The 139557-nt window shown below is 52.3% G+C and overlaps 5 protein-coding genes and 1 non-coding gene across 13 annotated transcripts in view; 2 read left to right on the forward strand and 4 right to left on the reverse strand.

Annotated features, from left to right (window-relative positions):
• Window positions 1-4938, reverse strand: part of OTUB1 (OTU deubiquitinase, ubiquitin aldehyde binding 1) — a 7623-nt gene extending 2685 nt beyond the window's left edge. The window contains exons 1-3 of the mRNA XM_069470281.1: window positions 4856-4938; window positions 3188-3249; window positions 2848-2946 (exon numbers count right to left, since the gene is read on the reverse strand). Of these exons, the coding sequence (XP_069326382.1) occupies window positions 2848-2946; window positions 3188-3249; window positions 4856-4913 (219 nt within the window). The 5' untranslated portion in view covers window positions 4914-4938. The remainder of the gene's footprint in view (window positions 1-2847; window positions 2947-3187; window positions 3250-4855) is intronic.
• A 15457-nt stretch (window positions 4939-20395) lies between these two features.
• NAA40 (N-alpha-acetyltransferase 40, NatD catalytic subunit) lies at window positions 20396-34644 on the reverse strand. Its single transcript, XM_069470282.1, has 8 exons — window positions 34585-34644; window positions 28753-28848; window positions 27679-27731; window positions 24421-24516; window positions 24186-24344; window positions 23910-23993; window positions 23086-23163; window positions 20396-22792 (listed from the first exon to the last, which is right to left on the reverse strand). The coding sequence occupies exons 1-8, from the start codon at window positions 34588-34590 to the stop codon at window positions 22651-22653; spliced, it is 714 nt and encodes a 237-aa protein (XP_069326383.1). The 5' UTR covers window positions 34591-34644; the 3' UTR covers window positions 20396-22650.
• Window positions 34645-51650: 17006 nt separating this feature from the next.
• RCOR2 (REST corepressor 2) lies at window positions 51651-57347 on the forward strand. The gene is made up of 12 exons (XM_069470283.1): window positions 51651-52491; window positions 53204-53260; window positions 53536-53616; window positions 53848-53900; window positions 53989-54150; window positions 54259-54383; window positions 54467-54536; window positions 54624-54839; window positions 55674-55751; window positions 55881-55938; window positions 56079-56308; window positions 56402-57347. The coding sequence occupies exons 1-12, from the start codon at window positions 52365-52367 to the stop codon at window positions 56714-56716; spliced, it is 1572 nt and encodes a 523-aa protein (XP_069326384.1). The 5' UTR covers window positions 51651-52364; the 3' UTR covers window positions 56717-57347.
• A 224-nt stretch (window positions 57348-57571) lies between these two features.
• On the reverse strand, window positions 57572-114097 carry MARK2 (microtubule affinity regulating kinase 2). 8 transcript variants are annotated; one of them, XM_069471682.1, is made up of 19 exons: window positions 113647-114097; window positions 73474-73653; window positions 73179-73232; window positions 70387-70435; window positions 69987-70052; window positions 69833-69903; window positions 69559-69615; window positions 68616-68852; window positions 68043-68162; window positions 67837-67936; window positions 67648-67760; window positions 66537-66669; window positions 66083-66264; window positions 65255-65352; window positions 64287-64448; window positions 63394-63651; window positions 62345-62371; window positions 60290-60334; window positions 57572-59720 (listed from the first exon to the last, which is right to left on the reverse strand). In XM_069471682.1, exons 1-19 carry the CDS (start codon window positions 113698-113700, stop codon window positions 59360-59362), a joined length of 2367 nt encoding a protein of 788 aa, XP_069327783.1. In that variant the 5' UTR covers window positions 113701-114097; the 3' UTR covers window positions 57572-59359. The 8 variants fall into 8 exon arrangements, with proteins under 8 accessions (XP_069327783.1, XP_069327787.1, XP_069327789.1 ...); XM_069471684.1 differs by having other exon boundaries at window positions 58745-59720; window positions 66083-66261; window positions 113647-114080; XM_069471686.1 differs by lacking the exons at window positions 62345-62371; window positions 113647-114097 and adding an exon at window positions 78915-79343 and having other exon boundaries at window positions 66083-66261.
• Window positions 75673-75778, forward strand: LOC138385540 (U6 spliceosomal RNA). The gene has a single exon (XR_011233772.1). It is a non-coding gene; the product is annotated as a U6 spliceosomal RNA (small nuclear RNA).
• Window positions 114098-126984: 12887 nt separating the features above from the next.
• Window positions 126985-138787, reverse strand: SPINDOC (spindlin interactor and repressor of chromatin binding). Its single transcript, XM_069470285.1, has 6 exons — window positions 138564-138787; window positions 134444-134773; window positions 134204-134353; window positions 133918-134043; window positions 133588-133788; window positions 126985-127699 (listed from the first exon to the last, which is right to left on the reverse strand). The coding sequence occupies exons 1-6, from the start codon at window positions 138688-138690 to the stop codon at window positions 127488-127490; spliced, it is 1146 nt and encodes a 381-aa protein (XP_069326386.1). The 5' UTR covers window positions 138691-138787; the 3' UTR covers window positions 126985-127487.
• Window positions 138788-139557: the final 770 nt, after the last annotated feature.

Raw genomic sequence — 139557 nt, forward strand, 5'->3', positions numbered from 1 at the left:
GAGGATCTGTCCCAGCTGCCACCCAAGCTGCCCCTCCACTCTGCACTGGTCCAGCCTGTCCCTTCCCTCAGGCTCAAGGACACGGGTCCAGTAAACACCCCCTCTTCCCGCATCATCCATTCTCTCCCTCCTGCTTTGGACCCACTGCCACACACACGCACAGCGGGTTCTCGCTCTAAAACTAACAAGTCACTGACCCCACACTGCTTTCCAGCTACACCTCCCCCCGTTTCTTTGCTCTCCTTTACAGCAAAACTCCTCAGAGTTGTCTGCCCTCGCTGTCTCTACTTCTCCTCTCCCACGGGAGGCCTGTGCTCTGGCCAAGGTCACCAATGCCCTTCTCACTCGCAGGGGCAAAGCCCTCAGCAGCACGTTCACCACTGGCCACGCCCCCACCTGGGTACCTCCTCCTGGGCTGGCACCCCCACCTCTTGTCTTCACCCTACCTCCGAGGCTGCCCCCAAACCATACAGTCCCCTTTCTCACGATCCTGTGTGTCACCTGCCAGAGGACAGTCATGGCCCACAACCATGCACAGTGCCTGCCATGTGCCGTGCTCAGGCCCGCGACAGCCTCCACTTTTAAACTGCACTTGCTCTCTCGCCAACACCAGTCTTGAGGATTTAAACAGCCCCAGATGGAAATGCCAGCCCACAACTGATTTCATCCCTCACGTCCCACCTGCCCCACACCTCTGAGCGGTCCCATGGGCACCTCGGCCCGGCACTGCTGACCTGCCAGCCCTGCTCCTCGCCCAGGCTCCCTTTCCACCTCAGTCACCCACAGCACCGGCCCTTCTGCCCTTCACGCCCAGGGCCTTCCGGCCGCTGCCGACTTCTGGCCCTCACCACGTCCCGGCCAACTGCAGGTCCTTTCAGCTCTACCTGCCACACACCCAGTATGGACGCTTCCCGCCCCACCCCTCCACCACCAGCTCCCAGTCACTCCGGCCCTCGCAGGTTTTACTACAAACACCTCCTGGCACGTCTCCCTACTCCCTTGCCTCTTCCAGTCCATGAGACTCAGGTGCCACCTTCTCAGTCGGCTCTGCCAACCACCCAGTTTACAATGGCAAGCCCGCCTGCTCCCGATCTCCTTTTCCTTATTTTTCTCCACAGCACCTACCGCCTCTGACACACCACACATCCTGGCGCCCCCTGTGTCTGTCTATGTACCCTGACCTGACAGCTTCACGGGGGCTGGAGGTTAGTGGTTTTAGCCATCACTCCATCTCCAGTACCGAAAACAACACCTAGACCACAGTACGTGCTCAATACACGTTAAGCCAATAGCACACCACGACTACGAGGAGCCCGAACCTTGCTGCTACTAGAACAGCCGCTCCGAGCACCACTCGGTGCCAGGCACTATGCTAAGGAGCCCAGCTGACAGAAGAGCAAAGTCTGCACCCAGGTCTGCCTGGGCTCTGCTGTCACAGCCCTGTCCCTGCCCAGGGAGAAAAGGTGGGCTTGGACACAGCACACGGAATGGGGGTGCGGGGCACAAGGGCAGATCCCTGCAGACACATGCTCTAGACCTTCGCACATCCACTGGCTGAATGATTCAAGAAGAACCTGAGGCCCCACTCTTTCAGTTTTCCCCGGGTGGTCTAACATGACAGGTAGGCCTTGAAATGAGGGCCCCACTCCACCAACCCACCACATGGGGAGAGCAGAACCTACTGCTTACTAGGCCCAGCACCTGCCCTGTGAGGTGAAAGACATCTCTACCCAGAGATGAGAAAACAAAGGTGGCTCCAAGAAGTTCAGGGCATTGCCGAAGATCACACAGCTGGAAGTGAAGCCGGAACTTGAACCCAGGTCTGTCAGACTGCAAAGCCAGTGCCTTCATCTCTCCACAGGCCTCTTGAGATCACAAACATCCGGGCAAGGGGTTTGAGTGGATCACAGATCACACACAGCTGGATCTGGCCTGCAGGTGTGTTGTTTGGCCGACACATCTTAAATTTGCATTAGCTGCCAACTGTTATAGGTCAGGAGATCTGGTTACTTCTGGCTTCTCTTGGAAAAACAGATCTGGCAACAATGGAGTGACAGGTATGGACGCTCCCGTTTGCCCCAGGGGCCTTCACTCCCTACCACTGTCTGGCTGGCCCTGAGCTGTGCTGTCCGCCTCATTCACCACCTGGCCCCCTTCAATCGCCTGGGTTACCTGCCTGGCTACTCAGAGGCCCCTCCTCCAGGTGTAAGGTTCTAAGCATCTCTGTACTTTGGAGAGAAGGGTGGGAAAAGTAACATTTACTAAACCCCCACACTGTGCACCGGATAATGTTTATCTGCACCTATTGTCATGTTTCAAAGTCCCTAGCTCATAGTCTTAGAAAGCGAGTGGTGAAGCAGGGCCCTGCACAGAGGTCAGGGCCCTTATCCCACGCTGCCTGCCTCTCCACAGAGATGCAGGAGGCAGGCTGTGGGACACGCCCTTGCAGCAACCCTCCGGCCCCGCCCAGCACCAGCCTGGTCAGCCCACGTGAGCACTGAAGTCATCAGCTCCTGCCCAGCCTACACCTGGCCTCGCACAAGTATCACCTCCCTCAGTCCCGCAACTGCCCCATGGGCAGATGCTTTCATTATCCCTGTTTCACAGATAAAGACACTCATGGCTCAGAGACACTGAGGGACCTTCCAAGGATACGGCTACTCAGTGGCAGAGTCTACATCTGAACTGAGGTCCGAGTCCAGAGCCTCCACACTTCAACCAGCAACAAGGTGTCCCCCAACACCCTATCCTCTCAGAGGACAGGCCCAGCAAGAAGCAGGTCTGAAGCAGGCACCCTCCTGCCCCTATCCCCTAGATTCTTTCTGGCCCCTCAGGCCAGGCTCCCACCTTGATCTTCTGTTGGTAGATGTTATCATCCTCAGCATACTCCTTGTACAGGACAGAGAGCTCCAGCCGCTCCGACACCAGTGGGTTTTGCACAGCAATCTGCAGGAGGCAGGAACCCATCATGCTCTGGCAGGGAGATGGAGCAACCCACACCTAACGCCAGAACACCTACAAAATGGGTGCTGGCCTGATCACTCAGTGGCACAGTGACCTCCATAAAGGCATCCAATACCTAGGACAGCCTGGGGAGAAGTGGCCTTCCAAAGTAGAGATAGAGTATAGGCCTCAGGCCCAGCCTGGGAATCTCCAACTGCCTCCCCTACCCTCTCCAGCCTCTCACCTCTTGCTGAATTCGGTCCTGCTGAGCCATGATAGCTTCATCGTAAGCCAGACAGTTGACACCTGAGAAAAGGAAAAAAAGCCAAGCATTACAGTGCATCTCGGCCATCTCCACTGCAGGCAGCTGGACCAGGACAAGAGCAGCCCAGGAGCAGGAGGGCAGGCTTGAAATCTGGAAGCACTTTTCTTACATCCTGCTCCCTTCCAACTGTGTAATTGTAGCGAAGTTCCTTCCCCTTCTTAGCTTTTATTTCCCCATCCTTAAAATGAGGGGTACAGGCAATCACCCCCAAATGCACTCACTCTTCCAGCTCTGACACTCCCTTCCTTTCTGCTTTCCAACCTCACTTCCCAGCAGCCTGGGAATGCTCTAGGGCCAGGCAGGTCTCCTGGGGAAAGTAAGATGAGGCAGCAGAATTCTGGGCTTGAGGGGAGCTTCCTGGGAGCCTGCACTTTACTTGATCACCCCCTTCATCCTCCTGCTGTCCTAGGTATTGTTAGGGGTGCCCATTTTACAAATAACAAAACAAGTGCAGAGGTGAAGTCATCTGCCCAAGGTCACAACTAGAAAGACCTGTGGCCAGATCCAGGTTTGTCTAATTCCACTCTGAACTCTTCACCACAATACCTATCTCTACCTCACTGAGGAGACCTTTTCTCAACTGTGAAATGGCGTTAATACCACCACTTTCCTTAGAGGTATACCATTAAATGCTCTAGAATCATCAGTGAGCCTGGCAGGTCCATTCTGTGGACCCCACTAAGAGCGGCCATTGGTGAGGAGCCAGGAGACCTGAATTCTAGTCCTGTTCTTTCTTACATGATCCTGAACAAGTCCCTTCTTGGGACCTGGGTTTCCCAGTTCTCATTCCTTCAAGTGTGCAGTGAGAATGGGGTCTGTGTGTGGAATGACTTTTAAGGTCAACCCTTTTGGGCTTGGCCATCCTGGAATCTCAGCTGGGTGTTGAGCCATCCCCTACACTGCTCTGAACAGGGCTGTCCCTCCCACTCAGGTGACCTACTCTGTCCCCAGGGCCCAACTCAGAGATGGGAAAGGAGAGGGTGGGACCATTTTTGAAAGACCCGTCTCAGAGGACTAAGAAAACAATGCCCAGGCGGGCGGAAAGGGGCTGCAAAGCCAGAAGAGGGGGCTCTATCAGAAAAGAAGGCCGCAGCCGTCAGGGGCAGACACCGGCAGCCCCTTACAACCCAGGGCTGCCGGGACATCCCGAACAGCCTGTGCTGTCCTTTGTGCTATGCAACCTGGTGTAACTCGACGCGGTCCGGGTACGGGATGCTCTGGACAAGGCAGACGGTTCGGCCCCGGTTTAGGCCTCCGCCTGACTGCAAAGACCCGGCCGGGAGGGCTCGGGTCCCCGGCAGCCGGGTGCTGACGGGCTGGGCGGAGGGCGGGGCGGCCCAGGCCCCGCCCCAGGCGCGCGCGAGGGAGAAGGGCCGTAGGCCAAGGTGGACCTCCGCCCTCCCGCCGGGCCGGGGGTCGAGGCGGCGGCAGCTCCTTCCATTGTGAGGGGGAGGGGAGGCACCGGAGGTGGGGGAAGGGGCCGTCCACGCGTTTCGCCCCGGCCACCCTGCCTCCCCGACCTCCTTGGGAACAGCTGGCCCAGCATCGCCCGCTAGCCAGGCCGGGCGCAATTCCCTCCGTCTGTACCTTCGGAGTCGCTGCCTAGCGGCTCCTGCTTCTGCTGCTGGGGTTCCTCCGCCGCCATCTTTAAACAGCGCCGCACTGCCAACCGCTTCCGGGTTACCAGTTGCCCTCCTCCCGGAAGTGAGCCACTCCTCGTGGCCCCTCCTCGGCAACACCCCGGCAACGGGATCCCCTCGGGCGTTGTCAACTAGTGGGCTTGTAGGCCTACGGCGGCCGCAGGCCTCTCCCCGCACCTCTGCCCCGCACTCTGGCTTGGCTCCGTCTTCCCAGCCTCCCAGAGTTCCCGGTGGTGATTGAAAAGCCTCGTGGAGCCCATTCCGTTTTCTCGTCACTGGAGTTTGAAACGCGGATTGCGTTATTGAAATAAGCAGGAAGACGAAATTAAAATGACCTAAGGCAACATTCCTGCTGCGGGCTCCAGCACGTAGCGCAGGCGACTGTAGCTGCAGTGCTGAACAGCTTCTCGTGGAGGAGACGGGACGTCATGCCAACGTGGCAATGCCCCCGCAGACCCCGACAGCACCGCCCCTCCCCACTGAGCCTGGCTTTCCAGCTCTGGTGACCTGCTTCCAGCAGAGAACACGGCCTTCAGTGTCAAGGCCAAAGCCTTGGAACCTAACTTTGGGCTCCGTGTCCTTCTGGCTGTGACAAAGCAGAGTCTTTATAAAAGCTAGGTCTTAATAGAAAAGGAAAACATCAGTGGTTGCCAGGGGTTGAGGGGGGCTGGAGGGAAGTGGGTGTGGCCGTAAAAAGGAAAGGGAAGGATCTTTGTGGAAATGGAAATGTTCCACATCTTGACTGTGTCGGTATCAGTATCCTGGTGTGTGCTTTGCTATAGGTTTGCAAGATATTACCAGTGGGGGAAACTGAGTAAAGGAGACACGGAGGCCGTCCGTGGTGGCTGACACCTGTAATCCCAGCACTTTGGGAGGCCAAGGCGGGAGGATCACTTGAGGCCAGGAGCATGAGGTTGCAGTGAGCTATGATGATGCCACTGCACTCTATCCCCAAAGACAGAGCAAGACCCTGTCTCAAAAAAAAGGAAAAAAAAAAATACGCAAGCTCTTTCTTTTCTTTAAATTGTCAGTGAATTACCTAAAAGTAAAAAGTTTTAAAAAAAATGGCAAGTTTCTTTATAAGATGGGGAAAAATAAAAATAAATATAATAAAAAATGGCAAGGCTATATGCTGAAGATGCTGCCATTTAAGAGAAGTTATAGTCTGGAGCCCTGGTTCCCAACTTCTCACTATCAAGGGCCCTTTTTATGACAGTAGTTCTTTTGCACTCAAGGAGGCTATGCCTCAGTCCCAATCAGATTCCTTGGTTCGTGAAAGAACAGCAGTGGAATATGACTGAATGTCTTCATTAGTTAGCACCAGTCCTAGAGCAGGTGTCACTGGTGCCTGGGCTCCCCACACACAGCCCACCTTGGCCTTCTCATAGCAAGCCTACGAATGCCACATCTGTGTCCCAGCAACATTACAAACTACTATTTATTGAGTCATTGGACCTTTGGGGTGACTTCCAAACTCAAGAAAACAAAAGGCCCACCCTATGTGGACCCTATGCCTATCAAACTGTTCATTCCTTTTCCCAGTTTTAACCATGAAAGCCCTAACTGCCAATCAGGTCTGCAATCAACAGAAGAGAACTGGCCTTAGCAAACAAAGAGCAAAGATGGTTGATGACAAAAAGTTGCTCTGGAGAGTGAAAAAGGAATCCCGATTGTGGTTCATTGCTGGATTGCACCAGACTGCCAACACCAAGTTGTCTGGGGCTTGAAGAACAGACCTGCACCCTCAATGTACAAGGGGCTCTCTCCTACCTACTGCCCAGCTTTGTCACAACCAGAAGGACATGGAGCTTCTTGTCAGACGGAATGGGAATGGCCAGAAGGAAGCTTTGCTCTTAGTTTAGCCCCAGGATGGCCAACTTTTGCCCAGTTCTTTTCAGTGACAATTTGGTTGTTAATAACTGTTCTCTTATCCCCATTCCATCTGTCCTGTTACTTTTATTGTTTTAGGATTTTGATTCTCTAGCCTGAAGCATCTAAAACCTGCAGCTTGCCAGGAGTCCCTGGCTGCTGAGGGCCTGTAATGAAAGAGGCAGCACAGGTGCTTGGGTTCAGGCTGCTGCATGTTGGGACAGTCACATAGGTGACAGGCAGCAGCCATACTACCAACATGGCATAGATGCCTCCTCACACGCTGCCCTGCCGGACTGGAGCATGTCCATGGATTCTGGCAGGTGGAGGAAGAGGAGGAGACCCCACACTGGGACCCAGGGACTATGAAACCTCAGCCACAGAGGAAGAATTTACATAACAGCCCAGAGACCCTAAGGGACCAGGTGGCTTCCAGGCCCACCCAACCTCTTCTGCCTCTCAGGGAAGGGGGCCAGGCTGGGTGGACCAAGGCAACAGGGACATGGCATAGGCCCTGGGACAGCCAAAATCCTCACAGGAAGGCATGGGCAGCTGAAAGCCTCAAATGGTGGGCCAAAGATGGGAACTAGGTGACCATTCCTGGGGCAGGCTTGGGAGTCAGCTGCCCAGATGGCAGTGGGGGCATCCCCGGCCACAGAATGAACCTCCGGCGCTGCCACTGCACTGCACCCATGATGGTCCACAGGCAGCAGCCCTGAAATCATGGTCTGGGGAGGCTTTGACAGCTGCAGAGGCTGGTCTCATGACGCTGAGCAAGATCCGGACTTCAGGGCTGTCAGCTGGGTTGAATCACCTACGGGGTCAGGCCACCTAAGGCAGAAAGCAAGCAGAGGAGGAGGAAAGGCAGAGGCAAAAAAGGGAGAGTTCTCCGCCTCCCCGCAACAAAGTCACACCACCTACACTCCTGGCTAGGGTACTCACCGTCCTGTAAATGCCTTATTTTCGGTCCACTTTGTGTCTGCGGAGGGTCCGACCAGCTGGTGCCAGCCCCTCCCAGGAGAGCCTCTCAGCACCAGGAAGAAGCATTGCTTCCCTTACCACTGCCGTGACAAATCACAAACCCAGTGGCTTAAAACAACACAAATTTATTATCTTACAGTTCAGGAGGTCAGAAGTCTGGGTGTCACCAGACTAAAATCAAGGCTTCAGCAGGCTGCATTCCTTTCCGAAGGGTCTGAGGGAGAATCTGCTTCCTCCTCAGCTAGGTTGACAGGATTCAGTTCCTTGCAGCTGCAGGATTGCAGTTCCTTCTTGCTGGCTGTTAACTGAGCGCTGTCCCCAGTTCCTAGATGCCACTGCATTCCTTGGCTCATGGCCCACGTCCTACATCCTCAAAGCCCGCAGCGGCAAGCCAAGTGTTTCTCAGGTTGGGACGGGTGATTACACTGGGCCCACTCAGATAATCCAGGATGATTTCCCATTTCAAAGTCCTTAACCTTAATTGTATCTGCAAAGTCCGCTTTACCATGTAAGATATCATACACATTCCAGGGAGTAGGGCACAGACATCTTTGGGGGGCCATTATTCTGCCTGCCACATCATCTTCATTTCACACCCTGAAAACTGAGGCTCAGCGAGACTAGATGACTTGCCCAAGGTCATACAGTAAATGGCTGAGCCAGGCCTCAAGCCCAAGTGTCCCAACCCCCAGTCCACTGTTCCTGACATAGCATCTGCCGTGAGTGCAGCCTTCCCCTCCTGGCATGCCTGCCAGGCACAGACCCCATAGACATGGGCACAGGAAATGCATTCAGAGTCCAAAGAGCCTTGTTTTCTCCATGGGGAATTGCTCCAGTGCCCCTGACTTTGTTGGGGTGAGGGAAGGCCAGTGAAAGGTGATCAGATTTCAGGCCTAGTGGCCATACTGAGGACCAAGGAATTTGGGGTTCAAACACATGTCACTCAAACTCTAAACTCTCCTGCCCACCCCCAAGTACATCTACCCCCTACGACCCCCACATATGCTGCAGGACCTGGCAGGCTGTGGGAGAAAAGGGGCTGGAGGAGCTGTTGGGCTTGCTAAGGGCTTTCTCAGACCAGGGCCCTAAAGGACTTGACTGTAGCCACTGGCTTCCCACTGGGGGGAGCAGTGGCCCAAGACACAGAACTCTGGGCTGGAGCAGACTCTCTGGGGCGGGAGACCATTACCCACCCCTTTGAGCTCCAGGGGCTCAAAAATGGGAGGTGCCCAATCAAATGCTTGGCAAGGCAGTGGGGTTGCCATAGAAACTTAAGACAACTTTCCTTGTCTGATGACTTGTCCTCGCTATGTGGCAACCCCATGGCTATGAGGCCAATGCCTCATCTGTGCCCTCAGCCCAAGGAAAGCAGACCATAGCCAACCAAAGGCCAAGCAGCTCGGGGCCTTCTGATCAGGAAGTGGCAGCTTGGTCCGAGTGGCCCAGGTACCCACTCCACTCTGCCCAGGCTGTGCACCCTCCGCCAGGGAAGGCCAGGACACAGGCCTGGGAGGAAGGGCAGTAGGCAGTCAGCCACCACTACCCCCAGGGCCAATGTGAACAGGAAAGTGTCCCAGAGTGAGGCATGGAACAAGGGGTGACCCTGTTGTGTGGGAGGAGATGGCCAGGAGGCCCCTCCACCCAGACAAAGAGTTTCTTAGGTACCTGTAGGTGGCAGGTGGATTCCCCTAGCTCAGCAACCTAGCTTGGCTCAGGCCAGCCCTTCACATCCAACATGGGCTCTCCCCTTCCCCAGCTGATATTCCAACCTGTGCTCACCTCACAGCATCCTAGACCCCACTCTGGGCAACAGGCTAAGGCAGCTTCTCCCCAGCCCTCCAAAAAGGCTCCGTCCTTTTAGCCTCAGACACAACGGCCAGTTTGTGTGGAAGGAAATGAGCCATCTAGGAGACAGAAAACCACTTCCTACTTGCTCCTCAGGGAAGCAGCCATGGCGGGAGCTGAACTTGCTAGGGTGTCCAGGCGCTGGGTGCCTGGGCATCACTGGACACCACACTAAAGGGCCAGGAAAGACTAGACGAAGGCAGGAGAGCAGGATCTACAGTCAGCTCTGTCAACAGAAACCAGAAAAAAAGAGCCAGCAGAAAAGGATCTGAGAAGACATGGGTTCCGACACCCAGGGCCTAAGGCCAACCACCCCCGGCAGCTCTCACCTCACACCTTGGCCCACCGCTCTGGCCCCAGGCATCCTGGCAGTCTCACGCCACAGGGGACACTGAACCTGCATCTATTCAGAAACCAACCAAGTCACCCCAGCAAAGAAGATGCAGAGGAGAGGCAAAGCCATGTCTTCCTCCAGGGATGGGGCCCTGCAGAGCTGAGTGTTCCTTCCGGACATCGGCAGTCAGGATTCCAGCTTGGCATGCAGTGCTTCACAAGCACCATCCCTGCAGAGACACCACCGGAATCGCCGAGGAAGGGCCCGTGCAGGGAGAGTAGTGGCAGATTCCCCATGTCAAGAGGAGGGAAAAGGGAAGCAGAGAGAATAAGGAGGACCTGTCAGTCTGCAAGCACGTATAGAGAGAGCATAGCAAGGAAAGGGACCCTGGAGTTGACATTAAAAAAAGCAAGAAAGGTCAGGTGTGGTGGCTCACACCTGTAATCCCAGCACTTTGGGAGGCCCGAGGTGGGAGGATGTTTTAAGGCCAGGAGAGGCGCAGGCCTGTAGTCTCAGCTATGCAGGAGGATCACTTGAGCTCAGGAGTTTGAGGCTGCAACAAGCTATGATCACAATAGCCAGGGTGACAGAGACCCTGTCTCTCAAAAAAAAAAAAAAAAAAAAAAAAAGCAAGATACTACAAAGTGTCCCACCCTCAACTAGGAAGGGTACCTGCAGCTAAGAAATGGCTGGAGCCCATGGAGGAGGAGGAGGAGGAACAGGGAAGGCTGGCCCCAACAGGACAAACACACCAGACACACAGCCATTGAACTTGGCCCAAACAAGGGAGCTGGGGTGGGGGATGAGCAAGAAAGCCTACTCGGTGACAACAGGATTTGTTTTCCCAAGAAGCCAGCCACCATTTAAATGCAGAAAAGCACACACAACCCACCACAGGGCGGCCAGCCAGGCACTCCTCTCCACACCCCGCCCAGCACCAGCTCAGCTCAAGTGTGGAGGCCGGAGCCAGGCAAGAGTGAAGGCACCACTTCTGAAGTAAGGTTTAAATAGACTTTATTGTTACAAGGGGACCCCACTGAGCAGGGCCAATATCTGTGGTCCCAGGACGTCACACGGAGATATCAAGAGGTCATTATTGCAGAAGAGGTAAGTGGAATTGAACAACATGATCCAGGGGAAGCCGGCCAGGAATGCAGGAGACATGATCAGGATGGGCCGGTGGGGTTGGTCAGTCACAGTGAGGGAGAGGACAGCCCCCTTCACTCCCGCTTCTTGTAGGTCTCCAAGTGTGACAGGACCCAGCCCGACGGCAGGAGGAAACACACGAAGCAGGAGGTGAGCCCAATGGCGACATCCTACACAGAGCACAAGAAAGAAGGAACTCCCGGAGTAAGGATTCCCCTAGGCTCTCCAATGTCCTAGCAGTTCCCGGGCAGCTGAAAGCCCCCCTCAGGGAGCCAAGACTCAGAGGCAGGTGGGAGGTGCAACATCTCCACGTTTAAGGAAACCAAGCCACGGGGAGGGGAAGTAGCAGAGCCAAGGCCCTTTACCCTTAAGGCAGAGTCAGTTATGAGGAGGGGGCTCTGTGAGGGGAAGGAGGCACAGCCTGGGTTAGGACCCAGGGAGAAGTCCACCAGGTGATTAAGTCAAGGGACAGGAACGAGTATTTTTTTTTTTTTTTTTTTTTTGAGACAGAGTCTCACTTTGTTGCCCAGGCTAGAGTGAGTGCCGTGGCGTCAGCCTAGCTCACAGCAACCTCAAACTCCTGGGCTCAAGCGATCCTCCTGCCTCAGCCTCCCGAGTAGCTGGGACTACAGGCATGCACCACTATGCCCGGCTAATTTTTCTATACATATATTTTTAGTTGTCCATATAATTTTTTTCTATTTTTAGTAGAGACGGGGTCTCGCTCTTGCTCAGGCTGGTCTCGAACTCCTGGCCTTGAGCGATCCACCCGCCTCGGCCTCCCAGAGTGCTAGGATTACAGGCGTGAGCCACCGCGCCCGGCCAGGAACGAGTATTTAAACCTGTTTTAAAGCTGGTCTGTTGAGACCCAGGAAATCTGCATAGGCCAATAACTCTAAAACTATACTTTTCCTTCCTTGCCTTAAAACTCTCTCCCTTCCCACCTCCTCTCCAGGACTGTTATTCAACCTTTGAGGGATATAGACTCTTACAGCCACTACCACCTTCCTGATAGCAGTTAAGATCATAGAACAGCTTGGAGTCTGTATTGAGTTCAAATTCCTTTATCACTTAAGGTGAGACTTTGACAAGTCAACACGTTGCTCCTAAGTTTCAGTACCCTCAACCTCGAAATGGAGATAATTGTCCTTTCTTCTTAGGGACACTGGGAGGCCTGCATGTGCGGCACAACAGTCTTAGCTCAGTGCCTGGCACACAGAAGGCACTCGGCGAACGCCCTAGAGTCACAATTGTCACTACTATTTCCTCAGTTTCAGGCTCTCCTGGCTTTGCTCCTAACTCAAGGCCCACCAACCTGGATTCCGAAGACTTGCATTCACGGCCGACTGCCGCTACAGAGGCAGATGTATAAAAGCTGGTGAAGGCTGTCTTAAATAGCTAAACGTCCCCACACTGCCGAGAAATCCAGGGACCTGCTAAGGTCCTCTTGCCCCCCTTCCTAATAGTAATTAATAAAAAATAGCGGTGACAACCATTATCGTTGCTGATAGTCGTCAAGCACCCCCCCCCCCCAACGAACCGATGAATAACCGGGCTTAGAGAGAGCTAAGGAAGGCTGCACAGCGAGTAAGCGACAGGACTGGGACTGACAGGGTCTACCCGAGATTCTGGGGCTCTGCGGAAAGACCTAACGCTGACTCAGCACCGACTGTTGCCCGGGCACTGTGCCCTCCAGACACGCCCAAACCAGCACTGCTGCTCCCCACTGCGCCGCGGGCCGCCAGGGTCCGGCCTCCGGCACCGCCTGTGCTCTTCCCGGCCCGCTCCTCACCATGGTCCCAAGCTTCTCCCGCGGTGGCTTCGAGTGGACCTGGGCGCGCAGCACCGGGAGCCGCCGGGCCGAGCCTGTCAGGCCCCGCAGCAGCAGCGGCGTCAGGACGGACATAACTGCGCCAAGCAGACCACAGACAGCGTCCAGCAGGAGCGCAAGGTCAGGAAGCCAAAATGGCTGCGCCGGCGGGAAGTTCCGGAGCCGGGGAAGCCGGGAAACGACGCCCCGGAAGCCCCCCGGAAATGATGCAAGGATCCGCCTCCCGCCCGCCCTGCGCAGCTTTCGGCGCGTTCCTCGAAGCAGCCAATCGACGCCGTCCTTCCGCGATGGGCGGAGCACGAGGGGGCGTTCCTGCCGGCTGTGTCCCGCTTCCAGGGCGGCCTTAGTGAGTGACATCTACGGGCACCCAGTCACGTAAAAGAGACGCCTAAACTGCGTTCTTGACTCCTCCCTCCATTCATACTCTAAAATCTCTCTCTATTCAGTTAGTTCCCTGCTCTCCGCCAGGCGTCCATTCTTTCTGCCCCCAGACTCCTCTCGCTTACTATTTACCCTTTTCAATTTCAGTCTCCTTGCCGTCGTAGCCAACTTCCCTCTCTCCCTCCCTCATTCCTTCATCTCCGTCTCTACCTCCCTCCCTTCTTTTGTTAAACGTAAATCTGATGACTAAGTCATACACTATCAGTGGCTCCCCATTGCTTTCTTTCTTTCTTTTTTGAAACCCCTGCACGATTAGCCCCATTGCTTTCTAGACGAAATCCCTGTTCCTGGATGTCACTCACTTCTCCATATTCCACACCCTGGTCCTTGTGTCTGGTCCCTACCCCCAAGCCTATTGCCTCTTTGCATTTTAGGTTCTAAGTAGAACACTTTTTCAACTCCTCCATAGCCTTCCTTTTTCACCATGCCAACTCCTGCTTCCTGGCCTCCACTTAATGATACATCCTACTTTATTCAACAAATATTTATTAGTCCCCACTGTGTGTCAGGAACTGTTCTAGACACCAGTACAAACAAGGCAGACAAAGTCTCTCTTGTCACAGAACTGACATTCCTGAGGGAAGAGACAGACTATAAACAGGCACTTAATGAGAAACTATCGTAAGTGCCATGGTGACAATAAAACCTTGATGTGCTAGGAAGTGACGTGGGGTGGCACTACCTCAGAAGCCTTCACTGTCTACCCCTGCCTGGGCCTCCTCTGTGCCCGCAACACCTGTGATCCTGAGGCTGGGGGCCACCTGAGGGCACAACCGGTGTTGGTTTACCACTGTCTTACATCAGTAAACTCAGAATGTTTATGAACTGCAAGAGGATGAACAGTATTCAAGAGGTAGAAGGTAAACCAGGAAAGGCGGTGCAGGGCCAGCCACTGAGCCAGGCCTTAATTGTACAATCTCATTCCATCTTCATAACGTCATGAAGGAGGTGCTATTATTATTTCAGATTTTTTACAAATGAGGAAATAGGCCTGGAGAGCTAGGTGACCTGCTCAAGATCACCAGCTACAAGCCTGCCTAGCCGGGATTCCAGGGCAGGTCCGTCTGCTCCAAAACCCATGCTTTTAACTGCCATACAAGCTGCTGCAGAGAGGGAGAGTTTCTAGAAGTTCCTGTTTTGACACTGAGGTCAATAGCATCAAAGCCTGTGGCAGAGGGTAAGGAGTCCCACAAAAGATGAGATTCAAAGAAGGGTCATATAGCATCCTGAGCTACAGAAAGGAATAGGGGCTTAGGGATTCTGGGGGGTTATGGCAGGGTGAAGGGAGGAAATGCATGATGAATAAAGGTTGTCTTGTTACACAGATAAAAAGTCTCGGGTAATAAAAGTGGTCTGGAGCAGCCCTCTTCCTGATACAGATACTTTTACTAATGTAGATTTCCTTTATAAATGTAAATTACAAAAGGAAAGCTTTTCAGAGCTACCCATGTCTGCAGTTTCTCAGAATAACCAGCTCAAAATATGCCAGAGAAATATATTTTGAGGTGGTAGATTCTGGTCTCCTACTGTCACATTTTGGGGTGGTGTTTCCTGAGCCCCAATACAGGCAAGAGGCCTGGAAATATTTTAGGAAGGGACAGGCTTTTCTGGCATTACCCAGCTTACTTGGGGAACCAAACTTTCAGAAAAGGAGCAGAAGTGTGTGCTCTGTTCCAGGGCTTTCTTCAGGCCCCTGTGACGTGGTTTCTCTCAGAACTCCCAGCAGAGAGGAAAGAGAGGCTGGCAGGCAGGTTCAGTGACACAGCTGAGTCTGCTAAGTGCCAGAGAGGGCTTACACCTAGGTCTGTCTGTTGGATCAATACCAATGTCTCTGCTCTTTCCCCTTCCCCCTAGCTGCTCACCCCTCCCCAAAAACCTGGGTCAGCCCTTCAATAAGAAAGCTGTGAAACCATGTGGTGCATTTATACAATGGAGCAATGAAAATGAACAAACTACAGCTACAGCAATGGATGGATTCTACAAACACAATGTTGAGAGGAAGAGGCCAGACATAAAAGAGCACAGGCTGTGAGGTCTTAGTATATGAAGAACAGCAGCAAGCAGGTCTAAGCCATGGGGTGGGAGTCAGGTGGGGGAAGAAGGGAGAGGCGTGATGGGCATCTGGATGCTGGTCACCCAGCATTCACTGTGTAATGAGTCCATTGACAGTAGTTATTTGTGTACTATTCTGTATGTCTGTTACACTCCAATTAAAAAACCGTTTTTAAAGTAGACAAGAGCCAGGCATGGTAGTGTGAGACTGTAGTCCCAATTACCAGGGAAGCTGAGGCAGAAGGAGGATCACTTGAGCCCAGAAGCTCCAGGCTGCAGTGAGCTATAATGGTGCCACTGCACTGCAGCCTGGCAGAGTAAGAACCTGTCTCTGAAAAAAAAAAAAAAAAGACAAGCAGCAGTAGGGAAAACATAATGTGCAATATGATCTTGTTTTACTAAAACAAAGAAAAAATGGAGACATAGATATGCATATAAAAGTCTGGAAGGACACACACAAATTGTGAAAAATGCTCCTATTTTTTTTTTTTTAACCCTCTAAATGTTCTCCAGGATGGTGTTGTCTAGACAGTGGTGGGAAAACGTGATTTTTGGTGTTTTACTGCTGCATTTGTCCACATTGGACACTTTTTATGGCATTAAAATAAGCAAGAAGGGAGGCTCATTGGTCCAATGAGGGAGGTTTGCCCATGTGGTGACAGACTTTCTGTGAGACAGAGGCCTTGGACTGGGGTCCCCTCTAAGTCCCTGGGCAATTGCTGTGCTGCCTGCAAGGATGGTGAGCTCAGTCCCTCACCCTGGCACTGCCCACCATGCTCAGATTGCCGAGTCTCTCCCTGCCAAGGGGTGAGGCTTAAAGGTTCCAGCCTGAGTCCTCTTTCTGATCCAAGGGCCTGCACTGTTCCCTCCAGAATGGGGCACTAAGAATAGATCCCAAGACTTAGGGATCCCTTCCTCTGATACTAGCTTCACAATCCAGGTCCCCAGTCCTTGAAGGCCACATTAGGTGCCCCATCCCAGAGCTGGTCTCCAGACTCTACTGGCTATACATGGGCTGGACAAACACTGAGTGTCTCCAGCCTGGCCAGGCCTGGCACCTCTCTGGGAAAGGCTCTGGCCCAACAGCTACTCTGGCCCATGTCCCAGTATGGAGCTTGTGAGGGCTAGGGAGGGAGCTGCATCCTGGTCCTTGCTGGGGGGCCACCAGATATAAATCCTTCAGCTGTCCTCCACTGCCCACTTTCTGGAGTTTGCCACCTCCCAAAGCACCTGACCCGGCGCTAGTAAGAACCTGAGCTTCAGGTCCTCAATTTCCCACTTGGCCTGATCTCTCCTCCTGGCCTGTTGAATGAGTGTTGGGCAAGTAAGGAGCTGGGCTGGTCTCCACGGCTCTCCCTGAGGGCGGCTGGGGCCTCTCCATATGCCTGTGGGAGAACGACTCCCTGGGCTGGGGGTAGCAGCAGGAGACCTTGGCAGAGTCTCAGGAAGTGCCCAGTGCCAAGAGGGGGAGGTGCAGGTCTAACACTGATTTGCTGGTAACCTCGAGAATGTCCCTTTCCCTACCAGAGCTTTAGCTTCCCCATGTGCAAAATGGGGGCATTAATGAAAAGTCCACCAGAAGAAAAAGGGAGGGCCAGCCTCACAGGAAGAAAAGGGCTGGTTTGGGAAACCTAAGCAGGCCATGGTCAGGGCAGAAAGGGGGCGGGGACAGAGATGCAGGGTCCTGGAGGGGTGTTTCCTCCTCCTGGGGCACAGCTGTCCACGGGCAGGCTCAGTCACAGCTGTCGGGGGTGGAGCGACATGAGGGGGGCTGTTGGTGCAGGGGGCGGGGCAGGTACAGCTGTCCTGGCCCAGGCGTCCCTGAGGACTGGCAGCTGGCAGTTGCGGGAAGGAATGGTGGGGGCTGAGGCTGGGGACACCCACCGGGAGCCAGGTGGTAGTTAACCCCTTCCGGAATGCAGCCCACAGCCAGTGGCCACGTGTGATGAGGACATAACCACACTTCTGTGGGACAGGGGCTCCAGCTTGGTGAAGGTTGGCTTTGCCAGCAATCGCACACCAAGGCCGTCTTTCCCTCCGTCGTGGGCCAGCCCCTAGCCTCACCTGCCAGCCTGTGACCTCACATCCACATTCCTCTGCCTTCTGAGCCTCCAGCTTGGACGCACAGCTGTAATCCCTGGGGACCTCTCTCCACCTCTGGACTACTGACCAGCCTAGGATGGGTCCCTCCTCCTTTTCATTGTTTCCTGACACCCCTTCTACTGCCAGGACCCTCAGAGGGCCCTAACACCCTACAACCAAGCACCCTATCCCTGGGCCCCTATGCCCTTCCAGCCTCATACCCCACCTTTCCCGACTCCTTGTATCCAACACTCAGGACATAAGGCAACCACAGGAGCACTCCCCCACAACTCCCAAGTCCAAAGCCCCTGTGTAGCCCATCTGCCAGGCATCATGCTAGTCACGAGGGACAGCAACACTCACAACATGCCCAAGTACAAGGGCTATGTGCTGCCCCATGCCATCCAGGCCTGGACCAGGCAGGTTGAGACCTCGGCCCCAGCAGGGGCAGCCCTTCCCCTGCCATTCTGCAGCAAATGCTCATCTTTATGTAATTAAGGCCCCACTGCAGATAGTCCTAAAGCACCAATACAGCTTTACAGTTCACCTCGTTCACTTCAGCATGGGCAGAATTCAGAAATGTAGCTGGATTTCACAGAAACCAATATCCTGTCCAGGCACCATCTCGCACCCTGGCATTGCAGACTGGATGTCATTGCCCTGGCCCCGGCCCCGGCCCCGTGAAAAGCAAGGGGGCAGCGGGGTGGGGCCCCTGGGGCAGATGGCTCCTCCTCAGGAAGGAGAAATCAGGCTTCACAGCCTCTGTGGAGGAGGGCAGCCTGGGAGGGCAGGGACTTTGGAGTTTTTTCACTCTGGGACTCTCAATTTCTTTTTTTTTAAGAGATGGGGTTTTGCTCTCTTGCCCAGGCGGGAGCACAGTGGCATGATCACTGCTCACTGCAGCCTCAAACTCCTGGGCTCAAGCAATCCTCCCGCCTCAGCCTCCCAAAAATTCATAGATGGGACTACAGGTGTGTGCGCAACCACATCTGGCTCAATTTCAGCTGAGAGTAATGCCACTGCCCATGGAACAGAGTTGTTGTAATGATTAAATGAGAGAATATGAGTAAAACGCTCCACAGTGCACTAAGTATGAGGTCACCAAATGTGTCCTTCCCCCTCGGAGCCGAGCAACACTGCGACTGCAGCAGCTGTAGTCTACCAGGCTCCTCAGCTCCACCTTCCCCTCTGCCCCAGCCTGCACTCAGGGGCACAGGACAGCCTCTGTTGCACTTGAGTGTTCTAGCAAAAACCAAGAAAACCTGCCCCCTAATTTGAACTACCTTCAAAGCCTGGCAACAGAAATCGCCTGGTGACCAGTGTCCCTCCCACTAGGGAAATCCAGTCTTTCTCAAACCAGCTCCGGCCCTAAAAGACCACTCACCCTGTGGCTGCACCTCTGGCTCCGTCTGCTCGACAAAGGTGTGCCGGGTCAGCAAGTACAACCTGAGCAAGGTAGCTTGCATGCAGCTGGAGGCAGGGGTAGAGGCAGCCCCCTGGAGTCACCGCAGACAGCCACTGCAGGGGACCCCGAGGGGCCCTGGCCACTCAGGAAGGTGGCAGAGGTGGGTGCAGACCTCAGCCCTCCTGGCACTCAGCCAGCAGTGATGAAGGCAGGGCCCCACACCCTGCCACTGTGGCCATTTACCCTTCAGCAAGGGGGTGGCCATTCCAAGAAATTTCTGCCTAGGGTAAAACACAGCCTTCAAGGAACAAAGAACTTGAGGGGCAAATTTTTGTCACATGAGAAATTTGTGGTGTGATCATCCCAGCAAATTGCTCTCTTCCTTCCCAAGGGTTGTGATACCTTTCTTTGGGCCTCAAAGGTAACACCTGCCCACCGGGCACAGGCCACAACCTGCTATAGCTGGGACCCACCCCTCCTTCCCCAGGTCATTGCTCTGCCTGAACACAAACACTGTGTATGGACCAGGGGCTCCCTCTCCACCTTCTAGTGGATGTGGATCACCAAGCAGAAGTGCGGCAAGGGTGGCCCCTCCACCATCCACAGGAAGTGCGTCTGAGCTCCAGCCCCCTGGCCCACTTCCTGTCTTTCCTCCCAGCCCCCTGTGGGCTGGGGACTGGCAGGAGCCCTGCCTGGGGAACAGGCCGCATAGCTCCATCTGTCACACTACGGAGCCTCCCCCAGCTCTTAACTTTCCTGCCCTGTCAGGCCTGATGTGAGTTACCCTTCCTTGGAGCCTTTGTCTTCTCTTTTGTGAGTGGAGGGAAGAGGAAGGGAGTCTTTTTAAGAAACAAAAGAATATTCCAAGTAACTCAACAAAATGAAAGAGAGGAAAGAAACTCTCATCTATTCAACTCCCACACACAAGCACTGGAATTTGTTTGGCCACAGATGTCAAATGTCACAATGCCCAGCTTGGGACTCTCTCCAGGATGTGAAGCAGGCACCCCTCAGAACACCTCTGACCTCCACCCAGAACTTCTGCGAAATGGCACAAACACATACATTTGGTCACTGTTCCCACCTCTGGCTGCTTGCCCTGGACACACTGAGGTTTTCTCAGGCCCGAGGCTTCTTCCCTGGACAAGCCATGGGGCCATCACAGCTATGTGGCTCCCAGGGTTTACGCCCAACACTGGCACCGTCTCAGGGTCTGGGGATTCCTGAGCCCACACTGCCCATGGCACCCCAGCGTTAGGAAGCCAACCCAGGCTGAACAAAGTGTCTTTTATTTGTGACATACAAGTACAACCAATGCAAAAAGAGATCACTTTTTCCCTTTGATTCCAGTGATAACAAATTGCTAACGAAAAAAATACATACATCAAGAAGGACTTTATATTTGAAGTTCCCTCTAAAAAGACCAGAAAAGGTTAAAAAGAACCATACACATGTCCTATACACATTTGATGCCAACAGAAATAACCTGAAATAGGATGAATACAACTAAAACTTTTAAAATCTTACAAAATATCTTAACATGTCCCAAACAAAAAACAACAAACAAAAAGGCCTGCTATGTTTCTCAAAACCAAGACCTAGGACAAGTGGAGAAAGACTGATGTTTTAGAGATTAACGGGCTCGACACCAACAACAGAGTGATCTGCTGGTCTCAGACACCTCTCCTGCCCCAGCCCAGACCTCCTGAGCAGCTCTTGGGGTGTGGCCTGCGGAGGCTGGGGTGAGCAGGGCATGCACCGAGCACCTGTCTACCAATAGACTTGGTGCCAGGTGTCCAATCACCGGAAAGAGAAAACACACACTGAACTCACCTTATGTGGGATTTACACTGGGGCTTCCTCTTGGTCCCCTTAAGTGGGAGGTATCAGAAATCCATGATCTAAGACAATAAATATTTATCATTCTGCATCCTTTGAGAGACAGGAATCAGAGGAAAACCTCTTTCTAAACATGCTTCTGTCATTTCATGATTTTTAGGAGAGTCTACTAATCCTCTCCCAGCAAGTTCAACTCCTCTCACCTGGGGTGAAACCCCCTGGGAGCCAGCAGGGTAGGGAAAGGTAGACATTCCAGTGTAAAGCTGCAAGGCCCTATCCAAGGAGCACCCAGCCCCACTGCTGGTGAGGTCAAGAGCAGGGCAGAGTGCTCAGCAGAGGGCCAGGCTGGGCAAGGGAGGCCCAGCACGCACAGGCCCCTGCACAAGCAGGAATCCAGGTGAGAAGCAAGGACCACTCTGGGGAGATCTGCCAGGACAGACTGTATGAGCTGGGCAGAGGGCAGGATGTGAGCAGACACTGAGGTCAGAGGGACTGACAGACTTCCATGAGAGCAACTTCACAAAGGCTAGAACCTTCATGACACTCCCTAAAGCAGAGCTCAGGGATGCCCAAGGGGAGGTGTTAGGTGCTTTTTCCTTGATAAGGATTTGGTTTGTCTTCCCTGGATCAGGAACAGGGCCTAGAGATGAGGATGACTATAGGTTCTGAGCCTGCATCCTATCCCTTAAGAGAGGAGGAAGGCCTTCTCCTCCCCCTTCTGCCACAGGGTGACACCAGAGACAGAAAAGCAGCTGTTTTGGCCACTGAGAGGCATTCCTGTTGTAGCCTGAGCTATGGCTCACCTGGGCCAGGCAGTGGCACTAGTGCCTCACTGAGGCAGCGAGGGGCGAGGCTGGGGAGTGCAGGCAGAGAGGCCTGCTGCTGGCTGGGGGCTCTCTGAAGAGGGAGGGCGGCAGTGGGGAGGGATGCCCCACCTTCAGAGAACTATCAGCACCAAGAGATGACAGGAAACGGCATTAACTACATCAGGAACGAGGGGTCCTTCTGGGGGAAGGTGAGGGGCTCCCTGATGTTACTCCCCCCTTGAGACTAAGAACAGAGGTATCTAGGGTAGAGGCGAGAGACGGGGGAAAAAGAGCAGTGAGGGGCAAGAGAGAGGAACAAGCAAAACCCCTGGCTTTCTTCTATGGATGAAAAGCTCAAGTCACTGCCGTGAGATTAAGAGGTTAAGCTTAGAAGGCAGCAAAATCCAGGAGCCCAGAGAAGCCATCATGCCCACAGCAGGCCCAACACAGCACCTTGTTCCTGGTCCTCTCAGCCTCTCTCTCACTGACACGATAGAGAGAGAGGCTGCCTTCCTCCCAGCGTCGGCTGGTCCCAAGACAACTCCACTCCGTGGATCCATAAAAACAGCCAGGAAGAGCTTTCCCTGCTTCCTTGTATCTTGGCACAAAAGATCTTCCCACAGTCTCCATCAGACCATTCCGTCCACGAAAGCGTGAGTCTCTCTGAAGCCTCTCTCTACGTCCAGATCTTACACTGGGTCCATTCCTCTTTGCGGACAAGCAGACCCAGGACTCCAGGACTTTCATAAAGGTGGGCATGAGCATTCCATTTGTCCAGGTGTATTGTAGGGGGCGGGGGCTGTCGAGAATCCAGCTGCAGAGAAGTGGGGGAACCAAACAAAGAGGAAGCCACTGTGTGCGGATGAGTGTTATGGCTGGGCCTCCTCCAGCTCTTCCCTCTCCACTCCCTCCTGGCACTCTGGTCTTCTAGGAGGGAGGAGGAGGGGTAGTTTGGACCTCCACCCCAGGGTTCTGTGCTCTCAGGGTACAGCCTGGCATGTGCCGGGCTGAGGAGGCACCAGCTCTGAGGGCACCTGGCAAGAGGCATGAGACCAGGGAAGAGGATAGGCCTTAGGAGACATCAATGTGACTTGCAAGTGGCTCTGGAAGTTCAGTGGCAGCAGCCACCACAGTGTCCGCCTGCATGGGAGTGCTGGCTGTCCCCAAACTTGGTCCTCCGGCTCAGGATCTCATAGGAGCAATCCTCTCCACAGCAACCAGACATGCTAGGGGAAGAGTCGTCAATTTCAAATCTGCAAGGCAAGCAGGAGAAAAGGGTTGGTTGCAGACAGCTGAATGCCTTCCTCCCTGACCTGAGAACTTTTCCACCAGCCACACTAATGTGGCCCCTCGGATGAGGGCACAAGAGAGGGGCAGGGGACCAAGTCAGACGGCAATGCCACACCATCTCACCAATCTTGAGCCCCCACAGACCACTGGGCTGGGAGCTCAGCATCAGGATGAGTGGGGGCCAGGACCTGGACAATGGCACTGGGCAGGCATCTCCTACCACCCAGAAGGACCAAACCAGGGCTGAGCTCCTTACTGCAGCGCTTCTCTGAAGAACTGGTAGGCGCCATGATTGTGTTTAAATACCGTTAACATAACCTTCTTCATCTGTGTGCTAGAAGAAAGTAGAGCAAGCACCTTTTAGAAAGAGAAACAGAGACTAAAGCCACGCTTCCTCTCTCTCCTGTCTCTGCCTGCTATCTCCTTATAACCCTAAGAAGTGATCCTAGATGGGCGTGGTGGCTCACACCTGTAATCCCAGCACTTCGGGAGGCCAAGACAAGAGGATCGCTTGAGGCTAGGAGTTCAAGACCAGCCTGGGCAAGAGCAAGACCCCATCTCTACTAAAAATCAAAAAAAGAAAAAAAAAAAAGAAATTAGCCAGGTGTGGTGACATGCACCTGTAGTCCCAGCTACTCATGAGGCCGAGGGAGGAGGATCACTTGAGCCCAGAAGTTCAAGGTTGCAGTGAGCTATGATCACACCACTGCCCTCCAGCCTGATGACAGAGCAAGACCCTGTCTCTAAAAAAAAGAAAGAGAAGTCTTCCTGAGTCCCACCTCTAGCCTCCAGAGGTCTGGGGCCCCCACCTGACTGGCTTCTTCCAGAGTGGGGATCTTTCTCACTTCCTCTCTGTAGTCCCATTCCTTAGGTACAGAACTTGGCACACAATCAGGCACTCAAAAGATGCCTGCTGCGCTGAGCTGACTGTATAAACACAGTCACAGCAAGGCAGGGAGCATCTCCTGACAGCATCTTACTCCCAAAACATTCCTGAGCCTTGTCCTCCAAGGAGGCTTGAAGAATAGTGGATGCCTCCGTGGCAGCTCCTTCCAAATGAAGGACTCACAAGGCCTTTACCTATTGGCCATGAGCTGCAGGATCTGTATGAGGAACTTCCCCAGGCCTTTCCGCCGCACCTTGCTTTCCAGCTGCACTTCGTAGCTGGGTGAGAAAAGCAGAGAGGTGAGCGTGCAGGATGGGACATGAAGAGGCTACAAGGTCTGTTGGAGGAGCTTGCAGCCCCTGGCAGCTCACAGACCGACAGGCCCAGTGGGCTTTGCCACCTGGATGGAGTGCCCAGAGCAACACCAGGGTCTCCCCTCCACACCACCCCACCCAAGCCGTGGCTCCTACCAGTACAGGACTTCATCCCCGCACTCCACATCAAACCGGAAGTGAGAAAAGGCAACGGGGACAGAACTATTTTCCCAAGCAATGAGGTACCAGGCTCGGTCATCTGTCATTTCCTCTCGTTTCTCTCGGTCCTTCCAGCCCCACTCGCTCTGCTCATACCTGGGGAATTTGGGGGCAATCAGGACAGGGAAGTGTGGAAGAGAAAAGCTAACTGGGGAATGTCGGCCATGCTTACATAGTTTGCATATTTGTTTTGGTCAGGTCGAAGGCCCAATCCACAGTGGCTGGCTCTAGTCCAGACACTCGCTTACATTCAATGGAGACATTCAACCTGAGAAGAGGACAAAGGAGCTGTTAGGAGCTGGTTGTAGGTTCAGAGCTCCCACCAGGGCATTGCTGTTCCTCCCTGAAAGTGTAGCAGGGAGACACGCCTAGTCTCAGTCACTTTCTGGCAAAAAGCCAACCCTGCCCCTTCCCCAGCATGACTGGGAAAGGTGGCTATGCAGGAACCGAGCCTTTCAGGCTGAGATTAACCCCTGTCACCACCCAGCCCACCACCCTAACCACAAGACCCGTTTCCTGCCTCCCTGCACCATCCTTACCAGCCAAAGCACTTCGTAAACTTCTTGTCCCTCTCTGCTACCTCTTTGCTCTTTTCCTAACCTCTTGGTCTCTTCTGTACTTTGTTATAAACACTGTTTTTCTGCTTAGTTCCTGCTCTTAGGTATTTTTCCTGTTGCTTTAATTTGTGAACTGACATCTCACTGGGCTTCCACATGACCTCTTCCTTCTGCCTTCAGAACTGCTGGGTGACCTCAGGCCCTTCAAGAAGACTATGGCTCAGCCGGGCAGGTGGCTCACGCTGTAATCCTAGCACTCTGGGAGGCTGAGGAGGGAGGATTGCTTGAGGTCAGGAGTGAACTGGTCTTGAAAGACCAGCCTGAGCAAGAGTGATACCCTGTCTCTACTAAAAATAGGAAAAATTAGCCGGTCAACTAAAAATAGAAACAAAAAATTAGCTAGGCATGGTGGCAAGCGCCTGTAGTCCCAGCTACTTGGGAGGCTGAGGCAGGAGGATTGCTTGAGCCCAGGAATTTGAGGTTGCTGTGAGCTAGGCTGATGCTGCGGCACTCTAGCCCAGGGTGACTGAGGGAGACTCTGTCTCAAAAAAAAAAAAAAAAAAAAAAAAAACTGTGGCTCTACACACTGACACTGATAATCAGTGTAAAAAGAAAAAAAGGAAGACGACTATGGCTCAGCAACCCCCTGCCAGGAGTCCCGCCTGCCTCTGCCTCTGCCTCTGCCTCTGCCTCTGCCTCTGTAGCAGGTATTCTTGGCTGATCAGACAGGGTAGAGCAAGAGCCAACCCAGTGCTGTTTTCCTAGACTAACAAATGCTGTAGGCATGAAGGTATCCATTTCTAAATGAAATTTAAGTAAAATATAGTCAAACTCCTTGGCCAGTGAAATAACATTCTCTAAGCAGTACTACATTCTGAAAGGACAGAAGCAAGCAAACTCTAAGCCTTTAAAGAGCTCCCACATCAGTAACTTTCAGTGGCTTTTGACACAATCCTTAGAGGGTGTTCCCACTGGAATCCACCATCACCTCTGCTGACTGGCACATCACATGAGCTGCATACATGCTCAGTCTCGTAAATTCACAACTTCCTGCCCTTAACCCCAAAAGTCTTCCTTTCTTCTCAAGTATCAACAAGGTAGCAGACAGAATTGCCCAAACACAGCACTGCATCTGTCTTAACTACAAAATGTCCAAAGTCTGTCTGCAGGTATAAATTCTACATTCACCTTTAATTTAAGTATGTGAAAGTAGGATCGTAGCCACAGGATCACACAAAATTCAAGGCACAAAAGGAGCCCAGAGTCAGCTGGCAATGCCTGCTTCAGAGCTATTCCTTATTTCTGGAAGTCAGCAGGAATGTGGACTGTGGAAACACTAAGAGATATCATGGTTTGGGTCACAGATATTAAAGGATCTGTAAACTACCTCGAAGGACTTCCCAGAAGTTGAATGACAAAGCTGCCAGAGGAACTGTAATGCATCTGATCAAACAGGAAGACTCAATAAGTGTGATGCTACAAAATTCAGATGCATCTATGAAAGGCAAATGGAGAGTTACCTGCTTCATAATTCAAGTATCTGTATTTGTTTATTTTGTTCATTAAAATACTCATACCAGCTACTACTTACTGAGCTAGATATATTCTCTTTCCTCCTTAAAAAAAACCTTGCAAGTTTGGCAGCATCATCCTCTTTGACAGGTAAGAAAAGGAGGCTTGAGGAGTATGAGTGACTTGTCCAGCTAAAGTTAACAAGAGGCCCAGCTACAATTCAACCCACACCTCTCAGACACCATAGCCCCTGTTTTTCCGAAAGCCAAGGTGTTACATTATAGAAGCATGATTCATGAACAGCATCTCAGGTAAGACAGATTATGCTTATTTTATAAACCAAAAGGACAAAAAACGGGGAGGCGGCCTATAATCCTGATCCTACAGTAAACTGGATCAGTGTAATAACAGCTAACACCTAGCTTTTAGTACACTCCAGGAACTAACACTCTATATCTAATCCTTCTGAAAACTCCATGAGGAAAGTACTATTAGACTCATTTCTTTTTTCTAATTTTTTTTTTTTTTTTGAGACAGAGTCTCACTCTGTTGCCCAGGCTAGAGTGCCGTGGCATCAGCCTAGCTCACAGCAACCTCAAACTCCTGGGCTCAAGCAATCCTCCTGCCTCAGCCTCCTGAGTAGCTGGGACTATAGGCATGTGCCACCATGCCCAGCTAATTTTTTCTACATATATATTTTTAGTTGTCCATATAATTTCTTTCTATTTTTAGTAGAAATGGGGTCTCACTCTTGCTCAGGCTGGTCTCGAACTCCTGAGCTCAAACAATCCATCCACCTTGGCCTCCCAGAGTGCTAGGATTACAGGCATGAGCCACTACACCTGGCCTATTAGACCCACTTCTGATTAGAAAATTGAGGAACAGAGAGGTTAAATAATTTGTCCAGGGTCAAACAGCCAATAAGTGACTTTTAGCAATTATACTATATACTCAGGGCAAGAGCACTGGATTGGAATTAAAAGTACCCTCCGCTGTCAGGGGTAAACTCTATAAACACAGAAACCTTCTTTCACTTCTCTGAGCCTCAGTTTCCCATGTATAAAATGAAGGTGTTAGCCTAGACAATTTTCCAAATTTATTTCAGCTCAATGATTCTTTGCACAGAGAGAACAAGTCCTAAAGAGACATGTGAGATTCAGTGAAATCTTTGCTCATTTACAGATTCCTTTGTCATCCTAACAGTGGGATTTTACATCAATAGAGGACACTAGCCAGTTTCTGCTTTTTCATAATAATGAAGAAGAATGAGAAAGTTTGGGTCTGAGGAAGCCTTCTCTGGAGAGGTGACGTCCTGAAGACATTCAAGAAGACAACAGCTAGCAACACTAAACACAACTCACCCATTTCGATCATATTTCTTGAACACTGGGAAAGCCTCTAGAGGGTCTCCAAGCTGTGGAGGGAAAGAAAAGAGAATAGCACAGACAGGTGTGGTGGAGGTGCAGGCCCTGCCCCGAGCCCTGTGTTCTGGGAGTGTGACACTGTGAGGACCCACATCAGGAGGTTAGCTCTGGCCCCAGGAGCAGCCTCACAGAGCCCAGCATCTGCCTCAGCTCTGAAGTCACTATGTAGGAGGATGGCTTTGGTAAGAAAGTCAAGAGATTTAAATTCAGTGTCATTTGACAGGGAAAGAGGACACTTTACTGGCCTACGGGCATAATACCTGCTCGCAGCACAGCCAACACAAAGGAGAGGCCACGTGATCTGCTCTCCCACTTCTGAGAAGCAGGCCCCAACTGACCTCACCTGGCCAAAACCCCAAATGGAAAATCATATCCCCGAGTCACATCCTCATAAATGTGGAGTGTTGACTATGAGTGGGCTAAAAGAATGACCAAAAAACGGGATATGAACTGGGGGCAGGAAGGATGATCCGAATTCCCACTTCCGTTGGAAAGCCACACACTACCAGGCTGTTCCCAGCCTGGTCCATCTGGTGCTCAGATCCACAGCTACTCCTGCCCTGACTGCGGCCCCTGGAAGACCAGGCCGCTGGATCCCCTCAGCCCCCCACAGCCTTCAGTGCCTCACGTTCAGTTAAGAAATGTTTGAAGAAAGCAATGAGAAAAGAGTATACTACATTTCATCAAGAAGTTTCTTCCCGAGAATGCAAACTCCTAACAAAAATTTCTCCAGACCCTCTTCTACCCATAAGAAAGGAGACCCACAGAGAAGCAGCCACTTTCACTGGGATCCACATTTCCCTGAACACCTGGGCCAGGTGCTGACACCTCCTCCCAACTCTCACAGCCCAGTCAGAGGTGCCGGGGCTCATTCCCAGGCCCTGCAAGGAGGCAGAGGCTGCGTGCGCAGGTATATCACAATGACACCACAGGGTGGCGCCAAGAGAAGCCAATCTAAAAACCAAGCTGCAATCCCAAGATTTCAGGGACTGGGAAGGAGGGGAGAGTCACCCTGTTGGCGGCATCCACTTTGGCACAAACGGCATCCATGGCTGCTCGCTCCTCCAACCGCTTCTGCTTCTTCTCCTTGGCTTTGCTCGACTTTCTCTGCAACAGGGAAAAGCAACGTAGGCTGAAGGGCTGTAGCCAACCAAAGACTTCACTTTCCCTTTCAGGAACAAAAAGGTCCCTGCATCCACAGGCCACACACTTGTAGGTAACGTCGCTTCATAGTGGTGAGTCCCTAGGAACGTCACTAGACTTCTCAGCTTCCTTTCAGGAAGAGTACTGACCCTCCTGAGCACGGGTCACCATGGGGACCCGGTGAGAAAGCTGGTAACACCTGCAGCAGAGCTGGCCCTCAGCAGGCACCCAGTAAATATTCACTCATCTCTTCCCTCCTAAGGAGGGAACACCCAATTTTAGGCACATTTAGGACAGCTTTCAGAGAGGAGACAGCATATGAGGTTGCTGCTGATGGCTGATCCTAAGTTTATTTAATAAGTTTTTTTCAGGGTCTTCCAGCTTCGGGAAATAAAAATCTGGTCAGAGGCAGTTCCTATGTGAGTTGGGTCCCATTTCAGGCTGGGGCCATGGTGCTCTGGCTTAAGGATACAGAGCCATTCACCAGAAGCTCGGCTCAGTCAAGGCCAATGAGTGGCAGGCACACCATGAACCTGGTGACAAGGGCAGAGTGCGGAGCCCCAAGGGGTTCACCTCGGGACAGAGTTGTTGCAGACACATGGCCAGCAAAACCAAGTTGCAGGCACACAGGCAAGGGGAGGAGCAAAGGGAGGCTTCTTGCACAGAGGGGCAAACGGCACATCGCCCACGGCTGCACCTAGATAAGATCCTGTTTTGAGGCAGACGTGGGGTTCTCTCAGGCCTAATGGGACCTCTCTCTCTCCCTCTGACACAGGGAAAGAGCCAGGCTCTAGAGTCTGACCGACCTCGTCCAAAGCCTCTCCTGTTCTCCACTCCCTGCAGTCCCAGGACAGGATACAGCCTTCTCTGAGCCTCCTCCCCTGGTCTGCTGAGTGAGGCTCTTAAAACCTCCTTGAAGGTATCAGACCCGTGACGGTTAATCTGGCATGTGCTCTATAAATGACAGCTCTCATTCTTACTCCCAAGGAGGACCAGAGAGCACAGGCATGTAGAGGTGCACCCACACACCCGGAGTTCCTGGAAGGCACCCCAAAGGCCCTGGTTAGCTGGCTCTGCTTCTTACCAACAGCACAGCTTCTTCTGACCCCCACCCTCCCTTTCCCTGAGCTCTCTGGAGAGAGGTTTGACAACCCCTAATTACATCCTGGCCCTGACACTGGCTGGCTCCAGGAAAGGGCACTCAGAGAGATTAACATTCTATGTGAGTTGAAAAACCAGCTACTGGGAAAGTTTCTCTGGATAAATTCTGCCCTTGATTCTCCAAGGAATACCACTGCTCACCTACTTCAAGCAACCAGGAGGCATAAGAGTTCAGATACCAGGAACTCACAGGGATTGCTTATAGGTACAAATCCTACCAACACCAGCTATTGATTATCTTCTGACTGAGCACTGTGCAGGGAGCCAGGCTAGATCCCATTTCTTACCTCCTAGAGGAAGAAACAGAAAGAGAATAGGCAGTCCGTATAAGGCTGGAATCCCGGGACAGAACTACCCGCTCTCTACCATGGAGAAGTTTCAGCGTCTCTGTCTTTGTCTCCAGGAATTTGGGTTTCAAGACAACACTGAGATACTCCAAGCTCGCAAAGTACTTTCACAAACATTATGCATTTCAATTCCCAGGACAGAAACCATCACCTCCTTTTATATCTGAGGAAACTGAGGCTTGAAGGGATGATGTGACTCGCTCAGAGTTCCCCAGAGAGTAAGCGACAGAGGGAAGACTCAATCCCGGGGGTTAGGCCGCACAGATCCAGTGTTTGTTCCACCAGCCCTGCTGTCTCCCACTGGGAGAGCTACTTCCAGCGTAGTGGACTTCCACTCAGTCAGCAACAAAGACCTTCTCATGCCTGCCAACATAAGGCCTAAGACCTCAGAAACCCTCAGGCAGTCACTTAGCAACTCATTTCTCATTGTCCATCTTTCTTGGTAACGGTTTGCCAACTGTGCCACCCCAGGCCCTACCTATCCCTGCCCCAAGGCAGAGGTGAGGAAAAGGGAAACCTCACATGGAAGGTCTCCAGGACTGCACAGTGGGGCAGAAAGATCATGAGCTTTGGCATTAACTGGACTGGGCCAATGCTCCTCCTGCCAGCATGACTTGCAAAAGCAGCTCCATCTCCAGGACTGTAGGGACACAAACACTGGCCTCACGGAAGAGCTATAAGGACAGTCAGAAGCTAGCACACCTTCACAGCAGATGTACAGCCCCTTCCTCCATCCTGCATGCACGCTCTCTTACCACAACACAGAGCTGAAGGATCAGAGGCTCTGGAAGGCAAGTGTAATGCCTAGGACCCAGAAAGCAATGAAACCTGGATTCCCTCCATAGAATCTCATTTCGAAGCAAGAGAAGTAATTCCGAAGCACAAGCAGCAGGAAGGCCGGCCCGGGGCCTCCAGGAGATCTATGGGCTCATTCATGCAGAACTGGCAAACCAGGCAATCCTCTGAGTGGGGCCTGGAGCTGCCATGGCCTGAGACTGAGATAAGGAAAGAGCCCCTTTAAGCGCTTCCCTGCCTACCCGCAAGGCATGAGGGAGGCTGCTGCAGCAGACTGGGCCAAACAGGCAGGGGCTCACTCCGAACTAGGAAAAGTGGAAAAGTGGTCTCCCCCTGTTCAATTAGCTTTGCTCCTGCCCTGTCGGGGTAAGGCTGTCCTACAGGGACATAAGAAAATGCTCCTAATGAAAATGGGAAATATGCACAGTGAATGGTAAGCTCATTGTTGTTAAGTGTCTTTCCTTAGATAGATAAATAGATAGATAGAAGCATGCATGGGATTTCAAGTCAAGAGACCTAGATTTGATATTTGATTCTTGGCTTTTCCTTTTAATAGCTGTGTGACTTTAGGCAAGTTACTTAATCTCTTTTCAGCAAATTGCTCAATTTCTCTGAACCTGTTTCCTTATCCATAAAATGGGGCTAACAATGCCCACATCAACATCATAGTATTATGAGAACAAAATGACAGTGTCCTAGATATAAAAATTCTTTACGGTAACAACTTCTGTTTACAAAGATTCTGTTTGTGCTTTAGCAAAGATGATCTGTTTTAATCTTTACAACTCAGCAAGGTGCTTGTGCCTACTTCTTTGATGAGAAACCTGAGGCACAGGGAGTTTCACTTTTAGAGTCACAGAGCCAGTGAGTAGGGTTCACACTCTCTCTCCATTCCTACCAGACCATGAGGCACAGTTTATATTTGCTTTATTTGCCAATGTATATCCAGTACTCAAACAGCAGGTACTCAGTTCATATTTGTTAAATGAATCATCCAAGATTCAAATCCAGGTTTGAACCCTAAAGTCCATGCTCCTACTACATCGCAATTACATTTATAATGGCACTTTTTGTTATAAAGTGCTATACAGATGTTTTCATATGCAGCTGTGAAAATCCTCCCCTTATTATTCCTATCAAAGTAGTAACTCCACATGCAGTTCCATGACTGCTAGGGGTCCCAAAGAAAAGTGAAAAAAACATGTGGGGTGGGGTGGGGAGGAGACACCTTCTAGGAAAGGAATTTGGTATCTCTTAGATTTTCAGTGTCAGTACCTCCAACCCACATGGTAGCCAGGATTTGAAAAGAACTTCTGTTTTTGGTGAAGAGAACAAGAGATCTAAACTCTAATTCCTAAAAGACTACACATGTGTGGCAGCTAGGGTGAAAGAACTTTGAAGATAAGGTGCTCCATCTGAGGCCATGCTGTCAAATGGAGCATGGAGACAGAGGGGGACCACTAGGAATGATGACTTCCTGACACCAAGGGGGGGCATCCCCAGCTCCCACTGATGAGCAATGAGGGTGATGAGAGGGTTCCAGCTGTTTCAGGGAGGAGAATTTAAGTCTCTCTGTTGCTATTTTATGCCAGAATAGACTTAGTAGGGACTGTTCTTGAGAAGCACATCTGTGAAGTATGAGGAATAAGATTGGGGCCTTAAAGGAAGCAAGGATCATAGCATCTCTGGGGCCTGCTACTTTAACTCACTCGATGAGGAAGTGCGGAACCAGAATGGCACGTTATGCTTCTTGTTTTCTGTTCAGTCTGTACTGGCTGATTCTGGTAGATAGTTACTAAGCCATTCAGGTTCCATTTAGTTTCAGCCACAGCAAGGGTCTGGGACCGTTTCACCAAAATCTGGGTTAAATATGCCTAAGGTCTCTATACTTCATTTTCTATATATGAAGTACACAGTACCCAGAATTCCTTATTAAAATAATGGCTATTCAACCCCCCACTGCTAAATTTGACTGGCTAAAAAATAAATAAATAAATGAAAATAAAATGATGACTGTTTGTTTTGACACGGATTAGACAGCTATTTTTGTCTTCTAAGTTGATTTGTTCAGTCAATAAACATTTGAGTGAGAGAAAAAAATCTAGGTTAATAACAGTAGGGACAAATCCAATGGGTTAAAAATAGCACAGATCTATTTTAGATCACTAAAGTGAAGGCTGAGAATACAGGCAAAAATAACAGCCACTACTTCTGAGGCACCTCCTTGGCTATTTACATCCATTATCTCATTTAATCTTCACTGCTACCCTAAGGGGTAGGTATTAGCATCCGCACGGTGAGGAAATTCAAAGACAGAAAGGCCAAGTCACGGGAACAATGTTATGCTGTTAGCCAACAAAGATGGGGCCGGCACCGAGGTATCTCTGGCTCCAAAGTCAGGGTTCCCTAAAGGTGGTGGAAATTCCATGTAAATACTAATATAGCCAGTAAACGGAGGGCCAGTTACCTTTTTAGGAGGATAACTGACACTGTTCCAATTGGGACTTAGCAAGGTGAACTCACAGAAACACGCAAATAACTTCTGCCCAAGCCGGTATGCCAGGAAAGGGCACTAAAACGCGCCTCCAGGCTGCCGGCAAAGAACAGGTGGTCAATATCCATCCGCAGCTGCGGCCATCACCAGTGGTCCCCCCACCTGCCCTGCTCACCTGCACCGCTCTGCGCTTGCAAGGCCACCTGCACTACTAAGACTACTGACCACCCACGTAGTATAACCACTTCCTCGCAACCGGGAGGCCGTGAAGGCAGGCCTCTGTGGGAAGGGAGGAGTGTTTCATCAGGAGCAGGAGGAGCCCGGGGAAGAGGTTTCCAAAGAGCGTAAGGGGAACCCGCTCTGCTGCAACTCGAGTAGCGGGAAGCGCAGCGGACTGGCATGCGGGAGACCCGGGATCCGGGAGACCGGAGTGGGGTCCGGAGCCCCAGTCAGGCCAGTGTGACCTTGGCTGGGCGCCTTCTTTCCTCTGGCCCTCAGTTCCCTCCAAGCCAGGGTGGGCCTCGGTTGTGGAAAGCCGCGGAGCTGGTGACAGCCGGGTGATGGGTGGCGCAGGGGGCGGGGGACTAACCTCAGGGGCCGCGCGGGGGGTGGCTGGGGAGGCCAGTAACCGGTCAGCGAGGCAGGAAGAGGCGGGCGCGACGCGAGCGGCGGGGGGCACCGAGAGGATGCAGCCCCAGAGAAGGGTGCTCCCCATTCCCTGGCTAGGCCGAGCATGGGGACCCCTAGATGGGGGAGTCAGGTCATGTGGGGGCTGGGGGTCACGTGAGGCCGGAGGGGGTCGGGGTCACGTGAAAAGCGGTTTAAGGAACAATGGGGGAGAAGGGGGCGACGGTAGCGAGGAGCACCCCTGGACCTCCCGTCTCCTCTCCCTGCCTCACTCACCCCCATGGCGGCAGCGGCGGCGGCGACTCGCAGCTCCTCCTTCACACACTTGCCGGCAGGGAGGCGGCAACAGCAGCCGCTGCAGCGACGGCAGAGGCAGAGCGGCGGGCCCAGCACCGCGCATGCGCCTCGCGGGCACCGCGCCGGCGCAGAACGGGGGGGTGGCGAGCGGCAGAAGGCGCGCAGGTGGAGCGCGGCGAGGCGGGCCGAGGGTCTCGCACCAGAAAGAGGCGGGAGGCGCGGAGGAGCGTCGCGCTGGGAGTGACGTCTCCGCGCCGGGCCCGCCCCCTCGCCGGGCTGTGTCTGTAGCTATGGCAACAGCCGCGCGGGACCTGGCTGCGCGCCCCACCGAGCCCCGCGCGCCGCTGGGCACCCGGGTGGGTGGCAGGGCGGTCCCCGCGCTCCGCGTCTACCCCGCCGGCAGAGACAGCCACCTGCACAGAGGACCGATTGCGTCATGACCTCTGGAACACCAGCCTCTCCCGAGCCTGCGGGCACAGCGGAAGTCTTTGGAAACGTTCCCACCCTGTAGATCCTGACTCTTGAAATTCCTTTTCAACTAGAGTCCTGTTATTCATTCATCCATCTTCTAACCATTCATTCACCCTCCATTCATTCGCTCTCTCAGTAAACATTTACTAGCACCTACGCCGTGCTGAGCCCAGGGTTGGGGAGGGCATGGGGCGGAGCAAAATGCCAGTTCACGGTTTAGAGGGTGGGCAGGCATGTAACCACTGCTGAAGAGTGAATGGTGCTGTTAAGATGAGACATCGGGCACCCAGACAGTATTAATTTCAGTCTGTCCCAACAGGCCAGAGTGTAACCCCACATGACCCACACCGCAATCTTCTGGGGAGTTTGTGCGCTGTGCAGACCCCTGGACCTCCCCCAGAATCTCCAGGGGTGGAGCCAGAGTCTTCACTCCGAAATGCTCCCCACGAAAATTAGAGAACTGATGCCCCAGACGTAAGCTTCGTAGACTTATTCGGGTTTTGCTCATTATTCCATCTTTAGTGCTCAGTACAGTGGTGGCCCCAGCAACATTTCTTGAGTGCCGTATGCTAGGCACTGCTCCAAGCAGCAAAGAAAACAATAACAAACAGAAAAGGCACTGTTCTTGTATCCTAGAAGGAGGAGGCAGAAAATAAACTAAGTGAATAGGTAGTATACATAGTATGTTAGTGATATATGTTCTGTGAAGGAAAACAAAGTGGGGAAAGATATTAGGAGAGGTCAGGATTTGTAGTTTTAACTAGGATGCTCAGGGCAGGCAAACATGGAGTGATACTTGAGTCAAGATCTGAAGGAGGCTGGGCGCTGTGGCTCACGCCTGTAATCCTAGCACTCAGGGAGGCCAAGGAGGGTGGATTGTTTGAGCTCAGGGTTTGAGACCAGCCTGAGCAAGAGTGAGACCCGGTCTCTACTGAAAAAATAGAAAGCAATTAGCGGGACAACTAAAAATATATAGAAAAAATTAGCTGGGCATGGTGGCACATGCCTGTAGTCCCAGCTACTCAGGAGGCTGAGGCAGAAGGATTGCTTGAGCCCAGGAGTTTGAGGTTGTTGTGAGCTAGGGTGACGCCACGGCACTCTAGCCTGGGCAACAGAGTGAGACTCTGTCTCAAAAAACAAACAAACAAACAAAAAGATCTGAAGAAGCAAGTCATGAGGATGTCAGTGAAGGGCATTCTGGGCAGGTGCAAGCAAGGTACAGCAAGTGCAAAACCCCCACGCAGGAGCGTGACTGGACTGTTTGAGGAATTGCAAGAAGTGCAGTGTGGCTGGAGTAGAGTGGACCAGGAGGAGAATAGTAGGAAGTGAAATCAGACAGGTAAGAGGAGGATCATTTAGGGCTTGTGGGTTTTGAAAGACTTTGGGACTGAGAGCAAGTTGGACACCACTGCAGAGTTTGAGTGGAGGAACAGTAGGGCTGGCTTGTGTGTTCATAGGACCAGCCTGGCTTCTAGGTTGAGATGACTGTAGGGGCAAGGTCAAAGGAAGGGCCATACAGAGGCCACTGCTATAGGCGAAGCAAGGGATGAATCCCCCACCACTGGATAGCAGTGGAGGTGGGAGCAGGTGCCAGGATCCAATGCATATAGAAGGTAGAGCCAACGGCACTTGCTGGTGGATCGGTTGCAGAGTGTGAGGGAAAGAGGACAAGAGTCAAGATACCGTCAAGGTTTTTAGCTTGAGCTACTGAAAAAATGGAATGACTTCAATTGAGATGTGGATTGTGACTCTGGAAGGAGCAGGTTGGGAGGTGGGGGTGGGGAAGATTGGGAATTCTGTCTTGGCCATGTCAAGTTCTTGTGGAAAAGTGGAGTAGTCGAAGTCTGGAGCTTAGGAAAGAGGTCCAGGCTGGAGATACAAACTTCAGCAGTCAGCATGGGGATGGTATTACATTTAAAGCTGTGAGACTAGATGAGACCATGGAGGGAATGTAGGTAGATGAGAATCAATGAATCCCCAGCCTGCACGTCCTATTCTGCAGTCAGAAAATCTGTTTTGGTTGCTGGCACTCTGGGGACCAGGAGGTAAGGGCAAGAGGTGGGTATCCAAGGTAAGAGGAGGGAACTTCTGAGCTTGCTTTTGAAGGAGGAGAAAGAGGCAAGATTTCAACAGGCAGAACAGTATTTGCAGAGCCAGAGAAGTGTGACGGAGTGGGGTTAGGGGGGGAATGAGACTCAACCCCCTACCCCAGCGCAGTCCCCTCGCTGTTCTGGCTTTTCTTGTCTCCTTACCCACATTGAACTTCATGGTCAGCTGTTTCAGTGCACAGATGACTGCCACCATAATCCCCTGGTGCCCTGCCCTTTCTGCCACTCCCCACTCTTGGGTTCACCCTCCCCCAGGCTGCTGGAATGTGCTGGACACCAGACAAGGCCTGGGAGGTGAGCCCAGTAGTCCCTTGGAAAGGTGACATCATCCATGCCTCCCAAGAGGCCTTTGAAGGCCAATGCCCTTATTCCTGCCCCGAAGCAGCATTCGACTCCCTGGGGGCTGCCCCAGTTATGGGCTTCCTTGGTCTTGTGGGGTGGTGGGCAGAGCCTGCTTTGGAGTCAGACCAGTCTGGGCTTCAGCCTCCTCTCTGCTACTTACTGACTTTGTGGCTTTAGGCAAAGTGCCTAACATCTCTAAGAGTCAGTTTCCTTATTTATAAAGGGAGACCACCAATAGCAATCATCAGAAGCATCTTCTTCCAAGGGTAGCTGTTAGGATTAAATGAGATGGGATCTGAGACACCTGGCAAGGCCTGAGGTAGGAAAGAAACCCCCTCCCCCGGTACAAAAATATATCTCCCCTCCCTTCCACCCCTCCCTCCCTTCCTGCCAAACGTCTGCCCACACTGAGCAGGCTTTCTGCACTGCCTCGTGTCTACTCCCTTCAGCCCCAACACAGGGGGCTGAGATCCCCTTCTCCATCCTCCTCTCTGACCTCTCTGGACAGTCTCCCCTGTCCCCCAAGCCTTTGAGTTCCCGGGGCTCCTCCTCCCTCCTCCTTCCTGGCCTCCTCTTCCTCCCCTGTCCTCTGACACAGCCACTCCCCCAACCACTGTGCTTTGCACTCTTCTCACTCTACATCCCTCAAGTGCTCCCAAATGTTCATTGCTTCCCTCACTTGGCCAAGGCATGGGTGGCTGCCATGTGCCATGTGCTCCGTGTTGTCTTCTGTGCGGAGGAACAGGCTGGGGAGACAACTCCTGCCTGGGAGGAAGCGCACAGTTGGGGAGGCAGCCAGCACACAGTGATCAGTGGGCAGATGAGAGCCCCTGGCTTCCCCCAAAGAATCTGAATTTACCAGACCCTCCTCCCTGGCCATCCAGGGCCAGGCTCACCCCTTGGGGTTCCTCCCAGTCATGATCTCCCCTCCCCTAGCCTTGCCTCAACTCTGCTCCTCACCAGCTCCTGCCCGCCCTCAGACCACCCTTCCAAACTCAAAAGCTTTTGGAAAAGCCACCCACCCTGTCTCTAGTTCCTGGCTTCCGTTCCTGCCCCACCTACACCTCCCTCCCTGAGCTTCCAGCAGTTTTGATAACTCTGACTATGCTTCTCTGTGTCAATCCTCATCTTTCTGGAACTCCCAGCAATATCTGGCCCTCTATTCACTCCTTCCTTGAAACGCTGTTCTTTCCTTGGCTCCTGTGACACCACACACCTGTTTTTCTAAAATGCACATCTGCTTGGTCTGTGGTTCGAAACTCCCTAAGAGGCAGCATGTTCGGCCCCTGTCGGCCTGGCCAGGGCGCCTGGTTCCACATGCCACCTTCTGCTCCTGAACCCTTGCCCTTCTCTTCCGAGGCCAGGCTCTCTCTGGACTCTGGTCCACGCTGCCCCGCTGCCTGCAGCCCTGTTTCTGCTCCGTGGCCTCCTCACCCTTCAGGTCCCAACTTAGATTGTGGGAGGCTTCTCCCTCTGCATGGCTGGCTCCAGGCACACTTTCTGGGGTCTCCCAATGCCCTTGCCATCACCCCCATGAGACTGTAGGCTCCCTGCAGTTGGAGACTGTGTCTCTCTCTTCCGCTATGTTAGGGTTGCCAGATTCAATACATGGGACAAACTTAAATTCACTGTGGATCTGAAGTTCAGATTTAACTGGGCAATTTTATATGCTAAATTTGGCAGCCCTAACTGCTGTACCCCTGGGACTCAGCTGTCAGTGCCTGGCATAGAGCGGGTGCTCAGTGTTACTTGAAGGAATAATGCACAGTGATGGTGGCAGGCACAGGTGCTGTGGGGCACAAAGGAGAGGTAGCAGGCTCCCTAGGGGAGGTGACACCTGAGGCAAAGCAGATGGAGATATTAGGTGATGCATCAACCAGCTGTTCCGTGGAGGTGCCTCCCGTAGTGGGTTGAATTGAGTTGCCTCAAAAGTTATGTCCAATTCCTAACCCTCCTGTCCTCCTTCTCAGGCAGTTGTCTCCCCAGCCTGTTCCTCCGCACAGAAGACGGCGCGCAGCACATGGCATGTGGCAGCCACCCATGCCTTGGCCAAGTGAAGGAAGGAATGAATATTTGGTAGCAGTTGAGGGCTGTAGAGTGAAGTACCTGTGAATGTGACCTTAATTGGCAATATGGTCTTTGCAGGTGTAATTAAATTAAGGCTTTCAGGATGAGATTATCATGGGTTTAGGGTGGGCCCTAAATCCAGTGACCTTATGAGAGGACAGAAAGGGAGATTTGAGACACACACGGGGGAAAGACAGCCATGTGAAGACAGAGTCGGAAATTGGAATGGTGCAGCTACAAGCCAAGGCGAGAAGCATGGATTGGATCCTCCCTCGGAGCCTCCCAAGGGAACCAACCCTGCCAACACCTTGATTTTAAACTTCCAGCATCACAGAACTGGGAGGAAATACATTGCTGTTGGTTTAAGCCATCTGGTTTGTGGCACTTCATTGTGGTAGCCCTAGGAAACTAGTATACTCCTAAGGCTCCAGTTTCCCAAATTCAATCTACAAGATTCTTCCTTCATGACCCCTGACCCCCAGAACCCCCTGTGGCACCAGACCTCTTATCCATCCTGTGGTAACCGGCCACCAGAGTGGCCCCTGTGGTCCTTGCCTCCTGATATTCATATCCTTATGTAGTCAGTCCCTCCACACTAAACAGGGCTGACCTTGAGTCCACAAAATACTGCAGAAGTGATGGTTTGTGATTTCCAAGAGAGGTTATAAGAGGCCTACGACTTCTACGCCAGTCTCGTGGCCAGCTCCCCCAGGAGGAAGGCAGCCACCATGCTGTCAAGACACACAAGCAGCACTGTGGAGACGTCCCCGTGGGAGGAACTGAGGCTCCCCACCCACAGCCAACCCCATCCTGCCAACCACGTGAGTGACGCCTTGGAGGAGGACAGTCTAGCACTGGTCAAGCTTTGACACCACTGAAGCTCCAGCCAACATCTTGACCACAGCTTCATGGGAAACCCTGAATCAGGACTACTCAGTTAAAATTGTTCGAGGTTCTAACTTGCAAAAGATTCGGGCTCATTAGCTATACAGCGATAGATAGATCACTAACACGAGGCCCCAATTAAATCTTGTGCTTTCTCAACTGTGAGTTCTTCAGGCGCTGCCCTGGCATTAGAATCCAACAGGAGGCAACAGTTGGTGGCTGGATTTAATGGTGACAGCTGGCCTTGCTTGAAGGTGAGAGGCTGCTAGACTGTTGGGTCTGGGAGGGGGCTAGGTGGTCATCTGGTCTATCTGCCCTGGCAGCCAGGGAAGCCAAGGCCCAGAGAAGGGCAGTCACTTCCCAACAGCAGGGTAGGAGTGAGATGTCCTGACTCACTGAGGACCACAACCTCTTCAGGTCTTTGTGCAGGTAACTCACGCCCAAATCTGAACAGAACCCCTGTGCACAGAGACCATTGCTCTGGGTATTAAATATTAGTTTGCTAGGATTGCTTTGACAACATACTATATAGATCGGGTGCCTTAAACAACAGAAATTTATTGTCTCACAGTCCTAGAGGTTAGAAGTCCGAAATCAAGATATTGGCAGGACTGGCTCCTTTTTTTTGTTGTTGAGACAGAGTCTCACTCTGTTGCCCGGGCTAGAGTGCCATGGCATCAGCCTGGCTCACAGCAACCTCAAACTCCTGGGCTCAAGCGATCCTCCTGCCTCAGCCTCCCAAGTAGCTGGTACTACAGGCATGCGCCACCATGCCCGGCTAATTTTTTCTACATATTTAGTTGTCCAGATAATTTCTTTCTATTTTTAGTAGAGACAGGGTCTCGTTCTTGCTCAGGCTGGTCTCGAACTCCTGACCTTGAGCGATCCTCCCGCCTCAGCCTCCCAGAGCGCTAAGGTCACAGGTGTGAGCCACTGTGCCCGGCCCTTTATTTATTTATTTTTTTAAAGACAGGGTCTCACTCACTCATTAGCACAGTCTCTAGGCAATCTGCCAACCCATATCTGCTGGTTAAGATTCTGTGGTGGAGAGGAGGAGACCCTGGACCGTGAACACCTGCTGAGTGGATGATGAATACATCTAACCTATAAATGATTTGAAACCCCTCCGCTTGCCTTCTGTTCCAGGTTACCTGTCCCTGCAGACTTGCCACTGAGCCCAGTGTGCTGCTTTCATCAGGGGCTGATGCCTTCACTATGGTTCTCGTCTTAGGCTAGGTGGGCACCCAGAGGCCATGACCTCAGGTTCCGAGCCCAGGTCTGCCAGCGAAGAAACTCCGCACACCCTTCTGTTGTTGTTCAGCCAACAGGTATTTCTGAATGCCCTGCTGCAAGAAGGGTGCAGTGTCAGGGAAATGGTGTGGGCAGTGAGGGGCAGGGTTGCCTGTCTACCCAACGGCCATGCTTCCCACTTCCGTGCTGACATCTATGGTTTGAATGTGTCCCCTCCAAAATTCAGGTGTTGCCAATGTGATAGTATGAAGAGGTGGGGCCTTTAAGAGGTGCTTAGGCCATGAGGGCTCCTCCCTTGTGAGTGGGACTCGGTGTCCTAATAAAGGGGCTTGACGGAGGGAGTCGACCCTCTCTTGCTTTTCTGCCTGCTGCCATGGTATGACACAGCAAGGAGGCCCGCACCACATGCCAGTGCCTTGACCTTGGACTTCCCACCTTCCAGAACTGTGATACAGTAAATTTCTATTCTTTGTAAATTACGTAGTCTCGGGTGTTCTGTTTTGGCAGCACAGATACCCTAAGACACTGGCAGAACCCCACCCACGCTCAGGTGATAGGTGGGAGTCACAGCAGGTGTGCTGGAGCACAAACTTTGTCAGTCCAATCCAAGCAGGGAAGTCCTATTGCCCTTGGCCAGAGATTGGTTCAACGGGCATGGGCCTGCTCAGGGATTCCTGGGAAAGGTTGTTCTCCCTGATAAAAAGAGAGATGCCAAGGAGAAAGCCTCTGCCCCTTGCCTCTCCCCTCCCACTCTGGATATTGTCCTCTGAGGATGAGATGCTCGGACCAGCTGCAGCCATCTAGTGACCATGAAGGCAAATCCTCTATGTGGAAGGGGCAATGCTGAGAGAGAGGAAGCGCCTAAGACCTCGACAGCCACTGAGCCTCTGTCAGTGGTGACACTGACCTCCACATTTCTTAGGCAAGTTCGTTAAATTCCTGCTTTGCACAAACCATCATGGAGTGGCTGTTCCTCTACTTGTGGCCACATACATCTTACATGAAAAAGAGTGAACACAAGGATACGAAAAATAGGGCTTTGGCATCAGCCAGCTTGGGATTGGTTTCCAGCTCTACTACCTTCGGAGCCATGGGATCTTAGGCAGGTACCTTCTGAAGCCTCAGCTTCTCACCTGTAAAATGGGGCTACTGTGGGGGGAAAATGAGATAGCTCAGGGAAGACATTTTTCATACCGTGGTTGGTATTTATAAGCATTCAGTTCATTTGTTTTATTCATCCACTAATTTATTCAACAATAGTAATTGAGCACCTACTATATAGTCATACTAATCAGGGTCTGGGAATGTAGCTGTGAACAACGAATAGGCACTCAAAGTTGGCTCTTTTTTCTATTATTATCGTAAGTCTTTGTCTTCGAGAAGCTCCTGATATGTTGGTAAAATTAAGGATAGGTTTGGCAGAAGTGATCTCGGACCTAGCAGTGTAGGTATCTGGAGTGAGAGGGGCTGGGGACAGTTAAGGAGCGGAGGGGCAGTTAGGAAGGGCTTCCCTGGGGAGGTGGTGCTTGGGAGATCTGAGACTCATCCTCTCAGCAGGCATTTGGTGACACCTATGTGCCAGCTGCTGTGGAACTGTGAAGGGAGCTGGGGTAAGACATGTCCCACCCTCCCTGAGCGGACAGCCTCCCCGAGAGGACAGCCAGGTAAAGATGTAGGTGGTTCCACTAGTTTGTGCTCAGTGTTGAGATAGGGAAGGGGCAGATGTCCTGGACAAGGTGATATCTGAGCTTCATTGTGAAAGGTAAATAAGAATTAGCCTGCACGGAAGGGAGCTGCGTTCCGGGGACTGCATGTGTAGAGACTTGGAGACGAGAGAGGACTCAGAGTCCTGGGCACTGCGGGTTGCTGAGTGTGGCTAAAGCATGCCTTCAACTGGGTGGTGTTGAGAGAAGTACTGTTTCTGAGGCTGTAGTTGCAAGTGACAGAAAATGGAAACCAGCCAGGCTCAAACAATAAGGAAATGTATTGATTTATGTGACTAAAAAGTTCCAGGTGTCAGTGGCTTAAGGTGAGGTTGGTCCAGTGGCTCGGTGGTGTCACTGAGAAACCAGGTTTCCACCATCTTCTGGTGGTGCCCTCCAGGGTGCTGGCTTTTCCCGAAGAACAAAGATGACAGCCAGCTCTCCTGGGCTCGGCTTCCTGGAATTTGTCCCATATTTGTCACAGGCTGATTGGACCAGCTTAGGTCTCAAGTCCACTTCTGAACAGTCATGGTATCCTGGGCCTTGGGAAAGGCTGGCATCGGGGTGGGATCAACCCCACAGCACCACATGGATCCCCAAACAAAAAAGGGGAAAGGGATGTCAGGGGACCAGAGTTTGAAGGAGATAAGTCATGCTAAGGAGTTTGAACTTAATCCAAAGATAATGAGAAGCAGAGGATTGACTTGATCAGATTGGGTTTTAGAAAGATCACCCTGGCTGTTGAGGAAAGATCAGATTAGGGACTGGGCAAGGGGGCGCACACCTGTGGTCCCAGCTACTCGGGAGGCTGAGGTGGGAGAATGGCTTGAGCCCAGAAGTGTGAGGTTGCAGCGAGCTGTGATGACACCACTGCACTCTCCCTGGGCAACAGAGCAAGACTCAGTCTCAAAAAAAAAAAAAAAAAGAGAGAGAGAGAAAAATAAAAGAACAGATGAGAAGAGGGCAAGAGAGGAGTTGGGAGACTCTTTCAGTAATGGGATGAGGCCCAGGGAGGGATAGTCACAGAAATTGGATACTGGCCGGGCGCGGTGGCTCACGCCGGTAATCCTAGCACTCTGGGAGGCCGAGGCAGGCGGAGTGTTTGAGCTCAGGAGTTCGAGACCAGCCTGAGCAAGAGTGAGACCCGGTCTCTACTAAAAATAGAAAGAAATGATCTGGACAGCTAAAAATATATATAGAAAAAATTAGCTGGGCATGGTGGCACATGCCTGTAGTCCCAGCTACTTGGGAGGCTGAGGCAGGAGGATTGCTTGAGCCCAGGAGTTTGAGGTTGCTGTGAGCTAGGCTGACGCCATGGCATTCTAGCCTGAGCCAGCGAGTGAAGCTGAGACCAGAAGGCAGTTGGTTGGATATGGGGGTCCGGAGCCAGGGGCCAGGGTCTGGGCCGGGGGTGGAGGTGGAGTGTCCGCAGCCCAGGCTTTGATATCAGAGCTCGGGGAGCTGAGGGGCTGATCAGAGCCGGAAGGACCAATATGAAGGGCTTGAAGGCCAGCCAGGAGGGGCACCGGGAGCAGCTACCTCCAGGGCAGGAGGTGGCCCTCTCTGTCTAGCCCTGCCCACAGGTGGAGTGAGACCATACCTGCCAGAGGCCCTTGTCTTCAGAGATGACAAAGTCACTGGTGTCCTTGGAGGAACAGTTTCTGTGGCGTGACGGAGGCAGGGGGTTGGGAGGGAGTGGGAGGTGAGGACGAGCCTAGAGGGGTGTGAACAACTCCTTTAAGAAACACAGTTAAAATAAAAGGCGGAAGGAGCTTTAGCTGAAAGGGGTAACTAAGGTGAACACGGGGCAGAGGGAGGAGGGGGGTGTATTTGGGGTGGGATGCGGGCACCTGTTTTGGGATACATGGACTTAGCAGGTTTGTGTGATGAGGGAAAGACACAACCATGAGGAAGGAGAGGACGATGAAAACCAAGGCGCTGGGGGGGGATGTGGAGCCTGGGAGTGAGCTTGGCCTCGAAGGGGGAAGGGACAGCTACACTAGAGGGACAGAGAAGGAGGAGGGGCCAGCCACGGAGGGTGTTCCTCCCAGATGGCCTTGATTCTCTCTGCAGGTGGGAGGCAAGGTCATGTGCTGAGAGGCATGTGTGGGAGGGGTGTGGAGGAAGACTATGGAGGTGGCAGGTGGGGAGAGCAGTGAGCGGAGGGAGCCCTGGATGTGCCCTGGCAGAGCAGAGCTCACCTGCAGAGCCCAGCAGCCCTGAGGGAGGGCTGGGTGTGGAACATGCATATCGGTAGGCCAGGCCAGGGTTTGTAGGGTGGGTGGGGCACTCTGGGGCACCAGGTGGGGCCCAGCAGAAGGGTGAGCAGACCTGTTTGGCTGGATCAGACACAGGCCAGAAGGCCCTTGAGTACTTAGCAATAGGGAACCATGGAAGGTTATTGAGCAGGAAGGGGACATGATCAAAGCAATATTTAAGAATTTGTATCCAGGCTGGGTGTGGTGGCTCATGCCTGTGATCCCAGCACTTTGGGAGGCTGAGGTGGGAGGATCGCTTGAGGCCAGGAGTTTGAGACCAGTCTGGGCAACATATCAAGACCCATCTCTACAGAAAAATTAGCTGAGCATTGTGGCATGAGGACGGCTTGAGCCCAGGAGTTTGAGGTTGCGGTGAGTTATGATGATGCCACTGCAGTCTAGCCTGGGTAGCAACAGAGCATGACCCTGCCTCAGGAAAAAAAAAAAATGTATCCAGCTATGTGTGCACAGTGGATTAGAGGGGTTAGACTGAAGGCAAGACTCTGGAGCCATCGACAAACCTAGTCCATTTTGTGTTGCTGTAACAGAATGCCTGAGACTGGGTAGCTTATACACAATAGAAGTTTACTTGGCTCACAGTTCTAGAGGCTGGAAAGTCCAAGAGCATGGTGCTGGCATCAGGTGAGGGCCTTATTTCTAGGTCCTTCTGGCCAGAAGGCAAAAGGGCAAGGGAAAGTGCACTTGGGAACGAGAAAGAGAGAGATGGGAAGGGGGCCAAATTCATTGTTTGTCTGGAACCCAGTCTTGAGATAATGGCATTAGTGTATTCCTGGGGGCAGAGGCTCATGGCCTAATCACCTCTTAGAGTTCCCACTTCTCAACACGATTGCGTCGGGCATTAAGTTTCCAACACATGAACTTTGGGGGATACATTCCAATTATAAAAGGGAGGATGTCAAGTGTCTTATGTCATGGAGGAGAAACTTCTTGCTCTAGAGGTCAGACCCAGGAGCCCAAGGTGGACATGACCTTGAGCTGGTCCATGGGTATGAGCTTTCTTTTTTTTTTTTTTTTTTTTTTTTGTTGAGACAGAGTCTCACTTTGTTGCCCAGGCTAGAGTGAGTGCCGTGGCATCAGCTTAGCTCACAGCAACCTCAGACTCCTCGGCTTAAGCGATCCTACTGCCTCAGCCTCCCGAGTAGCTGGGACTACAGGCATGCGCCACTATGCCCGGCTAATTTTTTCTATATAGATTTTTAGTTGTCCATATAATGTCGTTCTATTTTTAGTAGAGACGGGGTCTTGCTCAGGCTGGTCTCGAACTCCTGACCTTGAGCAATCCACCCGCCTCGGCCTCCCAGAGTGCTAGGATTACAGGCGTGAGCCACCGCGCCCGGCCTGAGCTTTCTCATAGAGCAGTGAACCATGGGCCGAGAGGGCCCTTCTGGGGTGCTCGGGAGGGGACCCCTGCTTCAGAAGGAAACCAGCGTTGATTGCTGTTCTTACTACATTCCATCCAAGATGTGCTTGGATCCTCCTCACAAATGATGAGGTCAGGATTGTCACTCCCTTTTAGAGACAGTGGGACGGAGGCTCACCGAAAGCCACATAGCACGCAAGAAGCAGAGCCAGCCTCACCCTACTCTGAGATCCTGTGGCTTCCCTCAGGGCCTCTGCTCCCCTGACTGCTCTGGGAGGTTGCTGGTGGCTGTGGGGAAGGACTCGGGGATGGATCTAAGGCTCAGTGACTGCAATGGCTCTGGGGGGACTGTGATCCAGGCACTTGCCCCAGGAGCATTGGCTCCTCAGGGTGCCAGGCTCAACCTCCCGGGAAGACGTTTGTGCCAGACTGAGGTGGGGCCCCCTTGGTCCATGCTGTCACCGCCAGAGGGCGCAGCTGTTGCCCAGGTGAGGGCAAGGGGAGGCCCCTTCCCAGCTTCCGGAGAAACCCAGCAGCTCCTGGTCTGGAAGCTGCCCCCTCCTGGAGTCGGGGAGCCCCGCCAGTCGCATTCCTGTCTTTCTCAACTGAGGTCTTGTTGACCCTTCCTCCCAGGTTCCTGCTCTGCTCAGGGAGTCAGATTTCCTCAGCGTGGGTGTCAGGAAGCCTGGGATCTCCTTACTGACCTCACCCTGGTCCTGCTCTGTCCTGCCCCCACGCCACTCCCAGATGTGCCTGGCTTGCCCCCATTAGCCCTCCTCACAGGACCTCGGTGTAGGTGGTGCATGGGTGCTTGGATTGCCACCTCTGTCTCCTTCTCTCAGCCTCCGCACAACCCTGGGGGGGCAGCTGGGGAGGGGCGTGCAAGCCAGGCCAGGGGATCACAACAGGGCCCAGAGTTGGGGAGGGCAGCACCCTGGGTCACACTGCCTGCAGGGTGAGGACAGTGGGCATGTGGGGAGGAGGGACCAAGTTCCTGTCTGGGCAGGACGGAGAGGGTGGGGGGCCCAGGAGGGAGCTCCCATGCTCCTGGCACTCTGTAGGCCACCTCCCCCTAGGCTCCCAGTCCACGAAAGCACCTCCTCCAAGAGCCCCCAGTTGCTCAGCCAGGTTTCTGCTCAGATCCAGCCACCAGCCCTCCCCCACCCCAGGGCCCGCCCTCCTGCCTGCCTCCCTCCCCAAGTTTAGCCCCTTGGCCCTGGCCACTGAGGGCCTGGCCAGGGTCCCAGGCACCACACCACAGCAGCCGGCCTTGCAGGGCCAGAGCTTGGGACAGTCCCAGTCTGTCTGGCAGGGCTGGCAGGCTTGGATTGGCTGGAGCTGCCCCCGCCTTTGGGAGGAGGGAGCCGAGAGGGGAGGCCGGTGGCTTACCCAAGGTCACCCTTCTTTTCTTTCCCAGCATCCCTGTTCAAACTTTGTCCCCTCCACCTCACCTTGAGGAAGGAGGAGGCCAGATGCCCAGCAGGGGAGCACAGAGGAGCCTGGGGAGGAGAAGGGCTCTCTGGGCTCTCAACATTTATTCATTCAACGCTTTCTGAGTGCCTAGTGTATGCGGGGCCCTGAGAACACAGCAGTGAACACAGTCCCTGCCCTTATGGGGCTCAAAGCCCAGCAGGGAGACAGGCAAGAAAAATAGCCACACAGATCATGTAAACTTTTGTCCCTAAGCTGCGTGGCAAAGGCACCAGGTGGGATTTGGCTTGTCCAGAGTGGGCTTCCCTGGGGATGTCAGGGATGAGGAGACTTTTCTGGCCTTGGCCAGCGAGGCCAGCTTCAGGCAGAGCCCTGTGTGGGGGCCAATGCCTCAGTTTCCTCATCTGGAAAAAGGCAGGAAGCGACTGTGCCCCATCACGGCTTGCTGCAAGCGGCCTGTAGCTCTCTGAGAACACACTGTCGTCCTCCCTGTGGAAGGATGAGTAGGCGCTCCTCCGCGCAAATGGCGGGGAGGGCATTCCCGGAGCTCAGCAGCTCTCGCTAAGCTCTGAGGTGGCCTCAGGGAGGTGAGGGACCCCAGTTCTGGGGCCGCCCTGTGTGCTGTGAGCTTCCAGGGCCCTTGGGCTGCCTCAGGCTGGAGGCAAGGAGGGGCTGGTCCCCGGGCTGTCTCTCCTCTCTCCCTCCCACAGCCCCTGTTCCTGGCCACGTGGCACCTCTGCACCCGTGGCCTGGGGGAGGATGATTCCTGACCTGGGGGCTTGGGCAGCCCAGGAAATGTGGGTGGGATTTTGCATATGGCTGAGCCCGGTCCAGTGGTGCAGCCCTGCCCCGCAGCCCCAGGGCAGCAGGGAGGGGGTGCTGTCTCTTTAAGAGCCTTCAGGCTGCTGGGAGCAGATGGCCAGGCCGGCCCGGGCCCCTTGTCCTTTGTGTGGCTTCGCACAAAAGAGGGGGCCAGCTGGGGAGGGGGCGGCTGCAGCAGGTGGGAGGGGTGGGGCCTTGCCCCTCCCCCTCCTAGCCCTGCACCCTTGCCCCTTGAGGAGGAGGTTGCTCACTAGGAATGCACCTCCTCTCAGGGCACTGTAGCCCCACACTCACCCCAAACTCCTAGGATAACCCCCCATGTCATCTCCTGCCTCCTAGGCAGAAGCCTTACCACGCCAGGGCCTAGGGACCTCCCTCTAAGGAATAAACCTCCCGTCCCTGCCCCCACCTCCAGGGCAGACTTCCTTTGGCCCTGAGTGCCTGGCTCGAGATAGAAATGAATTAGGTTTTTACTTGAGGGGCTTGGTGTTGGGGCAGGAGGGAAGCTAGTGGCTGGGGATCCTTGTTAGAGAGACTGGGGGTACCTGGGGCAGCCCTGGAGGAGGGACGCAAGAAATCAGCCTGGTGCTGAAGCCTGGGGCTGAGGGTGAGGAGGCTGGGCCCTGGACCCCAGTGTGGGAAGGGGGGGGGCGCGCGCTCGCATGGGGCACCCAACTGACCCAACTGACGTCCTGCCTAATGGGGGACACCAGGCAAGATGGAAGCCACCAGGATGGAGAGGGTGGTGTGCAGCAACAGTTGCCTGCCAGGCAGGAGGGGCAGAAGTGAGAGCCTCCCCAAAGCATGGAGGTGCTGGGGGCAGGGATGGCACCCTGCCACGCAGAACAGGTCAGCCTGGGAAGACTCCTTTCACCTTGGCGCAGACCTCCTTAGCTCAGACCAGTCTTTGGTCCATTCATTCTTCTCCTTTGTCCAGACCTCCCCACCCTGGGGCTTGGTGCCCAATTCATGATTTAAGAGGAGGAAAAAGGCCCCGTAGCCCTGGCCCGAGGTGTGGAGGGCAACGTGGCTGCTGGCTGGGTGGCCCCAAGTGGCCCGACGGCGCAGCAGCCGGGTGGGGTCAGGCCTGGCTTTGCGCGGCCGCCCGCAGGAGCCCCCAGGAACAGGCGGCCCCAGCCGGGTCGTGGCCCGACCGCAGGACCCTGGCCGCGCGGCCGCAGGCAAAGAGTGGGGGCGGGGATCCCTGGCTGGGCCCTGGGCTGCTTCTAAATTTAGAAATCTGATTACAGAGTGGCCGTGGAAGGGAAGGGAGAGGAGGGCGCAAGTGCAGGCTCAGCTCGGTCTGGGCACAGCGGGGTGTGCCCGGGTGGAGGTGTGTCCAGGAGTCTGGGGCTCCGGGTGGGAGGGGCGGCGGGCGGGGGCTCTGGCTTGTGTGCGCCGCAGCACGTGCCCCGGGCGGCGGGGACCGGCACCGCCGCAGCTCGCAGGCTCGGAGCCGCCGCCGGTGTGTGCGCTGGCTCTTTGTGTGCCTGGCAGGGTGGCTGGGTCTGGCTTTGAAAGTCTCTGCCCACCCCCTCCCCCATCTCCGTCTGTGCCGCTCTACCCGCTTCCCTGTCTGTCACTCTGCCCGTGCTTGTCCGGGGGGAGGGAGATGCAGCTTCCAGCTGGGGTGACAGTGAACCCTGTGGGGAGGAGACCCAGCTCCTCCCTCCCCTGCAGTCCAGACCTTCCCCTATGCCCCCACTACCCATCCCTCAGCCCTTGCTGCCACTGTTTTAGGGTGCAGACTGCAGCAGTTAAAGGGAGTTGAGGTGACCCCTGGAGACCCACAGATCCACCAGAAGCCAGGTTCTTGGCCGGGTAGCTCTTGGAGGAATTCACTCCTCGCCTGTCCGGCCTCCCATCCGTTCTGGCCCCCAAGGGCGCATGAAGGGGGGTTCCCCCTGCGGAAGGGGGGGCGGGGAGTTCCTTGGCAGGAAGGGAAATGGAAGGAAAAGCTGGGCTCCACCCGGGCGGGCGGGCAGGCGGCCTCAGGGCCCCCGGGGGCAGGCGGCAGTAACCCGAGCCCACTAGTGTGTGAGGCTGCTGTGCGCGTGGGTGGGGCTGACCCCCGGCTACTCCTGGGGGACAGTAGGGTTCCCCCAGGGGCAAGTCTGGGAGCCCAGGGACGCGAGGGGGGCCCCGCAGAGGGACGCGCTCCCCACCCAGGTCCTGATCCCACCCCCTGGAGGTCTAGCCCCGGCCCCCAGGCCCCGCCCCCCAGCCCTCCCTCCCACCCCAGGGCCAGATGTTCAGCTGGCGGAGGCATCGGCTGGGGGAGGGGTGCTGAGGCCGCAGCCGGCACTACTTCCCTGCCAGCAGCTTCATTGTGTGCGCGAGGAGCGAGCGGCGGCGGAGAGCGGGCGAGCGAGCGGCAGCCCGAGCGCGGCGGGGAGAGCGAGCGCTTCAGGGAGGGTGCGAGGCGGCACCCGCGGCTGCGCTCCGCCCGCCTCCCGGCAACTCTGCTCCGCGCCGCGCGCTGTGCGCGCCGTCCCGCCGCCGCCGCCGCCGCCGCCGCCGCCGCCGGGGCCCCGCCGGCTGCCGTCGCGGGCAGGGGTCTGTCTGGGACAGGGGTCCCCACCTGGAGCCTGGGGCATCCCTGGCGCAGTCGAGAGGCGCGGAGCCCGCGGGGAGCGCAAATTGTGTTGCAGGGCCCGCCCGCTGAACGGCGTGGGCAGGCGGGCTGCGGGGTTCCGGGGCGCCCCGAAGGCAAGGCGCCCCGACTTCTCCCGGGAAGCTCCAGCCCCGAGGGGCGTACAGAACGAGCGTGCCTCAGCCGTACCGGACCTTGCGCTCATCCCCCGCGTACCCCACTTCTGCACAAACTTTTCTGACGCCCTCGCCCGTGGGGGTCGCGGAGAGCGCTGGGGCTGCCTGCTGGCTCCCGCCCCGCCGGACCCCAGCCACGCTGACCTCCTGCCTCTCGTAACCTCACTGGCGACCTCTCCAGGCCGGGCCGGGCGCGGCACTCGAGGCGAGCGCGGCAACCACAGTCGCTCTCCGAAGGCTCCCGCGGCCCCCGGGGCAGCAGGGCGGGGTAATGCCCTCCGTGATGGAGAAGCCGAGCGCGGGCTCCGGGATCCTGTCCCGCAGCCGGGCCAAGACGGTGCCCAACGGTGGACAGCCCCACTCGGAGGATGACAGCAGCGAGGAGGAGCACTCGCACGGTGAGCCAGGCGGCCTAGGGTTAAAGGCGCGCTGGCCCAAGGTGGGGGGGGCGCGGGGGGCGGCGGGAGGGGGAAGAGTTGCAGACCACGGGCCTGTTACACTGATGCTTCCTGCCTCTCCTGGATTGGAGCCTTTGCCTTGCTTCTACCCCAAGCCCTGGGTGCCAGCACCGGGAGTCTGGAGGCTGGGCCCCTCGGTGCGGCGGATGCGGTCCTGCCCGTCCCCGCCCTGCCCTCAGTCCCTCAGGGAACCAGGCATCCCCTCCTTGCAGAGATTGGGTCCCGCAAACCTTGCCACCTTGCAGGGGACTGAGGTCTGGCTGGGGCAGGGGCTGGAGAGACACCTCCACACCCAGCTGTGAGGCTCATGTGGGGAGGAGCCTTGGGTGCCCCGCAGGGCTGTGGTCCAGGTCTAGGGGCTGCCCTCCAACCCTCCAGTCCCTGGCCAGAACAAAGCGCTCTGTTTGGCTTGGACTCTGAAACTGTCCCCGTGGCTACCCTCCACCCCCAGTGGCCATGACTAGGCAGGGTCTCTTCCAGTTCCTCTGTGGCTGAGGGTAACAGGGGTGAGGGGGAAGCTTAGGGAAAAGTGAGCCTCCTGGAAGATGGGGGCCCTGGGTGGTCAGGAAGGAGAACTCCAGGCCAGCCACCTCCCCCGCATCCTCTCTCCCTCCCTCCCTGAAGTGATCACTGCCTTCCCCTGGCTCCACAGACAGCATGATCCGTGTTGGAACCAATTACCAGGCTGTAATTCCGGAGTGCAAGCCTGGTGAGTGGCAGGACAGGCTGCGACGGGGAGAGGCCCGTGGCTTGGCCTTCAGCCCCACCTGGGGGGCCCTTGGCTGGCTCCCACTGGGAGGCAGGCGGCGGTGGGTGGCCCCATGGCATGGTTAGTTTTCCCGCTCTGCCTTCCTGTCTGGTCCTCTGCCCCTCCTTCCCTTCTGGGTCTCACCTCCCAGGCCCCACTCCGCTGCCCTCTGGCCCTGGCTAGCTGGGGCCAGGAGGCTGATCTGAGCATCTCCCCTCTCCTCCTCCGCCTTTCAGAGAGCCCCGCACGCTACAGCAACAAGGAGCTGAAGGGGATGCTAGTGTGGTCACCCAACCACTGTGTGTCAGATGCCAAGCGTGAGTGGGGTGGGACCCTGGTTCATATTCATCCATGGGAGGTGGGGTCTTGGGTTCATCCCACCCCCAGGCCAGCTCTTCCTGGAGGGGCGCTGGAGGCTGAGGTGTGCAGGTTCAGCCCTGCCCTGGGGCTTGGGTTCGGGGCCTAGCCCCTGGGGGTACCCCTTTCTGGACAGGTCTGGGTTAGGAGCTGTCACCCCCTCCAAGACCCCGCCCCTCCCACTCCTGCAGTTGACAAGTACATTGCGATGGCCAAGGAGAAGCATGGCTACAACATCGAGCAGGTGAGCCTTTGCCCCGCAGGGATTTGAGAGTGCGGACGGGACAGTGCTGGGGGCAGCTGAGCCTGAGTTGCCCCTCATCCTGAGCCAGGCGCTGGGCATGCTCCTGTGGCACAAGCACGATGTGGAGAAGTCACTGGCTGACCTGGCCAACTTTACTCCATTCCCTGATGAGTGGACAGTGGAGGACAAGGTGCTGTTTGAACAGGCCTTTGGCTTCCACGGCAAGTGCTTCCAGCGGATCCAGCAGATGGTAAAGCCCTTCTGCCTGCCCAGCGCTCCTCAGCTCCTCCTTCCTGAGGAGCTTACCTGGGGCCCGGGGACTTGGGTGGGCCCCAACCTCTGGCCTTGCCTCCTCCAGCTGCCCGACAAACTGATTCCCAGCCTGGTGAAATATTACTACTCTTGGAAGAAGACCCGCAGCCGAACTAGCGTGATGGACAGACAGGCACGGCGGCTGGGGGGCCGCAAGGACAAAGAAGACAGGTGGGGGCACAGGCCGGTACCAGGTGGGGGCAGGCAGAGTCCTGGCCCCTGCCTCATTCCCTCCCTGGCCCCTGTGTCAGCAGTGATGAGCTTGAAGAAGGACGAGGAGCTGTGAGTGAGGGAGAGCCCGATGCTGGAGACCCCAAGCGGGAGGTGAGCTCCCAGAGCTGGTGTGGCCCTGCCTGCCTGCTGCCTCTCCTCCAGCTCTGCACCAACCATGCCCTCCTCTTTCCCTGGCAGCCTCTGCCGTCTCGGCCCCTGAATGCACGCCCAGGCCCTGGGAAGAAGGAGGTCCAGGTGTCTCAGTACCGCCACCACCCCTTGAGAACCCGGCGTCGCCCACCCAAGGGCATGTACCTGAGCCCTGAGGGCCTAACTGCAGTGTCAGGAAGCCCGGACCTGGCCAACCTCACACTCCGAGGTCTGGACTCCCAGCTCATCTCCCTCAAGCGCCAGGTGGGGGCTGAGAAACGAAGGGGCCATGCAAAGGGGGCAGTTGGCATCTGGGAACTAAACTTTGGGAGCAGCTGAGGTGTAAGGGAGGGGGTGCAGGTGCCAGGCCTGTCTTTGCCCGTCCTCAGGACTCTGGGTAATGTGGCATTCTTTTCTGGGGTTTTTTTTTTTTTTTTTTTTTTTTTTTTTTGAGGCAGAGTCTCACTCTGTTGTCTGGGCTAGAGTGAGTGCCGTGGCGTCAGCCTGGCTTACAGCAACCTCAAACTCCTGGGCTCAAGCGATCCTCCTGCCTCAGCCTCCCGAGTAGCTGGGACTACAGGCGTGCACCACCATGTCCAGCTAATTTTTTATATATATTTTTAGTTGTCCAGCTAATTTCTTTGTATTTTTAGTAGAGACGGGGTCTCACTCTTGCTCAGTGTGGTCTCGAACTCCTGAGCTCAAGCGATCCTCCTGCCTCGGCCTCCCAGAGTGCTAGGATTACAGGTGTGAGCCACCGTGCCCAGCCTCTGGGCCTTCTTAAAAAACTGGTCTGGGCCAGGCACAGTGGCTCATACTGGTAATCCCAGCACTTTGGGAGGCTGAGGCAGGAGGATCCACTGAGGCCTGGAGTTTAGCGAGAACCTGTCTCTATAAAACACAAACAAACAAACAAAACTGCTCTGCAGAAGAGAGAACCCCAGCATTCTCCCTGACTGCGTAGTTGTGAGGGGGCGGAATGAGATGGTGGGTGGCAGAGCAGTGGGGCTGGTCTGTGCAGAAATAGGGCCCTGCGAGGGTGTGGCGGCCTGCCTGCGAGGGAGAGTCTGATGTGCCTCCATTTCCTGGCCCTCCCAGGTGCAGAGCATGAAGCAGACCAACAGCAGCCTGCGCCAAGCCCTGGAGGGCGGCATTGACCCACTCCGCCCCCCCGAGGTGAGGCTCTTCAAGCGTGGGTACAGAAAAGTGTTCTCTCTGGAGGCAGAGCAGAAAGGGTTCTGCTTGAGGGCTAGGGCTTCCATTCCCACATTTTTGAGCCTAAGGGATACATGCCTTGCTTTCCAGGCCAATACCAAGTTCAACTCCCGCTGGACCACAGATGAGCAGCTTTTGGCTGTCCAAGGTGGGTTAGGCCATGGGGAGAAGAGGACCCCAGGAACTGATCTCCCCACCCTCCAAGCAGCTGAGGGCAGAGAGGAAGGAATAGGGAAATAACTAGTTCTAAGGGGTATTCACACTGTGCTGCCCTTTTGGCCCTTGCAGCCATCCGTAGGTATGGCAAAGACTTTGGGGCTATTGCAGAGGTGATTGGGAACAAGACCCTGACCCAGGTGAAGACCTTCTTTGTGAGCTACCGTCGCCGCTTCAATCTGGAGGAGGTGCTGCAGGAATGGGAGGCCGAGCAGGATGGGGCCCCTGGAGCCCCCATCCCCATGGAGGAGGCTAGGAGAGGGCCTCCCTTGCCAGCCCCGGCCCTAGAGGAAGACGATGAGGTGAGAAGGGAGGAGAGAGGCACCCCCTTGGTCCTTAGACCCGGCCGAGGGTGGCGAAGAGCCTGGCCTCTTACCGCTTCTCTCTGCCCTCAGGTCCAGATTACATCTGTCTCAACATCTGTGCCCCGATCAGTGCCCCCTGCGCCACCCCCCCCTCCACCTCCTACCTCGCTGTCCCAGCCACCCCCGCTGCTGAGGCCACCTCTGCCCACGGCTCCCACTCTGCTTCGCCAGCCACCCCCACTACAGCAGGGCCGCTTCCTCCAGCCCCGGCTGGCCCCCAACCAGCCCCCACCGCCTCTCATCCGCCCTGCTCTGGCTGCCTCCCGCCACGGTGCCCGTCCTGGCCCTCAGCCCCCACCCACCCTGATTGGAGCCTCTCTGGAACCTCCAGCACCCTCACTCTGAGCCCTGAGGTCCCCCACCAACCAGAGGCTCCAGAACCCCTTTGCTGGACATCCCAGGCATCTCCGGTATCTCTGAGGATAGAGGGGACTGAGGGCTCTTGCCAGGTCTTTCAAAGACCCAGAGCTGCCGACTGGCACAGCCTGGACCTGTGGGTTCTGCATGTGTTTCTCGCAGCTGAGCCCGTCTCCCTCCAGCCAGGGGCTGGGCTCAGGGGCCTTCTGGGCTGGCCCGAGGGTACTTTCTGCTTCCTGGCTGGGACTGGAATGGCTGCCTCCTGGTCTGCTGGGGCTTGGCCCGTGGGCCCTGCCCTGTGTGTACGGGGTAGTGACCTTAGTGTGGGGGTGGGGGAGAAGACAGTTTGGTGTGTTGGCTGTTCTCATTCCTCTTTCCCTTCTTTTAGCAATAAGTCTGGGGTGAGGTAGGGAGGGGGGCAGGAGCGGGGTAGGTGGGCCTCACAGCCCCAGAGGCTGGAAGGGAAGCTGTTTTCAGGGGCCAGTGGGAAATGCCGAGGAGCTCTGAGGGAACCCACCATGCCCACCTCCTAAAGGCTTGGAGAAAGGGGGGTTGGGAACTTATGCAGCAGACGTGGATTTATTTTTCAACATTTTTAAAAAATAAAAAAATAAAACCTTCCAAGCTTACAGAGTCCTCTTTCCCTTTTGGTATAAGGGCCCTGGGCTTTGCTTCTGTTCTGTGCCTGGAGGGTGGTAGGGAGCTGGGCCCACCCAGTGGAGGCCTCTCCCTCAGGCCCCAGACAGGAATCAACTCTCCTGCAAGGCAGGTGGGCTGGGCCACATCTTGCCCACAGGGGACTGGGTCCCTGCCTGGCTGGGAGAAGAAACAGGAGCAGGCAGCTCAGATTCCAAACATTCTCTTTATTACGTGTTTGATCCAGAGGAGAAACTAAGTGCAGGGCGGGAGAGGAGGGGGCTAGGTGGGGAGGGGCCACCTTGCCTGGGTGCCCCCAGCCCCCACCCCCTTCGGGAGCCAAGCCATGCCCTCCCGGCCCCCTCAGAGCACCCGGGCTGTTCCCTAGGGCAGGAGGGGGGAAGGGAGGAGGGGAGCCCTTGGTCTGAGCCGCATAGGAGTGTGGGGCAGGAGGGCTGAGGTTGGCGAGGCCCCTTCCTGGGACCCAAGGGCTCGCCTAGTCGCTGACCCTGGCCTGGGAGCGGGGGTGATGAATAAGGGTGGAGTCATCATAAATCAAAAAAAAAAAAATAAAATAATAAAATAAAAAATAAAACCCATCACAAAAAAATGTACAACTCAGGTGAGGGTAGGGGCAGCCTCTGTGTAGGACTCCCTCCCCCAATTACTCAAGAACAGAAATAGCAGAGAAATAAATTAAGGGATGCAGTGGCCGCCACCAGCCAAGCGCCCACAACCACCCACTCCCACGCTGGCCGAGAGGTTAGCAAGCTGGGAGTCACTTGGCCTGTCTGTCCCCACCCCATGGAGGCAGACGCTCCCGGCCCTTCTGCCAGGCGGCCCCAAGGCCCTGGGCAGCGTCTCCTGAGAGGAGGGGCGACAGTGTCAGGAAGAAAAGGCAAGGCTGAGAGATGAGTGGTGAGGGAAGTCACTGCTATGGAGCGAGCTGGTGCCCAGATTAATGCCAATGAAGGGGAAGCCGTGGGGGAGAGGAGCAGCGAGGGGGGCTGTGCTTTCAGACAAAGGCTCTCCCATAACGGAGAATGCCCAGCGCCCCTGCTCTGGAGACCAGCAGCCCAAGCGGCCCCCTGGGGGCCGAGGAGCCAATCTGCCCTGCAGTCCCCTCCCCTCTCCCAGCCCTGGGATCATCCCCTCCTACCCAGGAGGGGCGGGAGAAGATGGCACAGACTTTTGAGGAGGGGAACAAATGTCCCCACAGCAGCTTGTGGAAGGAAATGCCCGGCTCTGGGGAAGGCGGGGGCAGAGGGCACAGCGTGGAGGGAGGCCAGAGCCTCTGCCTGCCCTCGCCGCCTCCGCAGCCCCAGAGCAGCCACCAGCCCCACCCACTCAGGGCTGCGCAGCACCCCACCCCCCACCCCGCGCCCCGCGCCCCGCGCCCCATGCCCAGGCCTCCAGCCAGGGGCCTGAGGTCAGGGGAAGGCCACCTCTGGTGGTTCGCTTGGAGGGGAAGGAGAGGGGAGAAGCCCAAAGTGGGCCTGGCGGAGGGCCTGACAGGGAACTCCACCACTCTTGCCTGAGAGTGTTCCAGCCCTGAGCCACCCTCCCGGGAAACCCCACAGATCCAGTCTCGACTGTCCCAATGGGGCAGGGAGGAAAGGTGGCCGCTGGGATTTTTTTTTTTTTTCTTTTTTCTTTTTGGTAATAAAAAATTTCTTGGTTTAGGCGAAATACTCTGTGCAACCGCAGTACCGAGGGGGAGCCCTGCCCCCCCATCCACCCTCCCCTTCCTTTGCCTCCTGTGGGGGAGAGAGGGGAAGGGGGAATTTCTGGGCAGGGGTGAATGTGGGGGGAGGACCATCTCCCATCCCCCACAAACATGGAAGAAAAAACAGAAGGGCCAGGGAGGGGAGAAGTGCCAGCAGGGGAGACACACCAATCCATCGCTGCAGTCTCGCCCAGGTGGGACGGAGCGGCCGGCCCCAGCAGCCAAGTCCAGCTGGCCCGCCTCTGCCGCCCCCCGCTCCTGGCAGCCTGTTAAAGCTTCAGCTCGTTGGCTATTTTGGAGGCAATGTTTTTGAAGGCCATGGAGGTGCCCGATATCCGCTTAAACCGAACCCCGTTGAGAGACAGCCTCGGCAGTTTGCACACCTCCATCTCCCACTGCACGAAGTCCTCGTGGCCCGGCGTGCCGTGCATGCACAGCAGCATGTACTTCTCGTGCAGCTCGCTCTGGCAGCTGTTCGCGTCCAGCACCTTGCGGATCTCCCGCATCATCTCGTTGGGCTCCATGGAGCTCGTGGTCTTCATACTCCACGTGAAGCGGAGCGAGCGCGGCTTGGCCTCCCGAAACTCTTCCTTTTCTTTGTCGTTGCCTCCGCCGCCCACCACATGAGGTCTGTGGAGAGGGCAGAGACGGCGTCAGGCGAGGGGCTGAGGCACCGCACCCCCGGGAGAGCCACCCTGGCAGACAGCCCCTGAGACCAGAGAGGAGAGCGGGAGGAGCACAGGAGCAACAAGGCTGGCGAGACCCTGGCCTGGGGTGGGCAGAGGGAGGCAAGGGGGTGGCAGTCCTCCGACCCGCCGCCTGTCAGGATGGAGAGGGGCAGAGCAGCCAGCCCCGGGGTGGGGGTGACAGCTCCATGCTGCTACAGGTTCTTTTCTGCACTCAGCAGCACCGGGCACAGGCTGTCTCTCCAGACAGCGGCGGCTGAAAGGTCAGGCAGTCAAGGGATAGGAGTCTGTGGCTCCAACTGCCCAACCTAGGGCTTCGACTTCCAGAATATACCAGATCTGAGAAGGGCCCAGAACTACTGCAGTTGGGTTTGGGAAGGGAAGGCCCCAGAGGGTGGGGACAGGGCAGAAACACCAGAGGAAGAGCCAAGTGGCAGAAGGAAGAGAGGAGCAGGAGGCTTGTGGCAAGCCCGGTGGCCCGGGCAGGGCCAGTGCTGGCTCCAGCCCTCTCACCTGAGCGTCTCCACTCGGTCTTTGCTTTCAGGTTCATTCAGGTTCCTCAAAAAACAGAGCGAGGGAGAGTTTAGTGCTGGGATCTCTCTCCTTCCACCGCCACAGACCCAGGTGAGAGTGGGTCTGGGGAGATGCCGCCAGTGGGTGGGCAGGACCCAAGCCCAAGGTCACATGCCCATCACCTGGCAGGCCAACATGGCTCTGCAGCACCTCACACTGGCAGCTGGATCGTCCTTCCCAACAGGGAGCCCAGCACGTGAGGCCTGACCCTCCCCACACTCCCAGGTCTGTGCTGGGGAGACGGAGCAGAGGCTTCGGCAGGCAGGGGACGGCCGTGCATGCGCCGGTACCGAGCACGCGGCCCCGCACGAGGTAGCTTCCCCCACCAGCCCACAGCCAGGGCTCTCGCTCTGTTCTGGGGGCTGGGGGCTGGGAGTAGGTCCTCTGCCAATGCACTAGGCTCTCAGGACTGTAGTCCTGTTGGAGGGAAGGGGCTGTAATGCTTGGATCTCTGTGGGAGAAGGGGTTGGGGGCATGTAGAGGCCTCTCCCAGGCGGCTCAAAGTGCCAAGGCCTAGATCTGCCTGGTGGGCACCTGGGGACAGGTTCTGCTGAGTGGAAAAGGCCGCCTCCTCCGACCTTTTGTAACGCCCCTACCTGCTGGCTTGCCAGGCCATCTGCTCGTACAGGAGGGAGGATGGAGAGTGGGGCAGGGCGGGGCAGACACCTTGGGAGAGTGGGTGGGGAAGAGGTCTGGCCCTGCTGAGCGGCTTCTCCAGCTCCTGGCTGGAAGATGGGTGCCTGGAGCCGGGAAATTGGGGACTGTAGGGGAGGGGGATGTGAGAGGAGTGAGAGAGCAGCAGCAGCACATGGAAAGGAACACAAAGACACAACAGACACAGGGGTGCAAACAAGCACACTAGGAGCGGGGAGCCCGGCTGTGCGAGGAGGGAGCCCTCCCTGTGCTCTCCAGGCCCCCACTGGGGCCTCCTGAGGCAGCAGCCAGCCATGCAGTGAAGAGCTGGGTGGGAGGAGGAGGGCGGGGGAAAGCCTGAAGACCCTGTCTGGACAGCTCCTCCATCAGCGCGGGGCCTGGGCCGACAGCCCTGGGGCACTAGTGCTCCCAACCTGGCCCTTATTGTTCAGCTTGGTATCTGGCCCACCCAAGCCTGCAGAGAGGATGAGGATGAGGCCAGGTGTGAAGGAGCCAGGATGTGGCCCAGGAAGGGAGATGCCTGAGTGAGGGTGCAGATCTCCCAGTGTTTCGCCAGGGCCTGGGGAGATCGGCCCCTGCCCTAGAATAGGGCACATCTGGAGAGAGCCCAGAGGAGAGGAGGCTTGGTTCATCCTGCTGTGCTGGCGACAGGGGTGCTGGGCTGGGGATGGGAGTGGGCCTGGTTCTGCAGGAGCTGCCAGGAGGGGGTGCTGTGCCCCACTTGTGAGGCAAAGGCTCCTTGGGCCCAGAGGAGTCAGACTGACACCTTGGGACTCTGGTGTCCCTGTAGTAGCTCCAAAACCCTGCTATCCCCTACGCCACGGGGAAGAAGAGGTCACACAGCCCTGAAATTCAGGAAGCCCAGGAAGGAGACCCCCAAATGAGATACCATCCCAGATGCCCTTTTAAGCCCAGTGGAGCCTCTTCATAGCGCATGCACATGACGGGAAAGGGCCAGAAAAGAAACCCAATGCTTGGGACCAAAACCTGGGGTGGGTGAGAGGAGACAATCTTAAAGGGAGAATTCCCTGAGGTCTCCCCTTGCTTGAGGACAGGCATAACTGTGGGCCCAAGGAAGACCCCTCGTTTTCAAAGCCATTTGCCCTGAGTGGGCCACGTGTTCCCAAGCCCTGCCTGTGTGTATGGGGCAGGGAGGGCAGGCCTTGTGCTGGAGCCCACTCAGAAGCAGGGGTCATCCCTTTAAGATGGCAGAGAGAGGAGGGCCACGCAGACTTGGTTAGCAGATGGGGGACGGAGCAAGAGCCAGAAAAGGAGAGTTAGTGATGGAGGCAGGACACAGGACACAGACACACACACACACACAGCGGGCTCAACGCCTACCTTCTGGCAAACCTGAAAGACAGATTTCTAAAAAAACAAACAAAAAAAGACAAAATAAAAAAAGAAATAAAAAAAAAACCCAACAAGACGGTATGTGGATAAGCAGGTGGGGAGTGGGCTTTACAGGTTCAGGGGTCACCCCATTTTTGGAAGAGCCGCTCAGCGAGACTAGAGTCCCAGACTTCCAGACCTGCTCCCACCCTCTCTGCAGCCCTCACACCTGCACTCGGGGGCTTGCGGGGGCCGTGGCTTTTGCCTCCTCCGGCGGAGTGGAGTGGAGTGCAAGAGGGCAGGTGAGCCTGCACTCCCCAAGCCCCTGCTGCTTCATGAGCTGCTGCTCCAAGGGGGCGGGGAATGGGTAGGATGGGGACAGGGAGCATCCCAAGAGGCCAGATGGCTGGATGCACCTCAAGCTGTTCCTCTGTGGGGGTGTGAGAACCCCATGAAGAGATCCCCACTCTGGGTCTAACACAGAAAGGCATCAGAGCATCCGTGGCAAGGGAGCAGGCTGCCGTGGGCCCTCACCAGTTATTTCACGTACGGGCTTCATCCTGGGCACCCCCCAGTGGAAGAACGCGGCTGCAGCGAGGGGAGTGGCTGCATCCAGACGGAACCAACTGGCTGGGGGACAGGCGGTCAGAGGGGCAAGACACAGACCAGGAAAAAATTTTCCTTGCCGGCCCAGCCTGGCTCACACCTCATGACTTTGCAGCTGCGTCACCAAATATAAGTTTCCATGGGAACCCAGGAGAGAAGAGGGGGGCTTTTATTTTAGCATCTGAGTTCACACTCTCCTAGAGAGGAGGCGGGATCGGCCATCTGCTTGGGGCCAGAGACTGAGGGGTGCCTGTGAGGAGTGAGGAGGCCTACGGGGGTGGGGGGGGCCTGGGCACACAGGTGCTGACAAAGACCCAATTTCTTAGGATTCCTGAGGCCTATTCTATCCCCAGGACCCAGCCCCGGTTCTGGGTGTCCCTAGCCCTCCCACCACCAGGCAAGTTGGAAGGCCTGGCCTGAGCCTCTCTGCCACCCTAAGTTCCCTGGCTCACCTGCGTACAAACTTGGAGGTGAACTTGCTGAAGATGCTCCCAGAGGCCCCCCGCCGGCCCTGGCTGTGGCCAGAGGGAGAGGCTGGGGTCACACCGTAGGGCAAATTCTGCTGGTCCCGCACCTGTCGGAGCTGCCCAGCATGGAAGGTGCTTCGACTGGACACACCCCGGGGGAAATTAGTTCGTTCTGGGGCTCCACCACTGCTGCTGATGTTGTGGGCGGAGGGGGAGGCGACAGGGACACGCTGGGGGGCTGTGCTGTGGGAAAAGAAGTGGGGGTGAGGGGAACGTGTAAGGCACAGGAAAGCTATTACCACTGGGCTCCAGGAGCACCTTGTGGTGGGGACAGGGAGGGGCAATGCTAGGGCAGAGGCAGCCATCACAAGGACACAGAAGGAAGGGTGTGACCACTGAGGACAGCGGCAGGGGAGAAAGTCTCGTGGAGTGGAAGGAGATGGTTTGGGGAGGGAGGGAGGCAAGGAAGGTCCCGTGTGTGGCGAGCAGTACAGGCTGGAGAGAGCGGGCTCCCTGGGAGCCAGCAACTGGGCCCTCAAGGGGACAACGGGGACCAACCCTCGAGGACTGAGTCCCTGTGATGCTGACCATCCCCGGGACCCTAAGGAAACCCACGAAGGTTCGGAGCAAAAAGGGTCTCCTTTGGAGCCTCAGGACAGCTTCCTGCATACCGGTTCTGAGAGGGAGAACTGGAGGAAAAGAGGAGCATTAATGCTCTTTTTCGTTCCCTCCACTTCCTGACTACAGGTGACAGAGCCATTCCTTGTGGCTAAGATGACAAGAACAGAGCAGGACCCCCAGGTGGAAAGAAGAAATCGCTGGGGGAAGGGGAGGGCAGGCGGAGGGCAGCGGGTGCTCAGCTGCCCCAGCACACTTGCCTGGGCCGCGGCACCTCACAGTTACTGTCCGTGGGGGGCAGCCCAGAGGCCTTGTTGGGGTGCACGGAGGCCGACATGGATTTCTGGTGCTGGCGGGGCCGGGCCGCAGAGACTGCGGCGGAAGCAGAAGCCGTGGAGGCCCGGGACCCTGGCATGGTTAGGCTAGGAGACAAAAGCAGCGGAGAGGCCTGGGTTAGGGTGGGTGAGGGCTGGAGGCCCGGGTTAGGAAGCAAGGGCAGAGGGAAGGCCAGAGCCAGCAGTGTCAGCAGTGGTGGATGCGAGTCGGGCGGGGGAAGGCAGGGCTGGGAAGTGGAGGGAGGAGTGAGGAAGCAGTGAGGTGGGTCACAGCCTGGGAAGAGGAAACCAGAATCGAAGGAAAGCTGACAGGAGGCCACTGCCTCCGGGCTGCGTTGGTCTCCTAGGAATTCTAAGAACAAGGAAGTTTCTTCTGCAGAAAGACAAGGGTGTTGCTAAGAGGAAACTTTCATGAAGCTTGGAAGAGGTGGAGCCAGGAACACAACATGCCAAGAGATACTGACAGTCAAAGCTGGGGAGCTCTGCTCTCGTGGGCACAGCTGGAGTCACCCTCAGTGTGTGCACCCCTCAGATGGGCATCTCTTGGTTCTGCCCTGAGCTGGGGCCTTCAAAACAAGGCCTTCGGCACTGATGCCTGGAGAAGGGCAGCTGCCGTGCCCTGGCTGCCGTCAAGAAGCAAGCAGGCAGCTGAGATGGTCACGGAGGGCCCCTCTCTCGGCAAAGTGCAAGCAGCAGTCAAAGGAGGATGGGAAGGAGGAGATGGCGTGGAATAGGGGTGGGAAAGGTAGAAAGCTGGACTGGACAGAGCCAGGACGGAACTCCAGGGAGCAGGGAGCAATGCGCTGGTGGGGACAGGAGACAGTGCTGCTGACAGACATCACCCTGGAGAGGTGGCTCCTGGGGAGCGTGGCAGGCAGTCCCAGGCCACTCACCTGTCTTTGCCATTCTGAATGGAGGCCTGGCCGAGGCTGGCCCTCTCCAAAAGAGGGGAATTCCTGCTTCGATTTGTGCTTGTGGAGAGGACGCTGTTCTGTGGAATAAAGGGCAAGAGTTGGATCAGAAAAGCAAAGTGTTCTACAGTTAGGTGCTCTTCCCGGGTTCATGGAACAGGCTTCCCCCCAACCTACCACCTTAAGCAGACAGGGGTAGGTTAATGCTGGGCCCCCAACCCGCAGGCCGTGAGGCCTGTTAGGAACTGGGCCGCACAGCAGGAGGTGAGCAGGGAGTGGGGGGTGGGGTGAGCGAGTGCAGCTTCATCTGTATTTACAGCCGCTCCCCATCGCTCACATCCCTGCATAAGCTCCACCTCCTGCCAGATCAGCGACAGCATTAGGTTCTCACAGGAGCACGAACCCTACTGTAAACTGCATGTGAGGGATCTATGTTGCTCTCCTTATGAGAATCTAATGCCTGATGATGGGAGGTGAAGCTGAGGCAGTGATGCTAGTGCTGGCGAGCAGCTGCCAATACACATTATCATTAGCAGGGAGGTCTGACTGCACAATAAATGTAATGCACTTGAATCATCCTGAAACCACCCCTCCTCCCCACCCTGTGGAAAAACTGTCTTTCATGAAACTGGTCCTTGGTGCCCAAAAGGTTGGGGATTGCTGGGTTAAAGAAAGGATTTTGCTTTCAGTCCTGGGGGCTAGGCTGTCTACAGTGCAGGGAACAGGGTTAGGATTAAGAAAAGAACTGTCTGGAGAGGGCAGGCCCCACTGCAAAAAGGAGGGAGAGGAGCGGATGGGGGTGTGGCTCACCGTGGAGGGGGTGGGGGTGGTCTTCTTCCTCTCCATGCTGGGCAGGGGGCTGGCAGGCACCTTGGCTGTACTGCTGGCCTTCCGCCCTGATTCCCGGTCCTCCTCAGGCCGCTTATTTTCTGCGTTGTTACTCTGTGTCTTCTTAGAGTAGGAATTGGAGGTGGGAATGGCAGGACCAGCTACTAGGCCAGAGGGATGGTGGGAATGGGTAAGGCCAAGGGGTCCGCTGAGTGCCCACCCCACACACGGCACTCGCCTACGATCTGGCTGGCAACCCAGCAAACCCCATCCAACAGAAGATGAGGGAAGGTAAGCGGTCTGCCCACAGCCATGCCACTGAAAAGTGGCTGAACCAGGACTGAAACTCAGCTGTATCACCCAAAGCCCTCCAGAGAACCTATTACCTCTCTGGAGAGGGGTGAGTCCTCGACATGCAATTCCCAAAAACATTTACCCTGGTCACTGAAGCGCCGCTGCTTGGGGTTGGCCGAGACGCTGCGCTGTACCTTGTGGGATGGGGATGGGGCACTGCTATTGGTCAGATCAGCTGAAGGCCGGGGCTTCAAGGTGATGGTGTCACCTTCCAGCTGCAAGAACAGGAAACACAGTTTCAAGGAAGGGCAGAAGTCACACAGAGATCCCTACGGATGGACACACTTACATATACCATCCTGTCCTGACACGCACACTCCCCAGGATCACACGAGACATCTACCCACGAGGCCAATACACACCTAAACGTAGTCCCCCTTTGCCCTGAAGACATACATGCCCTGACACAAGACACTGACAAACAGCCAAATATGCCTCCCAAAAAGACACCCTGCCCTTAGAGAGGGATACTCAGGCCCACACATCCAGATACACACTACATACAAGAACATATGTTCAGACTCAGAACCCACCCCTGTCAACACAGAGTAACATGGGCCCACCCTAAGTGTCACCAGACATTTCTTGCGCAGGCTAAGGTGAGAACCAAGAGAGGACAGTCACCACCTCTGAGTGGGGCGGTGGCGGGGAGTGGAGAGGCTGTGAGTTCATGTGGGGATACACAGATGGTGAACAAAACCCAAATGGGCAGAAGAATAATCACAAAGCCTCCAGATCCACAGATGGGAGGATGGACATACATGTATGCAGACACATACACTCAGGCAGAAGTAACACATACACTTAAGCTCCCTGTAGGACACAGAGACACCCCCCCAACACACAAACCCAGAAATGTACACTTCCAGATACAGAGAGCGACACAAAGATCAATACAGAACTGCCAGCTGGACGACCTGGACCGATCTAATCAACACAGACTGAGCCAGATTAACTCACCTGTATCAACACCCAGACCCAGTCCCAGACCCCACCAGCTTTCTTATTCATTCACTGATGGAGACCAGTGAACAGGCCAGAGGACCTTAGACACCAAAGCTGAGGCTTAAAATTGGTTAGCAGAGAGCATGCCTACTTAGAGATGAGCTTCTGCTCCCAGCACGTGCTAGAAGCATGGGGTGCTACTAACAGCGAGGCTGGCAAGGTCAGGGAATGGAGCAGGGAGCACACACCTCGGAGCTCTTGTAGCCCAGGAGCAGGTAGGTGGCCATCACCTCGTTGTACCTCTGGCCCACCAGCGAATCCTGGATCTCTTCCCGTGTGTAACCCATGGACACCATCAACTCTGCAAAGGGAGGACATGGTGAAGACTAGTCTGGACTCCCAGGCAGGCTCAACCTCACCGCCCGGCACAGCCTCACCTGTCCGCCGGGGGTCCTTGTAGTCAGGGAGTGGCTCCACGTAAGGCTTTAGTTCATCATCTTCGTGACCCACATTCATCCATCGATCTTTCATGATTTGCTGGGGAGCACAGGGAAGGGAAAAGGGCAGAGGGGGAGGAAACTCAGCTTGGAGGTTTCTGTGGGGACCCCAGGACCTTCAGTTAGCTGGGCTGTAGGCTGCTCACCTCTAAAGTGCCTCTCTTGCTGGGATTAAGAATGAGAAACTTCTTAAGCAGGTTTTCACAGTCCGTGGACATGTAGAATGGAATACGGTACTTTCCCCTCAGTACCCGCTCCCGAAGCTCCTGTAGGAGGATCCAGGGTTAGAAAATTTAAATCATCCTGAGGCCAAGAGAAGAAACCTAACATCCTAAGACTGGCCAAGCAGATATAAATGAAATATATGAAATATGGTAGAAGGCAGACAGCCCAGGACAAGATGAGATACTTCACCAGAAAGGCAGTGAGGGCAAACACCCTTGACCCTACAACTTGACCTGTCCGAGGCCTTGGTCGGGGGTGGTGAACACACATACACACATGCACTTTCTCCCAACTCTCGAGAAAGAAACTGAGGTCACTCATTCCCGGGGATGGAAGGTCTTTCACCTGCGGCCACTTCAGCATGCCCTGCTTTTATGCGTTGGCTTGGGACAAAATGTAGGCAGGTGGTAAAGGCGGGAGCTCAGGGCTAAGACAGAGGCCAAGAGGGGTAATGAGAAGTAATAAAAATGATCTAGGCCTGCGCTTCACTCCACCTTGAGGTTCTGTCCATCAAAAGGCAGGGATCCGCTGACCAGTGTATAGAGGATAACTCCTAGGCTCCACACATCCACCTCGGGGCCATCGTATTTTTTCCCCTGGAAGAGTTCTGGGGCAGCATAAGGGGGACTGCCACAGAAGGTGTCCAGCTTGTTCCCAAAGGTGAACTCGTTGCTGAAGCCAAAGTCTGCAATCTTGATGTTCATGTCAGCATCCAAGAGCAGGTTTTCAGCCTGGGAGGTAAGATGGAAAATGTTAGGGAACCAAGTGGACCATAGTAAGGCACTGGGCAGGAAGGAGCTGAGGGGAATGGGAGAACAAATGGGAAGTCATCTTCGGTCCTGGAACTTTCTCCACTCTCCAGGAGAGGGCTTTAATCAGGATGAATAGGCTGGGCAGGAGGGAGGCAGCCACAGGAGGGCTGGGGTCTGCCACCCGGTGAGCTGTACAAAGCTTCAAGCATCAGGTCCAGGTTAATCACGGTCATGTCTGTGAGGACTGTGGCCAAGAGACTTATCAGCATCCTCAAACTCAAATCTCTCAGTGACAGAGATGGCGTATGCATGCACGCCTGCAAAGCAGCTGTGATACAGCTGTGGAACAGTCAACACTCTTCCCTCCATCAGCTGCCGGGCTGCCTGAAGCACCAGAAAAGTCCAGAGTGCTCCTGTCCCACCTGGCAGCACCAAAAGGTGATGTGCTAAGAGGTAAAATGGCAGAGACCTCCTGCCTGCTGGCTGGAATGGGATCCCAGGTTCAGCCACAAGGCCCATATCAGAAGCAGCCCTAAGGGCTTCCTGTTCATCTAAAAAAAACTGAAAGGGTGGCATTTCCTTGAACACTCAGGGCCTGATGGTTACCAATGGTTATGTCATGGAGAAGGGAGGAGGAACAAACCAGCCCCCACTCAAAGGCATGGGAGATAACAGTGTCCCTTACCTTTAAGTCTCTATGAACAATAAACTTCTGGTGACAGTACTGCACAGCAGACACTATCTGAAAGGAAGGAAGAAGGGTTAGCCCAGGGCACCTGAGAGTGGGCCAAGGGGGCTGGCGGAGCAGTAATTCCATGATCTAGTTCTAAGCTGCCACATAGATAAGCAAAGCCCAAAGTACTCTCCAAAGGCCACTTACAGACGGGTGGCTCCTCCTTGCATGCCAATCCCAAAAGGCAGAAGTCAGGCCCAGACCCCATGGAGGGAGTCACACCCACCTGGCGGAATTTGGCTCTAGCCTCTTTTTCTTTCATCCTGCCATGAGCCACTAGGTAATCAAACACTTCTCCTGCAAGAGACAGGGCGGGGTCTTGGTCACAGCTGGGGTTGGGAGAAGTGGGGCATGATGGGAAGGGCCAATCCCACACCTACCGCCACTAGCGTATTCCATGACAAGGTAAAGTGTTTTCTCAGTCTCGATCACTTCAAATAACTTAACTACAAGAGAAAAGGCCAGGCCTTGAGTCAGAGAAGTAGCGGGGTCACATACTGAGCCCCAACATGTCCGGAGACATCCTAGGGATGAAAGTCCTCCTGCCACTTTCACGTTTTCCCCTCCCAAGGACAAGTTCCTCTCATACCAGCCAAACTACTAAGGACAGCCCAGTGTGCCAGAGGCAGAGCTGGATTTTGAGCCGAGCTTCCCCAGGGCATCCTTGACTTCCTAGAAGACTCCAGACTCCAGAAGGCAATGTGCCTCAGGGAGGACTACACGGTGCAAAGTGGAGCCTTGCTGTGGGGGAAGAAGAAAGGAATGACAACTAGTTCTCACCTATGTTGGGATGATTCAAAACCTTCATTATTCTTACTTCACGGAAGAGCTGGAAAATAAAATACCAGGGGTCATGCTTGTTCAACTTGTTCCCCTCTCAGGTCCTTCCAAAACAAAGCCCCTGCTAGGATTCTTCTTCCAGAAAAATAAAAACAAAACAAAACAAAACCAAAACCAGGCAGCAAAAAGAAATAGGGCAGGTGTCCAGGTCATCCACGGCCCTCCCATGGCTGAGAAGCAGAGGAGCTGGAGGAGAGCTGGGCTCCACCCCAGCCTCGGCATCTGGAGAGCCAGCCATGCCCTCTGCTGTGTCTACCAAATCCTACCCCAAAACAGCATTCAGGTTTTGGTTGGGTGCCTCTGCAGGAGGGACTGTGCGCCCATGTACATGAATATTCAAGACCTCAGCGGTTGCTTTAGTTCAGTGACAAAACGCCCCAGCTTGGTCTGTGTGTAGGGGTGGTGCAGTTCTGAAGGGGGACCCCATCATTTTCTGATTTACAGAAGTCAGAGGGCTCTGCACTAGGGATAGGCCTTTCCCTCCTGGGCTTCCAGTGTGGTGACAGAAGAAGCCACTGCTATATATAGCTGATGCCAATTTTAATCAATCCACCTCCACACACTCACGCTCTCTTTGTGAAACAAAATCAGGGGCTCCAAACCATACATTTCCATAAAGAAAGATGACAGAAAATGAACTCCTTCCCCTCTGCGGGGGCCAGAGAACGGGAGGTAGGGGTTTTGTAACTTCCAGGCCTCACCACTTGCACAAAGAACAGAGGTGTTGGTGGTTGTTTTGGGGGGGGCAGAGCCCTAATTCAGGATATAGTTTATGGAATAAAGTGAATACATTTTTTTTTCTATAATGATGTCCCAGAGTTCTCATGAGCTGGAAAGGAAAAGAACAGGTTTTCCAATCTTCAGAAACCCAGCTCTGACCTTGGCACCTCTGTTAGGACCCAGGTTCTTCTTGCTTTCTTAGCTCTGTCCCAACAGTTATTCTGGATGAAGAGGCAAAAAGTTCCAGACACCACCTCAGGGGCAATAATGAGGAGCAGCAGTGAAATGGGGCCCAGAGGCAGCTGCCAGGGCTCTTCCCCTAAGGGTGCCCACTTGGCCTGGAAGTGGCATTCTCCTGGGAGAGCTTGGAGTTTTCTGGACTCATCTGGAACCCTGAGGGGGCTGGTTTCTTCAATGTTAGTCCCTTAGGGGTCATTGCTGGGATTAAATTTAAACAGCATGATTTGGCCAGGATCAGACTGGCCTTGGTAACAAAGTGTGTTAAAAGGCTTTTAAAATGGCTATTATTTGTCTGATGCTGGTGCCTTCCCGACAGTCAGGAAGAAGTAGGGAGAAAAAGAGGTAGGGAATAAGATGGCTTGGTAGACTCTGGTGATTATTATGGAGCTAGACTGCTCCAAAGGCGGAATGGCCCGCCCCATGCTGACCTCTACTTCTGTAGGGTTGGAGCTGGCATATCAAGAGCAGCCCTCTTTCCCTTCCTCCTGGAAAGCTCCAACAGGGACGCCCTGGTGAGGACAGCAATGTTTCTGCTGAACCAAAGAACCCTTGAGGGGATCTCAGGGGGAACAAAAATTAGGAAATATCTTGGTTCTGGTTGTTAGCATGTCAGGGAAACTCAATCCATCTACTCCGATTCCATGAGCACCTCCCTCAGTAAGAATCCCTCATCCTAAGCCTTGCAGTATCACTGTATCTGACTCTGTCCGCATGGAGTCACGCCCTCCCTGACTCAACTACCACAATGTACCGTGAAAACAAAAATTCAATCTGCCAAAAGATGAAAAGAACGAGGCCTTTGTCAGAATATTTGAGCAAGGGTCAGATGGACCATGAGGGCATGAAGGAAATCTGACTGACCTGAACAGGGGCAGCTTTTTGGGAGCCAGATAGGAGCCTTCCTCTTTCCCTAACTGCTGCAGCCCAGGATGAGGACAGTAGGCAAAGAGTTTCCAGTTTCACAATCACCAGCCACTGGCAAACTGTCCCCTTTCTGCGAAAGAAACTTTCCCTTTCTTTTCTCATGCCTACCAGCCTTTCATAGTGTCTTGGGCTGAGAAACTATGTGTTCCTACCTGGGGGGTTCCTCCTACCACCTACGGAAGACCTTAGCTTCCCACTGTTAAACAAGGAGGAAAGGAAAATTTCAACCTCATCTAGCAAAAACCATATGTAAGTATCTTCGTGACCTCTAGCCAAGGGGAGCCTAGAGGTAAGAAGGATACCTGGGGAACCTGTCATTAATCTGTACACATGTCAGAGAACTAGAACTGGAGTTCAGTTTCTAAGAACTCCAGTCTTCCATACTTATTCTCTAAAATGTAGCTAGCACAGAACCAGTGGCAGTTTTCCTGCCTCCTCTTACCCCTGTACTTCTAGAGCCACTCCTCTGGATCATTCCAGATCTTGGAGAAGCTGCTTGTGTTTCTAGCAATGGCTACAGACAAGTGTTTTTGCGTAGGGCTGGCCACAAGCCAGAAGATAACAGGATGCAGGAAGTAGGTCAGACAGGTAGACCAAGTGGCTGGGAATGGGCAGAAAGACTTCAGAAGAGCCAGTGTCTGTGGCCAGGAAGCCCACCCAGGAGTTGTCACCACAGGGAATCCAACCAAAGCCCTCAAGGTCAGAGAACCATGGGAATGGGTGGTGCGGACAGTGGAAAGGTCAGGGATTTTAAACTAGGAATTCAAGAGAACGTCCAAATGGGGTCAGTAGATCACTGACCCCTGAAAAGAGGTACAGAAAGGGACAGGACGTGCTGGTATGCTTACTTTCTGAAGGCTGGAGGAGTTCAGTTGAGTCTTGTCAATGATCTTCACAGCTACCTGAACATGAGACAAAAAAGCCCAAGATCACCTCTTTGGCCAGGCTACACCCAGGACTGGAATCCAGTCCTCCTTTGCATTCCTACTCCTTTTCATCCCACTGCTCTTAGCACCCTTACATGCTCAGATCTCTTCTCTGCCTGCTACACAAAAGGTTAGCTGCAGTAGTAATCCCACCACTACCTGCTGGAGTGTCAATGGGGTTGGGAGGTGCTGCCATGTCCCTAGCCCCAGCGCTCACCTCTTTCCCAGTCAGGATGTGCCGGGCCAACTTCACCTTGGCAAAGTTGCCCTTGCCAATGGTCTTGAGGAGCCGGTAGTTGCCAATATGGGGCTGCTCATCAGCAGAAGTGGCTGAGTTGCGGCCCCGCAGCATGTTGGATTTACTGCTGGGCTTGGAATCAAGGTGTCCCAAGGTGGGCTGTAGGTGGAAACAGACACACCTTTACATGCTGCCCTTCCAGTTCCCTAAACCCTTGCCCTCAGCTCTTTGCAGAAAATGTATGAGGCTGGTGGTGCAGGGGCAGACTCCAGGGGGCTGGTAGGCAAGTGAAGAATCATAAGGCAAGAGAAGAAGAGGAAAAGGGCATGAGATGACAGGCAATCTTCACTCCAAAAGAGCACAGCATAAGTTAAGGTCCAGTGCCAAAATTCTGCAGGCATTGGAGCCTAAGAGCAGAGCTGTTCCATCAATAGCTCCCCGACCCACCACTAGCAATGCAATAGCTCCTCTACCACAGGTGGAAGATCCAGGTCCCTACTGCCCTCCTTGCTGCCTGTCCACACTACAAGAAGGCTACATCTCAAAGTCGCAAGAGCAACATGGCCAGAACCACCTCAAAGCCCTCATCTCCACCCAACATTTTACATGAACCTTTATTATTTGTCGCTTTACATTTATTTGTTGTCTATCCCAATGAGAGGGGAAGCCCGTGAAGGCATGCATATAACCTTTACTCAGATACATCCCAGCACCTACACAGACTGGCTTATGTCCTCTGTTCAACATATACTTGCACTATAAATGAACTGGACCATTGGGTCTGAGCAAGGCAGCAATCTGCCCTGCTCTGCCCTCCTTAGATACCCCACAGTGCAAATAAGGGTGTGAGGAAGTAGCTACAATAATCGGCACCAAACAGGAATGTGAACATAATATAGGTGGAGTATCCCTTATCCAAAATGCTTGGGATCAGAAGTGTTCCGGATTTGGAAATATTGGCATATATATAATGAAATATTTCAGGAAGGAGACCCAAATCAAAACATGAAATTCATTTGTTTCATACACATCTTTTTTATACACATAGCCTAGAGGTAATTTTATATATTATTTTTAACAATTTTGTGCATGAAACAAAGTTTTGACTGCCTTTGTCCCATGAAGTCTGGTGTGGAATTTTTCACTTGTGGCATCACATGGGTGCTCAAAAAGTTCTGGATTTTGGAGCATTTTGGATTTCAGATTTTCAGATAAGGGATACTTAGCCTATACAAAAAGATTATGGCCTAGACAAAGATGTACGTCTACGTGAAGACTCATACATTTCTCAAAGTGCTAAACACAGAGTGACTATGTGAGCCAGCAATTCCACTCCTAGGTACATATCCAACGGAAAGGAAAACACGTCCACACAAAAACTTGTACACCAATGTTCACAGCAGCATGATCCATAATGGCCAAAAAGTGGAAACAACTCAAATGTCCATCAACTGATGAACGGATAAACCAGTGTGGTATATCCGTGGAATATTAGTTGGCAATGAAAAGAAATGAAGTATTGACATATGCTACGACGTGGAAGAACCTTGAAAATATATTAAGTAAACAAAGCCAGTCACAAAGGACCACATTCTTGTATGATTCCATTTATAGGAAATGCCCAGATCAGGCAACTCTATAGAGATCGGAAGTAGATTAGCTGACTGACTAGGGCTGAGGGGGTGGGGGTGAGGATTGAGGGTGACAACTAAGGGGTATGGGTTTTCTTTCTAGGATAATGAAAATGTTCTAAAATTGATTGTGGTGAAAGATACATAACTGTGTGAATTTACTAAAAGCCACTCAATTTACACTTTAAATGGGTGGATTATATTGTATGGTATGTGAATTATCTCTCAATAAAACTGTCAAGAGACAGTCTGCTCTAACTCCTTTGTAAAGTCCTGATTTGCCTCTCTCAAAGAACACCTGGTACCACTGCTCCAGCACTGTGTGACAAAGCTGTGGCCAGACCCTCATCTCAGAACCATCCAGAGCTGCCTTGGAAACCCAAGGAGAGAGTCTGGAGGGTGGCAGGGTGACTAGGAGTGTGAGTCAAATCCTTCCTTTCATGGCCCCTGTTGGCTGTAAGTGAAGCCCTCAAAACCACAGAGAAAAAGAATGACTTGCTACTACCCAAGGAACTGTCCAGGGTTCCTTGGCAAGAAGCTTGCTTGCGTGCTCAGTCGGCAGCACACATACTAAAATAGGAACCATACAGAGAAGATTAGCATGGCCCTTGCTCAAAGATGACATGAAAATTCATGAAGTGTTCCATATAAAAATAAATAAATAAGAAGCTTGCTTGCTTAACTAGATGTTTTTCAGGCAGAAACAACAGCAGCAGCAACAAGTAAGCACAGGATCCTGATTCTGACTTTCCCCCTTCCTCATCGTGTCAACGTAGGTCCTCTGCATAGGAGCTACAGGCTGTTTTTTTGGTGAGCTGTTTGACTTAGATCCCAGAAGCACATGGGGTTGGACATCAGAGAAAGAAAGATCCCATGCATCCGGCAGACTCTGAAGGGGGAGGCTCCTGATATCCTAGAAAAGTACCTTTGACCACCTGTGCCCTTTAGGGAACATTATCTCTTCTACACATCCTCAGCAACTTTCACTTCCCCATGAAGCCCCCAGACCTTATGCCTGCCCCCTGCAGCCCACAGAGCTCTCTGGACCTGTTTTCCGCATACCCTGCAGCTCACCTAAGCCTGGCTGGTCCTCAAACAGCATTTGCTAAACAAGTAGACTTTGGAACACAGGCTTTTTTCCCCTCCCATAGGAACTCTAGGGTTCACATCCCTTGGAGAGAAGAACATTTCTGGGCCCTGCTGGTACCTGATTGGGTCAGTCACCTGAAGGGCACCCTGAGCCTCACCCAGTGGGGTCTTGAAGGCCTGGCTTCCATGGCTTACTTCTCAGCCCCTTCTGCCCTGAAAGTGCTGCTAGACTGCCTCCCACCCTGCCAGCCTGCCTAAGGGGCTATGAACAGGGAAAACCTTCTTCTGCCCCAACTCCCACGAAAGGAAGATGGGTGGGAAAGTTTCCTTGGCAACCTCTAATTCACCTTCTAAGTTTCTTGTCACTCCCCTCTTCTCTGAGGATACAAGCCAAAGGCAGCAAGAGTTTGACAGTCTCCAAGTCTTCAAAATCCAAAATAGGGACTTAGCGTTTACCTGTAGATTTGGGCCCTTTACCCCTCTGAAGCCTAATCTGGGCATCCCAGGCCCATCTTGAGCTCTGCTCTACCCATCTGTCTTGGCGGCCCCAGGGGCTGGTCTGTGTGGCACAGCAGGACAGCATTCCCCGCCTGGCTTGGCTGCATGCTGGACTTCAAGGAGCATCCACAACCGACAACCACAAGTGAGACTCTGTCATTCACTCTCTTCCTTTCTGGTTAAAATTTAGAGTACAGATGCCAGAGACAAACCCTAACCTGCGACTTACTCAACACATATTAACTTTATTATTATCAACATCATCTTAAGAGGGAGGAGAGATTATTACAAAGGGGGAAGGAGAACCACCTGAAAGATGACCCATGTCGGGGGTTCCCGACATGGGACTACTGTGCCACACAGTAGTCTTGTGGGCGCCGAGGAGCTCTACAGTCCGGCAGAGCTAGGTTCAAGTCCTGGCTTCCCCACCCGCTAGCTTCAGTTTCCTGATCTGCAAAGTAGCAATAAATATTCCCTACTTCACACAGGTATATGAAAGAACACACGTAAAATGCTTTATCCAATGCTCAATAAAGAGCAACCATTATGTTCCCAAACACTACTGTGTGAGAAGCCAGAAGCCTTGTCCACAACCTGCTGCATCTATGTTGAGCCCCACTGTGCTGGCTGTAGTCCAGCTGGAGGCTGACAAGAGATGCTGAGGCCTTCTCCAGCTGGAGAGGGGTCCAGGTTGAGTGTCCACTGCCCTCTAGACCTGGTGAAATGCCGCCAGTACCTCCAGCCTTCATAAGACGAAAGATGGGGAGCCAGGACCTCAGACAAGGCGGCTGTGAAAGGTTGGCCCCAAGTGGGGTACCCAGGACAGTGAAATGGAGGTGGTTCTTCCTGTTCAGGACCCAGAGAAGCAGGGAGCACTGTCATTTGCTCTTTGATCATCTGTTCCAAAAGTCACCAATTTTCTTTCCAGGACTGAACCACTCAATTCTCAGGACTCAAAGTGCTCAGTCCTTCCCTTACCCCCACCCCACTGGGTCCTATGTTTCCCACACAAGGGAGGCGGGACGTGGCAAGGAGGAGAGCCACTGGAAGCAAGCAGAGAAAGGGAATACTGAAAGGAGAAAGTCCCCAGTAGAAAATGCTTCCCAAGTGAGTCAACTTCTTCACCTGACTGTTTCCCTGAAGGATGAAGAGGAGGTAAGAGGGGTGGCTATCATGGAGAGAGTTTTCCTTCCACAGTTCTGGCCAGGCCCTGGGTCTCACCAACAGGGTGGTGAGCTATGGACCAGGCTGCCCTGCCAGGCCAATAGGACCCGGCAAAAGTCATGCCCTTCCCTCTATCCTCCCTGCTCATGGTAAGATGTGGAACACCAGGATTCCCAAAGCTCTAGCAGGGCCCAAAGGACTGAGAAACTCTGTTCAAGTAGCCCCCATGGCTCTCAAGCAGCCATGAAAGAATAAGGCAGTCACTCTGTAAGGCAGCATTTGAGACCAAATGGCAGACAAAGCAGGTTACTAAGCAGGTCTGATTCAGAGGTAGGGCGGAAACAGCTTTGGGGTCCAGGGTCAAGAGGTGGGAGACAAGGCAGGACATGGAGGATAAAAGAAAAGCAAAGTTTTATATCCACTGGGTCTGCCAGGGCCCTTCAGCCTGGGATCTCAGAACTTGGCCTAGGCGTGTTGCCAGGTGCGCCCGGAAGACTGCCTCCACCCTGAGAGGCCCAGAGCTGACTCAGGTAGGCAGGGCCCCCTGTCCTAATGCTGGAGGCTTCTACCAACAGTTCTCCCCAAGAGAAACTCCTGCTTTGGGGCTCTGCATTCAGGGCTGGCCTTGTGTCCTGAGGCTCCCTGGGGGCTGAGAAGGGGCTGAGCCAGGAGGGGTGACAGGCAGGTACTCCCTGGCCAGTAAGCAGGCACTGTGGAGTGAGGGAAGAAAAGCGTCCCTGGCACTAGCCCTGGGTGATGGCCCCAGATCCCAGGCTCCCCCCATGGTAGCAGAGTCTCTCTCTGCTCACAGCTGCCTCCCCTGACCCGTCTTACTGCTTGTTGAGCCTGCCGACTCGGCCCGGGGATACTCTTCCCTCCCTAGTCAATGCCTCTTCCACATCTGGACACCCTTCCCGAGGATTTACTACACTGTGCTGGTCCCTGGCTCCATTCAGCGACTCTTTAAAGATCCTATGTTTGAGGTGGGAGGGAGGAGAGAGGAGAGGGCACTCCCAGAGTAAAAAGGGGACAACATACCCGGCTGGAGAAAGGGGCAAGGACTACCAGCGACTTCCATTCAGCAGAGCCCACGGCAGAACCTGTCGGGCAGCGAGGGCAAAGTACAGAGGCCGGGAAGAGCCAGGCCCAGGGCGGGGGCTGCGGCTCAGCCAGCCACCCTTACTCAGCCGGAGCAGGCGACACCTTCCACCACCTCCTCAGTGAAAAGTAGCGAAGCAGCCAGGCCGAGCGGTTCCTGCCTGGGAACCTGGGCTATGTTGCAACCGAAACCACCACTAGCAGAAGAGAGACGGGGTTTGGCAAGGAGAGCAACAGGGACAAAGCCCTGCGGCTTCTCGAGGGCCAAGGCCTGGTGGTCAGGAAGTGCGCACAGTTCCAGGACACTACACCAGGAGCAAGGTGGGAGGAGAGGGGCAGGAGGGGAATGGGGCAGGAAGGGAGACAGAGAGAGAAAGAGGCAGGTTTAGATCAACTTCCTTCTCCCCTCCCCTCCCCCTCTCCCCGGAAGTGGGCTGCCCCACCCTCCCCAAGGTGCTTTGCTGGGTAACAGCTGGCAAGAGGGTGAGGAGACTCACCGCAGCCCGGCTGTCATAAAACTCCATCATCTCACCTGCAGCAGGTGGGACCTGGGTAGGGGCAGATCACTCTAACAAGGCCTCAATAGGGCTGAGGAGGAATACGTGTGACTCAGATGTGCTGACCCAGAGTGGCAGCCCTGACAAAGACCAGCGAACCACCCCCTCAGTAACAAAGGGGGGAGGGGGTGAGCAGAAACCAGCAAGCTGCCAGTGGCAGATGGACCTACTTCCTAAAAAAGCAGCACTTAACCTTAGGAAAACGTGCATTCCATTTAGACACAAAACATTTTGGACAACACTTCAGGGAGTTCAGGACCCTGTGAAGCCTCCTAGAGGTCTAGAGGCCTAAAGAGCCTTTATCACTGGTAAAGAGTGAGATGTTTAATCCTAGATTTTGTTCAAAGGCTGAGGAACAATCCAAATGTCCCTTCTAAGTCCCTTCCAGCCCTGCTTCTGGAAGTTTATCCTATATTCCCACTCACCTCCAAGTCTTCAGCCACCACCACCCGCCTTGCCCCAAAACAACACGGCTGTCTCTAGGAAGTCCAAGGGCCTGGGATTCCTCATTCCTTCTTCCTACAAAGCCCCCACTATCTGGGCACGTGGGGAGGACAGGGCAAGTTGGCTGTCTCTTGTCGCGAGAAAGCTGTCCTTCCAGACCACTGACCCCTGTCTGTGTCCTGGCCACAGCCCTTCTTGTGACTCTCAGCTCTATTTCTCATTCATCCCACAACTCTAGGGTAGAAGCTTTCCCATTTGGCAACTCTGAAGAACTCATGTTGGCAGACAACAAAGTCCTCTCTAGGGCAGGGCAGAGCTTCCCCTGGGCCCTCACAGCACCTAAGCACATACCCTGGGAGACCACGCCACTCGGCACAGCCAAGCAATGCCTGCCTTACATGTGAGCCCTGGGCAACAGTCAACATTTCTGATACTATGGATGTCCAGCACTTAACGCTTTGTTTTCTCCATACACAGACCTATGAGCCACGTAGTGTCCCCACTTGCCAATGAGAAATTGGCACTGAAAATTTTCGAGACTTGCCCAAGGTCCCACAGCCTCTCAGTGGGCCCTCTCCAGCTGGCCCTGGAGCCAGGGCTTTCCCACCCCCTCAGCACTCTGCTCCTCCTGATGGTCAGGCTCCCCGTCCAGTTTCTCAGCAACCCTTCTGGTGCCTGATCTGCTCTCATTTGTCCCAAAAAGAAGATACGCCCTGGGCTCTCCCTCTATAGGCGAGGAGGGAGAAGAGATGAAGATTCGGGAAGGAAGACTGAGCCTAGGACGACAGTGTTGGATTCAGGCCAGTGGCAGAGTGCTGTTGTAAAGGCCTACCCAGGTGGTCCCACAGCAATCCCTCCTTCTCCCGTCCCTCCCCAAAGCGGGCCCTGATCTCAGCAGAAGAGGTCATGGTTTATTCTGGATCCTGGACTCAGGCTTGGCTGGGACCACCTGTCCCTTCACTAACTGGCAGACTCAGAAGCTAGAGCAGGCTCAGACAGTTCATTTTTCCAGTCCCCAGGGCTTTGCAGTGTGACAGGAGGATTATTTCCTCAATCCTATTTGTGGGAGACGGTAAGGGGTTTTGTAAACTGAGGAAGTACCAAGCACTGACCTCAAACAGAAAGGCTGGGGACAGGGTAGGACTTGATAAAAAGTCACATGGCTGTGGCAAGTCCCTAGTTTTTAAACCCTTCCTCCTTCACTGCTTCCCGGAACCTTCTTTGCATCCTTTGATCCTGAGCAATTGTCACTGTCACCTGCCAAGAGTCAATAAACCATAGGAACGTTCAGGGTAAGAGAGAGCTTATAAAACCGTGGTAAGCACTTGCCAGTGTGGAGGCTGGATGCCCCCACCCCCAAAATTAACCGTGATGGCCTCAACCTGGGGAGCACCCATGTTCCCTTAACATCCGGTGGCAGAGGAAATTGGGCCGTCAAAGGGCTGCTCTCTTTTTCCAGCCAGAGTAGGAGCCTCCCTGGCAAAAGACACCAGCAGAGCGTGCAACTTAAGCACAAAGCCCAAAACAAGGGGGTTTGCTGCCCGTTAGCTCTCTGAGCTACAACCCTCAGCCCAAGTCAGGGACACCAGTACTGCAGCACGGGCTGCAAAGGGAGCCCGCAGGCCTCAGAGCCACCTCAGCAGAAGCCAGAGCCTACCTGGGAACTAGCAGCCAAGAACTGACATGGAGTGAGAGATGAGAACAGGGAGCCACTCCAGCTCACTCCCCTTCATGCCTGGAGGCCACGTGCAGTGAGTGTGACCCAAATCTCCTGTCTTCAGAGCCACCTGAAATGCTGGGGTCTTCTTGAAAACAGTGGCTTCTATCAAGTAACCAGAGCTTCAGAGACTTCCAGCATCCTTTATCCCTGACAACTGCTCACTGGGGTCTGGTCTCTAAATGTCCAGCTACGATGCCTCAGCAAACTTCTGTAAAGCACCTACCTTCGGAGCCTTGGCTCCAGTTGCAACGTTTGGTGAAATCTGGTTCCTGCCTTCCAGCAACCTACAAGAGGGAAGCTGTACAGAAAACCTACTATAGTCTCTCTGCTACTTTTGCTACTTATTAGCTGGCTGAACATTAGCAAGATTATGTGACTTCTCTAAACCTCAGTTTTCTCATTTGGAACATGAGGATGCTAGCTGTACCCACTTCATAGGATGACAGCAAAGATTAAATGAGAAAATCCACATCAGTGTTTGCCCTAGTACCTGGTGCTCAGTGATGCCTTGATGATGTTTTCCAGTATCTCTCTTTACTTTTGAATAGGAATCTGTATTTCTCATCTCAAAGAGTTCTCCGGGCCTTGGAAGAACTATACTCCCTAAGAATTTGACTGCAAGTATCAGATAGCTAAACTGATTCCCACCACCCTAGTAGTCCTCCTATAACAAAGACAAATTTCTGCCATGGCTGGGCTGTCAAAGAGGACCCTCTTTTCTAACATAAAACCATCCTGCCAAGAGGAGTGGGTGAATGAGAAGCAGGCACACCTCTGCCCTCTGTGTAGCCCAAAGGAGGGTGAAAGTGGTCCTGCTGGGCTCTTCTCTTCCTTATCAGTTCCTTAATTCTGTCCTCCCAGAAAGGGTCCAAGAAACAGCTGACATGCCAGTACCACATGGTGCCAAGGGCTGGGGGAAGCTCACACTGCCAGCCTCATACTTCATGCGGTTCCTCCCGTACCAGTGGGTTACTGTAACCATGGAGACCAACAAGTTCCTCCATATCACAGGAGAGCCAGCCTGCCAGCAGCCCAGGGCTCTGGGGGATGGGGGTGGTGGGGTAGGCAGAAGGCAGCCTGCAGCATAAAGGTTTAGCTCACTTTACAGAGGACTGTGTGGAGTTGATGGACACTAATCAGTGCAACTAAGGTGCCTGGGCCACCTCCTAACCTCATTTTCTTTACCTAGTAGTTTATATTTTTAGCACATTCTCTGGACTCTGGGCTGCTATACCCAGCTCCACTGCTGTGCACTGGGAGGCTGTGTACGGCAGGGTAGCGAAGGGCACCACTCTGCAGTTAGGCCTGCGGTGACATCACAGCTCCACCACTCTTGCTGCCATGTAGGGAACGGGTCAGAACTGTGGTATGAAGAGCTACCCAGGTCCACACACACCAAAAGGAAGCACCCCACCTATCATATATGCCTTCTTGTGACCCAGGTGAGTAAACCTTCTTATCCCTTGTTTATCCCAAATCCAGTCACCATCTTAGCTGGGAGTGGTTGCTCCCTTCTCTGGACTCACACTATATCTGTACTGTTCATTTCTTTTCTTTTTCTTAATTTTATTTATTTAGAGACAGGGTCTTGCTCAGTCACAAGGCTGGAATGCAGTGGTGCAATTATAGCTCACTGAAGCTTTGAACTCCTGAACTCAAGTGCTGCTCCCACCTCAGCCTCCCTAGTAGCTGGGACTACAGGTGTGCACCACCATGCCCAGCTAATTTTTCTCATTCTTTTAGAGATAGGGTCTTGCTATGTTGCCAAGGATGGTCTTAAACTCCTGGCCTCAAGTGATCCTCCTGCCTCAGCCTCGGAAAGTGCTGGGACTACAGGCATGAGCCACCGTGCCCAGCCCTACTATTTCCTGCTGTTTATTCATCTTTGTGTCCTTACACCTTAACTCCCTCATGCTCTGAGATGTCAGAGACAGTGTCTTGCTCACCTTCATATGCCCTCAATGCCTAACAGTGCCCGCACCTAGCTGGCCCATGTGAAAATAATTAACGGAATAAGGGAGGTACAACTTTTTTATCCTTAAAGTAAGAATCCCAGGAGGTAAGACAAGGGCAGTGGAAGGGAGATCAAAACCTTTTGCCACAAGACCAATTTCCCCTCTTTCAAGGCACTTGGTGTCCTTGAAATTGGTTGTTACTGTCCGTGCTTACTACTAGACTACATGACAAGGGAGAGATTTTGGTCTGCCTTATTCGTGGCCCAGAACAATACCTAGCACAGTATTCAATAAGTACTGAATGAATAAATGTGTACAAATAACTAACTAAGAAAACGTGCTGAGGCATCTTCGTGAGAGTCTCTGGGACCCACAACTGATACGGTGTACTCTGCGGACAACATCCATGTGGACGGGAGGTCACAAAATCCCTTCTCTCCCAAGCATGGCTGGAAGGTAGTCACCAAAGTGAAATGGGAAACAGGCTCAGAACACAGGCACAGCCAGGGCCCACCAGGACCCACCCCACTTGCTCCCTCCTGCTTCCCCTGAATCAAGCCCAAGTCTTCCTTTCATCCCAGAAGGGGAACCCTCTCCTCTGAACTCCCCTCAGCCCATGACAACCACCTGGCCCTTCCACTTAAGACAGTTCTCTCCGCCCCCCTACATTCGGTCCCTCCACTGCTCTGCTATCAAAACCATCACACCCTTCTGTGACAATGCATGCAACCTGAGCTCTTCTAAGAGCAACTGATTGGGGACGTGACAGTGACTAAAAATCTAGGAGACATTTATTTACAGTTTGCCACACTAAGAATTCTGCTTTAATATTTCTTGCTTGAACCAATGTAGTGACTATAAGGCCCTGTCAACCCTAGGGTGCCAAAAAAAATCCCACAAAAAACCTCACCCATACATACCTGCCTTCTGTCCTTGTGCACAAATCAGCATTCCCACCCTGCCCCCTACCCTCCCCAAACTGCCTCCTGTTACAGAAAAGCAAAGGAACTAAAAACGGCAGCTGGGGAGCTCAGTTGACTCACCCGGCATAATCATCTCCTCCCAGAATCTCCCATCTTCTCCTGGGGTTTTTGCCAACACAAAGTAAAAAAGAAGCATGAGATCTTAAAACAAAACAAAACAAAACAAAAAAACTCTCAGCATTTATGCAACAGCCTTTCTACCTGAGTACAGATTTAACCCTTCGTTTCTGCCCTTTCCAGTGCAGTTTCCTTAAAAATGCCTTTAAGGGATCTGTGTCACTGAGGAGCAGGTTCAGCCCTGGGCTGGGAAACAGGCCTTCCGGGTCCCATCCAGTTCCAGCTCTACTGCTGGAGGTGCTGAACAAGATGTGCCTCTTTCCACTGCACCTTCCTCTGGAAGTGGAGCAAATACTGCTTTTCTACTCCTGCAGTTTCAAAGAGGGAGTTGAAGGAGGAGAAAACACTGGGTCAGAAAAAACATTGGGACATAGTTTGCTGCTCCAGAAGTCACCATGGCCAGAGGTCAGAGCATAAGAGAAACTACTCAAGGCCATCACTGCCACCCTTGCCTCAGAACTGTCCCTGCCAGGCCAGACTGCAACGTGGCCGCTCCACTTAAGTGACCACTAAAAATCCAACTGGCTGCTCTTTTAGAAGCAAATCCTCGCTGGGCTGCACCTGCTGACAGACAGGCAGAGGTGCTATCTTCCTCCTACCTAGCCGGAGAGGGCGCCTGAGTCATGGAATGGGGAAGGCACCCTGTTTCGGGGGCTACCAAACTACAGATCAGATCTGCTGAAATGCAGAACCCAGACAAACCTGTCATGAGTGTAGCTCCCCAGGAATATTTCTGGGTAGGAAGAGGAGGGTGGTGCTTTTTTTTGTCTTTGTCATTTGGCATCTAGAAGGACAACTTACTTGTGTGATAGTGCTATGACTATAAAGTAAAGAGACACTTACACAAGCAAATGAAAATCTGTTACAGTGTATTAGTCAAGAAACCCCCAACTTGGTTGGGTGCAGTGGCTCACACCTGTAATCCTAGCACTTAGGGAGGCCGAGGCAGGAGGATTGCTTGAGCTTGGGGGTTCAAGACCAGCCTGACCAAGAGCAAGACTCCAACTCTACAAAAAATAGAAAAATTAGCCGGGCGTCGTGGTGTGCAACTGTAGTCCCAGCTACTTGGGAGGCTAAGACAGGATTGCTTGAGCCCACGAGTTTGAGGTTGCAGTGAGCTATGATGACGCCACTGCACTCTACCTGGGGCAACAGAGTAAGACTCTGTTTCAAAAAACAAAAGAAACCCCCAACTTATCAAAGGTTCTGTTCTGCTGTGAGAAGGAATTATTTTTCCATAGAAACATGTTACAAGTGGTGGTTATGTTCTCAGGCCAGCCCATGAGGGCCCACCATCGTATCCTTAAGTAATGTATGAACCATACTTGAGTTGAACCATAGTCCAGAACGGAAAAATGAACCTAGAGTTTCAACTTAGGACCTAGGAACAGATCTTTGCTCTTCCAGCACCACAGACAGCAGGCACTGGGGCTCCCTAACCTTTAAGCTCTGGGTGAGGGCTTGAAACAAGGACTTGAACAAGAGGGCTTCAAAGCATATGCGGTGGCTGGAGCTTAAGGTTGGGTAGGAGAGGAGATAAGAACCCAGATGGAGATGAGGATTGGGGCTGAAGGAAAGGAGTTTTGAGTGAGTACTGCCTTACTGGAGAGAAGGGCTAATTAAGGAAGACCAGGTAGGAAAACTCCCAGCTAGAGAGAAAAGGGAACCTGCAACAGTACCCTGACATACCACGGCAAATGCTCTTTAGAACCATCTCCCCTACTGGGCAATTGAAGCAGGGGGTGTGCCTCACAGCTACCTTACTGGGCTTGCTGCTGCTACTGCAGTCTCAACCCTGGGCCAAGGGCAGAGACTGCTGGATCCTGTTACTAAGTGGCTATGGTCTGGGAAGGCGCCTTGGCTAGCTTGCCAGATAAATGGAGGAGGGTTCATTTGTCAGCAGTTAGGTGAAGGCTGGAACGCACAAGCTTTACAGTGAAACTGAGAATACGTCAGCTTATGGCTGTAGGCCTAGGGTGCCCCTTGAAGCCAAACACTGTTTTCCATTTACTGACAGCAATGACAACTTGCTCCAGGGGTCCTACCTGTTTGTACCTTCAGCCTAGAAGCAGAGAGTATGGCAAACCAAATGACAGCCATTTTCCATTACAAGTGCCTTTTATCCTTAATTCATCTTTTCAGAGTCCTAGGAAGAGAGTCTGATTGTACTGGTTTCCAAGAGAAGAGAATGGTCCAGAAAAGGGCCAGCTTAGCCCTGGCCAAGACAGCAGGGAAAGCTGAGCTCTGAGATTTCTAATCTCTGTGATGTGGACCTGGGTACAGCGTTCTTCGGTATAGATTAGCTCATGTGCTGGTGGAAGCCCTCAGGAACCAGAGCCACCAATTAACAGGTGGTGTTGGGAGGAAGGGGGCCGTGTTCAGGCATTGTTAGATGTACTATTACACAGACTGCTGGTTATTTTGAAGGAGGCAAGCAGCCAAGTCAGTAGTTCTCCACCTCTGAATTCACTCAGAGGGCAGAGAAAAAGGACGGCTGCAAGGGCAGTACAGACCCCCCACACAGACAAATCCTGAAGTGTAGCTCTAATTGCAATAGGCATGGTGGCGTAAGCACAGACCTGAAGAAGAAACCCACCCAGGACACCTGCAAGAAGAATTTTGCTGGGCAGCTGCAGGCCTTTGCCACCCATTCCACTGCTCCACCTAGTCCATGCTAACCACCCAGGGCAAAGAACCCCACAGACACAAAAGGGTCTCTGTCTAAAGTCTTGAAAACAGAAGGTGTAAAATCAGAAATTACCAAATATCCAATACTGTCCAAAGCATTTAGAACAATGCCGGGCGATGTGCTAGTTATTATTTGTATAAATCCATATGCTTTCCCAGCTTATTCTGTAGGTTGCCAGAAGATACAGCTCAAACTTCTTTACCCAAAGCTCACCACAATTGTTCTGCAACTCCAGAAAGAGATGGATCTTTTCAAACTGGCCTAGGAGAGCGCTGCAGTCAAAAGTCATCTATCTACTTGCATGGCTTGGACTTGGGTTTCTTACAGCACCAGGAAAGGCTCCAGCAGCTCAACCATTTCACCCCTTCCGTCAAAGGCTGCCCAACTCTCCCCTGATAGAAAGCACTTTAAACATACACATCCCACCCTAGATGTACAGACCTGGAAACTGCACATCGATAGTCATAATGGGAAATGTGACCAGTGTTCCTCATATACACGGGTGTGTCATGTGGCCAGAGTAAATACATTCTCACACACAGCACTTACTGACGCTGGGCACTGCCTCTTCAGCTGCGAGACAAGGGAAACCCACCCACATATAAAAGGGGGGAGGGTGATGGTGGTGGTGGTGAGAGCTTAGCGGCACTTCCAGCTCCTGAGTGTTTTTGCCCTGGGACTCGGCAGCCTTTGTGGCAGCCAGGCCCCCATCACCAGCTGTCCTTCACACAGCATAACAGATCACTGTTTGGGAAGATGGGACTTTTGGTGTTGGGTTTTGTATCCCACGAACCAGCATGCATCTGTCTCAGGGGCAGTTTCCTCAAACAGCTGCATGTCCTGGGCCCCTGCAGACAGGATTTGAGATACAAAAGAAAGAGAAATGAGATGCCAGAACTAGGAATTCAAGGGTAAAAAAAGCAAGAAGGAATGAAACTGTTTGCCATCTTCTCACAGCTGAAAGCCCTATGCTATGGGAGATGACTTCTCCCACCTGGTCTTAAGAAACCACACACACTCCCATTTACCTTCCTTGGCAGACCAGGCTTACTCCTGGCGTCTCCACCCTTCACCCTGACAGCTCTACCACGTCAAGTGACTGTGGTATCTAACCCTGATGCTGGTTACCCCATGAAGAGATAACCAAGGTCATGTGAGCTGGGCCGACACGTTCTGCTGCACTTGTTTATAGGCAAGAGGATTAAAACAACCTGTCAGGGGAGGAGGGGGGCAAACTCTGTGCACAGGGCAAGCTCTGGGAACACAGCATAGAGCCTCCAGCCAAGAAATCTTTTGCTCAAATATAAAGCAGCAATCTCTCACCAAACGCCAAACCAGCTAACTATGCCAAACACCACTTATGATCAAGTGACCTTGAGGCACTGCTCAATCTTTCCAATGTTCTTTGTATGAAAGGCTAATGTTTGGGGTTTTGGGGGCTTGGGGTGGAGGGAAAACAAGGGGGATGGGCAACATAGGGTCCCTAAAGAGTCCCAAATTAATACCCAAGCAAAGACTTTCAGGCCTGCCACAAAATACATGCAGGGCTTAAAAAAGAGGGGATATCTTAAGGGCACATATAGATAAAGAAAGCATTCAGTTCTCAGATGCCTAAAATCCCGACCAGAAGTCAAACTGCCAAAACAGAACTTCCTGTGACCACTTTTTGCCCTAATCAATGTCAGAATTGGGAGTTGTCTTTAGGTTGTCTTCAGGTTTAACTCTAGGGCAGAGGGGATTAGGCAGCAAGGAGTCTGGAGACCAGGACTGGGTCATCCTCTCTAACCAGTATATCAACCTGATAATGACAGTCACTGGCCACAGGACACAGGAAAGAAGAGGGGAAGGCGGTCAGCACCTGAGCCCTTGGCTCCAGGCAGTCTACACTGTGGAAGCTACATGGCTATGCTGCAGAAGCTGGCCCCTGGCTCTGTGAAATTAGACTCTTGATCGCCTGCTCCCCTGCAAAACCATTTGTCACAGCCCCTAATAGTCCCTAAATAACCAATCCTCCCCATTCAGCAAGCTTGGCTGCTACTGGCTGGTCCACCTTAGGCATTCAAGCCTTAGCAACAAGAAGATGCTTCCATTTGGCTGGGGTGTTCCTGTGGCTGGCAGCAGATGTTGGCAGAAGGCTACGGTAGTGCCCCTTTTCTCTAGGTAACCAAAGGGGGAATGTGAAGCAAATTCTGGCAACATGTGCTACCACCCCAACATCCCCTTTCCGGCAAAGGAGCAGCCACCACTTTCCTAACCTTCCACTCATTGTCTTGTTGAGGCCAAGGAAGGTGCACCCATCCTAAGAAAACTGAAGGTAGTAAGTTAGAAACAAAAGAAGCCAGCTTAGGAACGAAAGAACCTGGCTTTGGGAAAAAAAGGGATATTGTCCTGCAAGGGATTCCAAGAATAAACTCCCCAAACCACCCACCCAGCTCTTCTGAAGAGCAGGGGTGTTGAGAAGCACCTTCCATTTCCCAAGACATTAGAGAACAGGGTGGCCTTGGGCAGATGTCTGGCTGGGCCACCAACTCCCCTAAGGAGCCCTGGTTTCCACTAACAGCAGACCGAGTGCACACCTGCCACAGAGGGCCAGCCCGAGATGGTAAAGTGCTCCAGAGTTCACACACTCACCCTTCCATGAATATTCCTCCAGATCGCTGCTGTCATGCAGAGCTGGGAGGCGGGTTGAGTCCTGCTCTGAGCTGGTCACTCCAGTTTGCCTAGCAGTGTTGGGGTGGGGGGAGGAGGGGGAGGAGGAGGAGGAGGAAGGGAGATTATGATTCTCTATTTTCAAGCCCCGCCCTTAAAACCAGGGAGGGAAGCAGCTGGGTTCCCGTTGCAGGAGCTCCAATCTCTGGGCACTACAGAGGCAAGCAGCTGCCTAAGGAGAACTCTGGGGAACCCATACATCAAACAAGCTGGGGAAAGGAGGGGGAACCGACCAGGGTAGAAGTGGGTTGGTCTCCTGCCGAGAACTCTGAATGGTACTCCTATCAGAACTAGAACGTAACAGGAGGTGGGCAGGTTTATGGTCTCTGGGAAAAGGCCGAACGGAAAGCAGCAAAAGCTGGACTAGCACGGGAGCAAAACTCACTCCCTAGCAGGAGAGGGACAGCCTATGTAGTCAGAAGTGTAATGCTATCCCAGCACACCTTCCCCGGGCGACAGTCATAGTTTAACCCTAGGTCAATTTTCACATGCTTTGCTGGCTGTGCCCTGGACCCTGTAGTGCAGAGTACGGTCATTTCTACAACCCCGTAAGTTAAGGACTGCCACTCCAAGCACTTGTGCCACTGACGGCCAATGACAGCAGAGAAGGGGGACGCTCAATGGCTGTGTTGTGCAGTCTAGTCTGTGGCCAAGGGCAGAGCAGAAGCCAAAGATGATGGACCCTCCCACAGGGAAGACAGCTCCTCCCTTTCCAGAGCAGAGCCCACAGCTGCCACACAGAGGTGCTGTTGAGCGACGGAAATGTTTGTCAGGAGTGGCAGGATGGATGGCCACTAGGTACTTCCTTTTCTTAGCAATTGCTACCCTCAGCCTCCACAGGCTGCCTCTGAAAAGCCTGCAGAACCTCTGGTGGCAGCAGTGGTCTGAGTCACTCTCCTAAGAGAAAAGGGAAAGCAGTCCTGACTCCCTGGCTTGAGGAAGCCCTACAGTGTCCTCCACCAGCCCTGCTGTGAAGCGGAAGTCAGAGTCCCCCAAAGGGACTGAAACCTTGGGCAGCCTACTCTCCACCCACACCTACACACAGAAAGGCCAGTCCCTCTTACTCTGCAACATGGCACATGGCGGTGGGAGCACCACAGTCATCTCAGCAGGGCACCCAGCACTGAGAACAGGAAGTGATGGCTTCATACGCAAAGCATGCCTTCAAAAAAACAACTCACTCTCTACACACACACACACACACACACACACACACATCTGTGTATAGGTGCCTCTATGTGTACATGTCAAATTGATATCCAGGCTAGACCAACATGGCTTCTGGATTTTTTTCCTACAGCTGCATCATGAGCTGGCTGGCTCCCTTTCCCTGCCTGCAGTTCCAACCTCATCCTCTTCCCTTCCTGGAGTCTCACTCTGGGCTCTAGCCACTTGTCTTCAATCTTCAAATGTAGAATGTTCTCTCAGACTTCCAGGTCTTTGCTACAGCCTCCCACCACCTGCAATGATTTCCCTCCATCAGCTGCTCCCATTCCTCTTCCTGGTGAGCCTCAGCTCAGATACCACCTTTCCCTGCTCTATCATTTCACTTCACAGGGGCACTCCAGGCGTTCCCCAGCTCAGGCCTTCTTGCACTAGGACTTCACTGCTTGCTGAATGGCCTGTCTCCTTCACAGCTCTTGGTGGCTGTCTTGTTCACTATTTCCCAAGACTGAGAGCAGCCTAAGGGAAATTTCCAAGACTAAGTCACTTCTGGGTCCTCAGTGCCAGGCACAGTTCCTGGCACCTAACGGGATCTCTGGAAATGCTTTCCTAACTTATAATGGGGAGTCACAGAGTGAGGGTCTTCTTGGTTTTGTTTTTTTTTGAAGTGATCACTCACTCAACAAACAGCTCTTCGCACCACTCTGCTCCATGCAACCCCTTCAACCCGGGTCCGGGCTAGAATGCTGGTGCCCACTGCTTCAAATTCATTCCCTGGGGCCTCTGGCACCTCTAGAGACGCAGTCTCTGGCAAGATGTCAGAGCTCATCTCCGGTGTGTAGAGCCGGGGCCTGCTGCCCTTCCACTTGTCCTTTCCCAGCTTGCCCTCTGCCCTGAGGGCTGCACACAGCCCCTACACGGTCCTGGTAAGAGCAGGATTGCCTCTGAAGTGGAGGCAATGGGGCTATGGTGCCAAGGGCCCCAGAAGAGATCTATTCCAGACCCAGCTCTGCCCAGACAAGTTATGTAACCTTGAGCTAGTCATTCACCCTGTTGGGACCTTTGTTTCCAGGCTTGTAAAATGAGGGGCTGGAGATGACCTCCTGAGGGTCTGTCCTGTGTGGATGTGAGAACCCTCAGGGCCTCTGTGTTACAAGGCTTCCAGCCCTGTCCCCGAGACCGCAGCAGGAAGTAGGTATGGTCTGCATGTCCTGAAGACCACTTCCTGACCTTGGCTTATGTCAAGTCAACCTCATCTAACATGCCTCGGACACCAGGCTCACACACTGGAAAATCTCTTCAACCTAAGGCTGAAAAAATTAAAGGTAACCCAGGTGACAACTCCAGAAATTAAGGTACTAAACAGAAGCACGCCTTAGAAATATGACAGCCTTAAACCAGGTTTGCCCTAGAGAAGGATCCTCTCCCGCCCTAGACTTCATTTACCCACAATTTACAAGTTCCTCACCCCTCCCAGACTTTCCTCATACCATAAATGTGGCCACAAGGTGCAGGGAAAGGCCGTGGCACCGTCTATTTCCAGCGGGCCCCCAGGCTCTGCAGCCTTAGCTCGAGCAGCTCTGAGTAGGCACAGTCCCTGTTAGCATACCTAGTGCCTAGCACCTGCCTCCACCTGCATCGTGACTCCCATAGCAGCTCGGCTAGTCCGAGGGCTCCTGGGTGGGGAGCTGCCCGCCTGCTGGCCTGCCATGAGCACGTAATCCTCGAGGAGAAATCGACTTGGCAAAGCTCAGCAAGCAGCAGTTTCAGTCTCACTGCCCAGAGTAGGGGGGGCAGGTAAAAGCAGACCAGTCTAACAGGTCCTTATTTCCACCACCCTGCACAGCTGGTCCCTTCTTCACCAGTTCAAAAACAGGAGATTTAACAGTCGGATGGAGCTTTCACATTATGTGTCACAAAGACCAAGGAATCAAGAAGAAAGGAGAAAGTGGTCATCTTTCTCACTCCTGCCCTACCCACAGTGGTCCTGGAAAACATGGTCCCTAATCTCCTTACAGCTCTTGGGTCGATTCAGAAAAGCAACTGATCTTCTCTGAAGTGCTCAAAGAAAAATCTGGGTCCTCACCATGGCCAGGCACTGGGTTGGTGTGAAATGAGTTCTTCCTATGCCATGCTCCTGAGCTTTTATTCCACTATAAATAACTTCAGCCTTCTGACACAGAACACGTGATCTCTCCAACTCTGGACAAAATCCCCAACACTCAGTGTACCTCTGTTCACCCATCAAAAAAGAGGGAAGGATAAGGCTGATTTAACCAGAAGCAACAACACGGGCAGATGTGCTGAGTGCAAGGGGCGAGAACAGAACTTAGCAAACCCAGGAGGGCTTGGCTTTCTGGCTCTGGTCCCTACTTGGGGGAGCCAGTTTCCTCAGCAGCACATTTTCTCCCTGTGGTTTCCTCTCTCAGTTCTTAACACAATCTAGCAATAGTGTAAACCTTCAGCTTCATCCTCTCAGTCTGAAAAAGTAGTTCTTTTGAGTCATTATTGCACCTAATTAAGATACCGATTAAGACTTGTGACTTATATGGCCAAAGAACTGGATAGAGACAGATGTCTAATTTACAAATCAATATGGACACGCTTCTCTAAGGTAGTTGTAATGGAGAATATCCATGTTACAATTTTTACTTTTTTTTTTTTTTTAAACAAATAATTCATTGAGAGCCGACCATGTGCAAAGCACTCCAATAGGAAAGGTTACAGAAAAGGATAAAATACAGCCCAGTCTTCAAAGGAGGTGACAACCTAGTAGGAGAGATGCACACAAATTGCACAATCCAGTGTGGGGCAAAATCCAAGAAATGAAGTTAAGGTCAGCCTATTCCCCCCAATTTACTAGTGGCTTTTGTTACTTTTCAGAGATCCCAGGTGTCACTTCTAGCTAGAACCATGAGTTCCAGCTGCCAAGATCTGTCTAAACCCTGAGGCGTCCATGAATGGGGATACCTGCCCACGGAAGTGACCACAGTTAATGTCATGCAGTGCTGGGATAAGAGGAGCTGACTCAGGGACACTCACTGAGAGTCAATCATTCAGCCTTTCTCACCTTTCATCCTCAGCTAGAGACTAGAGACAGGCCCAATATACAAGCAAAAATGATATGAGAAGAGCTTAAAAAACACAGTCAAAAATGTTGCTCAGGACTCTCAGTAACGGAAATGAAGGTGGAAAAAGCCCCTTGCAACAGGAAAAGAGGGTTATCTTGGGGAAGATTTGGAAAGGATTCCTGAAGTTCTGCATCCAGAACTCCCATATCCTAATGCTGGCTATGACTAGGAAGGCACGTTTACACTAATATATTTTTCCTTTATTTCCCAATTCTTGGTTGCAAGCTTGGTCTCCTTAATTCCCATTCAACCAGTGCTATATCTCAGTTCACATGGATACCAGTTTTTCAACCATAGCCTTATCCATCGGGCTCCCAGAGGCTTCAGAACTCTTCAAGCAGATAGTAAGTAAGAATGAATACTCATTCCTGATAGTGCTTGGCAAGAGATAAAATTCTGTAGACAAACAGAAGATTCTATGCCATCTAAAAAAAGGTAAGTCAGTTAACTCCAGACCTGGGGATAAAGATTAAGGCTCCAGTCTTTTGTTGGGGGGAAGACACAATTCTGAAGGTGGTGCTCCTATCTTAAAAAATGGGAAAAGCTGGTGAGAGTCTTGATCCAAATCACCTCAAAAGAAAATCACTTCCTGGAATTAAAAAAAAAAAAAGTAGGTAAGAGGGAATGGGAACTGGGTAAAAGCTTTTCCTGCACATTACATACGGATTAGCTATATGAGACTCTTCTGGAATGATTTACCATGAAGAATTTTATAATGTAACCATTCTGAATGTGAAACTGGGAGTTCAGCACCTAAACATTTATTACTGAGAAAAACCCTCACACCACAATCATAATGAAGGTTTAACATCAGTGTATGACATTTTGTCATTAAGGGATAGGTCTTAACAGTCTGGATTTGGCAGCCTGCCCTATAGGCTGTTTCACAAGCAGTTTCTGTGGTTTCAAGAAAGGCAGGGTGTTTGCTTTTAAACACTGTCTTAAAAATATATTTCAGAATAGGGTCCATTCCAAGACAGAAGGAGGGAATGAAAACCAAACCAAATAAAGGAATCTGGTGCTACCAAACAGAAAGGGAGGCAGCAGGGTAGGGAGAGACATTATTCACCACCTGCACCAAACAGCAAGACAAGCCAGCTTAGTACCTCTTACTACCAAGTTAGAAAACTAGAACACGGAAGTGGCACTAAAGACATGAGATTAATAAAGGAAAATCCCTATACAGATCTTCATCTCTCCAAAACCAATTTACCTAGCCCAAATCTATTTGTTTATTTGAAAAAAACAAACTAAACCAAACCACCCCAACAGTTCCACCTCGATGCAAAGGACTGTCATCTGATCAATTAGCAACTACACCTCTGACAGCATGATGCCAGTAATTAAAATAGAGAGTTCTCTCCCTGGGAATACAAGTACAGAAGGGCAGAGCCCCTATGGACCTAACCCATTATGACAGCCTTTTCATTAGCAAGGAAAACACTGCCATGCACTCTCCAAGGAAGCCGTGGCCCGCATCACTAAAGAACACCTGTGTGTGAGCAGCAGCTGCCTCTCTTGATAAAAGTATGTTGGAGATGGGGTGCAGAGAGGGAGAGACCTAGACTCATAAAGAAGCCAACAAGTTGTGCTTCTCAAAATAATTTATGTGAACCCTGGGTTTGACAGTAATTTAGAAATGGCACATAACTGTGATTATGAAGGAGTCAATCAGCTCTGAATGCAAACACAAACAACCTATAGGCAAACTCCCTCTTTTTCTTTGCTAGGGCAGCCATGAGGGGCACAAGTGGCTAAGTGATGACTGAATCAAGGACAGCAGCTCACCCCTTTGCCCTCACCCCATGCTGGTATCTTCAAATAAAAGAAAAGGCACCATGGCCAAGGTTAGACAAGCAAATAAATCAAACCATACACTCAAGTTTAATTCCATAGAGGGCAGACAGTTACCACTCCAAAAAAGAAACAACTGCAGATATGTAGGACATCTAGATATCTGGTCCCCATCACTAGCCACACGCATAGCTGCGGGGACCAGCTTTAGGAGAGATGTGAACCAAAGGACAGACCAAGCAAATGCAAACAGGAAGCAGTGGCATATTACACAAGCAATGGGATAAAGAGACACACAGCAGCATGGCCAGAGTTCAGCTCCCTGGATTGAACTGGCAAGTCCCAAATGCACACAGAGGCCTGGCACTACCAGCTACCGTGCTCAGCGCTCTTGGCAGTCAAGGCTAAGAGCAAGTAGCTCTGCGGGGCTGCCTGTGGAAGCAGCCACAGAGGGTTTTAAGGAGAGAACTTGAGTTTATTTCATAAGGACAAGATATACACAGTTAAGATCCCCGCACAAAAGCTTCTTTTCCTTCCTTTCTACCTATACCCTAAAAGAAAAAAAGGGGGGTTTCTTTTTCTTTTTGGGGGGTGGGATTGCTTACAAAAAAGAGTTCTAGAATCCCAACATTTCATGGTTGCCACAGAGAACAGTCAAAGATAGAAACCCAAAATGTCCTATGCTGTGAGGTACTTACTTGTTGGTTACCAACTTTGGGTCTCAGGATTTTAGTTTTTTTTATTCCTTTCCTTCTATTTTATTTTATTTTTATTTTTTTACTAATCTGAACTGGGCAGAAGGGCTTTGGTTTCTCTAAAGGGGTTCTTGAAATCCCAGAAGATGGGAAGGGGTAAAGATGTAAATAAGAAGCCAGGATTAAGTAAGCGGTTTTGTTTTTGTTCTTGTTTTGAGACAGAGTCTTGCTCTGTCACCATAGCTAGAGTGCAGTGGCATGATCATAGCTCACTGCAACCTCAAACTCCAGGGCTCAGGCAATCCTCCTGCCTCAGCCTCCTGAGTACCTGGGACTACAGACACGCACCACCACGCCTAGCTGAGACGGAGTCTTGCTCTTGCTGAGCTCTTGCTCAGACTGGTCTCAAACTCCTGAGCTCAGGCGATCCTCCCACCTCAGCCCCCTAGAGTGCCAGGATTACAGGTGTGAGGCACCCTGCCTGGCCTAAATAAGGCTTTAAAAAAAGTTTCCTGTAAGTCTTGTATGGAGCACACAATAGCAGGGCGGTAAGCCCAGAGAGCTGCACCCACTGCATCCACACCACTTCTGCCATGTTTACAGCAGGCCCTAGAGCTGCGGTCCTCAACCCCTGGGCCTCCCACTACCGGTTCTCAGCCTGGAATCACCACCTGAGACCACCCCCCCACCTGTCGATGGAAAAACTGTCTTCCATGAAACCCGTCCTTGGTGCCAAAAAGGCTGGGGACCGCTGCCATAGAGGATAGAAAGAAACAACTGGAGACAGAGGAGGCCATATACGACTCAAAATCCAATCTGGGAGACATTTTTTTGCCCCACATTGACTGGGAGCTAATCCTAAAGGAACTCTCTTCTACTGCCTGGACACAGCTGGAGCCAGGCCTGAAGGACTCTCCACAGCCAAGAAAGGATAGTTCTGACAATGACACACTCCAGACCACCTGGGTTTGTAGTCTTAAACAAGTTATTCAGCATTTCTGTGCCTCTGTTTCCTCATCTGTAAAAAAATAAGACCTACTATCTCATAGAACAACTGAGTTAATGAATGTAAAACAGCTAAACAAGTGCCTGGGACAGAGTATGCGCTCAGTAAATGTTGTCTATTACGTCTATGGCTAAAGCTACACAGCCTCAGAGGCAAGCCCTGCGATGTGAGGGCAATGGATGGGGGCACTGTCTACCCTTCAAGTCCGTCCTCAGTCCATTCCCTTTAAGACTGAGTTTCTCGGCCGGGCGTGGTGGCTCATGCCTGTAATCCTAGCACTCTGGTAGGCCGAGGCGGGCGGATTGTGTGAGCTCAGGAGTTCGAGACCAGCCTGAGCAAGAGTGAGACCCCCATCTCTACTAAAAAAATAGAAAGCAATTAGCTAGACAACTAAAAATATATAGAAAAAATCAGCCGGGCATGGTGGTACATGCCTGTAGTCTCAGCTGTAGTCTCAGCTACTTGGGAGGCTGAGGCAGGAGGATCGCTTGAGCCCAGGAGTTTGAGGCTGCTGTGAGCTAGGCTGACGCCACCGCACTCTAGCCTGGGCAACAGAGTGAGACTCTGTCTCAAAAAAAAAAAAAACAAAAAACAAAAAAAAACAGTTTCTCAAAGACCCGGACCAGAGTGATGCACTTAGAGGGCCATCCAGGAGGTGCTGTTACTGAGCTGTTGCCTCAGCTATAAGAGTTAACAAACCTTTGAAAGCAAAATTCTTTATCTTCCATACAGAACAGTGGCCAAAGAAGAGGAAAAAAAGCACATCAAGTTCAATTCTGGAATTGAAAAGAAAGCCACACGTAAATCTGAAAATAAATACGCTTTATGTAAAAAGCAGGATTACGGGACTTGCTGAGTGATGGGAAGTACAGTTATAGCCCTCCAAGTGTGCATGTAGACCCAAATTGATACACGTTAAGCACCTGATTAAATAGTTTTGTTAAAAAAACATAATTCCAATGAGATGGGATTCTAAGCAAATGGCATGAATTTTAAGAGATTTGCTTAAAGCTGGTCAAAGCAACTGTTAGAGGAGGCCCAAGGTCTACTATTTGTAGTACTAAGGGAGGTTTTTTTTTTTTTTTTTTTTTTTTGAGACAGAGTCTCACTCTGTTGCCCAGGCTAGAGTGAGTGCCGTGGCGTCAGCCTAGCTCACAGCAACCTCAAACTCCTGAGCTCAAGCGATCCTCCTGTCTCAGCCTCCCGAGTAGCTGGGACTACAGGCATGTGCCACCATGCCCGGCTAATTTTTTCTATATATATTTTTAGCTGTCCATATAATTTCTTTCTATTTTTAGTAGAGATGGGGTCTCGCTCTTGCTCAGGCTGGTCTCGAACTCCTGAGCTCAAACGATCCGCCCACCTCGGCCTCCCAGAGTGCTAGGATTACAGGCGTGAGCCACCGCGCCGGGCCTAAGGGAGGTTTTTTTAACAGCTAAAGGTGCTACGGAAATTGGAGGATGAGTATATGCAAAAGAACACAGTTGAGAATTACAGGGTAGTTTAGAAACTATGTATCTACTACAATTTTGCCTGTCTCTTAAAGATTCATCAAGGGAAGACAAAGTTTACACCCTGTTAAACAACCAAATATGTCTACCTCTTACAGGACAAAATAAAGTGTACCCACATAAGACTGGGAGTTGGCAGGCATGTTTCACTAAGAAACAAGGACCAAAAAGAGTAAAGCACAAAAGAAAAAGAAACAGAAAAAGAAACAAAGTATGTCAGCTCTGCACCTACCCAGGGAACAGACTGTGGAGTGTTTCGGCCTTAGTGACTGCAGCCTACCGGCCTTCAGCTATTGTGGGCACCAAGGTTCTTCAAGGATAGAAGCTTATGCAAGCTTTGCAATTTTCAAATTTGGAATTGATCAATAGCCAACATATAAGCTTAAAAAAATACCTACTGTCATAATAAAATCCAAGTAAGCCAAATGATCTTTTTAATGGAAAAAAAAAAAAAAAAAAAAAAAAAGCCAAGGCTATGTATTCAAAAGAGGAAACATGCCAACTTTGGTCAAAGTCCCTTGGGTGACTGAGAACCAATGTGGCTTCCTCAGCCACATCAACTGCAAACCAAAGCAGCAAGTGCCTTCCTGAAGTCTAGCCAGGACTCTGGGAATTGCAAAACAGAGACTCATTATGAGGTCATAGAAAGTAACCAACCAATCAAGCATAGGGATGATCAACTCTGTATTTGTCTACAGAAGTGGTTCTCATACTTGGTCTGGAAACTCTTATTGATGATGACAAATAGCTTTATTCATATGGGCTATAGCTGTTGATATTTAATGTATTAAAACTAAATCTGAGAAAATGTTAAACTATTAACTCATAAAATATTACTAAACCCATTATGTTTTTTAATAAAAAATAACTATATTTTCCAACAATCAACTATATATATATATATCACCATAGTAAAATCCAAGTAGACTAACCAACCTTTAAAATGGAATTAAACCTACAACATAGATGAACCTTAAAAACGTTATGCTATGTGAAATAAGCCAGACACAGGACAAATATTGTATGATTCCACTTATATGAGATATTTAGAATAGGCAAATTCATAGATACAAAGAGAAGAATTAGAAGTTATCAGGGGTTAGGGGGAGAAGAGAATGGGAAGTTACCGTTTAATTGGTACAGTTTCTACTGGGATGATGAAAAAGTTCTGGAAAAGCACATTAGTGGAAAAACTGATGAAATCTGAATAAGTTCTGTACTTTGGTTAATCATATACCAAGATTAGTTCTTAGATTTGATACATGTTCTATGGTTATATAAAATGTTAACAAAAGGGGAAGCTGGATAAATAATGTATAGGAACTTTTTGGAATGTGTTTGACAACTCTTATAAGTTTAAGATTATCTCGAAATTTAAAAAAAAATTAACCATTCAGCCAGGACTAAATAGGGACTGAAAATTGCAAAATGAAAGTTTCTCTTATCAAGTTATCAAGGAACCAACCAACCAAGCCAGGGAGAATCAACCCAAGTTTTGTCTACAACTGTGATTCTTACTTTTTGGTGTCAAGACCCTTTGCAATTTTAAAAATAAACTCTCAAAAAGCTTTTGCCTATATGGATCAAATCTATCAATATTTACTATGTTAGAAATTGAAATGAGGAAAAATTTAAATGTCTATCAATTCATTTAAAAGAACATTAATAAACTCATTACATGTAAACACAAATGACTTATTTTTAATAAAAAGTTCTATTTTCTGAACCACAACTAAATATATACCAAAGGAACTCCACCTCACAAACTGATTTCATAATGCAACCAAAACACAACAGCAGACCAAAAGAGCAAAAAATGCTAATAAATTAAACAAAAAAAGATGAGTATAAAAAACTAAAAAATAGGAAAAAATGATAGAAGTAAAAAATTTTAAATGAAAACGGAAAAGGAAAAAGATTTAAGAGATAAAGAAAAAAGAAAAAGAATAAATGAACTTTAAAACAATTTTTTAAAATATTTTTTAAAAAATCAACAAAATCCACAGGGTCAATGCCATGTGCATCATAAGAAAGAAATCAGCCAACTTTGGTCAAAGTCCTTCATGTCACAGAGAACTTACCTCCAGAGCCAGAAGGACTGCAAACCAAACATTGAGTGCCTTCCTGAGGGCTGGGCAGGGATTATACAGGGGCTGGGAACTGCAAAACAAGGGCTGCTTATGAAGTCACAGCAAGTAACCAAACAACCAAGACTGGGGACAATCAACCCAGTTTTGTCTACAACAGTTTTACCACCTATGGTGTCAAGAACTCTTTTCTGTTGTTGAGACAGAGTCTCTGTCACCTGGTCTAGAGTGCTGTGGAGTCAGCCTAGCTCACAGCAACCTCAAATTCCTGAGCTCAAGTGATCCTCCTGCCTCAGCCTCCCGAGTAGCTGGGACTACAGCCGCACACCATCAAACCTGGCTAATTTTTTCTATTTTTAGTAGAGATGGGGTCTTGCTCTTGCTCTTGCTCAGGCTGGTCTTGAACTCCTGACCTCAAGGGATCCTCCTGCCTTGGCCTACCAGAGTACTAGTATCACAGGCCTGCGCCACCAAGCCTGCCTCCAGAACTCTTTACATGCTTAAAAAATTATTGAGGACTGCAAAGATCTTTTAAGTGGGTTACAGCTATCCATACCTACCTTATTAGAAATCGAAACTGATAATTTTTTAAATATCAGTTCATTCAAAATAACAATAAATCCATGACATGTTTATATAAATAACCTATTTTTTTAATGAAAAACAGTATTTTCCAAAACAAAATAAAATTTCACGACAAGAGTTGCATTATTTTATGTTCTTGCACATCTCTTTAATGTCTGGCTTAATAGAGGACAGCTGACTTCTCATCTGCTTCTGTGTTCAATGTGTTTTGATGTTATTTTGGTTAAAATATATGAAGAAAATCTCATTTCACAGAGACATGTAGCTGGAAAATGGAGTTTAATAGCCTTTCAGATACTGAGGATCTTCTTTGATACCGGATCAAAACTCAACAAGTGGTAGTTTTTAAAGGCTAGCTGCAATATGGATTCTGAAATTTTATCAATGAACCTTTTGTATACTTTTACGTTAAAAACCATTGGTTATCTTGACTTTGAATGGCTCTTTTACCCAGTGGCAATCTGGAAAATACATGTTATATGAATAATGCAAAATTTCTAAATACTGACATTTTGCCCAATATTAAAAATTCACATTCATTAATTTTACCACCAAGCTTACCGGAAAAGTCTTTAACATATACAAGTTTTCCAAAATTCTAACTTTTGCTTGAAAACTTGAATTTTACCACTAGTGACAGTGACAGGCTCACTTTGTTAATATTCAAGAAAATGTCCACTAAATACTCAAGCATGAACAACAATAGTTTGTCCATCAGTTGTTCTTTCCAACAAAAATGATAACCCCTGCAACTGGTTCAGCTCCATCACACATGTGCTTTCCTTAAGACCACCGTCGCACTACGGTATATAGCAGCAATGCTTCATGGATGCTTTGCATTTCATCACTTGGAATAGTAAAGAGACCTTTATTAGAGGGTTGAGACTTAATAAAAATTAATAATTTTTAGTCTTTCATCCAGGACATTCTTAAGTGAAAATGGCTTTTTTTTTTCCTCCCCCACCCCCCCAGCTTTTTTTTCCCCCAAAGAAAACCACAACAATGACCACTGGTAGAATCTGGTGCCACTACCTTTGTCCATGTTATGGTGCCAGCAGTTTTCTCTGCCATTGTTTCTGCACCAACAGTATAAATGGAAATGAAGTTGTTCCAGGATAAACCATGAGATTCAAAAAGGTATTCAACCCTTTGAATATTTATCGTCACTTGTGTCTGTTGCTGAGCATCCACATAAAAGAAATTATTCTTTGGAGAGAGTTGGTGCTGATACAGCAAGTAGAGCCACGTTTATAGATCTGCTCATTTGTAAGGTGAAAGTAAAATTCTGTAAACAAGATATTAACTTGGTCTTCAGGTGTGCAGCTAAATATTTAAATCAGTGAGTCCCAGTAACATTTGAAGTGGCATTGCCCTGACTTTTCGTCCAGTGGGCATTCAGGAATGTCAGCTGTTCAAGACTTTAGTCTCTCTCAGCTATTGTGTGGGCTTCTCCAGCCAAAGCAATGTGCTAACTTACCCTGTACAAGGCTTCAGTGAATTTTTTAGTTCTAGTTTGAAAAGCTGGAACAAATTTTGGCTTCTAAAGAGCTCAAGGTACATACGCTTAAAATATTCAATTCCTTTTGTTTTAAATTCTGAATGACTGGATCTTGAAAGAATGCCGCAACTTAACTGGCACCACAATACTATATGAAAATGCTCTGTTGCATAAGACACAATAAGGTACATTATGAACACCTATAAAGCTGAAAAGATAACTTTCATTATAATTTTGTTTCTTTTCTTTTTTTCAATGCTTATTTGCATTTACGCCCAGTTTCTTTGGCATAAAGTCCACCTGTTGATGTATCCTGTTCACTGTCTTTAAACACAGAAATTGTGGTTATGGATTGAAAAAGCAAATCTTCTAACAATCTCCCTTTTTAAATCCATCCTTAAATATAAGGGAAATATTACAGATTTTCTTCTATTTTAGAGTAAAATAAAATCAAGTGCTAAAATAAGTTGTAAGTAACATTTTAAAAGTTTTCCCAAAAGTTTTTAACAAGTATATTTTATAAGTTGTGCTTACTTCTTGCTGTGTTTCCTCAAAGGTACCAGGAAAATGCTGAGATTTCAAAATAATGACTTATTAGGCAATAATGAGATTAACAGAAAAATTATAGCAGTTATAACCAAAGAGAGCTAGTAACAGCACAGTAGCAGTACTGGGAACAGACTGAGCTCATCATTGAAAACTTCTATATTTTTACCTTAAAGTACTACCTTAAAAATTCTAGGAGATACAATAATACAGAATCACACATTTCATTAGCCAGAAAGTGATGATGTCACCACACATCATTTAGCCACTGGAAAATGCAACTGTGTATACATACCGGTGAGGGAATGAGAGTGAAAAAGGTAAATACTATGTTAATGTCACAATGGAAATAATTGTGACTTTATGCATCACCTCAAAGAGTCTGAGCAACCCACAGGGTCCCCAGATCACATTTAGAACCAAATTCAATACCGCACCGTCCAAAATTAACAAGTGCCTCCCCAGATCTCTTCCAAGACAGGGTCTAGACTTCCGCAGCCTTTCTGATAAGTCAGAGGAAACAGCCCAGAACTAGCTTAGAGCCTGTCACCATGGAAACCAAGATGCAGTCCCTAGTAAGTTGTCAGGTCTCCAAGCCTGGCTTTACTGAGGAAGGTGGCTCCAGAGACATTTAAAGAACTCATTTTCTAATCCTTAACTTTATAGAAATCAGAGGAATGGGAGAAAGAAAGGACTAGGTGGTCCGGGATTGTATACATGAAGGAGATCTCAGACTATCAAAATTCCTCTCCTGAGCCATGCCACGAAAGAGGCACAGAAACAGGAAAGGGAGAGTGGAACAAGTAGATGAAAACCCACGATGAACGGGAACATGGACATGATAATGAAGGGAGTGCAAAGAAACCAAACAGAAAAAAAAGGAAGTGAGACAAGGCAGCAGAGGGGTCAAAAGGAAGAGGAAAATACAGTGAAAGAAATAGTCCCGGATGAGTTCTGAGGAGACACTGCTACCTTCCCCCAGCTACAGTTGCAACAGGAAGCAACTTACTTGTTCTGACAAGGTGTTCAGGCTCCAGAAATGGCAAGGAAATGAAGACAAACAAGGAACCAATAGAGCTCAACATCTCAGCCCAAGATTCAAAGTCCACAAATTCACAGGCGCAGCTCAGAAATGGCTGCATCCCTTCAGGTCTCTCAAAGGGGAGGCTCACAAGAACCTGCCCTGAAGGCCGCTCTGCTAGGGAAAAAAGAACCTACAATCATGCTGCTAAGTTCCCACAGGGTCTTTAAGAGCAACAGGGAGCTTTCTCCTGGGGCCACAGGGTCAACACTGCACTTTTAAAAGAAAGAGACATGATGAAAGGAATCCCTGCACTTGGCGGGACCCTGTAACAGAAGAACCCTACTGCTTTCCTTCTATCACCTAGACCCCAACGCTCAAAAAACCCAAGCTCTAATGACTTTGGCTTTGGCCTTCCAGCCAGTGATGAGGATGCACATCCACCACCACCACTTACAACAAAGAAATACAGGCAGGCAGTGGATGGGGGTTTTTTGGGTTTTCCCCCCTCTAATCAACAAAACCACCTAATATTGATGCCTTATAAAAAATGAACTTTTTTTTAAAGTGCTCTCAAAAGTACCTGAAGCTCTTCAGCATTCTATTTTCTCTCAGATAGTTGATTGGTAAAAAAGCAAACTAATAAAAATAAACAAACAAATTTTTTAAAAAGATATGTTAGAAAAAGCACATATGGGAACCCAATAGCTAGAAGAGGCAGGGAGAACAAGATTCTTTCAACTGATTACAGAGAAATTCCAACGTGCATCCCTCATACTGACCCAGGGCTGTGTGGTGCTCAGAGAAAATTCACTAAGTTGTTCAACTGGAACAATAATGACAAAGAATATTCTGCTGTGTCAGGTGCTAGTCTAAGAACTTTATATTCTTAATTTAATTCTCAATTCTTTATATTAACTCTTTTAATGCTTACAACAACCATACCTGTAAGACAGGTACCATTCTTACCCCCACTAAGACCGTAGTAGAGGCTGACGCAAGATTCCAATCTAGGGAATCGGGCTGCAAAACCTGCTCTTAACACATAAAATGCTTGAGTTGTATTTAACTCAAGCTAGTTTTGAGCCCAGGGCCTCGTGAAACATATATAACTCACATGTCTCTTTATCTTTCATTTTTCTGTTTATGTTTACATTTAAATTACACTTAAGCCTGACAAGTCAAGAAACAGTTTACCCTTATGAACAATTTTTCAAGTTTTCACATTACTTCTTACATTACTAATTTTCAAGTTTTTATTGAAAAAAAAACAGAAAATAATAAAAAATAACAAATTTTTCATTAAATTAGAAAATTTTGTTTTTGAAGTTTTTATTCTATTATCATAATAAAACACTATGGCCCCAAGGAAAAAAATTATTTTTCTAGTGTGGCAGTCAACCACACCAGAACCACTTGTTGGAAGTTAAAAAATGCTGGGCTCTCCTCTCTCCTCTGCCAGAAGCCAACTCAATCAGTATGCTATGCTAGACCAAGGTGGCCTAAGGGGCCCCACTTCCTGTGACTGGAGACCCAGTAATTCAAACTCCCATGGGCAAAAAGACAAAGCAACAAGCCATTAGTGCCTCCACCACTACAAGCAAAGGCAGCCAAATGACAGCCATCTGTGGATGGGAGGAGGGAAGTTTGGGGTAAACTAAGGTCTAAAGAAGGTGGAGGAAAAAGGGAACCACCCTACATATGGGATATCAGTAACCAAAACAATCGCCAAAGCAACATGGTGCTGGGGAGAAGCAATGAGTAGGTCATTGTAGTAGCAACAGGTGCAGCCAGCACCCAAGCGCAAGGACACAGGCTGGAGCTCTGTCTGCAGTAGTTTCACTCACTACTTACCAAACTTTCATACTCGGGAATTTTCTGCTTAGTGGGGAGACTGAGAAAACAATCCTGCTCCATTAGCAGCACTGATGGTCACATGAGTCTCAGAATCTGGCTAGGTCTTATTCCCTGAGAAAAACTCCCCACTGCTGTTTTAGGAAGTGCCAGCACATGTGGTGCCTGATAGCTCCTGCCTTTCCCACAGGTTGTCTCCCATGCCTGATGTACCTGTAAGCTGCCAAAGATCAAAAACTATTCCTTCTCTCTTTTCTTTCCCAGCAGGCCTGGACAGACAGTTCCACTGCACAGACCCAAAAGGTCTGGGGTCTCACTGAATTTAGCAGTCAGATCACAGCAGTCAAGAGTCCCAATTCCCTTCCAGATCCACAAATAGGGAGCCAACAGCAGACCCAGTCCCCTCCTCCTGGCCAGGCTGGGGGCCTTTTGCCAAGCAGTGAATTTGCAAGGGGGCTCAAGAAAAGCAGCTGTGTCTCAGAGCTTTCAGTGAAAGGTGCATAAAACAAAGTTGCCTTGAAGTTCAGCATAGAGTGTAGAGAAAGTCTCCTCCCTGGAGTGTAGGCCCAGCTCAGAGATCCACTCAGTGTTTGGGGAGGAGGAGGGGGTTGTTTACAGCCGGCTTCCAAAACTCACGCCTGAAGGAGCACAGACCCAGAGGAGGCAGACCTTTGAATTGCCAACTTCCCAAAGAGCACACGGGAAAATAGGCCGAGGCTGCTCAAAACCAGCTTGACTGGTTCTACAGAGAAGCCCCTGGTCTGCTCCGCCTTCCTTATGTTAAAAAGAAAAAGGCCAAAAAGGTGGCTCAGAGCCAGTAATTGAACACACCCCTCCTCTCTTTCTCCCCAGCACTAACTATCCCTGGGGATCACCTTGCCACCAATATTAGTGTCCATCTCACCCTCTCTCCTACCAAATCATGTGTGATCATACAGCTTTATACGCCTACAATTAATGATTTGGCATACAAGAGGAAATACATTTATTTTTGCCCTTTTTGCCATTTACTAATGAGAAATGTAAGGAAAAACTGGAAGTAGGTGGATGAGTACCAATCCAAAGACAGACATCTGTGGAAAGAACTCCCCCCAGGGACCAAGAAACTTCAAACATTCTAGACAAAAACAGATATGCAGATAAAAGGATCTAGCCTATTTATGCCCCCCACAGGAGGAGCTGGTCTAGAGAGCAAGAGTAGGAAATGGCATGCCTCCTCTGAGATAACTGGAAACCAAGAGGCCAGATTCTGTCTTGGTGTTTCAGAATCAGCTATACCATCTCAGTCTAAAGGATTAGCAATGATCTTCAGTGGCCTACACCAAAAAGGCTGTGATGGGGCAGTACCATTCTGCTTGGAGACTTAACCTGCCTCTTCCCATGCCAGCAGTAAGACAGGGTGACTTTCTTCCCCACAGGATTTGTAAAGGCTTATTCTTCCCTTTTCTGAGACAGAAGGGGAAAAATGCACAGATAACACTTCACTGACTCACTCATGTTTGACGAAGGCTGGGAGAAAGCCCGGAGAACTCGAGCTTCAAGTGCAAAACATACAAATACTGGAATCTCCCATCAAGAGAATGAAACTCGGCCACCTATAGGGCTTGTCATTTTGCTGAACTTCCACTGATGAAGGAAGAGCCAGATTTAAACTCCACCCACCCCTTCTACATCCCTCTCAATTTTTGCTTTGATGGGAAAGTGGTAAACCTGGCGGCACCACCATAGCTAAAAGAGAATCAAATCCTTTCCACACCTCCTGTCAAAGCAGAGGCCTAGTAGCCCCAGTCCACAGCTTAACCAAGCAGAGGGAATTGGGATGGTGCTGGTTACTGCAGGAAAGCCTCATCGGGCAGACTCAGGAAAGGAAGATGACCACCTTCCTCACCCTTTCCATCTGCTGGAGTTACTTCAACCCAATCCATTAATGGGCTTCAAAGTGCTGCTGGGGGAGTCCATTTAGCAGAGATGCTATCATGGGGCCAAAGGTGGCACCCAGCCCCCGCCCCACTTATCCATAATGGGCCACAAAGTCTGAGGCTTGGCTGCACTCTAGACATAAAATATTCATTCAAGTCAACATAATACATATGTAGGAACGTCATAGAAGCTCCTGGGAGAAAAGAAATGCCAGCCAGGTGGCTAAGTGCTCAATGGGAAAGAGTTCATGAAGGCCTGGGTTAGTCCTGGTCAAATACCCACTGAGAATTGGGTTGTTCTGTCCAAAGGGGAAACAATCTAATCTAACTTGCAAGAGATCTAAACATGTAAACCTCTCAGGCAAACAAATTCTCTATCTTTTCCTAACTTATAGGCATCAATTCTGCTTAAGATATTTATGCTAAAAAAAAAAATCTTTGGCCCAATCTTTGGTCACAGTCTGAAAGATTCAGTTATCCCTGTGGAAACTTGATTTTAATCTGAAGCAGGCCAAGTTTCAATGACTGCCTTTTATCCATCTGTTTAGCTACTTCCTGAAGTCCACAAATTGGAGAGAAATTATTGTAATTTACTATGTGCAGTTACTTTTACCAGGTTCAAAGGTTATGATACGGCAACTCTATGAATTCCAGGGACTCCTAAAGCCCTTGCTCTAACAACATCTCATTCCTGATCACTAGGGCCAAGCAGAAAGTGAGACCCCTGACCAGAGGCAGTACAACCAAGGAGCCCCTGGCCAGAATCAAAGGACAGAGTCAGAGTTAGGACCCAGAGCACAGTGCTGCACAGCTCACAGAATTGTGGAGTGACATGTTAGCTAACCAAGCCAATCTACCAGGAGGACATTAAAAGCAAAAAAACATTTAGCCAGAGTCAACACTGGGATCCAATGAATATATGTGTTTGGAGTGGCGCAGTTGTTCTTTACAGGATTCTATAACTTGAATTTGTTCTTTTCACCAAGACTTCCAAATTCCTCTTCCTAGAACTGAGAGAATAAACAATGCCACTCACTCCCTAGAAGACTGACAGCAGCCCCCCCCCTTGACTACTGCAGCAGCAAGGGTGGGGGGAGATAGTGAAAGGCTTCTATTCTCTCTCAGAAGCCCCTCTCTCATAGTTTCTAAGGCCCAGAGGTACAGCAGGTCCCAAACCATGTAGCCCCTCCCCCAGGTGTTACAGAAAGCTCTAGCAGGTGAACTCTGGAAGTTGGACCCTTCTCCACACTTGCTTGTTACTGCTGCTGCTGGCTGGAAGACAAACAGTCATCTTGCTGATTGCTTTCACGACTGCCAAGCCTCCAGGCCAGCAGAGCCATTTGGAAAAGAAGCAAACAGAAACTCGGCTCACAGATTGAGAATCCCCAAAACTACCAGCCCCAGGTCAGAACCCTCCTGCAAAAGGAAGACGTTTATGGCTGTGAAAAAGCACATCTGGAATCAGGTGTCGCAAAAAACATCTTAAAGACAGGGACTGACTTTTTTTTAATCTCCTACTTTCACTGTTAGAAGCAGAGTCGACAGCAAACAGCCAATCTCCCTGCAACACAAGGTTTATTTTTATGCTTCAACATTTTCTGTCTGTGTCTACGTGTTTCAGATGTGATCAAAGAGCTCCTGGAAACAGCTTCTCATCAGCCACATTTTTAAAGAAGGAGGGAGAGTAAGAGCAAGAAAGGAGACTGGAGACAACCAGCAGTGTTTGTTTACCTATTTTCTGGTGAAACCAGTTTAAATAATTGAAATCTAAATAAGGTGATACAGGACCCTTGGGTGGAGGGAATCAGCCCAACCAAATCCCTTGATTTTTATTTCAGAACATTAAGACTACTGCAATGATTGAGCTTCCACAACTACTTTAGCTGAAATCCCAGCAGGACCAAGAAGAGATTTCTTACTTTCACTTGGTGGCATGATCTATTCCAAAGGAGGCCAATCCTTCTGACATCCTGGCCTTGTGACCAGAGGAGCTGCTGCTTGTCTTTTTTCTTCTTTTAAAGAACATAGGCACCTGCTTGGAATAGGTGCATCCAGGGTTTTTTAAAGTCCCTGCTTTTACTGGGATGAGACTTAATATAAGTTGATAGTGTGACTGGCCACCCTGAGAACAACAGTAGAAGATATGCAGTGGCTCAGGGGAACCTAAGTCCATAAAGAGCAGAAACAAGATGAGTAATCATAACGGGAACAGGATGGTAATGTATGCAGCTACTGCTCTGGACAAAGTTACCAAAGAGTAGCTTACATTCTACAATGGTCACTGATTACTGCTGCCATGAAATCAGTGGATGTCCCTACTATACGCTTAGCAGTACACCAGACAAGTAAGGAAGAAAGGAAATAAATGCACACATCACAAGAAAAAGACCATGGTAATAATACATTTACATTTAGTAAACAGCACAAAGAAACCACATTGAGGCAGTCTGTTACTCTACTTGGCTGAACACAATGCCCCCCCAGGCCTCATTGAGAGAGTAGGCACTCCATCGCCACTCCCCAAATGCCTGAGGACGCCAGTCAGTCACTTGGCCTCCTCCTAGCAGCTCATAATCAACAGTCTGGGAAAGTTCTCTGGTTCAGCAGGGTTTACCTGCTAAAACAAAGGTTGTGAGAGGAAAAGAGATGGAATAAACAATCTCAAGAAGGCCTAGAGAAAGTAGTTCCCAGGAAGGAGAGAGAAACAGCTGGCAAGTGAGGGAGAGAAAGACTGTGGAACACAACCATGCTCCTCTGTCTCCAAAGACCTCTGTCCCATGCAGAACCAGCTGCCAAATCCAATGATGAAATGGAAATCAACCATTCCTCCCTCTCAACCCCCATTTCATCTCCAGAAGCAAATAATCCATCAGCAATAAAAGGGTCAACCCGGCAGAAAAAACCTCTGTCCAGAACTCCTACTGAGTTCTTAACTGCCCAGGTGAAAAGGTGTGTGTGGGGGAGGGGGGGGCGGGCGGGGGCGGGAGAGCAGTAACAAAATAGAAAAATGCAGTAAATGAAAGGTGGAGGTAAAATTTTTCGGAAAAGGATGGTAACATGCAAGAGAATATAACAGCGGCTACAGCTACAAAGACAGAAGGGAACTAGAGGGAAACAAAGGATGTAATGAGGGAAAAGAATGCAAAAGCACAGCAGCCCCAGGGCAGAAGAGCTCCTTTTTCAAGTCAAGTTTTTTTGGCCTAGTAAAGTTCTCCACCAAGAAAGATATGACAGGCAGGGGACTCTCCACAGAGCAGTCAGCAGGGGACACTGGAGATGGTGAAAGAAACGGGAGGAGTGGAAAGTGGACGCCTCTCAGCTCAGAGGTGAGATGACATAGAAAAAGCTAAGGCTTGGGTGACAAACGGAAGCACTGATTGCCAGGATGAGAGGGAGCAGGTAGGGTCTGAGGCTGAGGTATAGCTCAAGAACTAGCATGCAAAGGGCCTAGACTTCCCGGGAATTACAAAGGCTAGCCAGTAGGAAGGGAACAGACAGGAGCATAGGGCAGGGATAAGCACAACGATGTGAAGAAGGCAGGAGACTAACAGGGAGATGAAAGGCAGCACAGATTAAGCAGCATAGTAAGGAAGATGGGGTGAGGGTGGCGAAACAGGAAGGCAACAAGCAAGGAGGAAGATACTATGAGAAACGACAGACGTGGGAGTGGACAGATAGAAAAGGCATCACGGTTTGTGTTGCAGTGTAAGAAGACAGAAAGGCAAAAACTGTGATGCAGTGAGACCCGGGAAAGGACTGAGCAACAGGTTGTGTTAATACACTGGGGGCTGAGTGTCTTTTCACTGGGAGGAAGAGCCCAGGGAGCAGGCTGGTAGAACAGCACAGAGACAAACAGGAGGCCCAGGAACTTAAAAGCCAAACACCAGGGGGAAGAGAACAAGAAGGACCCAAAGACTCTGAAGGGAGTGATGACTGAAACCCCGAAGGCAACTTGTGGGAAAACTGTGCGCATGACAGCTGTATGGGAAACACGGAAGCGACAAATGCCAGCGCCAGGAACCAGGGAGCTCCAGGAGAAAAGAAGGGAAAGTGATGAGCAAAGAGTAGGCGAACGATTTGCAAAGGTGATGAGGGTGGAGCTGGTGGGTTGCAAGCAAGAGGGAGAGTACAATTTGGAAAAGGAAGAAGCAGGATAGAAAAAGCTGGGGAACTGAAAGGGACAGGGATCGAGAACACACTGCGGGGCAAGCACCCTAAGGGTGATGACCAGGGACTGGGAGAACCGGTGCGGCCGGAGGGAAAGCGAGGCAAGAGAGATGGAGGGAGAGGTGGACAACGATCTGTGGCAAATCGCGGGTGCTTGCTGTTCGAGGAGCGGGAGGGTGGCTGCTTTAAGCGTGGGTGGAGAAAGACCAGAAAGGCCCCGAAGAGAAAAAGGGAAGAGAAGGGGAAGCTGGGGAGGTGACACGGAAGAGCGCAGGAGAGCAGTGAAGGGAGAGAGAGAGGTTGGCAGAAAGACAACTGTGCAGCTTGGAGGCAGGACAAGGTGGGTCCCAGGTCAGGACTCGGAAGGGGGATGTGCGGGGCCGGAGACCAGAGCCGGATGACAGGGCAGCCGAGGCTTGCAGGATGGCAGCAGGGGCACGAGGAGAGCGGAGGAGGGAGGAGACTCCGCAAGGTGCAGGGGCCCAGCCAGAGAATTCGGGGAGCCCTCGGGGCTCCTTACCTGCTCCGTGTCCCTTTCGTTCAGCGTGGGTAGGGGGGTCCGGGCGCTGGACATGGCGCCGGTATCTCAGGGGAGGGAACCGAGAAGCTTGGAGGAAGGGAGGGAAGGGAAGGCGCGGAGCCCGGCCGGGCGGGGCTTCTCACAGCAGGAGCAGCCGCCGCATGGGCCCCGGCCGGGGGTGCGGGGAGGCCGGGCAGCCGCTCACGCCAGCCCGGGGATGCGCCGCTCGGGCTAGGCCGCGCCGGCTCCGAGCGGCTCCGGACCGCACCCCCCCGACCCCCGGCTGGGCTGTGCCGCCTTTCGGCCGGGCCGCGCCGCTCCGCCTACTCTCTGCCGCCGCAGCCGGCCGCCTGCCTCGCTCCTCCCCTGCCCTCAGCGGCACTGCTCCGCGCCCGGCACACAGGCAGCCGCCGCCGGACCTGCTGCTCCCAACATGGCCGCCACCACCGCCGGCCCTCGGCTCTTTCCGCCGGCAGCAGCCGGAAACATCCGAAGCGGCTAGAAACGGGAGGGGGGCGCGCCTTCTCCTCCCGGCCACCGACTAGGGGTGAATTCCGGAAACAGCCGAAGAAGGTAACCCCCGGGGACGCGCGCGCCTCCTGGATTCCGAAGACGAAGCTTCGGTTCTGCTTACGGAAATCCACGAAGCAACTCCGAGCACCCCAGAGCCATCCAGCCACGCCCACCGGGCTCCCCCGCCCACTTCAATAGGGTTTTCGGCAGTTTCCGGAAACACCCGAAGCCGCTCCGCGTGCTGAGCGGGCCACGCCCCCGTCCCGCCGCGCAGCCGAGGGCGGTCGTCGGCCATTTCCGGCAACACCCGAGGCCCAGCCAGCCCTCGGTCATTTCCCCGGGTGGTTCTCAAAGTCTGAGTGTTTTCGTTTCTTTCCGTCAGTTTTCGGGTATTTTCAAACCTTGAACAGGAAGCGTGGGTCACCTGTGGGTGTTTATGATTTAACTAAATAGAAAATAAGACTGTTAGCTGTTCCTGTGATTGGCATACTTTGGTTCTAAAGCAACTTCCGGTGTGCGTTTCTGTTCGTTTGTCAGTTAGCTCATAAAATCCATCTTCTTTTTATCATCTAGCCTATCAACATGTGTGTCACCTGTCAAATGCAGCGTCAGTCTGTCTACTATTCACCTGCCATCATGTGTCTCTTGGCTTTTACTTATCTATCCATACATCCCGCACCTAGACGCGGGGCTGAGCAGGGCCCAGGCAGGCACCGCATGGCTGCGGGAGGGTCCAGGATCCTGCATTCCAGCACCAGCTCTACAGAGTGAAGATGCTGTGTGATCGTGGAAAAAATCACAGAACATCTCTGAGTTTAGGCTCCTCTTGACTATCGTGAAAGGATCTATGCCTTTGTTCCAGCGTTGACATTCAAAATAACATCTTTGAATTCCAGTTGCCTTTTTATTTTTTCTTTCTTTCTCTCTCTCTCTTTATCTCTTTCTCCCTTCCTCTCTCTCTCTTTCACCCTTTCTCTCTTTCTTCCTTCTTTCCAGGGTCTTGCTCTGTTGAGCTCACAGCATCCTCAAACTCCTGGGCTCAAGCGATCCTCCTGCCTCAGCCTTCCAAGTAGCTGGGACTACAGGTGTGTGCCACCATACCTGGCTAATTTTTAAAAAATTTTTTGTAGAGACGTCTCACTCTTGCTCAGGCTGGTCTCAAACTCCTGGCCTCAAGCAATTCTCCTGATTTACAGGCATGAGCCACCACTCCCAGCCCTGAGTTGCCTTTCAAAATACCTGTACAAGGTAAGGAAGGAGGGACTTCCTCATATTAATTCACATTTCAGTTAGTCCTTCTAAGACAAAGAAACTCATGGAAAAGAAAAGAGGAACTCTTTGAAATGAAGATTCCTCAGGATGGCACAAAGAATGGGCATCTGGAGAAGTTTCTTTTCTTTCCTACTGTGGGCCTCATTTTCCTCATTAATAAAGTAAGGTCATTAAATTCATAAGCTCCAAGGTCCTTCTCAGCTTTGGAGAGTCCCTGACTCTAACAGGAAGTCCGTATGGCAACTCAAGTCCACTCCTCACTTCCCCCTAGACTGTCTCACCAGGAAGAAGCAGTAGCCTGGGCTGATTTCTCCAGCTCCAAGCTGTCCCCACCCAAGGTACCCCAGACATGTTGGAATTTGCCTCCCTGGTTCAACAGCATCTTACGGTGGGCAGGAGCCAGAGGCCCACAGGAACCAGAGACCAGGCTCAGACAAGTCCCCAAAGACACAGGGGCAGAGAGCCCCCAGGGGTTATGGGAAAAAGTGTTGGTTGGACTTCTGACACTTGACTTCCAACTCTCAGCTATAGCATCTTGAGTCAATCAGAGACTCATTGACATCAGACATCTTGATGTCAATCAGAGAAATAGGTAGCTGAACAGATGCAATTAAAAGGGTATAAAAGTACTTCCTAAGGCAACAGGTACCATCTTCAGTCAGTAAATCCATGGATTCTAGTACACCTCTCCGTACCCCACCTCAGCGGCATTTAGGCACCCAACCATGGAGGAAGGTGTTGGTGAAGGCACACAGAAGGGCAGGGGAAAAGAGAGGAAGAGGGCAGAGTACACTCTACTCCCTTACCCCAAATTCGACCCGAAAATCCATGAGAATAATCTGCCCTCTGGTGGCCAAAGAGAGACACATTGCTGATTTCCTGTGCCAGGTGTCACCTCTAGGGCCAGGGTCGCGGCCAAGCAGGGAAAAGAAAGAAGGGGTTGGAGGAGCAAAGGAAGGAGTGTTCAGAGGTCTCTCCCTGGCCCAGGCTCTCATCTATGTAGGCTCCACCTCCTCTGTGCTTCTCTCTTTAGCTCTAACTTCTGCCTCACCACTGCCCTCTGCCCCTCAGCCCCCACCCCTACCCCACCTATCCCCTCCTCTTCCTCACTAGCTCTACACAAGGCTGCTCAACAAGTCTCCCTGCCTGGACTCTCTCCAACACACCACACCAGACATGCCAGAATAATCTTCCTAAAGTCCAGTTCTGGGCGCAGTGGCTCCCACCTATAGTCCCAGCACTTTGGGAGGCCAAGGCAGGAGGATTGCTTAAGCCCAGGACTGCAAGGTTACAGTGAGCTGTGATCATGCCACTGCGCTATAGCCCCGGTAACAGAGGGAGACCTTGTCTATATAACAAATGAATACATGAAATGAAGTCCAGCTCCAACGACATTTTTGCTCTTCTAGAAGGCTATCACCAGCTCCGCAGTGGGCTACAGGCAGAGGGGGCTTCATGAGCCTATTACCGGTGCAGTCAACACAGAGCCCTGTGCTCAGACGGGCCTTGAGTTTGGTTTAATGCTCTGCTGTCATTGTCTTGAAATTTTTTTTACCAAGGGGGCCCTGCATTTTCATTTTGCACTGTGCCCCACAAATTATGTAGCCAGTCCTGGCTGTAGGAATAGCCTTTAGCCTGCATTCAAAGCTTTGCTCAATCTGGCCTCAAGTTACCTTGCCAATATCCTCTCCGACTATCACTGGTTGACACCTCTCCCTAACTCCTGCCCCACCACCAACCTCTCTCACTTCCATGCCTTGTTCAAGCTGATCAATGATTGCCAGACACCTGCCTCAGCTTCTAAACCCACTTCAAGATCCAGTTCAAAGGTCACTTACTAGGCCGGGCGCGGTGGCTCACGCCTGTAATCCTAGCACTCTGGGAGGCCGAGGCGGGCGGATCGTTTGAGTTCAGGAGTTCGAGACCAGCCTGAGCAAGAGCGAGACCCCATCTCTACTAAAAATAGAAAGAAATGATCTGGACAGCTAAAAATTAGCCGGGCATGGTGGCACATGCCTGTAGTCCCAGCTATTTGGGAGGCTGAGGCAGGAGGATTGCTTGAGCCCAGGAGTGTAAAGTTGCTGTGAGCTAGGCTGACGCCACAGCACTCTAGCCTGGGCAACAGAGTGACACTCTGTCTCAAAAAAAAAAAAAAAAGTCACTTACTCAAATCCATGAACCCTCCTAGTTTTCCGCAAAGATTAATTATTGCTACCCATTTACCCCTCCCTAAATTTGCAAATTGATTGATTCATTCAACAAACCTCTATCAAGCACCTACTATATGCAAGGCATTGTCCTAGGCTCCTCCGGAATATCTGTGAACAAAATAGACAAATCTCTACCCTTTTTTCTGCCAGCTCAGGAAAAAAAAAAAAGATCTCTGCCCTTGGGGAGCTTACTTACTTTTCAACTGGGGAAAGACAGACAACAAACAAAATAGTAGGTATTAAGTGCCGTGGAAAAAACATAGAGCAAGCTGAGGGCATCAGGATTGCAGGCATGGGGGGATAAAAGACAAGTTGCAGTATGGAGGGGGGTCAGTGAAGGCCTCGCTGAGAAGGTGACACTTGAGTGAAGAGTTGAAGGAGGTGAGGGAGTGAGCTCTGTGGATATCTGAGGGAAGAACATTCCAGGTAGAGGGTACAGCCAGTGCAAAGGGCCTGAGGCAGGATGAACAAGGAGGCCAGCGAGACTGGGGCAGAGTGAGCGGGGAGGTGAGTGGTGCTGGGGAGCCAGGCCTGCTGGGCTACTGTTTCGGCTTTCCCTCCAAATGAGATGAGTTGCTGCAGGAGTGACGTGATCTGCCTGACTGCCTGGGCGAGAGTGAAGGGGGCAGGACGGGAGCAGAACCTGGAGACCGGCAGGGAAGCTTTTGCAGCAATTGAAGTGAGAGAGGACAGTGGCGTGGAGCCAGGCAGCAGCAGTGGGAGTAGTGAGAAGTGATCAGATTTGGGATTTCTTCAAAAAGTAGAGCTGACAGCCTTTCTTGATGAATTGGTTGGGGTTATGTGAGAGAGAGGAGTTAAGGAGGATTCCAGGCTTTCCGACCTAAACAACTGAAAACAAAACAAACACAAAAGTCAAAGCATCCCCCACAGGCCCCAGACCAGGTAGAAACCAACCGATAGATAGAACCAGTCCTCCAGGGCGGCTGTGAGGCCCCTGGAATCCGAGAGAGTTTTGGGATTCCCAGCTCAGGCAGGCACAGGAGCCTTCAGGTGGCTCTCCCCCAGCACCCAGCACCCAGCACAGCGGGGTGGGGAGGAAAGGAGCCCAGGGGAGGCAAAGGTGCTGGAGTAGAAAACATCCTTATTCTCACCCTCCGACACGTGGCAGCTCTTCATCCTCTCTCTCCTCCTAAGCAGTGGAGCCAGAGCGCATGCTCATCCCGGGCAGGCCACACCGGCCCGGAGCCGCCCTCTCATCAAGAAGCAGGTGCCTGGAGTGAGGCAAGATCTGCTCATGCCCTCTGACTTGCCGGAGATCTTCCATCTCATACAGCTCTGCCTTCTTTGTTTTCTTCTTTCTTTTTAGAGACGGGGTCTCGCTCTGTCGCCCAGGCTAGAGTGCAGCCCTGGAGTGCAGTGGCAATTCACAGGAGCGCTCATAGCTCACTGCAGCCTCAAAACCCTGTCCTCAAGCAATCCACCAGCGTCAGCCTTCGCAGTAGCTGGGACTGCAGGCGCGCCACTGCACCCAGCTTACCCTGTTTGTCTCAGCATCTCTGAATTTCCATCACACACTTTATTAACGCTGACATAACACATTGAATTTAAGACATTTCAGAAAAGTTAGAATGTGAAACAATGTGCATCTTAGAATTAATGGAACAGACATATGTTTACTGTCAGTACCTCCTGCCCCAATCATCACTGGGATGTAAGCTACACTAGGGCAGGAGCTCCTAGTCTCCTTCCCCTTTCTTGCTTTTTGTTAATGTGTCTTGATAGCTGTGTACTATGTGGACATTATCACATTGAATTCTCAAACAATGAGCAAGAGGCATTGTTATTTCTCCCAGTTTACTACTGGGAATTCCCAATATACTAGGGAAGCTTGGTGCCTTGCCAGTGGGAGTAAGAACAGGGAATCAGTGTCAGGCTTTCTAGCCCATGAGAGTCAGGGGAGTGCAGGGCAGTGGGTGAACACCCAGCTCTTCCCCTCAGTAACTGTGTGCTCTCAGGCGAGCCCCTTAACCTCTCTCTGCCTTAGTCTTCCCATCCGTTAAATGGGGACAATAATAGAACCTACCTCATAGGGCTGATTTGTGAGGATACAGTGAGTTAATATCTGAGACACGCTTAGGTAGAGCCTGGGACACAGCCACCGCTTTGTGTAGGCTGCTGTTATTATTGGGTGTACTCTGGCCAAGTCTCTCTGTTTCCCTTTAAGTCTCCCTGTTATATCCTCCCCACTCCCCAGAAGAACCACACTGGATCAGAAGTAAGAGAGCCAATGCCGGCACTGTCACTGATGGGTCATATGAAGCTTAGGTAACTCCCTCGCCCTCTTAGGGCCTCAGCTTCCTTTTCGGTACAGTGAGCAGGAGCTGGACTCTTTGCCCTCTATGGGGTCTTCCGTCTCCAAAACCCTATCCCAGCAACGTCACCCCTCTGCCCCTTCCTCGCACCATGCCTGTAATGGAGGAGGTGGGGTCCCTGCCAGTCTCGCTCAGGCTACGCCTGCAGTGCAGCAGGAAGCTCCAGCCGCCCACGGAGGCCACTGCATACCCACCTGGGGGCCCAGGTGTGAAGGCATCGGGCAGGGCCAGCCACCTTCAGGGTCTGTTCTCCTGGGAGGAGGTGCCCTTTGGACCAACCCACACTCCCACTGTTGGTCATGACCATGGGCAAGGGTCTCCTGTTGCCACCACTGAGAAGACTGGACATCTTGGATGAGAGCCTGGCTGTCAAATTGGCAGGGGCCCTGTGAGAAGCAGAGGCAGAAACAAGCAGGCAGTTTTTTTTTTGTTTTTTTTTTTTTTTGTTGAGACAGAGTCTCACTTTGTTGCCCAGGCTAGAGTGAGTGCCGTGGCGTCAGCTTAGCTCACAGCAACCTCAGACTCCTCGGCTTAAGCGATCCTACTGCCTCAGCCTCCCGAGTAGCTGGGACTACAGGCATGCGCCACTATGCCCGGCTAATTTTTTCTATATAGATTTTTAGTTGTCCATATAATGTCTTTCTATTTTTAGTAGAGACGGGGTCTCGCTCTTACTCAGTCTGGTCTCGAACTCCTGACCTTGAGCAATCCACCCGCCTCGGCCTCCCAGAGTGCTAGGATTACAGGCGTGAGCCACCGCGCCCGGCCAGCAGGCAGTTTTTAATGCAGCTCATAGGGGGAATCAAACCTGAATGACCAGGGGCCTAAGGGAGCACAAGGACTAGAGGGAACAGCAAGGAAGCCTTCTTGGAGGAGGTGGTGCTGAGTCTGATCCCAAGGGTGAGCGAAGGGCTGCAAGGAAAGCTGGAGGAGGTGGGAGCAGCCTGTGCAGAAAAGAAGGAGACCAGCCCTCAAGGAGTTCTCACCCAGAGGGGACACCAGATGGGCCAACAGTGGCTTCAGACTTGGAGCTGGCAAAGGGGAGGCTGTGCCAGCTGGTGTCCCAGGCTCTGACTGGCTTCCTGGAGGAGGCAGGGGGCAGATGGGGCAATGGCTCACCAGTGCACCAAGATGATGTCCCCATGTACGCAGAGCTATGCAGTCACTCCTGGAGCAGGCAGGCAGGGTGTCTGTGGAGGAACACGCCAGCTCTCCACCTGCCATCCTCCCCAGGGAGGACAGCGCCTCAGGCCCCAGCCCGAAGGAGAGCAGGGGCATGCTCTGGTTCGTGGCATTGTCCTGCCTTCTTGCCCCCCAACAATGCCTAGCACAGAGCAGGTGTCTGTGAATCCCTGGGGAACCAAAGGTTTGGCACTCCCTGTCCCCTCTGTCCGCAGTGCCCTTTCCCTATTTAATTGCGTGACACTTTATGACTCTTTCATTCCCTTCATTGAGGTCTCTGCTTAAATGTCTCCTCCTAGAAAAGCCCTCTCCAGCCCCCACCTCGAAATTACCTCCCTCGACGAATGGACACGCTAAGCGAAAACATGGATCCGGCAAACAGCCAAACCAAGAAGGGAGGAAATTTTGTCCACAGCACAAACCACTGTATTTGTAAAAATAAATATAATGATAATATAATAAAATAAAAAGGAAATAAAAGAAGGGAAAAAAGAGGAAAGAAAAGCTGTTGGGAGCTGAAACATGTCAACCAAATGCAGTATGTGGACCTGACTTGGATCCGGATTCAAACCAGCCAGGTGTAAGAAGCTGTTTCGCAGGAGCCCTCTGAGCTCGGTTGCAGGACAGTGTCAACGGAATTAACTCTCACTACCGCACTGCTCAGGAATGCTTACGAGGGCAACTTTATGTTATGTGTATTTTACCACAGTTAAAGAATTTTGAAAAGATATTCATGGACCAATTGGGGAATGTGCACACTGGTTATGAGATGATACTAAGAAATCATTAATTTTTTTTCAAATGAAACCCATTGATAATTTTTTAAAGTATCATGATATGTTTTACCAAAAAGAGCTTGAATCTCTTGGAGATACACACAGAAGTATTTACATGACTAGTCTAAAAAAAAAAAAAAAAGTATTTACAGATGAAATGATTTTAATATAATGTCTGGGGTTTGTTTTAAAATAATCCAGAAGGGCCAGGCTCACGCCTACAATCTCAGCACTTCGAGAGACTAGGGCGGGAGCCTCGCATGAGGCCAGAAGTTCGAGACCAGCCTAAGCAACATAGAGAGACCTCATTTCTACAAAATATATTAAAAAATTAGCCAGGTGAGGTGGTGCATGCCTGTACTCGGAGGCTGAGATGGGAGGATCACTTGAGCCCAGGAGTCCAAGGCTGCAGTGAGCTGTGATCACACCACTGCACTCCAGCCTGGACAACACAGCAAGACTCTGTCTCTTAAAATAGTAATAAAGTAATAATTTGGAAGGGAGACAGATAAGGGGAGATAGGGATAAACCAAATTGGCCACCTTTGTGGAAGCTGTGTCATGGATAAATGGGGGTTCATTGTGCCATTCTCTCTTCCTATCTTCTTTTGGGTGTGTTTGAAAATGTCCATGATTTTAAAAAAGAAAAGAAAAGAAAAAATAAAAAATAGCGCCCATCCATGGTGCTCAATTTTTCCTCCCGGCACTTCTCTCTGTCAGACGCACTGAGGATCTTGTTTCCCACCCGTCTCCCCTGGGAATGGGAGCCCCTTGCACCTGCGGTATTCTCAGCACCTGGAATGTCGCCTTCATGCAGGCATCACTCCCCGGGGTCTGTGGGGCACTTACCTCACATCCAGCTCCCAGGCTGAAGCCAGGTCTGTGGGGCCACTTGAGACTGAGCTGTGAACTGCTTTCCCGGGATGGCTGTTTCCATCACAGACTGGACCTTAGAGGGCTGCGGGGGAGTCCCCGGCCCCTGCATCAGAAGCAAACCGAGGGGCCGGTGAGGAGTGGGACTCCCTCACATTGGTTCCCAGCTATTGTCACCTGGGACAGGTGAGAGGAACAACCTTCCACGTCTGCGGTGAGCCCCTCCAGTCGGCACTGCCAGGCACGGGGTGCCATCCCAGCAGGTGCCAGGCCCCGGGTGCCAGGTGCACCTCGTGCAGTAGACAACAGCTCGTGCTCCAGAGTCAGACAGACCTGGGCCCTGGCCCGGGCTCTGCTCCTTTGCTAGCTCTGGAATGGCAGGTAAGTTATTGTGTTCATCTCACTGTGCCTCAGTTTCCTCACAATTATAACAGGCACAGCGTGGGGTGACCCACGACAAAACCAGGGTGTTCTGTCTACACCCCAGAGTTCCTAACGTAGTGCCTGCCCATGGGGTCCTCTATCAATGTTTGTGGGATCCGAGCCCTGCAGGGTGGGGCCCGAGCAGACCTGAGCCATTGACTTTGGTGCAGGGAAGGCCACAAAGCCTGCTCTTCTTCCTTCTTTAGAGAGAGGCTGGCACTTTTGTCCTCAGAATGAGGGTCTTCCCTCTCGGGGAGGAAGGGACTGACCAGATTTGGTGGTGTGAAGGCTCTGGGCTGAGACCCCTGGTTCTGGGGAGGTGGGAACAGACACCTGGCTGCTACAGAGCTCCTGACCTGCCTCTGGCACAAGTGGCAGCCCCTCCCTGCTGTGCTGCCCCTGGGAGGCCAGCAGGGTGGCACTTCCCCAGACTCCCCAGCCCATTGGAGACCCTCTCCCACCCTAGCCCCTCTTCTTCCACCATACCTGCGGGGTGTGCATGACTTTACAGTTTACAAAGGGCCCCAAACGCATTGGGTGTCACTTGAGGCACCCAGCTGCCCAGCTGTGTGTGGGGTGGGGTGGGGGGTGACTACTACGTTTTATGCAGAGAGATGGGAAGCTCAGATTGGAGAAGCATCTGTTCAGCAGCCGCAGAGCCGGGACCTGACCAGTTGCACAATGTGGGCACTGCAGAGGGGCCCCGCCAACGTCCCACTCCCAGCCACTCTCCCGCACACCGGTTTCTCTTCCAGCGGGGCAGGGGCTACTTCTTCCTGTGCCTCAGACTAGCTTTGCCCACAGGAGAGGGAGGGTTACCAGAATTGTGATATAGTAAGAAATATATATTGGGTCCTCATCTTGGTTCCTGGCACAGAATTTAAACCCCTGTAATTTCCTGAGTGAGGGGGCGAGAGGAGATTACGATTAGATTATGTCCTTGTTGGTAATGTGCCCCTTTCCACCACACCTGAGTTCGGGGGATGGGGCTGGCTGGTAGCCAGAGGAACAGACCACGTGACTAGGGGGTTGGAACTTGCAGCCCCATCCCCTGACTTCTGGGGAGGGGTAAGATTGAGCTAATCACCAATGGCCAGTGACATAATCTAATCTATCATGCCTAATGAAGCCTCCATAAAACTCTAAACGAGGTGCGGGGAGCTTCCAGGTCACTGCTTGCATGGCATGCCAGGAGGGTGACACATCGCAATGCAGAAACTCCTGTGTTCGGGACGTCCGAATCTTGCCTCGTGTAGTCATCCGACCGTTAGTCTATCATCCTTTATAATAAACCAGTTCATGTCAGTAAATGTTTCCCTGACGTCTGTTGGCCATTACAGCAAATTATCAAACATGAGGAGGAGGTTGTGGGAACCCCCAATTTTGGGCTGGTCAGAAGTATAGGCAGCAACCTGGGCATCTAAAGTGGGGCCAGTTTTGTGGGATTGAGCCCTTAACTTGTGGGGTCTGCACTGAGTCCAGGCCACTAGTGTCAGAACCGAATCAGAGGACGCCCATCTGGTGTCTGGTTGGGGTGGGAACCCCCGTCCCTGACATTTGCTATCACAAGTGTTATGGGTGTAGAAAAACAGTTTTTCTTTTTCAGATATCCAAAAAGACTTCCCCCACTGGGATTCCAAGGAAGGCAGCTGGGAGGGGCAGGAGGGGGCCGGCTTCAGAGAGCAAAGAAGCGCTGGGGAGTCAGGGGCGGCGGCACCCCTCTTCCCCCTTCACCCAAAGTCATGGTCAGGCCTCAGCACACACTCAGATTCAGTTGCTTCCACCAGCCCTGGGGGGCCCTGGTGTTGTCCCGGGATGGAGGTGGGGAGGGGGGACTCTCGAGGGAGGGTGAACAGGGCACCCTAAGTGATCAGCCACCTATGTTCAGTAACATCCTTCCACACTCTGGGCTGCAGTCGTGTCCCCGGCCCCACTTTTTCCATCTCTCCCTGGAAGCCCAGAGGTGCCCACCGGCAGCTCCCGGCCACACACACTCAGAGTCCCTAGGGTCTTGGCTGAGGCCCGGCACACCCCTGTGGCTGGGATGTGGGGCTTTAAGTCATGGAACCACCACCCACCCACAGTCACCGTGGCCACCACCCTGTGCAGAGAACCACACATCAGGAACCAGCTTGCCCCAGAGAAATGTCACACAGGAATAGACACCAAGAGGGCGCTTGACAAACATTTATTGAGCATTTACTATGTGCCAGGCCCTGTGCAGGGCTCTGGGAAAACGAAGTCAATAAAACTTGGTCCCTGCCCAAAAGGAGCTCACAGTCTAGTGGGCCAAGCTATAAACTGTGTAACAGCAGCGGAGGTGGATTTAGCTTCACCATTTTACAATGAAATTTTATATATGTTTTTTCAAGTGTAAACACCCAGCAACACAACCATCTTGTTGTAAAAGCACATGGGCATAAATGTAAACACAGTCACATGATTGAAAGGACAGAAATCACCTGCAGTAACGCTTGTGCATCTAGAGTCTAGAGCCAGATGTCTGTGTGATTTATTCCTTCATGTCAGGTGTGATACAAGTTTTGCCAATCTGCAGACGTGGTGGTTGAGGCACAGGAGTTCGGTGGCCCACCCGCCACCACACAGTGGGCAGCCACCCTGGACACAAGGTACCCTGAGTCCTCAGCCACTGGCTTTTCTCCACCACACCTGAGTGGTGGTCTTTTAATCTCCCCTATACATCCTGGGGCTCCTCCTGAGCCTGTCAGGTGGGGATTGAGGGACCATGTCCCAGGAGCCCACAAAGCTGAGATCCCTCAACCTGGCTTGGTGCATGGCTGGCCTACGGTGACACCTGCTCAGGTGAGCATGCAGCACACTATGGCCATGCACGGACCCTTCCTGACTGATACAAACTTTCTGCTCAGTCTCTAAATCAGGCTGTCAGTGTCCTATGGGAACAACTGCCCCCCAAGTTCCCCTGTTCCCCCACTCACCACTCAATTATCATGAGTGAGGCAGCCCAGGTGTGGGGGTGCCCTGTCCTTCCCACACCTGCCCCTGCACCCAAACAGGTCAGTGGAGTTAGGGGTTGGAGGTGGGAACGCCAGACTTGCCTGTGTGGTTTAGTTTAGGAGGGTGTGGAACCTAGCAAAGGGTCCCCAGCGGGCCACCTCATGGCCGGGGAATGGGGCTCGGGTTCACTTGAGCCCAAGAGAGGGTGGGGTGAAGCCGGGCAGCTGAGGGTACAGGCCTGAAAGGCTGGAGAAGGCAGGGCTGAGTTTAGGACCCACATGCCCACCTCCCCTGCAGGCTGGACACACCGTTTCACTTTAGAAAGGCCGCAGTAATTCTCAGCCCCTTGGGGGCGAGCGCCCTGGGCCCCCCCAGTGGCCTCTCTCAGACAGAGGCCTACCAGGCAAGTCAGAAGGGACAATATGTTAAAGAAAAGGTATTTCTGACCCCATTTGCAGAGCAGGGGTTAGGGGAAGGCGAGATGCCTCTCAGTGACTGACACCACAAGTCAGCCCTGTCCAATGTCCTGTCCTGGAGCTACCCCACCCTCTAGGACAGCCACCCTCTGGGACAGCCGCCGTTCCGGGCCCCCCCCCCCGCCCCCCCGGGGCTGCCTTCCAGCCATCCTGCCCTCAGGCTTGCTTTGGGAGGCCGGATTCCCCATAACAAACCCCACCCCCCAATGACGGCCCAGACGGAACTCTCTTAATAAAAAAAAATAATTTATTGTCAACAAAGGTGATATATACAACAGGAAAACAGGTGAACAGGAGCGCAGGACTGAACGGAGCCCCGGAGAGCCCTCTGCAGGGATGGGGCGGGAAGAGGTAATGGAGGCCTCCTAGTTCAGGGGCCTGAACAACAAGTGAGGGAGGGGAGGTGTCCCCCGAGGTAGTGGGACTCAGTTCAAACCCCGTTACGACCACCTCTCGTGTAAGGCACTGTGCCAGGGGAGAATGGTGGGGGCTCAGAAGGTGGGAGGAGGCTGCGTGGGCAGAGAGGTCTGGGTCAGGAAAGGATGGGGTAGGTGTTCTCCACAGGCCCAATGCCCCACTGCGGGCAGCCTAAGCCGCCCCTGTCAGCCTCAGCTGCCCTCGGGCCTGGCCAGGGTAGACAGTTCCAGTGCCCCGAGGTACCAGTGGATGCTGCCCCACCCCCACCCTGCCCTGGCACCTGGTCTTACCCTCTCCGCCAGGTGGCCAGGCCGGGCAGCTGAGTTATAAACCAAAGGGCCATGCTGTGTCTTCCCCCACTTCCTCTCTCCCCCCCCAGGAAAGCAAGAATTTACACCCCACTCCCTGCCTTTGGCTCCCCCCCTGCAGTGGTGTTGGATTCCGACAGAACTGTGGGCCAGTCTGGGGCGTCATCTGCTCCCGCACCCTTGGTGCCCTGGGGGTGCTTGGACCAGTCTTGCAGGAGGCTGACCGCTGGGGGCTCCTCCATCCGCACGCGGATAACCTGGAGATCCAGTGTCCCGCGGAGCCCTGGAGGGGGAGCTGGGCAGGGATGGGAGCAGAGAGCAGAGTCAGGGCCCCCCAGATACCCTGCCACGAGGATGCTCCCTGAAAGCTCTGTAAGCTGTACCCCCATTTCAAGGGCCTTCTTGACGTGCACAGCCTAGTGCCTGGTCTGAGGGGAAGCCAGGACCGCAGGAGGCTCCACTCTTGGTGGATGCAAAGACTACTACCAACCCAAACACAAGGCCACAGCCTTCTCAGGCCCAAGACAGACACTCAGGAGGGACTCCGTCGGGCAGAGAAGAGGCCTGGACAGCCTCCGGCCCTGCTCTGCAAGTTCAACCAGGCTCTTATCTCCACAGTCAACATCTACGTCACAAGGACCCCACGTCCACCTTAGCTGGATGGAGAAGCTACTCACAACGGGCAAAACTGGGCCGCGAGACATGGACTGCCATGGCCAGTGCCGCCATAAAAACATCCTGCGTCCCCTGCGAAGGGGGCACATGCAAAAGTTACACTACACTGAAAAGCGAAACCAGAAAATGGTGATTGCAACTGCTGTGCTGTCTGTATTGAGAAGAATTTGTTTGTTTTTTTCTATACAGCTTTTAGAGATACATTTAAAATGTGGCAGAGAAAACAGGTACGATTTTGCTGTATACTGTAGTCTGCTGGTTTTGAAAATGACTTAAAGGCTGCCACCAGGTTGTAGCATTTAGCAAATTCTGTTTTGTGTACCCATAAGGGGGCTCACCTCCCTGAAAAACTACAAGCTCCTTGAGGAAAGCCTGAATCCCACTCATTTGTTCATGAATTCAACAATAATTTATTGAGCAACTATGATGTGATGTGCCCAACACTGTTCCGGTTGCTAGGACGACTATGGTGGATGGAGCTGACCAAGCTGGCATTCTGGAATTTACCTTCTAATGGTGAGAGCCAATAAACAGGATAAAATAAAGATGCAGTAAGTTATACACAGACAGATACAAAGTTGAAAAATATACCAGGGGGAGGGGACAAGGTAGCAGGGAGCGGGCAGGTGAGCGGAGATGCAGGGGAGGTGAGGAGTCAGTTCTGTGGAGGGCTGGGGGAACAGCATTCCAGGCAGAGGGAAGAGCAAAGGCGATGCCCTAGAGGACATGCTGGCTGCTGCAGAACAGCCAGCGCCTGGGCAGAGCGAGTGCAGTGCAGTGGGAGAGGTCAGGAGCCTCGTGGGGCAGCTCCCTGGTCACCATGAGGACTCTGGCTTTTATCTGGAATGCAACAGGAGCAGCACTGGAGGGTTCTGGGCAGAGGAGTGAGCGGATCTGACTTGTGCCTTCAGCAGGGACACTCTGGCGGCTGCATGAGAGCAGAGCACAGCGGGCAAAGCTCAGAAGCCCAGAGACCAGTTAGAAGGTCAATACAGGAAGCAGGTGAGATGGCTCGGACTAGGGTAGCAGCAGCGGAGGTGGTGACAGGAGAGGAACTCTGAACTCATTTTGGAGGATCTGCTGCAGACTGACGTGGGGCTGGAGACACAGCGCACTGAAGGATGGGATTGCCAGTTTACCGGGAAAGGGAAAATGGGGGAGGAGAAGAGTGGCTGTGGGTAGGGTGTGGGAAGGAGATGGGGGTTCAATTTGGATATGCCAAGTTTGAGAGATCTTTTAGATAACCAAGGAGAGATGTCACCTGGGCAACTGGAAGAGAGGCTAGAACCAGGGTGGAAGGGTTGAGCTGGGAGTTACGAGCACATAAATGGTACTGAAAGCTATGAACCTGGATGACAGCTCCCAGGGAGTGAGTACTGACACTGACCCATGGCTGGTGATATTTAATCATTTATTCATTCACCAAACACATAAGCAGTGCCTATTCTGTGCCAGACACTGTTCTGGCCACCGGGGATATTACAGTGCATGAAACAGACAAACATCCTAACCTGAAGGGGCTCACATTCTAGAAAGGGAAGACACACAGCACTATAAGCTTCCAACTCTGGAAGCTGAGAATGAACAAGTGAGAGAAACTCAGAAGGAAAAGACAGTGGGGTAGGAGGAAAACCAGGTGAGCAGCCACCCAAAAAGCCAAGGGAAGAAAGTTGTCTCCAGGAAGGAGTGAGCAATGGGTCCATTGTTACTACCAGATCAAGAAAGAGAAGGACCAAGAACTGACCGCTGGATTTAAGTTTCTGGGTGTCAATGGCGACCTTGCCAAAGAAGCATTTTTCGTGTGTTGAGGATGAAAGTTTGATTGAAGCGGATTCCAGAGACAGGCTGTGGGCAGCTGGTGTAGAAAACGCTTTCCAGGTTTGCTGAAAAGGTTTGGGGACAAATGGGACAGTGGCTAGAGAGGAAGGAGGGGTTAAGAAGGGGGAAACACAACCCTGTGTTGGTGGATGGGGAAACGGAGAAGAGCTGGAGCGACGGGGAGGGGTGGGCTCCAGTGATGGGTAGAGGGGCAGCTTTTGCCTGGGGCACTTCAGCTATAGGGACTGAAGGACACAAAGCAGAGAATGTGGCCTGGGTGCCGGAGGGAGGGAGCAGGTGGATGCTGCTTGTAGGTGAGGCGTCCCCGTGGGTGTAGTGGAAATAGAATAGGCTGCCGCTGACTAGTTTGAGGGCCCTGAGCGAGGTGTCTAACCTCCCTAAGGAGGGATGCAAAATGGGGATCGTAATACCTTACGTGGTGGTTGTGTGGATTTAGTGAGATAACGTATTAGAAGAGTTAAGTACATAGTAAGGGCTCAAGAGGTATGGACTTCTCAAGCCAATGGAATTAAGTGCCAATTCTTCCTGGCAGCAAGGACGACAGAGGAACGGGAGGGTGGGAAGGTCAGGAGAGTGAGGCCTGAGAGGTGGTAGAGATCAGAGCTCCAGGGCCATGGAACAGCAAGGCTGGAGGATTTGGCAGTCCCAGGGCAAGCTAAACCCTTCTGTGGCCCCACTCCTGAACTGTCCCTGCCCAAATTCCTGTGCTTCCTGGCATCACTTTCCCCCTTCCTCCCATCCGCGCTCAGGCACATTTCACACAGAGCTGCTGCCTCTGCAGAGGGTGGGGCTGAGCCCATTCCCCTTGCTTCTCACCAAAGCCCTCTGAGAGGGACTCTGGAAATGTCACCACCAGAATGACAGCTATCAATCATCCACTCATCCTTTCAATAAATTTTTACTGAGGGCTTTCTTTGTGCCAGGCACTGTTCTAGGCGCTAAGGACACAACAGCGAACAAAACTAAAGACCCTCAGGAAGCTCAGACTCGTGCACTTTCTCTCACCAGGCTTCCTGTGATCCGCCCAGAAACACACTGGATCTGGCCATGGTGTCCTAAGCCAGATCTCTAGGTCCTACTTTTATAATTAAACACCAGCAAGGCAAAGAGACTCTTTTTTCCGTTATTTGTGAGTGTGTCCTCTCGGCCTACCTTCGCTCCTGGCCTGGACCCTCTCCCCACACTCATCCTACAAGGTCCTTGGAAAGTTCTAGAAAGTTCTCCCAGACTGCCTCACATTCACATCCATCAGCTCAGCGAACCTGACCACGGTGACCTTTTCCACCTTCTAAATCCATGGTTTTTAAACTTCTTTTTTGAAAGTGGCAGGTATTTATTCCGACAAAGTCTTCAGAGGACTTCAATCCACACATAATACAGAAAACAGACATTATTCTGGCTGAAGCCTCACAGGTTTCTAAGACATCTGTCCAAGCTGTGGGTTCTTGAAACAGTCTGAAACTTCGGGTCCAGAGCCTCTGTTCTGCACAGAAGCATCACGGGTGCCCTACTAGTCTTTAAAGTGTCACTGCCTCCAACCTGTGCCCCTACACCGAGTTTTAGGGGACAAAGGCTGCCTTACTCATGTTACCTCCCAGCCTCGGGGCTGGGCTCCAGGAACACCTGCTGTTGCACTAAGTGCCTCCTGCAGCTTCTGGCCATCTCCAACCTCCACAAATCCTGCCACGGCTGAGAAGGCCCTGCAACCTCCTCCATCTCTCTCAGGTCATTCAGTCAGTGTACTGAACCCCATTCCTCTGAGGCTTTGCCCATTCGCCCCAAAGGAGCCTAAAATCTCAGGGATTCTCTTCTCATCTACTCACCACTCAAGATAGGTGGAGTCTGGGCACAGGGCACCCCAGGACTAGAAATGAAGGCTCCCTTCCGAGAGTGAAACCAGAAGACCCGTTGGACAGTGGGAGAGGCCAGCCACTCAGAGCAGGGATCCACCAAACAGAAGGAGACTCGGGGACCGCTCAGGTCCCAGCAGAACACACGGTCCCGGGGAGGCAGGACTGGAATGTGACTCAAGCTGAAACTTGAGACAGTTAAAACTGTGATCTCTACAAGAAGAGGGGGAGGCCTGCTTCGAGATTAGAAAATGGGGGGGCCCATCATGGCAAATAAACAAATAAATAAAAGCAATTACACACACATACACCCAGCTTTGTCTGAAGGACACAAACCAAACTACTAAGAGTGGCTACCACTGGCGAGTGGATCGGGACTGCAGGAGCAAGTAGCCTGCTGGCTTTTTTCTTTAAGCAAAAAGCGTGATTCCCTTTTGAGAGCCCTGCTCTGGGCAGCCTCCAGCCACCTTGTTGGCCGCCATTCTCTGGGCTCTAACTCCAAACACACATTTCAGACAAGCTGAGACAAGACAGGCACTCCTGACCCACTTACTCCTTTGAGAAGCAATTCTGCAGCCCCCGAGACACCTCGAGCTATGCTTGGCAGGGAGAGGCAAAGAAAGGACCAGGCTTGGCCTCTGCCCTGCTGGAACACATTCCAGTCTCAGCCTAATCCTGTCACTGCTTGATTATGTGACTGTGGTAGGCAGAATGGCCCCTCCAAAGATGTCCATGTCCTAACCCCCAGTACCCGTTTGTTTTGTTACTTGGCAAGGCAGAATGAAGGCTGCAGATGGAATTTAAGTCCACTGCTTAGCAGTGGACTGAAAAACTAGAGAGATTATCCTGGATTATCTGCATGAGCCCAGTGTAATGACAAGGGTGTTAAATGGGAAGAGGAAGGCAGATGAGAAGGAAGCAAAGGTGGCGTCCTGAGAAAGACTCTACTGGCCACTGCCAGCTGTGAAGACGGGAAGAGGCCACAAGCCAAGAAACATGGTCAGCCTCTAGAAGCTGGGCAAGGCAAGACATCAGATTTTGCCCTAGATCTTCTAGGAAGGAATGCAACCCTGCCAACACCTTGATTTTAGCTTGGTGAAACCCGTTTTTGACCTCTGACCTTCACAACTGTAAAATAACATGTGCTGTTTTAAGCCACAAAGTTTATGTGATTTGTTATAGCAGCAAACAGAAACCAACACAAGGACCAAGGGGAAGAAGAAACCCTCTCTCTGAGACTCAGTTTCTTTACCTGGAAAAGTAGATGGACATCTGCCCTTTATACAAGGTATTTTTGTAAGTGCCAATTAAACTGCATGTCGAAGTTTCTCAGTTTCTTAAAATCAGTAGGACACCATAAAAACACCAGCACTTACTCCTACTGCTAGGCGGTTTACTGAGCAAGTGTCCCCGGGGGTGTCTGTTCACTGTTCATCACTCGTCTGTTCTCTCCACACCTAACTGAATCCCTGAGCGGCCCCATTTGGGCTCCTGCTCTACCAGGGTGGGATGGGTACCTCTCAGGCTCCAGCTAGAACCAGCTTCCTGTGCGGACACGTGTCAGGTTTTCGGGGAACACTGGCCTAACCCAACCTAACGACCAATTCCAGGAAACTGCTATGGAATGCTCAGAAAAGCTCAGCTTTCTGGGCAGCCTCCTCCATCATTCAAACCCCTGCCCTTGGCCATCTCCCAGGCCCAGGGGATCTGAGCACCACCCCGTCCGCCCTGGGCTCTGCTGCAGAGCAGCCTCTTGGAGGCCAGACCAGGGATGCTGCCTGCGATGTTCCCCATGCAGCTCCCTCTCGGGAGAGCTCACCTGGAGAGGGGCTTTCCGGCCGGGGCAGGGCTCCTTCTGCCACCTCCCCCTCTTTAGGGGAGTCCTTGCTGTCTGGAGCCCTGAGCTGGGTGTGGGAGAAGAGCTGCAGGACGAAGCCAGGAGGGAAGCTGCCGTCAGTGAAGTGTCGGACCTCGGCTGGTGCTGCGAAAGTCTCTGTGGGTGAGTCAGGCGACGGGGGCTCTAGGAGGAGGGACAGAACAGTGATCGAATGGGGGGGAGCGGGCTGCAAAGCTCCACTGGGCCCCACCCCATCCCCACCTTAGAGCACTGGCCAGAGCCCACGGCCTCCTCCCGGGGCCTCCCCTTCACCTGGGTCAGGGTCCGGGTTTTTGGTCATAGGTCTGCCTCTTTTCTTCCTGACTGGCTCTTCCTCAGGGGGTTCCTTCCACCTCTGACCACGGAGCTTCTTATTTCCTGGCTCTGCAGTGGAGGCAGCTGCAAAAAGAAAAGACCTTATACCTTTTCTAGGAGGCCATGCCTGAACCCTGCAACCACAGGGCTCCTGAAGACAACCTGCCCAGCACACAGGGCCTGTGCCTCACCCCGTCCCCAAGACCCCACCCCATGAGCCTCACTAGCTTCCCTGTTGACTGACCAGGAATCTCCAGGGGGCGAAGTCCCCTGGGACGGCTCCTTTTAGGGAGGGATGTGTTGTCTTCGGGGTCAAGGAGAACGACGATCTCTGCTGGTGTTCTTGCAGCATCTGGATTAGAGTCTGGGTCTGGCTCAATATCCCGGCCTGATTCTGAAGGGGGCAAAGGCCCAGTGAGCTCCAAGTGCCCCCACCAGGCCCAATCCCTCCCCCCACCCCCACCCCCACCCCCACCCCAACTACCTGAGTTGTGTGGGGACGGCTGCTCGGCTCTGACATCCTGCAGAAGGGCCACCCCCTCGCTCCAGGCCTCCAGGATGTTGCTCTTCTCCGAAGGGCTCAGGTCCAGGGTGTGAGGATGCTGCTCCAAGATGTGTGAGCGAGCCGTGTCGGCCGACGGGGACTGGATCTCAGCGCCGCACACCATGCACAGCGCCCGCCCGCTGCCTCCCGGGCTGTTGCCCACCAGAAACTCCTGCTCCCAAGACCCCTGCTGCCTGAGCTCCTCACAGCTATCACCGCCTGCCTCCAGCAAGCTGGGTCTAGGTGGTGGGGTCTTCTCCTGTTGGGTCACTGTATGGGGAGAGGGGAGGGCGTTATCAATAAAGGTGCCTATGGCCAATAATACTTAGCACTCGAGTCCCCAAACATGGTAGCTTGTGTGGGGTGGGGAGGCGGAGCATTCCCATCCACAATGTTCTTCTCCTTTCCCCTGGAACCCAGGAGGCACAAGCCACACTGAACACAGCCTACGTGCCTGGTGTCCTGCTATGCTTGCCTCTACACCTCTCAATCTAGTCCTGGGCTGCAAGACTACATGCATCTTTCCAACAGGCCCTGTTCCTGCAGGTCCCCAGCCTCCGCACAGCTGTCCAGACCACCCTGATCAGTCTGGATGACATCATCCCTGCAAAGCCTTCCAGACCCCCACCTGACAGTTGATTCCATCTGTATCTGACTCCTAGGCCACAGCATACGTTTTCTTGAGGGTGAGGACAGAAAATGTTACCATCCTAGTAAAGGCTCCCCCACCCCGCTGCCCCCAGGGCCTTCTGCAGTGCTGCCAGAGCATTTGTGGCTCTGCTCTCCCACCCATCGCATGAACCGTAATCTCTGACAGGGCAGGAGCTCCTTTCAGCTCAGCAAAGTAGGCAGCCTTAGACCCACACCAGCCTGGCAGCTCAGTGCCTCTGCCAGGCACCTATGATGTCTCATGGCTGCACCTCTCTTCCACCTTCCAGGGAGGACAGGACAAAATACAAACATGGAATGCCCTAATACCCATGGGCTGTATGGAAAAGGTGGTGTTTGAAATGGATATGAGCCTTGGCTTGGACTCAGAAACTAGGTCCGAGCTAGGTTCTAACTATCCCCCATGTGACCGTGGGCAGGAACCCTAACCTCTCAGTTGCAATCCACTTTCTTCCCCACCACTTCTCTAAGACAGCTCTCGCCAAGGTCGCCAACGCTAAACCCAGGAGTTAGTTCATCAATGTCATCCTCTGCCAATCACCTCCTCCATCTCAATTTTCATCACTCACATCCAGGGCACCACCTTCCACTCTCACTTCTCTGGCTCACTTTCTCACTCCCTCACTTCCTCCAGGTCACCACTGAAGAACATCTCCCCCGAGCTGTGCACCCCAATCCCTTCTCTTTGTCATTTCCTCCACAGCACACACCACCACCTGACACTGTTTGTCTTTTACTTGTCCACTCTGTCTCCTCACTGCACTGTAGGATCCATGGCAGCACAGATTTTTTTTTTTTTTTTTTTTTTTTTTAGAGACAGGGTCTTGCCCTGTCACCCGGGCTGGAATGCAGTGGTGTCATCATAGCTCACTGCAGCCTTGAACTCCTGCGCTTAGGCCATCCTCCCACCTCAGCCTCCTGAGTAACTGGGACTACAGGTGTGCACCACCAAGTCCAACTAATTTTTTAAAATTTTTTTGAAAAGATGGGGTCTCACTAGGTTGCTCTGGCTGGTCTCAATCGATCCTCCCACCTCAGCCTCCCAAAATGCTAGGATTACAGGCATGAGCCACCGTGCCCAGCCTTGACAGCAGATTTTTGATGTTCCACACCTGTATCTCTAGCACTGAGAACACTGCCTGGCGTTTAGTAATGTGTGATGAGGGACTGACTCCATCCCAACCTGTAATCACTGGAATATTCCAGGACTCAGTCCTTGGACCACTTCTCTGTCTACCTTCTTCCTCTAATAAGCCTCATCCCATTGCCTGCCTGCTGACAACTCCCATATCTATACCTCTAGCTGGATTCTCCCAGGAAATCCAGACTTAGGTATCTGACTGCCTAGCCAACCCCTCCACTTGAATGTGTAATGGCCTCTCAAACTTACCATATTCTCACCTTTTTTTTTTTTTTTTTTTTTTGAGACAGAGTCTCACTCTGTTGCCCGGGCTAGAGCGAGTGCCGTGGCGTCACCTAGCTCACAGCAACCTCAAACTCCTGGGCTCAAGTGATCCTACTGCCTCAGCCTCCCGAGTAGCTGGGACTACAGGCATGTGCCACCATGCCCGGCTAATTTTTTCTATATATATTTTTTAGTTGGCCAGATAATTTCTTTCTATTTTTAGTAGAGACGGGGTCTCGCTCTTGCTCAGGCTGATCTCGAACTCCTGACCTCGAGCAATCCTCCCGCCTCGGCCTCCCAGAGTGCTAGGATTACAGGCGTGAGCCACCGCGCCCGGCCCATATTCTCACCTTAACTCCCCATCTCCCATAAGCCTGCACCCCAGTCCCCATCTCAGTAAACAGGAGGGCCATTCTTCAGTTGCTCAGGCCAAAAGTCTTGCATTCAATCTTTTTCTCACACCCCAAATCTTTCCTCCACACTTGCTGTTTCCTCTGCCTGAAGTGCTCTTCCTCTAGCTATTATCAGGCTGGCTTCCGCCCTTCCTTCAGGTCTGCACTCGAAATTCACCGTATTAGTGAAGCCTTTCCTAACCACTCAATACACCAAAGACGACATCCAGCCCCCTCTTCTCCTTGTCCTGCTTAAGTGACCTCTGAAGCACTTACTGCCACTTGACACACTACACATTTACCTATTTAATACTCTTTTCAGCCATTGATATGGTGATATTCCTCAGCGGCAGGTTCGGCTGCTTTGTTTACCGATATTACCATCTTTAAACCTAAAACAGTGCCCGGCATACAGTAGGTGCCCAATGAACATTAGCTGAATGAAATAACTTCTGTGGACTTCAATTTCCTCCCTAGCAGTGGGGATAAGGCTGCCCTTGCAGGGTTGTTGGGAGGATTAGCCGAGAGGGCCTCTGACAGTGCCCGGCGAGCACTCAAGAAATCCTAGCAGAAGTAGGAAAGTAACCTGTCTGTCGGACTGAATGCTCTGAGAAGGGAGGCCACCTTTATTTCCCTCATTAATTTTATACCCCTCCAGATTCCAGAAAGGATGAAGGGCACTGCAGACAGCACTGTTTGGCTGGGGTTCCACAATTGCCCCTCTCTCAACCTCTCCGGGTACTTTCCACCCTACGGAAGACAGGCACTGGAGAATGGAAAGACATTGCATTTTCATGAATAGTAAGTCTTCCACAAAGATGGCTCTTTGTTTCCTACGATTTGCAAGCTCCTGAGGACTAAAGAAACCGGTGAAGGGGGAGGGGAGAGCACAGAGCGAGCGAGCGTTCAGATTGTTCCTCAAATCCCCTCCCAAGGCTAATCTCCTAGGGTGGCCGAGGCCCCCCAGCAAGCATGGCTTTTTCCAAAACTAAGTGCTGCGTGCAGTCTCATTCATGCCCCCCTCGGTACAATCTGACACCTGTGGCTTATGCAAGTAAAAGGCCTGGGTGGGGGTGGGGTGCAGAAAAGCTTTATGCTTGGAGGGCCCTTAAAATTGCCCTGGAGGTCGGCAGCGGCACCCGTCTCCGTGCTCCGAATCGCCCGACACCCAGCTGCCTCGTCCACTCTCGGGCCTAGAGGCCCGGACGCCCCTCGGCCTGAGCACAGCCGGGCCTTGCGCTCGCGCCCGCCTCCCGGGGCGCTAAGACGGCGGCGGCAGTCGCCCGGCGCCTCGGGTGCAGGGCCCGGGCGAGGGGGCGCTCGGGCACCGGAAGAGCCGGAGCGCGCCGGGCGTGGATCGAAGTCTCCAGACCCTGGGCGGGGGGAGGGGGAGGGAGAATTCGAGGAGGCCTAAGATTTCAAACCCCGGTGGGGGAGGAGCAAGAGCGCACCCCAGACCCAGATCGCAGCGGTGGCGCCTGGACCCCAGACTGGAGGGAGTTGAGAGAGCGCCTGAGCCCCGGACCCCGACTGCGGTGGGGCAGCCCCAGCCTTGCGCCGTGACGCGGAAGTGGGGTCCCCTCCCATTCCTCACCTCTGAGCATCGGCTCCCGCCGCGGAATGACGGCCACTACCATGGCCTCCTCTTCGTCCTCCCCTTCCTCGCATTTGAGCGTCACCTCGAAGCAGTCGAGTGCAGCGCCCTCAGCCTTCAGGGCCATGGTGCGACCGTGGGCGATGGCAGTGACCGCGCCGGAGGACGGGCGCGCAGGCCTCGGCGCGCAGCCGGTGGCCGCCTCCCGCCCGGGACCGCGCCGGGCCCGCGGCCCGCCCCGCCGCCCGCCGCTCCCCGGCTGGGCCTGCGACGGGCGCGTCTGGGCCTCCCGGGTGCCTCAGAGCGTCGGGACCCCGGACGGGGAGGGCTCAATCCGGGGCCCCAGCCCCCCGCCGCTGCCTTTTATGGAGGCTCATTGTCGGCGCCCGCCCGGCCGGCCGCCGCCGGCCCGCCCCCGACCCCGCGCGGCCAATCGCGCGCGGCCCCGCCCCGGCCCCGCCCCGGGCACGCGGCTCCGGTAGCATCCTGGGGACCCGCGGGGCGGTGGGAAGGGTCGCGCGGGCTCGCGGCCGCCCCCCAGCGCGGAGGCGGGGTTTGCCCGGCGGGGCGAAGCCCCTAACGCCCCCGGCGCTGGCGCCGCGAGCAGGCCGGCCGAGCCCCGGGGGTAGCCCACGCGGGGAAGCCAGTCGGGCGTTCTGGCATGGAGAGTGCGACCAGGTTTCCAGGATTTGCTCGGGGTCGCCTTTCCTTTCCGCGGACCAGCCTTCCTCCGCCAGCACATGCCCCGGCGGGAAAAGAACCGGTGGGGGAGTGGAGACCGAGTTCCTCTGCTTGCCAGCTGTGTGACCTTGGGCACGGTGTCTGTTTTCTTAGACTAGCTCATGCTTTCTTTGAAAAACCATTTTGGACCCTTCTGGACAAAGGAACGCCAAGACGAAGAGGAGCCGAGTGGAGTGTGGGCGCGCGTAAACCACCCCGATGGTTATGATTTCCATTTTTTAAACGTGAGTCCAGAGATTTTGTGACCCTCTCC

Source organism: Eulemur rufifrons, chromosome 6 (genome assembly GCF_041146395.1).
Source record: "Eulemur rufifrons isolate Redbay chromosome 6, OSU_ERuf_1, whole genome shotgun sequence".
Classification (NCBI taxonomy): domain Eukaryota; kingdom Metazoa; phylum Chordata; class Mammalia; order Primates; family Lemuridae; genus Eulemur; species Eulemur rufifrons.

Coding starts and splice junctions, on each gene's coding strand:
- MARK2 (XM_069471682.1), bottom strand. CDS start 113,700: ATGTCCAGCGCCCGGACCCCCCTACCCACGCTGAACGAAAGGGACACG. Junction 70,053..70,386: donor TTTGAATCATCCCAACATAG/GTGAGAACTAGT, acceptor TTTCTCTTGTAG/TTAAGTTATTTGAAGTGATC. Junction 62,372..63,393: donor ACCTCCAAGTTTGTACGCAG/GTGAGCCAGGGA, acceptor TTGTTTTTTTAG/AAATCTGTCTTTCAGGTTTG.
- NAA40 (XM_069470282.1), bottom strand. Junction 24,345..24,420: donor AAAACAAATATGCAAACTAT/GTAAGCATGGCC, acceptor CAAATTCCCCAG/GTATGAGCAGAGCGAGTGGG. Junction 23,994..24,185: donor GGGGATGAAGTCCTGTACTG/GTAGGAGCCACG, acceptor TTTCTCACCCAG/CTACGAAGTGCAGCTGGAAA.
- RCOR2 (XM_069470283.1), top strand. CDS start 52,365: ATGCCCTCCGTGATGGAGAAGCCGAGCGCGGGCTCCGGGATCCTGTCC. Junction 55,752..55,880: donor ACCCACTCCGCCCCCCCGAG/GTGAGGCTCTTC, acceptor CTTGCTTTCCAG/GCCAATACCAAGTTCAACTC. Junction 56,309..56,401: donor CCCTAGAGGAAGACGATGAG/GTGAGAAGGGAG, acceptor CTCTGCCCTCAG/GTCCAGATTACATCTGTCTC.
- SPINDOC (XM_069470285.1), bottom strand. CDS start 138,690: ATGGCCCTGAAGGCTGAGGGCGCTGCACTCGACTGCTTCGAGGTGACG. Junction 134,354..134,443: donor GCCGTCCCCACACAACTCAG/GTAGTTGGGGTG, acceptor TGCCCCCTTCAG/AATCAGGCCGGGATATTGAG. Junction 134,044..134,203: donor TCGCCCCCTGGAGATTCCTG/GTCAGTCAACAG, acceptor TTCTTTTTGCAG/CTGCCTCCACTGCAGAGCCA.